This window comes from Rosa chinensis, chromosome 2, assembly GCF_002994745.2.
Source record: "Rosa chinensis cultivar Old Blush chromosome 2, RchiOBHm-V2, whole genome shotgun sequence".
Taxonomy (NCBI): domain Eukaryota; kingdom Viridiplantae; phylum Streptophyta; class Magnoliopsida; order Rosales; family Rosaceae; genus Rosa; species Rosa chinensis.
In genome coordinates this window covers 24,750,766-24,862,985 of record NC_037089.1, presented here as the reverse complement: position 1 = coordinate 24,862,985, position 112,220 = coordinate 24,750,766, and the positions used below count along the sequence as shown (strand labels likewise).

The window sequence follows — 112,220 nt, the reverse complement described above, 5'->3', positions numbered from 1 at the left end:
CTGGTCATATTTGATTGGAGTTACCAAACGGATGGAGTGACTACAATGTGTCTTATTTTGATTTTATTTTGGATTAGACTTTGGAAACTTTGATGTAATCATTGGCTATTAATAAAGTGTCAATTCGTTTACTTAATGTCTTGGACATACCTTAATTCGAACTTTATTATATAAGAGCCAATGGTTTTCATGTGGAAACACATTATGAGAATGGACAAGAGTTCCTTTGCATCACCTCTAATGACTACGGACATAAACGAGTATTAGAGAAACTTATGTGTCGCTCTAGTGGGTTGTATGCAACCACTATTTGAGTTATTGAGTTATTGAATCCAACCATGTCATGAGAGATGACTTATGGGATTTTGACACATATAGGCTTTGACATGATGATCCGTGTATTAAAGACTTTACACGGACATCCATTTTCAGAACGAAGAAAAGTAAGAACCAAGAATTGGTTCGAGGAGCTGCACATGCGCCTCATGGCGCCATGATTGTGCAAAGACAGGCCATACATGGCCAGTGCCGCCTACCCCCTGCGGCAAATACATGGCATTGACGCCATAAACTCCTCTCTCTACTTCTCAAGTCTATTGTGACACTATGGCTTCACCAAAACCTTTATTGGTTGATTATAAAGCCCATGTTTCGTTCTGTAAAGCCTGTTATTTAGGATTGAGACCATCCTATGCAAAGGAGATTGAGGAAATAATTCCATTCTCACAAAGAATCTAAGGGAATTCTATGGATTTGATCAACCAACTTGCGGACCATATAGATGTTTTATGGTGTTGGTTGATACGCAAACACGCTGGTCACGTGTTGTGCCATTATCCACTCGTAATGCTGCTTATACTGCACTCCTAGCACATAACATATGGCTACGGGCTCACTACCCAGATCATCCCACTAAGTCAATTTGACTTGATAATGGTAGAGAGTTTACATCGACAGTTTTCGATGACTATTGCATTTCATTGGGTATTGATATCAAGTATCATATTCCCATGAACACACCCAATTGGTCTCGTGGAAAAGCCACCATTAAACGACTATAATGGTAGTTCGGACATTGGTAATGCGCACCAATATTTCCGCTTGGGTTATGCAATAACGCATGCAGCTATGCTAATTCGTCTACGACTCATAGCAGTCACTCAACTTTTATTTGCGTTACAGCTAGTGACTGGGTTCGAGTTTAATATCTCGTATTTATGCATATTTGAGTGTGCGGTTCATGTGCCAATTGCGTCGCCACAGCGCATCAACATGAGTCATTGCAACGAATGCATATATATATTTGTTGGACATGAGTCTCCAACTATAAGTCCGCTATGTAGAACGCTTGACAGGCGATCTCTATTTCGCTGGATTTGCGAATTGTCACTTTGATGAGACAGTCTTCCCGTCGTTAGGGGGAGATTAGAACGTCAATGTTCAACAGGAACGACAGGAATTGTTGTGGTCTGTCCCCACTATGTCTCATCTTGATCCCCTAAAAGTGACGAGATCACATATACCTGCTGCAAACATGCCTGCAAGGATTGATGTCCCCACAAGAGGACATGGTGCCACCCAGAGAAGATGGGTACTGCACCACTACCATGGATGGTAGTATGGTGACGCCACAAAGGTGGCATAATGGCGTCATAGGCCATGGGTTCCGCTAGAGAGAATAGGAGACCCATAGGTTCGATGAATTCTCGCCCTAAGAAGAGAGCGAGTTTGGCACAACTTGATCCATTGATCATTGATACTCATAATCCGTCTCATGAGAATATTTTGGATTGTGGTTATGTCCAAGAGACATCGTTGGGGGACGCCTCAATGTTAGAACCAATTCCTGAAAATATAGAGATCTCTACGAACTACACTAGTGTACATGAGGACGTGAAATTATTGAGACCAATGACATCGAACCTTACTCCGTTGAAGAATGCCAACGTAGAGAAACTTGGCCTGAATGGAAAGATGCGATCCAGGTTGAATTGGATTCACTAACGAAGAGGAAGGATTTCGGGCCTGAGATGCCAACACCTCCTAACATAAAACCTATTGACATTAACAGGTCTTCGTTAGATAGCGTGATGAGAAAAAGAGATGGCAATCTCACCTTATGGCGCAAGGTTTCTCACAACCCTCTGGAATCGACTACGAGAAGACATATTCTCTCGTAATGAATGTCATTGCACTCCACTACCTTGTCAGTTTGGTAGCTTCCAACTAACTGAACATGCAGCTTACGAATGTGGTCACTACGTATCTTTATGGGGATCTAGATACGGAATACAATGAAGGTTCTTGTGGACTTCATTTACCCAAGTCAAGTGGCTCTAGACCACGGAACGCATTTGCAACGCGGTTGAAATGCTCACTAAAATGACTGCTTGATTGGGAAGGGATATGGTGAACTATGCCCACGCGTTTCCATGACAAGTTCCGGATTTGCAATTGTCGCGGTTTATGTTGATAAACATAATTGGAACCCTTGAGAGTTAAGGGAAACCGCTGAACACCTGAAATCCGAGTTTGAGAGGAAGGACCTTGGGAGAACACGGTTTTGTCTAAATTCAGAACTTGTATACCGTGTCAAGAGACATTTTGATAAAGTCAAAGATGCACCATGGTCGTTCGTAGTCTTAGCCCTAAAAGGGATCCGTTTCGTCCCAGGGATGATGACGAAGACGTGTTAATAGCGAAAGTGCTTACTTATGTACAATAGGCGCATTATTGTACTTAGTACAACACAAGACCGGACACCTCAATTATTATGAACTTGTTGGCTAGATATAGCCCCGCGCCAACGCAACTCCATTAAATTGGTATAAAGACAATCTTTCGATATTTGAGAGGTACGATTGATATGGGCTCGTTCTATCCCTACAGAGAAAAGAGATGACGGAAGTGTGGGATCGGACCCCACAAGGCAAAATGCCAACTTCCGTGCTCCTCCTCCCCTCCATCGAAATGACAACAAGCATTTCTAAATATTGAAATGAATCAAATCCGATCAGAGGATAATGTAGCGGACTTATTTACTAAGTCGTTACCAAAATCCACCTTCGAGAAACATGTGAAGAGCATTAGATTGAGAAAGTTATCCGAACTCCCATGATTGTAGCAATCAGGGGGAGATATTGACATCAGGGGGAGGCATGATGTCTACATGTTCGATCTCGAAGAGTGAAGGACGTGTTGTGCTCTTTTTGTCCTTCGACCAGGGTTATTTTTGTCCCACAGGGTTTTGGTTACCTGGCAAGGTTTTTAACGAGGCAACAATCAAAGCGTCATCACCAAGTTTGAGCGGCACAAGGGGGAGTGTTGAAGGATATCGACATAATGTGTGCCTCTACAAACTAGGGTTTAGAGTTGTAATAGGAATGTGTTTTAGGTATTCAATTGTAATCAGATTCTATTACCTTTTGGGTACCTTGTAACTCCCTATTTAAAGGGCTCCTATTATCAATGATAACACACAATTCTATTCTCCTACAACAGAAACATGATTAGTTGGGCATACCAGCCACATGGCACGTCTGTCCTACCTAAGAATTTCTCAACTTTCTTATGGCATGAAATGAGAACTCGGAAATCAAATCAATCATTTGATTCATACCTGTGACAGAGAGCCTGAGTTCTTAATTGGAATCCAATTAATGATCAAAATTTTACACCTGTGCATTTAAAGCTTGAAAATGGTAATTAATACATCATATAGGAACTTTGAAATGACAAATGTGAAAGACAATGCTGGAAAGTCTGAAGAAGTGCACTTTTCTAATTGGCAATGACAGCATTTTCAAGTAACAATTCCAAGTCTTTCAGTCTGCAAGTATTGTATGAACCATATGTTAGTATCTCAAACTTAACAAAATGAAAGTATATACACGAGAGAGAAGAAAATAAATTCCAGTACCTTATGTTACTCAAGTCAGGATATAGTGCTATTGCATCTTTAAAATCCTAGAGCAAATTAAAAAAATAGTTTAGTCATCTCAATATGCAGTTATCTGGCCGTCATTTGCTAGCTACTTCAGATCATCTAGATGAAATCCTTAAGATAAGAGTAAGAGGCCACCTGGTCAGCTGTAGAAGATGTATAGCTAATCACACATGACATCCCAGCTTTTGTTGCTGCCTACACAACAAATTTTAATTTCCATCAGAATTGAACCACGTCTAGTGAATTAGAGTTCATAGGCAATAACAGAACTTATGGTGAAAACTTCAACTGGTAAATTGTCTCTATTATTTGAATCAGTACGCTCATTCTACTATTTAGTTGAGCCAAGTACAAGTTCATTTATGAAGTATTTTTCCATGTTCTCCAAGGATTTGTCAGAATGTAAAATTCTACATTGAGAATTCGAGGGCCTTGCACAGAAATATATAATATCTCCACAAGTTACCAATTGGCTCGGACCAATTTATTTAAGTTTCAACTTGCAATTAAAATACAATGCTTATGAATACTAGGCAACTGATTACTATGATAAAACAATATGTACCTGTAGCCCAATAACACTGTCCTCTACAACCAAACAATCTCTGACTGAGATACCGAGTCTCTGTGAGGCATAAGAAGTTAGTGTTTTGATATTTAGAAATGCGCAGTGAAGCTAGAAGATGTGGATATTGTCAAATTAGGATGTAGATTGTTACCTTGGCAGCTGTAAGATAAATGGAAGGGTCAGGCTTTTTTTCCTTCACATCATCACCTGCATAGAAAACAACAGAAATTATTGAAGTTAAATATCTGACTCTCTTAAAATACCAGTTCATTTAAATCAGCTCAACCAGGAAGCCTTAATATTACTGAAACAAAAAAGTTCCTGAACAGTGTTAGTGTTACCTTCCATTAACCCTGGCAGCTAAACTAATCCATAAACAGAATGGTATTTGATTTAGTCTTCTAGGCAAGAATGCATCAAATTATAATATAATGGAGCTGGAATATCAATCATGTGTAATTGACGTGATCCTAAACATATGAGATCGTATGCTGATAAGTGATAAGTGGAGTAATAAGTCACAACATGTGTCTCACACAAGGTTTTAACTTTTAACCAATAAGTTATAAAAGATATCACATTTTGGAAGTAGTGAACATACCAGCAAGAAAGCAATCAAGACCTTGAAACCGCTCCTAAAATAAGGAAGGTACAATGAATGGATAAACACTTTGTAGAAACAAAGAGGTAGATAGTACTTCTAACATTAAAAAAAATGTTGGAGAAAAGGCTTACAATTCCTATAAGGCTTTCAAGACATAATATAACTGAACTCTTAGTAGCTGCAGAGCAAACAGCGAGCTTTTTCCCCTACAACAATGAGTGAGGCGCAATCACTCCCACAGGAGTTAAAGAGGCCCTTCTATAGGCTTATGTGACAAAACAGATACTCAAAATGGTGCGAGTGAAAGCAAACTATGCCAAGAAGAGAACAAAGTATGCTAAGAACAGAGCAAATATTAAAAAAACAATTCGTAACTGTTAAAGTGAGTAAAGACCAAATTGCAGATCAAAAAATCATATAAATTAAGTGGATTTTAAAGTACGGTGACAAGAAAATTGCAATTTCAATGGTAAATGTTATATCTTACAGCGGCCTTGGCCTCATCCATTAATCTCAAAACTCCTGGTCTTGGTTCCACCTGTTACCAAATAAAAATAACAATAATCAGAGCTATTTATCAATTTCAACACAACCAATAACAAAGTGAGAAGCAAACGAAAATGCAGAAGTGTCTCCTTACAGTTCCGGACTTGATAATTTCTTTGTACCTCTCAGTTTTCCAATCCTACAAGACCATAACACGATCAACGTACTAGATAGAACTTTTATACTCTCTATGCCCAAAATTAAATTAAAACTAAACAGAAACTAAACTGATTAAAGAACAATGATATACTTTTCTCATTTTTCCAGAATCAAACTAGAACCTGAAGAGTGTCGATGATCTTGGCTCGGCCCTCATCGTCTTCTGGAGGCTTCTCGAAAATGGTGGACGACGGCCACCCGTTCTCCTTAAAGTACCTTAACAATTCAAAACACCCCAATTTACCAAAACAGGAAATATCAATTTTTTCAATTTCGCAACAAAAAAAGAAACAAAAATTGTAGAGAGAAATATAGGGAGAGGGACCATCGCATTTTGGGCTTGCCGCCGCCGATTTGGTTCTGGAGCTGGTCGTAGAACTCGGGGTCCCAATTGAGGGTCTGAGAGGAGCAGCGGACGTTGAAGTGAGCGAAGGCGTCGTTGTAAGCTTGGCGGTGCAGGTGCTCCGACTCGAGGATGACGCCGTCGCAGTCGAAAATCAAGGCTTGGAGAGCAGCAGAGGAAGAAGCTGAGACTGAGAGTGAAAGAGGTCGTCGTGTGGGGGTGGAGAGGTTTCTGGGGCTTCGGAAGTGAAGGCGGGTGGTGTGGGAGAGTAGAAAAGAGGAGGAGGGGGAAGAGAGAGCCATGGTGAACGCCATGGGTTGGGTTCTTGTGGATTTTGGGCGGTTGTCGCAATTTTGAGCGGGTGAACCACGATGACCGTTATGGACCCTCCAAAATTAGTTTTCCACTTTTCCTTTTTCTCATTAAAAGAATATACCTTTTTTTTTTTTTTCTTTTGACAAAACATTAAATTTCTTTTTAAAAACCGAGAAAGAAAAATCTGCTGAAATTTTCGTCACCTCCAACAAAATTAATAATTTATAATGGTCATATCACACAAAGTTTGACTTTTCAACTTTAAGAGGAAAAAAAATGAGTAGATGAGCACAAAAAAGTCCAAACAATATTTACAAACTATAGGGACAAACCACAATACGCTGTCATGTAGGCCTGGGCACGGGCCGGCACCACATGTCAATTTGCTAGGCCCGGGACCAAGCCCCTTTTTTTCAGGCCGGGCTCAAATAATGTTTTTCAGTTATAGGGATCATGAAGGACCGGACCCAAATAGGCCCGGGCCGGTCTTGCAGGGTTTTCGGGCCCAAAAGTCCTATTTTGCTTACCTTGAGTTTCTCCACAATTTCATCCTCAGTCTCCCTCAATCTTCAGTCTTTAATCAATTGAAGCAATCCATCACAAGGCTTACATTTTTCATCGATATGTGACGGCAAAGATTATGTATTTGGTGATTTGTAGTGGTTCTGCAATCGTCAAAGAAGAAAAGAACAAGAAGGGAAAAGGCACAAAGCTCGACCAAGTGCATCTGGGTTCGACCATTTTTTTATGTTTCTAATTTTCTGGGTTTGGAGCACAGCCTAACCCATCATTCAAATCACAAACTAAGCTATAAAATGAAGAAATAACATCCAAACTTCAAAGTTACAAACCCAAAGTTTCAAAGAATCAAAGTTACCGACCGAATAAAGTTCCAACGCCTTCAGACTGGCTGGAATGAAGGGAAGCCGCCACCATCTCACTCCAACAAACCAGAGCTGCGTTTCCATTTAGGAATTAGGGTTCTAAGGCTCTATTCTTCAAGAAGCGGCTTGGAGTTTTTGATGAAGGGATTGAATGGGATTGATTGATTGAATTAGAGTTATAAGGCTCTGCATAGAAAAGAGGCTTGGGGTTTTTGACGAAGGGATTGGGGAAATCAGCTCTTTGACAAAGGGATTGAATGAGATTGATTGATTGAAGGTGACTGAATTGAGATTGATTAATTGATAGGTGGAAGGGATCGGGGAAAATTGAGTATAAAGTTAGAAACTAGAAAGGGATCGGGGAAAATTGAGAAACAAGAATAAGGTATGGGGATAAAATGAAAAAACTGAAAAGGTATATTAGGAGTGTTCGGAACTTCGGGCTTTACATTCATTGAATCCTAGGGCCCGGGACCGACCCGTTAAAACTCAAACGGTCCGGGCTTTATTTTTTTGTGTCTTTTTTTTCTCAAAGCCCAGCCCGGACCCGACGGTCTGGATCTGTCCAATCCAGACTTTCGAGCTAAAATGCCCAGGCCTACGTGTCGTTTTATGTTTTTATTCCCAAAACCTATGCTTCGTGCTTTGCAACTCAACTCGTTTCCATGGTCGTCGTCATCCTCAATGGTTCAACCCTAAGTCGTGATCAGACCCACCTAGTACCTTTATCAACTTCTAAAACCAGCTAAGGACTTTACAGATTTGGTTCTTCCATTTATCAAATCAATGAACGAACTAAATCTGTCAGACTTAAACATTTCATGTTCATATATAATAAATCACGATTATGAATATTTTAACAATTAGCAATTTGAAAGATTTCATAAGTGATCTAGTAATGCAAACACCTAACTGTTGATTTGTCATAATGTAATCGAACAGTGAGTCTCACAATCATTGATTAGGAAATCTTTATTTTAATGAATCTCATTATAAGCTCTCATTTTTTCTTTTTTTTTCTTTTTTTTTTTTGCTAAAAATACTCAACTAATAGAAAATATTTTGGGGCACGCGCTCCACGCACTAACCCTAACCTAGACTTGTCGCTGTTTCTGTTTGCTCTCGTCCGGCCGCCCAGTAGTGTTGTCGCAGGCCGATGGTCATGCCGGCGTGCGGCCGGATGGGATGTTGTGTAGGTGATTGAGGATTGGGCCTGCGAGGGTTCTCTTTATATTGGTTTGAATACAGGAGTCGGGTGAAGAGCATAAGGTGATAGTTGGTCGTGTGGCTGGGAATAATCGATCCGATCTCCGAGTCTGGGTCTCAATCTGCCTAGATCTTGTCCCAGATGGAGTGAAGATGGGTTGTGGCTGGGTTTTAATCACACAGCAGAAGGAGGCGTGATTGTGCTCTCGAGATTGGGGGTTGTGGTGGTGGCAATTACAATATGCAGGAGGTATGTCGGCGGCGAATCTTCGACGGCTGACGGGGTCCGAAAGCGGCGGCATGACGGGCATAGTGGTGTGACGCTGGTGGCTAGCCTCCTTGTGCCAGGGCAACCTTGGGCTGGACTCACTGTTTTGGGCCCTTCTGGCCTTGGTCTAATTGTGAGCCTAATTTTGGTCTAGTCGTACTTGGGCCTGGGGCTTTACCCTAGGTCCATTAGGGTTTATTAAATTCTCTAATGTTGTTTTTCATTTATGTTATTTAGTTTGTTTGCGCTTATTGCAAGTAATAAGTCCTTACAATAGTTGTGTAGGGCTAGTCGGGCTAAGTGCTTGTGTGTTCACTCAAAGTGTCTTGTCTACTCTAGGTAGGCAGCGAGTTCCTTACTTCGTCAAATGATCGCTACTGTCTAATGGTAGGGTGAAATTAAGTGTTGTCAGATCTATCCTCCAGCGGCATCATAGTAGGAAAGCTGAGATTATGGTAATTATGCTACGTTGTAGTCAGGTTACTTATCGAGTTATCATTCCATTATGTCACCACTATGTCAAACCAAATAGAGCACTTTGCTAGTTGGTGCTTGTTAGAATACATGTCGTTTGTAGAGAATCCGGATATTATTTCGAGAAATACTCTAGATGCTTATTGTAATCAGGGGTTTAGGATCAATGTTCCCCTCTTGTATTCAGTAGTTTCATTAATCAAGGCTTGAGAGCAGCCGCACCAGCCCTTTATTTATTATAAGCTCTCCTAACCTAGTTATATTTTTAGAAAACCCCTTTCTTTTTTTTTCTTTTTTTTTTTGATAAAGTTGAAAAACCATATTTAACTATTTAACAATAACAACAGCGCCTTTTTAGCTTGATTTCTTCCCTTTTCAATTAACTTTTTGTTCTTTATCTTTAACTCTTGTCTAGTTGTTTCGGTCTTGATGTCTAGCTCTCGTTTTTTCTCCCAGAAAAATCTAACGGCTCCGCCTCTTCTTGAGGTCAACCATCATGGAGGTAGCACCTATAGCTGCTCTTGCTTGGGTGGGTGGTCTACTTATCCTCCCGTAGCATTCTTTTTTTGGGCTATTTCTTTGGTGGCTACCTTAGGATGCAGTTGGTTCTTCCTAGTTCCTCTACCATGGTCTCGCACCTTTGGGTGGCTACCGACCTATGGCTCTCAAGCTGGTAGAGGGGAATGTCATACACTGAGAGTTATTTCTTTCGTTGAGGAGATTATGTCAATGATCCGTCAGTTGGCTTCTCCAAGGGGTGTGCCAGCGATTAATCTTGGTTCTACAAGTCGTGGGTTTGTTGCAGTTGGTGTTGGAGGGAGGTTTTACCGGGATGTTATTGACAGTAGCAACAAGTTTTGGGTTTGATGGCTGCAGTGAGACTACTGCTCCAGTTGTCCACGATCCACGTTTTGAGAAGAAAGTGGCTCTGTCCTATTGGTTGTTGAATCTATGTTTGAATCACAGCGGTATTAGTGTTGCAGGTGTTGTTGATGGCCGTGATAAGTCGGCTGCATGTGGTGTTGACGACAGCTCTTGGCATGATGATGGGCTAAGGTTTCTTCCTCCTTGCCTATTGGTTATGGGCTCGGATCTACAACTTTACTATTGGGTTTCTTTTTTTAATTTTTTTATTTGGGCTATGAAGCCTGTAGGCATTCTTGGGGATACCCCCTCTGTGTAGGGTGATACTTCGAGAACATGAACAAATTAGAATTAATTTTTAGTTGTTTCGGTGCTCTTTCTAATAGTGTCAAGTTACTTGATAAACCCCTCTGTTTCTCTCTTCAAAATCTAAAGTGATACTGCATGACCCACTTTATGAGGTGTCCCCAACCTTCAAAGTTGGGTGGCCCAGTTAGGGTCTACCCAAGAGAGTTGCTTCCACTTATAGTTCTGGATCTTTGTGTGGACCTAGTAGTTATTATTAGGGCTGGTTGCGGCACGGTTGCTGACATTTTTGGGGTCAGCCGAATACCGACCGAAGATCTTCGGTTTCGTCAGAATTGAAACCAGTACCGTGCCGGAAGTTCGGTTACCGAAACTTCGGTTTACCGAGGTAAACAGTCGGTATCGGTTGGTATTTTGGCACACCAATCGTCGGAGCTCGGTGAGGTCCATGATGGTGGAGGTGAGTCACGGTGGTGACCGGAAGTGGGTGTCGGAGGAGAGAGAAAACAGATCTAGTTCCTTTGTCCTCCATTAGACCAAAACAATTTGGAGATGAGAGAGGGAGGCAGAGAAGAGGAGCTGGGATATGAGAGAGAAGGAGAGCAATAGGCGGAGGAGCAGAGAGAGGGGAAGGCGGAGAAGAGGGTGGGGGGAGTGGGTGGAGGAGATGACTAGATGAGAGAGAGTGAGATAGAGGAAAAGAGGAGCTGGATTCCACCATGAGGTTTGGGACATTTGCAACTTGTACTCCTTGACAAGGTTACTTCATGAGTCCTTGTAGTTAATTAGAGAAAGAATCTAAGATAGAATGGCAGAAGAATAGAAGTCAGAAACGAGAAGAGAGAGAGAGAGAGAGTCGTTTCTGGAAGAAGAAGAAGAAGAAGAAGAAGAAGGAAGATCGAATAAGAGAGTGAAGGAGAGAGGAAGTCATTTCTGGAAGGAACATGTTGGTCGGTTCGGTAATACCGAACTTATGAAACATGATGTGCCACTGCCGAGCCGACAATCTCACTTCGGTACGGCACTACCGGTACCGATCCACCGGCTATCGTCTTTGTCGGCGTCAACTCTACCAGCTAGTTTCCGGTCGATAGCGGCACGTTCGGCAATTTGCCAGTAGTTATTTTTTTGGTTTTCCACATAAATTCAAGAGAAAATCCGGGGTGAGTTCTATAACTAATACTTTCTTTGAACCCATTCTAATGGTGATGGTATGTTAGATTACTTTGGAGTTTCGTAGACGTGTCTCAATCTTGTTAGTGAGTCATTATGTAACGTTATGTACCTTTACTCTTTAATTGATTGACACCCAATTTTCTTCAAAAACTCTCGTCTAGTTTATTTTTAATCCTTGTTCCATCCTTAGAGCATCTCCAACAGAATAATTATTTCAAAAAAATTTTGAAATTTAACTAGTTTTAGGCTAAGTTTGATCTCCAGCAGACTAGCTAAACAAAAGCTAAATTTAGCTTTAGCTAAAAGACCTAGCTATATTTAGCTAGAGAGGAGAGAGAATTTAACTAAAAGTTAAATTTAACTTGAGTTTTAGGTATTTGCTGGAGCATAACTCAATATTCAACTAGCTATATTTTAATTTTAGCTACTTTTAGCTATCCAGATAGCTATCACTGTTAGAGATGCTCTTAGTAGTCAAGACCACAATATTTTGCGCTCATGTGATAAGCACATCATAGTCTTTATTATCTAGAAAAGGCTAAAATGGTACACGGGCAAGAGAATTACTGAATTTGTTTTTCTGGCTGATGAGGGGACATGAATCTTGTTCATCACTAATTAACAGAAGTAAATCGGGCCAGACAGAGAAATTTCTCGCACCAAGCATTGGATGCTATATTTTGGGTCCTACGTAGGTCGACCCTACGGTAAATAATTTTCTTGGCATTGCTCCAATTTTCTTCCCCTTGCGGGATTGTTTGTACCCTTCCGGATCAGTTTGTCCAATTTTAATTAAAAAAAAAAAATCGGACATGACTTGACCTGGACACGCCATGCTTTCATTGCTTAGTAGTCACATCTCTCCAATATTTCTAGCTAGGCAAGGGAGCAAACAAACCACATGGTTTTCTGGCAATCTGCCATTAAGAAAATCTCTGCTTATCTGGGTACGGAGATATGCAGGTGTATTGGGTTTACTGTTGTTACTTGAAACCAAGATTAACTTAATTTCAACTGAATTCCGAGGCCTTTTCTGGTCAGATTTGAAAGCGATTGTTACAGTACTCAAAAGATATGACCAGAAAGCCTCAATGGCAGAGAGTGATGTATCATATCATTTCACGTATGGGCATGCTGGACCTTTGAAGGAAGGGACAAACTCAATTATAAACAAATTTCAGAATCTGGTTTCACCCCAAAAAAAAATAAAAAAATTCTCCGGGTATCAAATTCATATGCAGAAGAAATATATACTTTTCTTCTTCTAATTCTAAGCAGAAGAAATTATAAAACAAAATCTGAATAAAAATTGACAGTGAAAGAGAAAACTTTAGCGGAAAATTGTTTGTGACTCAAAATAGAGAAACATTGGCAACAAACTTCGCCTCTCGTGCTAGTGATTAGTTATTTATCCCCCACTAGTCGTAGGATACAAAAAGTGAAGATATATCAAATTAAGCAACAAGAACAAAGTTTTTTTTTTATTTTTTTATTTTTATAAGAAGAAACAAGAACAAAGTTGGAAACATCAGAAGCTCAGAAAGTTTCACAATTTTATTATGTACAATACGGTATAATATGCCTAAAAGTGTACATATAATGGTGACAGGACCAAGATCCCCTGTTTCTAAATAATCCCATGGACCCCCTTAAACAAATTACAATATAATAAACAGCTAAAGAACAGCTAATTAATTAACAAACTAATTAATATATAGTTTACATAAATCAAATTAAACCCATATTTCCATCTTGAGGATGGAAATTTTCACCTAGGGATTGAAGAAGTGGTCACCACAATGGCATTTCCAACCCAGTGGCTTGTAATTGGAGTACCTGTTATCCAGATGAGACGGGTCAAAGAGCACCATGGGCTTAGCGGGTCGGGTCTTCCCCACGGGTCGGACCCGGTCGCGGCTGGGCATGGTGGGGACTTGGACCGCCATGCAAGGGTGGCACTGGTTGCACTTGTTGTGGCAGCTCGGTGGTGTTGAGCCCAATCTGGCTTTCTCAGCAAACAATAGTCCCTGAAATATATATAACAAAACAGAACAAGAATTACTTCAGCAGCACACATGGGTGTAGAAAGTAATTAAATTGAAGGCTTTAAGTTGTTATTACATACCCGAAGAGAAATAAAACAAGAGGCTGGAGAGAGAACAAGAAGAAGAAGAACAATAATGGCTCTGGTTGCGGTGAAAAACCGAAGATTTATTGAAGAATTCATGGGGATGGTGAAAAAAGAATTCACTGATGAGAAATGCATTTATATTATCATGTTACCATGAAGTCATGGCCCCTAAAAATGAACGAGAAGGGATCGAGGAGAAGAAATTAAATAGTTTTTAAGACCCACTTGCCAGTTTTCTTCTGAAACTTGCCATACAAGAAGGAAGTAAAACACAGAGAGATGGAGCTTTGGTTTTGAATTTGTGATGGCTTTTGGCTAAAGAGAAGGAACAGCAGGGTGGTTGAGTGAACTGTGCTCGGTTATGGGAGCTCTGAGTCTCTGACCACATATACAATGAGAGAGAGAGAGAGAGAGAGAGAGAGAGCGAGATCAGAATGGCGCAGAAGAGTGAAAGGGACAATACGAAAAAGAAAACCAATTGGTAGAATTGGAGGACCCCTTCAGTCAGGACTCGTAGTAGTACTGTCTCTGCTCTAAGCTAGGTGGATAGCTAGTGAGCAGTAGTTTATATTGTGGGTAAAAAATGAGGCAGTAGTAGAAGAGAGTAATTGCATTTGGAAATTAATGAGTCTGGGTCGTCAGCTCAGTGTGTTCAGATGATCAGGGTTTGACTGGTGTTGCATTAAAGCTCGAGTCTTTGGGAATTGGGACTTGGGAGGTATAAGAGAAGCTTTGAATTGTCTCCATGATTGTGTTCATTTTTTTGATAAAATCATACACCGTATGACCTATCATTTCTTATCATCATAAGATTTACTTTTGTTAGTCGATTCGCTAGTTACAAATGTTTTCGTGAATTCGTGATGACTCTGGAAGGATAGACTCTTAAGCATCCAACCAGAGATGAACAACTTCACCGCATATTCAAATTAATCTAAACACGCATGTAATTGGTAATCATCGAAAAAAATAATAATAATTGGTATACGGTTGCCGGAACGGTGACTAAGTGACTTACTAGAGTTGGCTTCCAGCTCCCTCTTTTAATTCGACATGGGGATTTACTACTAGAAGGTCATATGCATCTTCACCATAAGTCAGTGTATCTTTCCTAACAATGAATCTCCCCATTTTACCAAGGTGCAGAGGCGCAGAGCAGAGGTCCTATGCGAAAGTTTAAAATGCAGCCCTCTAAGTTGTAATCTCGTATGAAAATTTAGGAAGACAAAATTATCAAAATCTCATCAAATTCATAATTGAAACTTATATTTGAACAACTGACAATATCCAACAATATCTAATCAATTATACCTCATTAGATGAGCCTACAAAAGAGGCCAAATATTCACTACAAAAGAAAAGTTTGCAGCAAAAAAAATTATAGAAAGATCTCATATAAAACACTCAAAATAACACATTCTTTCAGCAAAGTGTTGATTGATATATCAGCATCCGGCTTTCATTTTAAAATCAATCTACTTGCCTTCATAGTGGCAAAATCATCAATTAGTTTATCACAATTGATTTTTCAAAGCTAGTCCATTTGATTTGCATGCTTCTAAATTTTAACATAACATCACCAAACAATCCAAGCAAATCAATGTGAATGAGAGAACTTGATTCTCTGAAGATCAAAGACTTAAAGTATAGTATGAGACTCTTGAGTATGAAGACCCAAAAATAAATTAAAATTAAAATTAAAAGACAAAACAACTGCCCGGGCCCAAAACAAAACCCTAGCAGCCCAATACCAGGCCAGCCAAAAAAACTAGGGCAAACCTTAGATGAGAATGAAATTAAGCCGCCGCGGCCATGTCCCACTCGCCGGAGTACATTGCCTGTGCTAGCACTACCACTGATAACACCCTCTTTGAGTCTACCACCCATACGAGCAAGGAGTTCAGACAGAAATGGATGAAGTTCTAGCAGAGGGTAACAAACCCACCACTATAGTCGAAGTTGAATTCGAATTCCAGCCTGACATCCACCTCTGCCGGCGTAGAAAAAAGGGGATCACCACCAGTCCCTTTGTCCTCCATCAACCAAGCTCTCAGTCATGCCAGAGAGTGCCACCAACACATTGAGCCCGCATGGCCGCTCCAAGGCCTCCACCACAGAGAGCTCGCATCACCGCCGACAAGCTTCCCCCACTGTGCCCCTGTGCAGACGTCAGAAAGCTTCGGAGTCTCAAGGCTTTAGATTCCATCTTCAGGGCTAGATTGGAATTTAGGCCATTGACTAACCAGTCACCATCGGACCCATGCCTACCTGCGGCCCAGTAATCAACCCAAGCATTGACGCTATCGTTCACGCCTCTGATGTCGACAACACGAGAACCTGAGAGCCGGAACCCCCTCCACCTCCAAGGATCGATGGCACCTCTATCGATCCTCCTAGCAGGAACAAAAAGCATATTCGGATCCATCACGCTTCCTCCGTCACTGCAGCCAGCAAGTACAAGGAGAAGGAAAAGTAGAAAAAGACGACCGTCGGCACACCCCCTGTTGACATAAAACACGCTGGAAAAGGACAGCGCGGCTATCCCATTTGTGGCACCAGCCATAGTTTTGAGAATTTTATCAGAGACGAAAGGTCTTTGAGGAAACCCTAGCAGAGCGGAGCGCCTAGGTCAATTCCACAATATTAGAGTTTACATCCGCTTTTCTATTATAATATTAGTTTCTTGATTAAATTCAAAAGATGAATCTATATATATTAAGACATTATTCTTCCTTGATCTTGCCTATCACATTACCTCTTTCTCCTTCTCCTTCTTCTTCTTCTTCTTCTTCTTCTTCTTCTTCTTTTCTACCGAATCATCTCTTTTTACCTCTCCTTCTTCAATGCATATCTTCTTTCCAAACATACTTCTCATTTCTTTGTTTATTTCTTTTTCTCTCATATCTGTATTTTTTATGTGGCTTCTCCCTTCTTAATTCTTTTTTAGGTCTTACTAACGTGACTTCTTCAATTCACAGCTACCTTTATTATAGACTTGGTAAGAAGGTGTTGCTTACCTTTGATATAGAATCGATCATGGTGTTATACGTAAGATTTGTCCTAAAATTTGATTAGACATTTTTATTTAACATTTACATACCTTATTTATAGGTAAGAGTTCACAAGTTTAGAAAAGATCAAGTTTCTCTATATCTATATATATAAAGTTCTCTCATTATCTCCCACTTTCTCTTTCATACTTTTTAGCTTTTAATTAGGTATAGGTTCTATATGTACATATTTGTATCTTTTGATTAGATTGGTAATATATTCTATGTTTTTTTTCTAGCTTTGTATGTCTAGGTAGGCCAAATCTCTACTATACAACTTTAAATACCTACTACATAGATACATTATTGCTTCAATGTTTGAATTTTTGATCTAGTGGTTTTCATCCTATAATGTAGATATATAAATACTTGATATTTCCAAACCTACATCTTAGGTATATTGAGTTCACAGGAATGCATTTAGTCTTTTTTTTTCTTTTTTTACAAGGGGTTTGGAACCCAGTCTAACTGGGAGGCTCAACCCCATGCTTGTTATTATTATTAATAATAGTAGAAATATTGTACATCGAGGGGGACATAAAACCTAAACCTCGAGTACTAGTACATGAATCCTCGTAGAGAACATCCCGCATTTAGTCTTATATGTTTGAAAATTATTCATTGATGAATTGTAGATTTTGGAATTTGAATTTAAAATTTAAAATTGATCTAAAATTGTAATTCAATTAGTGAATTTGGAATTATGTACCTTATTTGGTTCTAAGGGTAAAATGAACTATTTAAAAAAATGGACCGCAATAAACAAGAAAAGATATGCAGACTACATCCAAGTTTTATGTAAGAGCTAAAATCATTTTACCACCCTAAACTTTACACTTAAAATTAGTTATGCCCCAAACCTGTAATTTGATCGTGTGTGCCCTTGTACTCACCAATTTGATCAATTATGATTTATGACCAATTCTTCACTAATCTATCAATTTATTCATATATTATTGTCCACTCTGTTAAAGGAAAAACACATTATGTGCATTCGTCAAAATAACTGACGAAGAGGGAATCAAGGAATTGCAATCACATCACAATCAACATTTACTATCATTATTGTAATTGATGTTTTCGTTGTAATTCTATACCTATATAAAGGGACTATGAAATGAAATGAGCAGACCAATTCCATTTTACTTTTACACGTTATCAACACGAGTCTCTAGCCCTCGCTTCGAAAAAAAAAAAAAAAAAAAAAAAACCCAAACCCTAGAATTTTGTTTTCTGCCGCCACCCTAAACAAAAACAAAAAAAAAATTCTGCCCGGTCGCGAAGCTCCACAGCTGGCCCTATCCAAACCGGCCTCACCTAGCGCCTCTGCCTTGCGCGCGTCCTCACCCAGCCAAGAGCAATTTGCTCTCCGCACCCAAGCAATTGCTCTTTGCACCCAGCCAATTTTCTGCAGCCAAGAATAGTTTTAGCCTTTAATCATGAAAGAAACACACTATTTACATGATCAAGGCTAAAAATTGACCCTAAGTGGGAATGCAATGTCACTAATTTATGAAGAAATTGAGGAATTAGTTTATTAATGATTATGATTGATCATATTAGAGAGTATAAGGGCATATGTGATTGAACTAAAGTTCGAGAGCACATACGATTTTAGGCGTAAAGTTCAAGACGGTAAAATGAATTTATCTCTTTATATAACAAAAAGGATTGAATCAAAAACCCTCTACTTTATTTTTTGTTCATAATATTTTCTTTGCCCTTATGTGTATTTGTTTATGCGCCCGCTACTGCCAAGGTGGGCAGTTTTTCTCCTTTTTAATTTGTGGATGTTCCTACAAACCAGGTTTGTCACGGTTCTTGGACTGAACCTCTTAGATAGTTAGATACGTTCCTTTTCTTTCATGCGACTCTCCTTTGGTGATCGATATTGGCTGGTGGTGATGCTTTGATCTCAAGTGAGGACAATCTTGCTTCTAGATTAGCTTGTCTTATGGTGTTGGAGTTAGATTTATTGGATTGGCGCTTTGATTCCAGTTGGGATCAGTAGGCTGTGGCACTGAAATTCGCGCAATGTGTTCATTATGGTTAATGATTAGGCCTGAGGTGCCGAGCCTCGGCTTAGAACCTTGTCTAGGTTTAGACTTGGGATTCTCCTTTGCTCTCCTATTCTAGATGTTAGGCCTAGGGTTGCTGGCCGTGATTTTGCTTGCTTTATTTTGAATACGGGCTTCTCTTCTTCCTAAAGAGGTGGTATGTTTGCTTCTTTTTCTTGTTGACTAATTGTGTGATTTATTTGAAATTTTCATCATTTGTGAAATAATTTTACATGCCACGCTAGTGAATTTTCGTCCTACAAAGGAACCCACTAGAGCCATTTATAATTTATAAAATACTTGACAGAAAAGCTAATGATTGAACAAAATTGGTTACAATTGGAGAGCACAAAGGTACATGGTGAAATTAAAAGTGTAGGGGCACAGCTTATTTAAGGTGTAAATGTTGAAGAGCTAAATGTATAAAATACTTGACAAAAATTTAATGATTGGACAAAGTTGGTTACAATTGGAGAGTGCAAGGTTACATGATTAAATCAAAAATGTAGGGACACAACTTTTTTAAGGTGTAAAATTCAGGGAGCTAAATATGATGTTACTATTACTCTGTACTCTATAGTTATTATGTGTTCATGAGCTTATAGGCATTGGCAAGTGTAATGTTATGTGTACAAAACTACTTTTATCGAGTCACTTTGTTGCAATTTACTACATTATCAATAACATTTTCATTTTACTCCAAAAAAAAATGGCTAAGAGATACAACCCTAGTAAGTGATCCACAAAATGCACATATGAACCTGGCCATATAATCATGTGGAGGTGGCAAACAGCACACTTGGCACGAGCCCGACACATTTAATGGCAGCCCGAGCACGATTAAGGGTGTGTCAAGCTAGCATGGCCCATTATTGTGGGTTGGGTTGGGCCAAGGTATATTAGTTCATAGGGCGGGCTGGCTCGAGCATGACTTATTGCATGTCGGCTTGTTACAAACATGAAATTTATTTAGTTTTTAAAATTTGAAAAGTCTACAATGATGATATTTGTACATTAAACTTCTTTATTCAAAATCTCATGACAATTGTACCCATACTATTCCTTTGTCAAATTAGTGAAATAAAATATTATATCCTTATTTTGACGTTAGTATTTTTTCTTTTGTTAAATATTTATTTATTAAAGAAGATTATAGAATGAAAATATGAAATTATTTTTTTTGAATAGTACTTTCATTGAAACTTACGAATGCACTTGTTTAGAATGACAACCTTGATAAACTCGTTTAGAAGATATGAAACTAAATCTTCATTTAAAAAATAAAAAATAAAAAATAAACAGTTTTAGGACTAAAAAAACTTTTGAGTTTTTTTTTCCTTTGTCTTATAGTGGAATGTAAAAAACATTCAGAATTTTATTTTTTTTTGTCTAAATTAGGAAAGTACCCTTAGAAAATTAATATTAAAAAAGTGTTTTAGATCTTTATTTAAATTATTTTTCTTTTTATTACATCAACAATTAAGAAATTACAACATTGTTCTCTTATCCAAAAACCCTAGGGTTTAGTAGAGAGCGGCGGTCGAGTCCTGAGGTTGCAAGCTGGTCTAGCGGCAACAAGGCTTCTTGTCGCGAGTTGAGACAAGTTCGGGTGGGACTATGTTGGCCGGCCGGTTGGATTCCAAATCGCAGGAGGTGGTGCTTGGACACTGGTCTTTCGGTGGTGGAGGAAGAACAATGGATCAGAGAGGTTGACGGGATCGCGGTGTGACTGATTGTGTTCGTGCGAGGTCAGATTCTAGTATTGATATTTTCTCCTGATTTCGACTTGGAGGTGTGGCGCATGGCTGACGTTGCTTCTTGTCAGTGGATTTGGATAGACCTACAAGTTGGGCGATCCTAGTTTTTTCTGGCTTGGGTCATCGGACCATGCTGTGTTGGAAGGGAATGCCGCCAGAGATGAAGACGGTGCCATTGCAGGTGAGCTGGCAGCGATCTAAAGCTCCTAGCAGCCTTCTTTCCTGGGTTTGCGCTTCTAGCTCTGGGCCTGGGCCATGTGCGTTCAATTTATGGCCCAATTGAGTGGGTCTGATTCTATTTCGAATTGGGCCAGGTTGGAGGGTGCCTTGACACCCTCATTGTGCCTTGGGTTGGCCTGGCCCGAGAGTTTGACCTCCTTGGGTGATGGTGGGCCTTTAAGGTCTCTAAAGTGTCAGTCGTAATTCAGATCATGGTTCTACGAAATTGGTAAGTATCTCGAGTTGGACTGGAGAAAGCAGCTTATGGAAGAAGATTGACTCATATTTGTTTGCTGGGAAGTAGCTTTCTTTTCGTGTCACAATTGCGTGCCTAGTGGATGGATGGCTAGAAAATGATTTTTTCTCAGAAGACAAGGAATTGTTCTTTGTTTATGAGTTCGCTTACAAAGCAAGCTCAAATTGACTTGTGATGAGTTCACATTGCTTAGATAGGAGTTTTTCTGTTTTTAGGTGTATGTTAGATTCTGGCTTGTTGGCATGGTCATCTAATGCAATGAACCTTTATTTGAAAATATATATATATATATATATATATATATATTGAGAAATTACAACAATTAATCTTTCGTGAGTTCACCTCCCACTCACCTCTCACTTACGTAGAGAATATTTATACCACTAGACTAAATAGTATGGGGGATTTAAATTATTTTCCTATGTAGTTAGATAAAATAAAATTTTAATTAAAATTTACAAATAACTAAAGAGAAAATACTCAAATTAAAATTTTTATATCGTGTTTAATTTTGGGATGGCTTGAGTAGAGAGCTCATTTATTAGCCAGGCACGAGCACGGGCTAACAAGATATGAGCTCGGGCCATGGGTCAGGTTGGGCTTAACGTCTAAGTAAATGCACCATGGGTCAGGTTGGGCTTAACATCTAAGTAAATGCACCAGCATGAGCCCAAGCACAACAATAAATGGGCCGACTCGACCACACCACAAAGTATGAATATGGCCGCTTAAAATATGCCAGATTGGACCTAGCCGACCCATTTGCCACATTAATAAATCGTGATAGCAACCCGAGCTAAATCGTACCCAATTGTTCGAATTTAGGACTATGTAGACAAACCCAATTGTTCGAACATTAAGCAATGCACACCCAACAATCTAGAAGATAAAAGGCAATAGCTAGCTTAAACCCCAAATGATCGTACCCCCCTAACTACACTGATTGAATCCTAATGAGGTTGCATACAATAGTCCAATGGCCATGGTTGGAACCCAATGCCACCAAAAGTTGCGACCACCAAACCCTAGCTTCAGTCGGTCAACAAACCACAATGGAAACCAAACCCACCATCCATTGCTGAGAAGGTTAATAGCCACCAAACAAATTTCCCCTACAATACCTCCATCTTACTGACTTTGCAATGTCAACATCTTACTTATCGATTTTTAAGTACATTATGAAACTCATTTATCTATACTTTCATTAACAATAGTAGGGGTAACAAGCAATGTCAAGTTCTAATATTTTTAGCTCAAGTCTTGCTTGGTTTTTACTCATTTATCTAAAATGCTTCCGTAGTTGAAAATGATTTTAACTCATTGATCTTTACACCTAAACTTTTTTGCCCATTTACATTTTTAATTTCACCACATGTGGTTATATATAATCTTCAATATTGATAAATCATAATAGAGTAAAACCCACCACTAGGGTCAAAACTTTTCTCCACGGGACAAAATGATACCTAACTTTCAAAAGTGATTAAAATGATACTTAAATTTTTAAAAGTGATCAAAATGATACCTAAATTTTTAAAAACAAATCAACTTGATACCCAACTTTCAAAAATGATCAAAATGATACCTAAAGTTTTAAAAACAAATCAATTTGATACCTCGGTTTAATTTTTTGTAACTTTTTGTTAAAATTGATCAAGTGTGGTGCAGTATTTTATAGGGTTATAATAATATTTTACACAAAAAACTATTTTTCAATTATTTTTTATTTTACTTTGTTAATTCTCTTCTTCTTCTTCTATCTCTGCCTCTCTCTCTCTTCCCATTTTTCTTTGTTTCTTTAGAAGTTGGGAAACATCCGAACTTTATTTGTTTCTACGATCGATGGTAGAATTGAAATTGAATGGAATTTTTTTTTAAAAAAAATTCTATAGAAGAATAAGATTGGGTTATAGATGATTGATGGCCCTCTGACCACAAATCACTTCAATTTTTGTGCTTGATTTTGCATTTGATTTAACAAAGACGTTAAAAAAAAAGAAGGCTAAATACTGACTACTACGTAGTTTGGGTCCAAAATCAATTCAGTCCCTAAATTTCTAATTTCATCAAGAACACTCCTGCACTTTCAATTTTGATCTAATAGGTCCAATTTGTTAGTCTTCAGACAATTGAGTCATTTAACTTGTTGACGTGGCTCATATATGGCCTATGTTTTATGATGTGGTGTTGAGGTAGTCTGCATAGTCAATTTTGGAGTGAGTCCCACTATTAGAAATATATCAAATAAATAGTTTTTCAACAAATAATCCAACTATAACTTGAACCCATAACAGAATATTAATGAATTTGACCTATTAGATCAAAATTGAAAGTATATGGGTGTTTTTGATGAAATTAAAAGTCCAGGGACTGAATTGATTTTAGACCTAAACCACAGAGTAGCAACCAGTATTTTAGCCCTAAAAAAATAAACTGAGGTATCAAATTGATTTGTTTTTAAAACTTTTAGTATCATTTTAATCACTTTTGAAAGTTGGGTATCAAGTTGATTTGTTTTTAAAAATTTATGTATCATTTTGATCACTTTTAAAAATTTGATATCATTTTATTCGGTGGAGAAAAATTTTGACCATAGTTTTAGGTTTTACTCATCATAATATGCAGCTAAGTCATTCCTCAATGTTTTGGTTGGTTGCTGACATTGACACACTAGCAGAGACCTGACCCGGCGTGCATGGTGCCAAATTATCCAAAAAGTGGGGCTTACACGAGCCACATCATCAATTATCAAAATACTACGACCAACTTAACAACTAGCTATAAATCATCAAAATGTAGAATACAAAAGCATATATATGATAAGATGGAAGGACAAATGTTTTGAGTATAAACTGATGGGAAGTAAAATAAAATGAACAAAACCAAGGGATCCACATTTATGTACCGCTGTAGAATACTAGAATCACATGATGTGGCATGAAAGTAGAACTCCGAGCAAACGACCAAAATTGTCAGTGGATCAACTAGCTGGTAAAGAATCAATGCTCCATTAATGGCAGTTGGCGTACTAGTACGATCAGGTCCTTCCTTTGTTTTTTTACTACCCCTTTTCACTTTTCCTGATTTTGGTGCCGTGAGAAAAAATCAAGCTAAGCTAACTGCCAACACAGATCGATCATGGACATGCATATATATCTCTTTCTTGCTGCCAGAGAAGGCTACTAGCCTAGCCTATTGTTCTGTGAGTATCAGCTTGTTTCATATTGTTGGATATATAGAAAAGAGCTGGAAGATGCATGGCTTTTCAGGTTAACCTGGAAAAGAAGTTGATGTATTTGGTTTCTTCTTCGTATATATTTGCCTTTCATTTGTCATCATTCTCAGAGACTCTGCCATAAAGGACGCTTACAAACTCTTGCTTACATTACTGTTGCTGGAGTTCTGAATAAGTTACAGAAACTAAACCAGATCGACAGGAAATTAAAGATTTCATGTTAAGAATCAAGTCCTCGAATTAATTGAAATACCTAATGAATTATTCAAGTCTATGAATTGACTGTTAAACGAGAAAGAAAACCGTCTTGTTCGTAGTTGTTATAAAAGTCTAAGAATTGACTCTGCAATAAATTCACATCAAGGTAGAGGCCTCAAACGAGACTGGTGGCCGTAGATGACTCCATAGTCAATTTATAGTAAGTGGTTCCCGAGCTCTTCTTCTCACTTCTCATAAATAAATTGCTCGATCAGACATCTATCAACTCCATTTATTACTAGCTAGCTAGGTTCGTTTTTCAGAAGAAAGTCTGGATAACTTGGACCACTGTTCTGCATGTAGATAATAATTCGTGGGAGACTGATCGAAAACTCTGAGGTCTGCCATGCATGCATATGTCACTTGGTAGTTGGTACACTAGCCTGGACCATGCTTGCTTGCTTCTTCTTCTTCTTCTTTTTTTTTTTCAATGGTGATGATTAATTGCTAAGAGTATTCGATACGTACAAGAGGAACCAACAAAGATCGGGTATGACTTGTGATCGAGGAAGAAGCTAGCATAATACATTAGGTTGATAAGATTACCAGTTCATGTAGGCGTGTACAAGAATATGATTTAAAGCAAGGTTCGAATCGCTAGGCGCTAGTCCGGCGATGGGTCGGGGAGGAGCGCCCAGGAGCCTAGACGGTGCTTAGGCGGTTTTGTATTTTTAAATTTTTATAGCGTTTAACTAAATATTTATGTAAGTAAATATTTATTTATCTCTCAAAAATTAAATTTTTTTTTAGAAGATAAATACTTGCTTAATTAAATAAAGGAAGCGGAAGTGGTATTCTCTATTATGCTTCTAATTGTAATTTTGGTTGGCCTTAGCACATGTCACGGGTCACCACGTGCCCATCCTATCCCATCATCCTATCTCTTTTCTCTTCCTTGATTTTCCTCACTCATGTGGTGATTCCTCATCCTTTGTGGTGATTCCTCACCCAAGTGGTGCTCTGATTTCCTTGTTTTTCCTCTTCTTTTGCATCTGATTTTTGTCCTCACAGATCAAATTTTTTTTTTAGATCTTAGATCTGAATCTCTAAGATTTACTCTTAGGTTTGTTCTTATGGTCATTCACAGTTTTTGTTCTTCCTTTACTCCTCAAAATGTCCAAACCGTGAACAAACCTCCTTCTTCTTGTCTACCTTGCCTTGTGTTAGGGGCCGCACTTGTAATGCCACAAGCAACCTTGTCCAGGGTCATTAGTCAAGCCTTTGGTTGGTTTACTTGTGTGCTAGGGGTGTTTTGGTAATTTATAAATTATATAATTTATTTTATTTATCATTTAGTCTCCTCGGCCTTTTTCATGTTTCCTCTTGTCAGGTTCATGTAAGGCCGATATGCTCTTTGGGGGAGGGGTTCCTAGTCGGCATAGTTTGGACTACGGAACTAATATAGGTACTCACTTGGATGACTTGCTTGCTAGCAAGTGCCGCACGGTCCGCTTTGCGCATTGCAAAGTTCAGCCCGTGACAGTTGGTATCAAAACCAACTCGGCTCAAGAAGCTCACTATGATGACAGGCAAGATGACAAACCAACAAAGATTTGATTGGTATGACCAGCAACTCGGAGAACTTGCTGGGGTGCCCGACAGGTTAATTGATATCACTAATGTGTTGGACCGTGTCGACCTAGATGGGTTGGCGGCGCGGATGATAGAGGTGGAGAGCCTAAAGGACTGAGTTGTGGCCCTTGAAAAATGTAAAGCTTGAGGAAGCGGAGGGGAGAGAAATGAGGAAGAAACTCCCGTTCCAAACGAGCAAATGGGGGCAATGAGTGATGCCCTTGATACACTCCAGGTGATAGTGGACAATATGGCAGAAGATATCTGAGCCACCATTGATGCTTTCAGGAATGAGCTAATGGAGTTGAATACCAAGCTCAACCTGAACATCCGGGCGATGGGAAACCAACTTGTTACGGACTACAGGAAGGTGAAGATACCGGAACCTCAAGCTTTTGGAGGGGCGCGATATGCCAAGGAGCTTGAGAATTACTTATTTGATATGGAACAATACTTCCGAGCAGTGAAGCTAGACTCGGAGGAGGTAAAGGTGAACATGGCGACAATGTATTTGTCAGGAGATGCTAAACTATGGTGGAGGACCAAATATAATGACATCCAAAGAGGAGTATGCACCGTTGACACTTGGGAAGATCTTAAGAAGGAGCTCAAAGCTCAATTCTTCCCCGAGAATGTAGAATACATTGCCAGAAGGCAGCTAAGGGAGCTCAAGCACACCAACAACATTCGAGACTTTGTGAACAAGTTCTCTATGCTCATGCTTGATCGATTGTTCTATTTCCTTGAAGGCTTAAAGCCATGGGCGAGGAGAGAACTTCAGCGGTAGAGGGTCCAAGATTTGGCCTCCGCACAGGCTGCTGCTGAAAGGTTGACGGACTACACATTCGAAGAGAACTCTACTAAGAAGACTCAGCCGTTTTCGAATGCTAATGTCAATAGAAATATAAGGCCTGGACCGAGTAGAAGTGGGGGAGCGGAGTCCAAATTTTCCAACTTAGGAGGAAGGGGACATGAGAACAGTGAAAGCAAGGGACATGGCAACGTCCAAGCCTGCTGCCTCGACAGGGGTCTTCAACCCTCGACCTTTTAATCCCTCAAGCTATGCTCTAAAGCCACTAGCATGCTTCTTATGCAGAGGACCTCATAGAGTGAATGAATGTCCTCATAAGACTGCCCTTTCTGCTCTACAGGCCCATATTCAAACGAAAGAAATGGAGGATCAGCAAGAGCCAGAGGAGGAACCTGGTCACATGGGAGCTTTAAGATTCTTGGGTGCTGTGGAGAAGCAACCCTATTCACCTAAGAAGTCTCAGGCTAAAGGCTTGATATTCGTAGATGGTAGTATTAATGAGAAAATAGCCACGAGCGTAATGGTTGACACAGGGGCCACTCACAACTTTGTGTCAGAAACTGAAGCACGAAAGTTGGGGCTGAAGTTGTAGAAGGATGTTGGCCGCATGAAAGCTGTGAACTCTAACGCCTCACCCACGACTGGACTATCTCGAGGGGTATCACTCAAGTTGGGTCACTGGCAAGGGAAGACCGACCTGGTAGTTGTCCAGATGGACGAATTTAATGTCATATTGGGGATGGAGTTCTTGTTGGCGAACAAAGCTATTCCCATTCCTAGTGCCCAACACTTACTCATTATGGGAGAAAGGCCGTGTGTGGTTTCAACAAGAATTGAACAACCGAGTGAACCCCGTCTCTTGTCCGCCCTCCAGTTCAAGAAAGGCGTGAAGCGTCATGAGCCTACCTATGTAGCAGTTCCCCTGATAAGGGATGAGACTAAAGGAGAAGTGATTCCTAAGGAGGTTGAGGGGGTATTGGAGAGCTATGTGGATGTGATACCACCTGAACTTCCCAAAGAATTACCTCCAAGGAGGAGTGTGGACCATGAGATCGAACTGCTTCCGGGGGCCAAACCACCTGCAAAGGCACCTTACAGAATGGCTCCCCAGAATTGGTAGAACTTCGAAAGCAGCTCGAAGACCTACTCAAGGTAGGATTCATTAGGCCATCTAAAGCCCCCTTTGGTGTGCCCATGCTGTTTCAGAAGAAGCACGATGGAAGTTGCAGACTGTGTGTGGACTATCGGGCCCTTAACAAAGTCATTGTGCGCAACAAGTACCTGATTCCTCTTATTGCAGATCTGTTTGACCAACTCAGTGGTGCTAACTATTTCATGAAGCTAGATCTCCGCTCAGGGTACTATCAAGTCTGCATTGCAGAAGGTGATGAACCCAAGACCGCATGCGTCACTCGTTATGGCGCCTTTGAGTTCCTGGTGATGACGTTCAGGTTGACCAATGCGCTAGCCACATTCTGCACTTTGATGAACCAAGTCTTCCACGAATACGTAGACAAGTTCATGGTGGTCTACCTGGACGACATTGTGGTGTACATCTCTACCTTAGAAGAACACGTAGAGCACTTGAAGCTGGTGTTCCAACGGTTGCGGGACAATCAGTTATATGTCAAGAGCGAAAAGTACTCATTCGCGCAAGTGACCATCAAGTTTCTAGGTCACATCATTGAACTAGGTCTAATCAGGATGGATATGGAGAAAGTAGAAGCCATAAAGGAGTGGCGAAACCCCAAGAATGTGAAAGAGCTACGTTCTTTTCTTGGGCTGGCTAATTACTACCGACGTTTCATTGAGAACTACTCAAAGAAGACGACCTCTTGAAGAAGGGAGTGACATGGGACTGGAGTAGTGGTTGTGAGAAGGCCTTCCAAGATTTGAAAAAGGCCGTGATGGAAGATCCAGTCCTTGCCTTACCCGGCCCGAATCAGCCATTTGAAGTCCAGACAGATGCTTCTGACTTCGCCTTAGGAGGAGTCCTGCTGTAACGGGAGCACCCTGTTGCGTATGAAAGTCATAAACTCTCGGAAGCCGATAGGAAATACACGGCGCAAGAGAAGGAGTTGCTAGCCGTAATTCACTGTTTGAGGACATGGCGACACTATTTGTTGGGGTCGAAGTTCCTTGTGAAGACAGACAATTCTGCCGTCAGCCACTTTCTGACCTAGCCAAAGTTAACTCCAAAGCAAGCTCGATGGCAAGAGTTTCTCGCTGAGTTCGACTTCCAGTTTGAACACAAGGCTGGGCACACAAACCAAGTTGTTGATGCTCTAAGTCGCAAGGTCGACCTTGCCACGCTCAAGGTGTTGGCCGCATTGTCGAGCAGTATCATTGCCACAGACATCAAGCAACATATCAAGGAGAGTTTGGAGAAGGATCCCATGGCGCAATCTCTCATAAGAATGGTGAAGGAAGGGAAGAGCTGTCGGTTTTGGATGGATGATGGCATGTTGATGGCCAAAGGAGGACGAGTGTTTGTTCCGCGAGTTGACGGACTACGAAGAATGCTCATGAGGGAGTGTCACGACACCCTATGGGCAAGTCACCCTGGATGGCAGAGAACCCACGCACTTCTCAAGCAGGGTTACTATTGGCCCCAAATGCGGGATGATGTCACGGAATACACCAAGACTTGCTTAACATGCCAGCAAGACAAGATTGAGCGTCAAAAGACTCCAGGGCTATTGGAACCACTGTCTATCCCGACTCGCCCGTGGGTGAGTGTCTCCCTTGACTTCATTACTAACCTCCCGAAGGTGGGAGACTTATCAGGCATCTTGGTGGTGGTTAACCGGTTTTCGAAGTATGCCACCTTTGTGCCAACCCCAAAGTATTGCTCGGCGGAGGACACAGCAAGCCTCTTCTTCAAGCATGTGGTGAAGTATTGGGGTGTGCCGCAGAACATTGTCAGCGATCAGGACACTAGGTTCACGGGAACATTTTGGACTGAGCTATTCAAGATGCTGGGGTCTGAGCTCAACATTTCTTTAAGTTATCACCCACAGACTGATGGGCAAACAGAAAGGTTCAACAGGATGTTGGAGGAATACTTGCACCATTTTGTTCATGCCAATTAACAGAATTGAGCGCAATTGCTAGATGTTGCACAATTTTGTTTCAACTCGAAGAAGAGCTCATCCACCAACAAGAGTGCTTTTGAAATTGTCACTGGCCAACAGCCTCTCTTGCCTCATACTGTGCAAGAACTCTACAAATGGGCGAATCCGCGTGCTTTCAACTTCACAAAAGAGTGGAAAACCAATGTTGAGATTGCTCAAGCCTACCTAGAGAAAGCAGTGGGGAGAATGAAGAAGTAGGCAGATCAAGGCCGTAAGCCCAGGGAGTTTAAAGTAGGGGACATGGTCCTTGTCAAGCTGCTACCGGAACAACTCAGGTTCCAGCGCTCCAGAGACAAGCGACTATTCAGGAAGTATGAAGGACATCTCCCCATCATCTCTAAAGTGGGGAAATGTTCCTACAAAGTCGATATTCCCGCCTGGATGAGAGTTCACCCCGTCTTCCACGTCAGCAACCTCAAGCCGCACCAACCAGACCATGAAGATCAAGCACGTAACCAACCTGTTCGAGAGCACGTCGACATCAAACCACCCAAGCCGAAAGAAGTGGAAGAGATCCTAGCAGAGAGAGTGATCAGAGTGTCAAAGCGCCCATGCCAGCAGTTCCTGGTCAAGTGGAAGAGTCTCGGGGATGAAGAAACTATGTGGGAGAATGCTGAAGCCCTGAAGAAGAAGTTCCAGCAGAAAATTGAAGACTTCAAGACCAAAGTCATCGTCGAGAGCGCCGATAGCTTAAGTGGGGGAGGATGTTAGGGGCCGCACTTGTAATGTCGCAAGCAACTTTGTCCAGGGTCATTAGTCAAGCCTTTGGTTGGTTTGCTTGTGTGCTAGGGGTATTTTAGTAATTTACAAATTATGTAATTTATTTTATTTAGCATTTAGTCTCCTAAGCCTTTTTCATGTTTCCTCCTGTCAGGTTCATGTAAGGCCGATATGCTCTTTAGGGGAGGGGTTCCTAGTCGGCATAGTTTGGACTACAGAACTAGTATAGGTACTCACTTGGCTGACTTGCTTGCTAGCAAGTGCCGCACGGTCCGCTTTGCGCATTGCAAAGTTCGGCCCGTGACACCCTGCCATGGAATAGTTCGTACTCCTCTGCAACCACCTCTTCAGATCTCAGGTTTCTTTGCTAAGATCTATTTTTATTTGGTTGTTGCGTTTCCTCTATGCGAGATCTTCTTGTAATCGGTCAACTAGAGAATGTATGGCAGCTCTGTCCGTATCCTCATCTCTGCAAACCACCCTTGGTTATCAATCCTCGCCCTCGATTTCCGTCGGAGCTCCAATGAAGAATATGCTATGGCGGCTGCAAGTTAGAGATGAAGAAGAAGCTTTGATTAGGGTTTGGGTTTTTTTGGGCTGCTTGGGCCTTTAAGTTTAGTTTGGTTTTTAGTTATTATCCTACTCATGTCTTAATTCTTATGAATTTCTGATTTTGAGGGGTATGTTGCCTGCCCTTGGCTTTGTTTGGGCCTCATTGTGCCTTTTGGCTTTATGAATATCAGTTTCACGACCAAAAAAAAAAAATCATCCTATCTCTTTTATTTCCCCTGACAAACAACAGCCTGAGGCCCTGAGCCACATATTTGCTTTCTTCTATTCTACTCTCTCTCTCTCTCTGAAACAGTTGGCTCTCTCTCTCTCCCTCTCGACGAAGCCAATAGCCTCCGCTTTCTCTCTCTATCCAAGCCGTAAAACTCTATTAAACAACAACCTGCAACTCTAAAAACATGAGGTCTGAGCCACAGAAGTGAAAGAGAATGACAAAGACCTCGGCGATTCAGGGTTTCAGAGCTGAGAGAGCGATTAGGGCTTTCTCGTGATAAAGTGAGGCCTAAGGCAAAATTTAGAGAGACCTTCCTAATAATTTTTTCCATTAAAAAAAAAAATGTTAGCAAAGCTAAGTTCAAACTAAAACATAGCAGATTATATAAACAAAAATACAAAATAAAAAGTAACAATGTCAATAAAGAACAATAGAACCTGATTTTTTAATAACAAAATTTTGGACTTCAGGCCTTGAAGGTTTGTTACAATTGTATCAACTATCTGAATTCTGATTATGAAATTAGAACAAAGGATGAAATTCAGGATTGAGTAAGAGGAAGAGAAGATTGCTTCTATGCATTTATGAGAGTCTGTCAATAGCTTAAATAAACATAAAAGGAAAAATGTTACTGTTTGTCTTTGAAAGAATCATAGGGAAATCAAAAATTCATGTTTCAGCGAACGTTTCATTTTTGCCCAAATTGGTGAAAGTGAGAGCAAAACCTTTACTTAGCTTCTTTCTAATCCCAGAGTGATGTAGAAAGAGGAAAGTTTGGGTTGTTTAACTTATAAATACAGAAGAAAAAGAGAAAATTTTGAGGCCTCACGAAGTCACGGGTTTGATTTCATCAGCCTTAACGTCGTCTTCTACAGACTGTAGTTCTGCGTCTTTTTTCTTTTACTATCTTTTTTTTTTTTTTTTTTTAACATATATATAGGCATTTTGAGATGGAAGCCATCCCCAAACTGAGGCCCAAGGCCACTGCCTTGGTTGCTTTGGTCAAGGGACAGCTCTGAGAGCGATGGATCAAAAAAAGAAGAAGCTCAAACCAGCCTAGCGCCCGCCCGCCCAAGCTCCTAGTCGCTCGCTTAGGCCGCCCAAGCCTAGTCTGCCCAACAGCTCCACCTTAGCATTACTCGAGTAGGAGAGCCGCAGCCCACCGCCTAGGCGGCCAAGTTTCTAGAACACTGATTTAAAGACATGGATCCATCACTTTGATAGGTGGTGTGGTGAAAACTCTTTTTGTTTGGCAGCAATAGACTTCAAGGTTTGACATTGCTATATGGACTTTTAGAGCACAATGATGATTTAGTAATTATTCTATGGTCCCAGACTATCACGTGACATTGCCTTGTCAGAGACGTAGCTAGGATTCTAAAATGGGGTGGGTTAAATTTATTATGGCAATTTTTTTGGGCAAAGCCCAAAAACTCTTTTTTGATGTCTCTATAGCCAAACCTGCATAATATAGATCAATGCCTCCGATTTGGAGTCAAAATCAGTGCATAATAAGTACCACAAAACAAGAACACTCAAATCCATATACACAACATAGCCATAAAAAATTCATCTAAACACCCAAAAACTAGGAAGCATAAAAAGAACCACCATTTGATATAAACGATACTGAGAAAATGAAAACACAAAGTATTAAGAAAGAAATAAAGAATGGTAGAACATGAGGGACTATAATTGGCGAGTATTATTGGCATTTGTAAGTAGTAAAATATCTCAAAGAAGGGGAAGGGCGAATGGTGCCCAAAAGTTGAACCATTTGACAAAAGCTATATTGATCTATAAAATACTTCATTAAGCCAAAAGGGAAGAGGGGAAGAGCCAAAGTGAAGGAAAAAAAAAAGGAATTTACATGAAAAGTACCTGCACATCGTCTACAACATCTGCAACCAAATATATATATATTTTTTTGCTGGGCTATTACATATCTATCCCTACTTAAAGGTATTTTGGACTAAATAAGGGTTGGGTTGTCGCCCATACAGCCTTTGCTGTAGCTACGTCTCTGTACCTTGTAGTGATCCGATCCAATAATGTTACTCAAATTTGGAGGAGAACTTGCAGGGGTAAAAAAAGAAATTAATAGACTAATCAAAAATACAGTAAGTGCAAATTATATGGGTCAATAACATTAACATGGTGTTGCATTGCATATGTGTGACTTATGTTACATTGGCTGCAGTAAGCCATTTGCAAAAGATAAATGGATAACGGACGCTTACAAACTCTTGCTTACATTACTGTTGCTGGAGTTCTGAATAAGGTACAGAAACTAAACTAGATCGACAGGAAATTAAAGATTTCATGTTAAGAATCAAGTCCTCAAATTAATTGAAATACTTAATGAATTATTCAAGTCTATAAATTGACTGTTAAACTAGAAAGAAAACCGTCTTGTACGTAGTTGTTATAAAAGTCTATGTTCATAGACTGTGCAGTAAATTCACATGATCAAGGTAGAGGCCTCAAACGAGATTGGTGGCCGTAGATGACTCCGTAGTCAATTTATAGTAAGAGCAAGTTCATCAGGCTGTGTTTTGCCCGGGCACCACGTCATTTGGCAGCTTGGGACACCAGATTTTCACTATTCCTCCTTCCACCGGATCTGGGGCAAGAGCACAGTGGGAGGCCCACGATAGCAGCTCGGGTAGGAGGGTGACTGAGCCGGTGTCCTAGGTTGCCACGCTGGCCCAAAATGCAGAGGAGAGGGGAGACGCTCTGACAAGCTGGAGTGGCTCCCAGTCGCTTGTCACGTAGCGCCGACAAGCGTGCAAGAGCATGCGAGCCAATTTTTTGGCGTGTAGTGGAGTGCGGCTGGAGATGTGGCAGGTAGCCGTTGGCTGTGCATGGGAATTTGAATGCAACGGTCCACATATCTGGACCGTTGCTTATGATAATTGAAGGGATCAGACGGTGGATAATTATGGACCTATAATTCCTGGTTTGCAGAGGTTAAAAAAAAAAAAACTTTGTAACCGTTAGATTACAACGGTAACAAAAAAATAAAACAAAAATTTCTTATAAATACCTCACCTCGTATTTTACTTCTCACACCAAAAATATCATCTTTCTTCCTCAAATTTTTTTTTTTCTTCTCCTCATAGCTTTCATCTTCCAAAATTTTTTGATTTCAATATGAGCGTACGAGGCAATACAGTTGTCGAACCCGTAGGAGATCCAAGCATTGACCGGACACATTGGCAGACTAATGAAGACATTCAATTGTGCAAGTCTTGGAGGGCTGTTAGCCAAGATCCGGCAAAGGGTACGGACCGCAGAAAAGATGATCTATGGATAGAGGTACGCCAACACTATGCAGAAAATTGGGATGGATATGTCCGATTAATTCAAGCTTTTCAAGGGAGGTGGAAAACCTTGAAAGTCGAACTTTATTCTTGGCATTGTGCGTTAAGGCAAGCGAAAAGTTGGTACAAGAGTGGTGCGGATATGATTGATGAGGTATGAATTTGTAGTGTAACACGAATATTAATTTTTATGATTCTTTTAGTGTTGGCGGTCGACAAGGTAGTCGGCCAACATACTTTTGCCCCTTTCTTCTCTAAGTCGTTCCTCATTTGGTGCACGACCCAGATGAGAACCGCGCCCTCGGTGTTGGTTTCCAGATTCTTCTGCGACTGCAGCGATGACAATGACGTTGGTGGTCATCATCTCTTCATCATCTTCATCTTGAGACAGTCGAATTTGATCCACAACCTATTCATTGAAACTAGGGAAATTTAGGAAATATGTAATGCTAGAGATATGAAAAGGGTGAAGGTTTATTAAGCTCGGATGGTGTGTGTATGTAGTGAAAACATCATGTCTATTTATTGAAATTTTTCACACATAAAAGTGTCGGTGGGTTATCACTCACTCATTTCAAAAAATTGTCGGTGGTGTGCATGTGATAAAAGTGTCGGTGGAGTTTTAAATTTTTTCACACTTTTCAAAAAACTTGTCGGTGGTGTGCATGTGATAAAAGTGTCGGTGGAGTTTTAAATTTTTTCACACTTTTCAAAAACTTTGTCGGTGGTGTGAATGTGATAAAAGTGTCAGTGGAGGTTTGAATTTTTTCACACTTTTCAAAAATTTTGCCGGTGCTGTACATGTGATAAAAGTGTCGGTAGAGTTAAAAAAAAAAAAAAAAAGTGTCGGTGGACATATAATTTGTCTACAAATAAAATTTTATTTGGTTGCATTTTCAAATTGTTTATCGATACTATTTATTTACATCATACATTTCTCATTTTTCGAAAAAAAAAAAAAAATATTTGATGAATAGTAACTAACTGGTGACCCTGACCCAACAGGTGGAAGCAAAGATCCAGTGGCAGTGAATAGTTTCCTGCCCTGGTGACCCAACGGGTGAACTTGCTCTAAGTGGTTCCCGAGCTCTTCTTCTCACTTCTCATAAATAAATTGCTCGATCAAACATCTATCTACTCCATTTATTACTAGCTTAGGTTCGTTTTTCAGAAGAAAGTTTGGCAAACTTGGACCACTGTTTTGCATGTAGATAATAATACATGGGAGACTGATAGAAAATTCTGAGGTCTGGCATGCATGCATGCGTCACTTGGTACACTAGCCTAGACCATGCTTGCTTGCTTCTTCTTCTTCTTCTTCATTTTTTTTTTCAATAGTGATCGATTAATTGCTAAGAGAACTCGATATGTACAAGAGGAACCGACAAACATCGGGTATGACTTGTGATCGAGGAAGAAGCTAGCATAATACATTAGGTTGGTAAGATTACCAGTTCATGTAGGCGTGTAGAAGAATATGATTTAAAGACATGACTCCATCACTTTGATGGGTGGTGTGGTGAAAACTCTTTTGGTTTGACAGCAATAGACTTCGAGGTTTGACATTGCTATATGGCCTTTTAGAGCACAATGATGATTTAGTAATTATTCTATGGTCTCGGACTATCACATGACATTGCCATTTCAGGGATGTAGCTATGATTCGAAAATGGGGTGGGTTAAATTTATTATGGCAATTTTTTTTGGCAAAGCCCAAACACTTTTTTTTGATGTCTCTATAGCCAAACCTGCATAATATCAATGCCTCCGATTTGGAGTCAAAATCAGTGCATAATAAGTACCACAAAACAAGAATACTCAAATCCACATACACAACATAGCCATAAAAAATTATCTAAACACCCAAAAACTAGCTAGGAAGCATAAAAAGAACCACCATTTGATATAAACGATACTGAGAAAATGAAAACACAAAGTATTAAGAAAGAAATAAAGAATGGTAGAATATAGGGGACTGTAATTGGCAAGTATAATTGGCATTTGTAAGTAGTAAAATATCTCAAAGAGGGAGAAGGGCGAATGGTGCCAACAGGTTGAACCATTTGACGAAAGCTATATTGATCTATAAAATACTTCATTAATCCAAAAGGGAAGAGGGGAAGAGCCAAAGTGAAGGGAAAAAAAAAGAAAAAGCTACATGAAAAGTACCTGCACATCGTCTACAACATCTCCAAGCAAATAAATTTTTTTTTGGGATTTTGTCCATTTACCCCATTTCTATGGATTTTTTTCCCACTTACCCCATTAAGTTTTTTTAATTCTCTCTTACCCAATACACTCTAAGGGAGTCTTCTCTAATACCTTTTTTTTTGTTTTTAATTTTTTTTAATACCATTTTACCCTCACCCCCTTGTTACTTAGAGAGAGAGAGAGAAAAAATAGAAGAGAGAGAAACCATGGGAGACTTCGCCGGAGCCCGTCACCGGTCGCCGGAATCCGGTCACCGGTCGCCGGATTCCGGTCACCGGCCAACGTTCGCCGGATTCCGGCCAACGTTCGCCGGATTCCGGCCAACGTTCGCCGGAATTTGCTGAAAATCTCACTAGACAGTTTTTTTGCCCCCAATAGACATCTATTGCCCCCCAATAGATGACTATCAACCATGTAGTGCCCCCCAATAGATGACTATCAACCATGTATTGCCCCCCAATAGACGACTATCAGCCATGTATTGCCCCCCAATAGACGACCATCAGCCATGTATTGCCCCCCAATAGACGTCTATTACCCCCCAATAGGACTTTCAGTTGCTAAAATGAGAACTAATCTCCCTAAATTTAGACAAATAAAACTTTGATTACAGAAAAAAACAAGGAGATTACATAAATTCAAAACGTCTATTGCCCCCCAATAGACGTCTATTACCCCCCAATAGGACTTTCAGTTGCTAAAATGAGAACTAATCTCCCTAAATTTAGACAAATAAAACTTTGATTACAGAAAAAAAACAAGGAGATTACATAAATTCAAAACGTCTACTGCCCCCTGATAATTTTTTTCTTTGTTCTTTCCTTCCTTCTACCCCACTTTACCAAAATTAATTAATTAATTAAATTCTGCACTCATTTTACAAAAAAAAAAAAAAAAAAACGATTTGGGCACCTAAATCAAAAGCCGGAAAACTCTTCTCAACAGTTACATTACTTGCATCTTTCTCCAACTCAAACTCCTCTAACTCTAAACCACCAGTAGCATTAACCACTATCCCCACTACACCAACAACATCAAACTTCCCAGACTCCGAATCATTTGAACTAGTAACATTACCCAACAATGTGACCACTGAAGCTGAACCAGTATCAACAGGTGAAAAGTAAACATTTTTACCAAAGGGAAGCTCAAAACACTGATTCACAACTACAATAACAACCGCCACACTGATTATCAACACCAGTCTCCGGATTTCAAAGTTGCATAGTCTCTGGGTTAGAGCAGCAACACCCATTTTTGTATGTACAATTCAAACAGCTGAAAAAAAAAAATAAAAAAAATCAAGACTTTACATCATTATTCCCCATTACATCTCCTAAATCTTAACCCATTTTCCAGACAAGGAATTATATTTAGCCAAATAAGAAAATCAAATGAAGAACTACTAGAGAGAGTACCTTGAAATGGGTTTTGGGTGAGCCCAGAAGAGACCTCGTTACGTTTCTCGTCGGTGTTCGGAGCTCCGACTCCAAAGTAGTTGCATCTGGTCGAGCTGGTCCAAAGTAGATCATTCAATCAATCACAGCCTTAGAGACGACGACGCCGGTGATGCCGAAGACGAAGTCGGTGCTGGAAAACAACGGGAAGAAGGCCGACGGAGGGATTAGTGTGGGGAAGAAGGTTCAGATCGGACTCGGAGCTTTTGTAATTAAGATCCTCCTCCTCCTCGTCGACGACGTCCTTGCATATAGAGAGAGAGAGAGAGAGAGAGAGAGAGAGATGGATCCTCGTCGTCGTCGTCGGCGTCTCCTTGCAGAGAGAGAGATGGATCCTCGGGTCGTCGTCAACGTCCTTGCAGAGAAAGAGATCGGTGATGAGAGAGAAAGTGAGAGAGAGGGTCGTCGACGTCTTCCTTGCAGAGAGAGAGAGATCGGTCGTCAACGGCGTCCTTGCAGAGAGAGAGAGAGTCGACGTCGTCCTTGCAGAGAGAGATTGATGATGAGAGAGAGTCGGCGAGGGAGATAAGGGTGGCAACCTGTGATTTTTAATTTTTTGGAGCCCAAAATCGTCATTTAGCTATCAAGTGGGGTTAGTGGGAACAAAATTTTGTTGGTGGTGTAAGTGGACTAATTTTAGTCTATTTTTGGGCTATGGGTCAAGGACCCTTTTTTTTTTATGGGCTATTACATATCTATCCCTACTTAAAGGTATTTTGGACTAAATAAGGGTTGGGCTGTAGCCCATACAGCCTTTGTTGTAGTTATGTCTCTGTGTCTTGTAGTGGTCCGAGTCAATAATATTACTCAAATTTGGAGGAGACTTTGCAGGGATAAAAAAAGAAATTAATAGACTAATCAAAAATACAGCAAGTACAAATCATATGAGCCAAAAACATTAACATGGTGTTGCATTGCATATGTGTGACTTGTGTTACATTCGCTGTAGTAAGCCATTTGCAAAAGATAAATGGATAAATAAAGGGTTTGGATAAAAGAAAAGGAAAGAAAATGCTTCGCGTGGTGTTCACCTTGTTAGTAATGAACTGAAAAAATTATGCTCAATTACTGTTGAATGTAAATCTAACCGTATAAAACAAAACAATTCAACTAAAAAATAATTATTTTCACTGTTGAATTTATACTAAGAGTGATTAAGCAAGATATTCCAGGTGAACTTTATTGTATGGATCAAAATGATATTGGACATTAGAAAACATGTATTTCTTTTTCTTTCTTTCTTTTTGGAAAGAATTTCCCTTTTCTCAAGTCAAAGAAAATGTGATCGTTCTCAGGAGAGGTGGACACGGTTAATAATGGATCGACATACACCTGTCTCTCTAAAAGCTTCTCTTTGATCACTCCTTTCTCTAAAGCAACACCCTTTTAATCCACACACCGATTACCCGGCATCCCTTGAAGATCCAACAACCTCCTTCCATACCCAGTAATCTTCAATTCTCTTTCTTTCTTTTGTATATCATTTCATTGATGGATTCTGCCTTTGTTTCAATCATTTTCTACTATAATTGTTGAACCCATGCATAAAGTTACTCTCTTTTATTGATTATGCACACAAAGTTTCTGAATTTCATGATGTTGGGTGTGATGTGATTAATCTGAGCAATTTTTCATCACTGTGCACTGAATTTGCTATCTTGGATTCTTGGGTGAATAACAAGATTTTGGGGGTTTTTGTTAGGTTTATTGAATTGGGTTTTTTGTTTTCTTGCAAGAAGGGAATTGAATGGAGGAAGACAGTGAGTTTCGGAATTGGGATGAGCTCATACCCGATGCACTTGGGCTTATATTTAAGAATCTAACACTGGAAGAGACCCTGACTGTAATCCCAAGGGTCTGCAAGTCCTGGGGAAGAGTAGTTGCAGGTCCTTATTGCTGGCAGGAGATTAACATTGTGCAATGGAGCAAGTTCCGGTCGCCTCAGATTGTAGACCGAATGCTTCAGATGCTTATCGCCAGGAGCTCAGGTTCGCCCCGCAAGCTCTGCGTTTCCGGGGCGCTCGATGACCAGAGTCTTTTGTTTATCGCAGACCAGTAAGTACAGCAACAACAATAACAGCAATGCATTATATGGTTAAATTGCTTGGATAGAGCATTTCTAATACATAAATGTTTATAATTGTATGTGAAGGGAATGGAAGGAGCGGTTGGATTTCAAAATATTTCATAGTATCTTGTTGTTTCAGGTTCATTATAACTGTGTGTAGTGTATCTAATGTGCTTATAGCTTTGTGAACTAGTCTGTTTCCTTGGTTAGATTTTTTAAACTAGTATAGCCTTACACTGTCAACTCCAAGTCCTTTTATGTTAAGTCAGTCGAAAGTGGACCCGTATAGATGTAATCCATATCCTGCATACCACATTGTTGCTTGTCCGTATGTGTAACATCTGCATGGGTAGAGTGTTAGTGATAGGTATTGTGTGTTGTGTAAGAATTGAGGTATATTTTGTGAGCGTCCAACTTCTGAGAAGGCTTTCCAGAAGTGCATTTGATGTAATGTTGTGGTTCCTCATGTCTGTGTCTATTGATGGTTCTTTACTGTTAATCAAAGTCGTAATTGATTTGCAAGTCTCAGTCAAAGATAATTATCCATCTTGTTCTAGAGTCGGAGCTACTGCGTGTGTGACATTTTGTTTATCAAAACAATTGCACGATACTGCATCTATTAGAAAGGATGCTCTTGTCCATGGCTTGCAGATTCGCAAGCGTGGTCAAAGATTACAAAAAGAATCAGCACACTTATAACACATGACAGCCACACGATACCACAAACTCTTTGGCTGCCTTCTCACACACTGTTCTCTGTGGACTTCTCACATATCATACATTAGTACCACATAAGTGAAAGAGTGGAGCAGCAGCTTTTATACATGAGGGATGTAGAAGTTTGAGAAGTTGTACAGCTAGAAGATTGAGAAGCTTCTACAACTACAAGCTTCTAAATTGATAGGCTCATAGACATACAAATCTCTACAAATGTAGATAGATTGCATATTTTTATTGAGGTTTAGGAGTTATTTGAACCATTATCATCAGCTAATTTGCCGTATTCTTATTAATTATATAGGTCAACTGTTGAGTATTGGTCAAAAGCATGATCTAAATATGATTTTGTTTTTAAATTTATGTGTGCTAGTGCCAAATCTCTTCAGACGTTGAAGCTGCCAAGAAGTGCAGTAAGTGATTTGATAGTGGAACAGGTTGCCGTGAAGCTCTCTACCATAACTTCCTTGGATTTAAGCTACTGCAAAACTATTGGAGCCCCTGCACTTGAGGCAATTGGAAAGCACTGTAAACATCTCACAAAGTTGCAGAGATGCATGTATGGATGGGAACTTGATAAGGACTCTCAAGACAATGAGGGCTTTGCAATAGCAGCCACGATGCCAAGACTCAAGCACCTTGAGTTACGCTTTATGCGTATTAGTACAGAACCTGTGCTTCAGATACTATTGAACTGTCCTGAGCTCCATTTGTTAAACGTGCTAGGGTGCTACAGTGTAAAAATTGATGAAAAGTTTGTCAAGAAGTTCCCAGGGCTGAATGTGGTTGGACCAGGTTCAGGCAATGAGGGCTGGGATGATTGCTCCACTTTCTCAGTTTCTTCCAGCTACTTAGATTGGGACTTGATGGGCTGTGTAATCAACAATGATGACTATGAGGTAGAGTATGATTATTTTGATGAAGATGAGGCCTGGGAAGATGATCAAAGTATGGCGGATGTAGAATTTAGCTTCTATGATGGTTTTTATCTTGATAATGCTGGGTTTGATTGGCCCCCAACTCCTTGAATTTCGTTGCAGGTGCAGGTTAGAGGTTCACCTTCTTGGTAACCTGGTGCAAGATGTTGTTTTACCTGCAATATGAGGACTCACTAATGATGTGTATGTTTCTGTATTATCAAATACTCTGTTTGTATATATACATGCATGAATGCAAGTGAAAACTTTGAGGCTTTGTATCCATTTCTTATATAAAATGGGGTTCATCCCATCAATAAATTACCTGATAAACCGGCATATGTCGTTAAATGTAGCATTTGATTGGGAGCAGTTGGCACGTAGATGGAAGTGGATTGGAGTTTAAGCTTTCACATTAAAATGCATTGCACTGAAAAACGGATACGAGTTAGGTAATTCGATAGAGCTGATTGTCTTTATGCTACAAGATCGAAATGTCTCGATTTACATCGTTCAGTTAGCAAAACCAGCAAAAGAGTGTCAATTAAAAGAAAAGTGTCCAGAGATGACCCTAGAGGAGATGAGAGTAACTTACAACCGTTGTGAAAGGTAAGTGCTCTACCGTAAAAGCTACAACTATCCATGCTTTGGAATTAAGAGGATGTCATACAATGTTCATCCAACCATGCCATGAATAGGTTCGCGTGGCTTGTGACTTTTCATTACAGGCCACATACCGCAAGGAAGATAAGACGGTACGAGGATGTCAAAAATGTGATGCAACTAACTGAACAATAAGCACCCGTCAATGGTGGAACTGAAAGAGTTGGAGCCATTTATGTCCAGGTGAGCGGTCAATATATCCAGGTGAATCCAATCCGATTTATCCTACATCCAGCATTCTCTGATATGTAATAACACGTTAGCAAAAGTCCTTTAACTGCGAGGGAGATAAATTTGTACGAGTCTTAGCCAGGTAGCACATCAGAGTAGGAAAGGAAAGAGAGCATTGAAACGAGATTGCAAATCTGTATAGCGAAGAAAAGAAAAACCCATTTTATTGACTACACCAAAATCCAACTGTTTAAATCAAAGGTTACAACTGCTTATTTTGTATCTAATAGACTGCATCGATAGAATTCCTCATCTAATATTAGAGGTGGTATGCTCCATGTTCCGAGAGGATGCCCTGACATATTCCCTCCTAAAAATTTCAAATTCAAGAAACATCAACAAAGCGTTAAGGAAACGAGGATCTACTTTCACAGACTGAACATTAATGCTGGCAGATTTACCTTCTTTAGTGGCTTCTACACATCTTCTCTGGTAATGCATAGACAGCTGAGGATCCAACGCTTTCAACACTTGATTGTACTTCTCTTCAGCCTCAGTTATGTATTTTGCCTGAATGGTACAATATAGTTGGGTGTTAGTACTTACAGGTCACACATAGTGCCCTCCCTAAATTCAGTGTGATGAACAAATGGATTAATGTCAAACATTATTTTTGAATTGATAAAACTCCACTGATTTCGGCATTTAACATCATGACAGATAGTACTTAAATACAAAAAGGGAAGTTATCCTGTGTTTTTGTATAGATCAATGACCCAAGCTTGTATTTCATTGACAAGGAGCTACTCTATGAAACAGACAATACTGACCTGAAACTTGCATATTCAAGGCTACTGTACCTTATGTTTAACTCTGTCCCCTAAAAGAAACCGAGTCCTTTTTGGTGGCTAGTTGTATAAAGATAACAACCACAGTTTCCTTAAAGGGCATCGATGTATTCTCAACTTCATATTGCTTGAATCAATAGAAACATTGCATTTAGAGGAAACCAAGGAGAAGAAAAGTGTTTTCAGTAGTACAAAATTACATGATTAAATCAAGAGTATCAGGGAGCAACCTGAGCTTAAGCTCATCTAGGGTCTGAGGTTCAATCTCTATCTCATCTGGGCATTTAACATCATGACAGATAGGACCAACATAGGAAGATGGAAGTTGTTATGTGTTTCTATATAGAACCATGACACGAGCTTGTATTTCATTGAGAAGGAACCTACTGTACGAAAACTACATTAATCACCTACATTACTGACCTGAAAGGCTGAAACTTACACATAAAAGGCTACAGTACCTTAAATTTTATCTGTCCTTTAGCAAACAAACAAAAAAGCAAGTCCTTTTTGTATTAACATCACAACCAGAAATTTCATTAAGTAATTCTTATTCCTGACAACAAGCAGCATCAATCTATTCTCAACTTTATATTGTTTGAATTAATAAAAACGGATTGCATTGCATTTAATGGAAACCAAGGAGAAGATTAATTTTTTCAGAACATAACATGATTAAAAAAAGAGTCAGGAATCAAACTGAGCTTAAGCTCATCTAGGGTCTTAGGTTCAATCCACACAATTAGAAACAAGAAGCTGTTAAATGACTGCTCACCAGCACTGTAGGGGCAGAAGCTCCATATATTCTGACAAACATGCGCAATATATTGAAATTATTTTCTAATACATCCTCCTGCATGAAAAGCCAAGACTTTTGAACAAGAAATGGCCAATTAATAATATATTTAGCAGTATGAACTCAGAAAACTATAGAACTCACCTCATAGTCAAACCTACAACATCATCGTGTCAACTCAATAGCAAATGATACTGACAATGTGCTTTCCACAAAAATTAAAAATAAGAGCATTAGTTGTTCACATAAGCACTGGGAAACATAGATGTAAAATAGTAAGCTGAAAACATAGAAGCACATGCAAGCATGTGGTCATACATGTTCTCAAAAGACTCGAGAAGAAGCCTCTCGGGTAAATAGTGAATGAAAGATAACAAAAATATATCCAAGGATTAGATGATGTTCCAACAGAGTACATAGTAATTACAAACAGGTAGAAAACCAACCATCCATCAGTTACAAATTTATGATTATAATGTGAAATAAGGGCCATTAAAAAAATGTACACAGAATAAGAGCCTTTGACTAAAAACAAACAAACAAAGAAAAGTACTTACAAATCATCGGCTACCTCAACTAGGAATTCTGAGACAGACAGAAATTCCATGTGCAACTCATTGACCTGAATAATCACTTCAAAGAAGAACACAATCAACAGAATGGAATTTACATTTCACCATTGTAAAAGTAAACGTGACACTTCTAATCCATATAAATTGGGGGAAAAAAATACATATGCTAAAGATAATGTAGTAATAACTACACACACACACACACATAACTGATTCATAAAACATAAAAATATCTGCAGAAGGTTTAGTAAACAGTTCACTATAAGATTCAGTTTCTAAGAAAAACATGCAAATAAACAATTACGTTCTAACCGATGAAAATGGATGCATACAACACAACAAGTGATCATATAAATAAAGATAGAAAAATCATTAATATAAGGTACAATTTACTAAGATATAGTGATATCTATATATCTATATATATATATATATATAAATATAAATAACAAAAGCTACTATACCTTTTCTCCTCTCAACTGGTACAGTAAAAGATTCAGCACTCGATAATCAAAGGATTTGAGATGAATTGCCTTCATTGCATCTTCAACTGAGATCTGTGTAGCATAATGTTGATTATTATCTAACAAAGAAAACTTGAGCATGTCTATGCCTGATGCTAGATAATTCCTCAGAATTAAACAAAGGATGCTCAGAAGAGTCTGTAAGTAGAAAATTTATAACTTACACGTTATATACCTTAATATTTGAAAGTAACAGTTAAAACAGGTTACGTAAATCTAATCATGTCAAATAGTGGCTTTGTAATTTTTTTTTTTATTTTTTTTTTTTTTTTTTTTGAACAATCAGAGTAGTGGCTTTTCAAAAGGTTGGACCAGAAAGGCTTTCCAAAAGGTTTGACTGGAAAGGCTTGCCAAGTGATGCATTGGGTGGATACAAGAGGAGGATTGGTTGCGGAGGAGTTGATGGTCCTCTTAGAGTCAAAGAAAAGGTCAGTGATTTGATTATACTGGTTGTACTTGAACCGTGGTGAAGGTATTATCCGGTTGCTAGTCTTCATGGAGGCTCTCTGATGGAGACTACTTGGAATCTTCAAATAGGCAAGTAGAGTTGGCATTACTTATCTTCTAGTTATTCTTGCTTTCAATGTCACCAATTCTGCCTTCTATAGCTTAACAATTTATGTTAACAGGACTCTATTAGGCATTTACCTTTAGACCAACGAAGATATTGATCATATTGAGGGTGTAAGAACCATTCGGACACAAGAATGAAAGGTCATGAGTGATTTTTGAAATTCATACCTAACTAAGGATATCCCCGAAGGGCTGTTTGAATGTCCCTCGAAATTTGGGACTAGGCCACCCCCTTCATTTTTGCCTTAAAGTTTATTGTTACTTTGGAAGAGAGGACACCTGTTCTCCATCACTTTAGAATATAAGACTAACACTATGTTACTTTTATGAATGAGAAGACCGGTTTTGGTCTAGGGGGTTCCAGCCTTTGTCCATCTAAGTATTATATAAACTACATGTGATGGAAGGAAAATAAAAGTTATGGTTTTCACTGAAACTTTCTTATATAATTCTACATAACATTATGAGTGACTTACTAAAACTAACCAATACCCACATTTAAAATGTAATAACCCAGGATGATACAACATACCTGCAATTTATTATTAAGTGCATGACAAAGTTTTCTTTCCAGAGCCCAATACTCTTCTCCACACTTGAATTCATCTTGCATTCTAAACACATTAAACAAAAGTGTAACTGCACAATGACCTGAGAGTACCTATTTGGTCCGCAAGAGAAGAATGATAATAGAAAGCAGTAAGCTTTACCTCTTTGTCAAAAGGACATGGGATTCAAGTAGACATTCGAGTGGTCTGAAAGGATCACTTTTAAACACATTTGAAAACTGAGAAATTTTCCCATGACCTTCCTGCATTTCAAAAGATATTTGTCAAGTTAAGAACCTAGTCACAATAACTTCAAGATCATTGTTCCCAAGTTCTTAGCACTACCACTGCAGTTCCTCTTTCTGAAATGGTCATTTCACTGCTTGATGCTTGCACTGTCTTCTCATTCAAATCGTCAAGCTGTAACAATGAAAACATGATCAGTAAGAGAGAGACAAAAGGGAAGAAATTCCAGAAGCACAACAAACAGAGATCAACTGGTTACAACTCAGAAAATCATACAATGCATTATTGGCCAACCATGGTTTGCAATATCCCATAATATAATTTCACTGTTTAGCACCCAGTACTACTTATCCTACTTTTTTGTTCCAAAATTTATACAACCATAGTTGATCGGAAATTCAGACTCACATAGCTCATTCCAAAAAGAAAAGGCCAGTATTTGATTCCCTGTGGAACCATATAGAAATAGTTTTCCAAGGGCTACCCACAAGTTCCATCACATAACTATTCTGGAAAGTGGAAACTGCATTGGTTCATTGTTTCCCATTTCATTAACAGTAAAAGAAGACAAGTTATCCCTTCAAAAAAAAACAAAAGACAAGTTATCTTTTTCATTACAGGATAAAATAATAAAGAAACTGAATTTACTATGCTTGTGAAGACAAACTACCTGATAAATGTAACTTTCTACAAATGAAAGCATAGGAAGATATTGGAATACTGATTGTGGTTTGTTTATATCCATGCCATGAAACATAAAATAAGACCTGCACTGGAAAAATGAGCGAATAATTATTACATCACCTAGTCAAATAATACAATAGCTAAGACATATATCTATTGCCTCAGTATACACATTTGGAAACAGAAAACAACAAATCAGTTGTTAACGTTCAGTTTACTGCAACAATTTACTATATCAGTAGTTCAGTAACCTAGTTAGCAGAGAAAAAAGGTTGTGTTTAATAAAGGATTGTATGTTTTAGCTGTATTTTGCGAACCGAGGGCACAAAAAATTATTTACACAGAAGAATGAAGTTTCTCTTCAATGAAAAAGCCAGCTTACAAAATCTTCGAGGGTTGAATTTGCTCGTTGCATTGCATCCAGTCCCACCATAGCTATTTTTTCAAAATTAGTTTGCAATGGACCAGACTCTGACTTGTGGCCAAAGTCAAGGGGCAAAGAATTTTCAACACAATTTTCTTCATGGCCTGTAGAAAAGCAAGTGTTCATTGGATATCTTAATCTAAGCTATCAAATATGTGAAGCAATATGTATATATGTATCTAAGAAGTTATCTAAAAGAAACCTACATCCAAATCAAAGCATAAAAGGGTGATGCCCTACATGCCAGCAAATAACGGAAATCAACTCTTAGAAAACAAAATCCAGGGTACTTCTTAACTATCATAAAATGTCAACACAAGCACAAAGGCACGTCCTCTCCCCTTTCACAACTGCCCCAATCGAACAACATCCATGCAGTAAAAGAAGGTAAAACAGACCTTGAACAACCCAAAGCAGCACCAAAATACAGTTTATTTAGTATAAAAATGGCACACCTAGTAAACCTATCTTTTCGATAACTTAGACTATCTGTCAACTAATCCAAGGACAACCGTCAAGTATAAGATTTGCATTTATCAGTACAATGGAAAAGGTGAGTCATACACACTCATACGTAGGAGAGTATTTTCTTACCAGATAGTCTATACGGACCCTTTGTTTTATATAAACAGTCACTCTCAATCTATTCTAACAAATTAACAAGGCAGATAACTGCCAAGAGAGCATTATCCTATACATGTACATAACTATACATTTCACGTATGCTGTTGCTATATACGCTACGTTTTAGTAAAATTAAAATTAAAAACTGTGTTCATGTACATTTTTTCCTGTTTATGCAACACACATACACATAACTTACACATGCCTACACAAATCACAATCGACTAAAGTATCGAATAAATGCTTGCAACAACAATTCAAGCAGCCTTGCAGGGTTTCTTTATTGGTACCTTTGCCGGTGAGGTTGCTAGATGCTTCATCAAGAATTGCAGCAGATATCTGGGAAACAAGTTACATAAGGCCAACCCATTTCTGATAATATTGAGCTGAACATAATCAAATAAGCAGCCAATTAATAAAACAATGGTTACCTTTGGCATATACTCAGAAACCAAAGCACACTTGTTTTCCAAATCAAGCTCCCCACAAGGTCGTACCTTTAGCATTAGCAGCAAAGCAATAAAACTAAATTATGAGGAAGAAGGAAAAAGGAAACAACTTTATTGAGGACCAAAGGGGAAGTAAAAGTTGTTGAGAGTAAGAGATGGATTGTGGTTTTGCAGGTAAGAATTTGAGAATTACCAGGAGGAGGGTGAGCTTGGAAAGGAAGCAATTACAGTCGTCATTGTCATTTGTGATGCCTCGCGATTGAAGAAACGTCAGTGTTCTCTGTACCTCTTCTAGCTTTCTTAACTCTTCCATTTCAACTCTCTCTCTCTCTCTCTCTCTCTCTCTCTGTATAGTCCAGACTCGGAGTTCTTTCATCAAAACGACATCGTTTGGTGTCTCACAGTGCCTATAATGTATCGGATGATTTGAAAAAGTAAAATATAAATATTTTCATTATTACGACTATCTCAAAATAAATAGGGAAGCGATATTTACACACCTTTTTGTATTAGAGATTACTAATCACTCACTAGACCTGTAAATGGACCGGATTTTGATCCGGACCCGCTCCAGATCCGTGACTATTGGACGGGTTTGAATCGAACATTTTGATTCGTTGATCCGTTAAGGATCCGAATCCGTTAACCCGTTTAATAAACGGATCGGATTTGGATTTAGGTCGATCCGATCCGTTAATGATCCGACCCGTTTTCGTAATAATAAAATATTATTTTTTATGAATATATTATTATTTTTAAAAAATATAAAATATAATGTAATTTTACTTTTGGTGATACTCTTCATGTAGATCATATTATTTTAATATTTTATTAATATCTTATGAGGTATCATGATATAAATTTAATATTACTATTTAAAATTTAAAAATATTTGAAATTATAAACGGATCGGATTAACGGATCGGGTATCCGTTAATCCGACGGATACGGATTTGGATCGAGGTATCAATGATCCGCCAGGTTAACGGAGCGGGTTTGGATCGAATTTTTTTTTTAATAAACGGATTTGGATTTAGGTCAATCCGATCCAAACCCGGTCCATTTACAGGCCTATCACTCACCCTTTGTGTTAATTTGAATCCAAAAAGAGCGTATAGTTAGTCTTTTTTGAAGAAAAATGGTGTGAATATCATCTCCCAATATATATTAACACCAAAACACCAAAGCCAAATGCTAATCTACCATGGGGTTTGGTGACTTCAGACACCACTATGAAATTATGAATGTCAAATATACCAAAATATACTACCATTAAAGCAAATGCTAGTTGCAAAATTCAATTCTTTGGACTAATTATTTCAGTAATACCGAACGTTCATTATTTTACATAATTGAAAAACAGAACCAACAGGAGCAACGTAATAGTCAGTTTGCGACGGTCAGTAAGAAGTTCATAACGTGACTGCACGATACTAAGATGTTACATATTGGTTTCAAGAAGATGATGCATACAAACTAAAAATTACAAATATGAGGAGCAGAAACTCCACTTCTACCTTATTGGTACAACTGTACTCTCAAATGGTTGTGCATTTCTATCCTACAACTCTTCCTCCTCCGTTGTTTTTACTTTACCATCCAGCTTTGCGTATCCAGAAAGGCCTGAGAAATTTTTTCTATTGGCCGAAAACCCAACTTCATCATGACATAGATACACTGACAACCCGCAGAGCCCAACTGTGAGAAGAAAATTGAACCACGTATGGTTCGAGGCCAACAACGTTGGGAAAAAAAAACAATTTCACAAGGATTGGTTTGCTCCAAAATCCTAGTTTGACTCCTTTGCTTCCACACAAAGGTTATATTTGATGGGGTTCCTTCTGTTTTGAATTGTCTGTACTTGAATCACGTATTCTAACGGTACTCTCTGGTTGATCATTTGTCTGTTTGTTGTCCAAAAGCTTCCCATTCTTTGCAATGGCAAGAATCAGCTCAAGTTGTTTTTGCTGTTGCTCCTGCATATGGCAATGGATGGAAGAAATTCTCATCAGAACTATGGCACCTGCAATCTCTCAATTAATAATGTCTGGCTAATAGAATCCATAAAGATTTGAAAAGTAAATAGAATCCATATGGCAATGGATGGAAGAAATTCTCATCAGAACTATGGCACCTGCAATCTCTCAATTAATAATGTCTGGCTAATAGAATCCATAAAGATTTGAAAAGTAAATAGAATACAACCACAGATAGATACAGCTATGCGCCTATGCCAATATTATCAAACCCATTAATGTTAAAGATTGTAGTTTGTAGAGGGGATAACCTAACATACATCAACAAGCTTTCCTTGATTCTGAATCATTAGAAGAAATACTTTATAAATCATTATAATTCCCAAGTGAGTAAAAACAATCAATTCTCCAGTTTAATACTGAGGAAAACCTAGGTAGCAGCCAACTTCATTGTATTTATCTGCCACAAAGGAAGAGATGACACTCACCTGCATTGCCAGTAAAACCTTTTGAGTTTCTCCAAGCTCCTTTTCCAGAATGTCTTCTTGCGCTGCCAATGCTCGAGTGACCTCAGAGTTCTTTTGAGCCAAAGCTGCAGTCTGCAGTCACAGATAAATAATTAGATGCTGTCGTATCTGCTAAGAATCTTGCAATATCAGATAGTACATGCTAATGCATAGTTTCAGTACACTACATTTAATCACTCATTTCAACAGATAAATAAACCCTTATATTCGGTGCCAGCAAAACCCTAGATTCCTCCTAACCATTTCAATCTTTCACAATGCCACACTGTGCACAAATGAGATCAAGAGCTTTAAAGATTATGTTTACCAATCTTATCCATGCAGGTTACCATTCAAACCATCCCCTACCAAAACTAACTTGCATTTTCGAGTTGTGGCATATTGTCCTCTTTAAACGCATATTTTATCTGCAAGGGTGCTGTATAATTGGATTACCTAAGTGTCACCTAGTTTCTAAAAGATCAATGTCTAAGAAGATTGGAAGGCTCTAAACTGTGAGTGTGTCTTTGCTAATAAGGATATCTGCATGATCTATGAAATTTCACAATTATTATGCATTGTACAGAAAAAGGAGAAAAATATCGTCTTTTCTTTAGACAGAAGGGAGAGAATGGTTTAATGACTAAAATGCGCTTTGGGCACCATGAGAACATATTGATAATTATAAAGTTGGTTGCCTTTCAGAATGTGTAGCTCACCCCAGAACTGGGGTATACTAATTGTCTGTTTCCAGAAAGCACACATTTCCAGTGATAAGAGAACAAAAAGCAGATTAGCCAGGAAAAATGGTTTTAGCAAAGAAGTTCATCATCAGATAGATCGACACGGTCACACATCTACAAGTCTAGCACTTAAATCCTCACCTTCTTCAGCACCCTATATCTTTTTGGTCAGATTCATCAATCTAAATTCAAACTCACACACCCAACTGACATAGCATTTATGTTTTACCCACCCTGAAAAGGATATCATATAGAGGGATAAAGAAATTTCAAAGCTTTCAGGGTTTTACTGAATCTATACTTGCATCTTGAAAAGGATCTGATTAAGAGACATCAATTAGCACTTAAAAGCTTTCAACTATACACAGAAAAAGATTTAAAAATACGTAATTGAGAAATCATAGACATGCATATCCCAATATTATCAATCAATCTACAGTTTGCAACATGCCAATAGTAGACTGAGGCAAGTTAGAAGTCTTATACTTATTTTTAGCATATTGCTAGGGGCATTTGAGGTTAGAATGTAAGCACACAGGGGATGATGAGCTCGCACAAGCGATTTCACGATCTTAACAACTTAATCCATTAACGTGTTCAAGATTCCAAGATACAATGAAACTACCTAGGCATGGTTATGCAAATTTGCCATACACAGAATTTCGACACCAATCAAACATTGATCCTACTAATCTATACTAGCTAGGCTTGAACTTTGTTAGGTTCCACCAATGAAATAAATTCCCAATCTCAAAAGTGTTAAGATTTTAATTTTTAAGAAGAATATCTAGCTCCACGAGCACTGTCAATTACTACCAGTCTTACTCCGATACCACATTTCCTAACTTCACAATCCCACTACATTTGCCTCTCTATATCAACCACTAGTTCTTCAAAAACAGATGCAAATAAACCAAAAACTCAAAGCAAACACAGAAATCACCAGAATACTAACAGTACCTCCGCAATGGGCTCCTTCAAAGCCTTTCGGGTAACCCGAAACCTTATCCCCAATTTCTCAAGCTGCCTAGACAAAACCCTTATAATAGTCGCCGAGCTTCTCAAATCCTCTTCCAACTTGTCAATCCTCTCAAACAAATTCACCTCCACCCCACCCTTCAGCGTCTCCCTACTCACCCTCCTCCACTGCCGCCTCCGAATCCACGCCCCAATCCCCACCGCCGCCACCAACGCCAATGCTCCGCCGCCCAAAACCCTGCTCCCCATAAAAACCGTGTTCTTCGTCCCCGGCACCGCCGAGCTCAACCCGAAACCGATCGAAACCACGGCGGAGGACGCGAGGCAGAGAAGCTCAGCAATCGAGAGGAAATAGTCAAAATTGAAAGCGGCAGTGAAGTCGTCGGAGGTCCGTACGGGGGCATCGGAATCGTAAGCACGGAGGGGAGAGCGGAGGGAGGTGAGATGGGTAGGGTTTGTGAGAGAGATTGGGAAATGTGGGCGGGAGGTGGTGGTGGTGGGGAGAGAGAAGAGGTTAGGGGTTTTGGGGAGAGAGGAGGAGGAGGTGGTGAAGAAGAGGGTGAAGCGAGGAGGTGGTGAATATAAGAGGAGGTGGAGAAAGGCGGATGATGACATTGTTGTTGTTGGGGTTTCTAGTTTCTTGTGGTCTGGTAGAGATCAGTTAGGGTTTTGGGTTGAGGTCCATTTGGGAGAGAAGAGACAAAGACTGGGGCGATGAGTTCGATGATTTGCGCGCGGTGTGTTCTATCATTTGGATAACATCTGATAATTTTTTGTTATTAAAACAAAGAGTGAGTATAGAGCGGAGATTAGCTAATAAGTGCTGGATATCTCGGGATAGAAAATTTTCAATTCAAGATCATTACATTTTTATAATCTGAAAAATACTATTACTGATGCAAATTTGTCGGCCCAAATCTCCAACAAAAAAAGAAAAAAGTACTCTTGCCTTACGGTAAAATTTATAGAGGAATTTCTCCCATTAAAAAATAAAAAATAAAAATAAAAGTGAAATGGGATGCACTTTCAGAAAAATAAAAAGAGATCGATGCATTTTGCCGACAAACATTTCATCCCCGCACTCCCATAACTGACAAAAATTCGTCGGCAAAATCCTCTTACTCAAGAAATTTCTATTGCCAAAACCCTCCTTAAAATAAAAAATAAAAATAAAATTATTGAGCGGAATCATAGAGGCTGCGAATCTAACGTAGCCGCCACTGCTAAAAGAAGACTAGGAAATAACTCATGTTTGAAGTTTGATGCTTCATCAACGCATTTTTTTTCTTTTTTTTAATAACCAAAAGTTTACAAACTATTCATTCATGCAAACTCAAACATCTGCACACCTTCATTCCAAAGTATATGTAGCTTTACACAGAGACTTCCAAAACTTGTACACCAGTAGAACTTCACTGATCATTAATACAATAAATATTTTCCTTCCAATCAATTAAGTTGACATTAAATCTTAGAGTGCCGCCATTTCTTTGTAGCAGCTAGCTTTTGCAAGAGATGGTTGCTAGAACGAAAAGATACTCTTGAAATATAAGCATGACTGATCATATCCGAAAGAAGAGGAAATTGCAGCAAAGCATAGAAACTAACTGGAATGACAGCAACCAAAGTTATCGGAACTTTTATCCTTTCGTTTCCAGAGCCGAGGACAATAAATAACGTTGCAACGTACGTGAGCATCATGGTACCTATAGAGATGAATAGGGTTGCAAGCCCTACGATCAACCTGTTTGGTAAAGAATGGAGGAAGTCACCTTCGGTGTAGCGTGAGGTTAGGATCGAGAGAAAACTCAAGATCGAAGTGGCAGAAGAGACAAGTGATACTGCATCTGATATGGCAAAGATTTTGAAGGCCGTTTCTTTTATGAACATGGGCATGCCTGTGTCATTGTTGTTGCCACCCGGGACAGTGGAGAAAACAGCAAACATTACGGTGGCGATGAGGGTTGCCACAACCATGCATGATGATGCAGTACCCTTCATCCACTTTTCTCCTTCTTTTAGTAATTCCCTGTGCTCCTCAGTGAATAGAATTTGAGGTGTTTTGCCATCAGAGTTCCTCATCTCTTTGTATAACGGTTGGACGATCTTCTCAACTTCCTGAACATTTTACGCTTAACATCAATAAGCCAGTTATATCGTGTCATTTTTCTTACGTGGTGTGTGTGTGTCTATATATATATATATATTTTTTTTTTTTCATTCTTAGCTTCGTATTGTAGCAACATTACAACTCCCGGAAGTCCAAATTTTGAATCTCCCCTATAAAATCAAATATGCATATTAATTAATTGGACACAGATCTCTTGTAACCCAAATTCTCCAAAATCATACCAATTAGTGTCATGTCCTAACATAAAGGCCTCGATCACATACATCGAACTTTGCTTTCAATCAGTTAGGATTGGATGCTTAACACTCCAAGCCTTTACTTTCAATTTCAAACTGGGACTATGACCTCAACCGATAGCTTAAGACTCAAACCTCAAACTCAAGACTCGAATCACCAAATCAGGAGTCGAAATCTATTTCGGGGCCTAAGCTCTTTAGATCCACACAACTGGCACAAGAGTCGGACGATAGACCCTAGCTGACCCATGATTGTGACCCTGATCGAGCCCCTACCCGAAGCTCAAACCCTAGACCCAAAAAAATGGAACTTGGAAAGGGGAGTAAAATGTACGTAGTCCCATGATTCGGATTTTCCCTTGATCACCCTAGACTTGTGATACCTGATCTTCGGATACTACCATACCAAGCCCCAAGCACCCAACCCATTTTTTTGAGACTTGTTTTAAAGATTGTACAAAAATCCTATAACATTTTTAAAACTGCATATTAGCCAACCCAAATTACATATGACGATTAAAAAACATAATAAAAGAACACATCAGAACATAAATCTTACCTTAAACCACAACAACTCTCTTCTCAGTTGAAATGCTGCCCCAGTATCAGTATTAAGTCTATTGGCAGGTGCAAGTTTTGCAGCCAAATGAAGCATATTGTTATTGTTATCATCTTTATAAGATGCTATCAAATCTTTCAATCCACCTAATTCATAAATAAGATTGAAAACCTTCTCCTGCCTGTGAACCACTGCAATGTGAAATATGCTTCGATTTTGTTCATCAACTTTCCAAATGAGATTGGGGTATGATCTCATAAGTATGATCAAAAAGTCAAGGTTACCCAACTCTGCTGCAGTAAACAGTAAGCGAGACGGTTTTCTAATCAAATCACCAATCTTGGAATCATTTTCTAATGTCAGAATTTTATTCCACAGCTGCTTCACAAGTTCAGTGGCTAGTGCATGCTTTACCTTTTCTTCGCAGGAACGCTTGAAATTCCTGGGGACTGCACAAAATAATATAAAATGATTAAAATCAATCAAAACCAAGTTTTTTGTTTTCCTCATATAATGATATGAGAACATAGTTTACTGACAAGAGAATATGCATCGTTTCCAAAATCCAAGCTGACTTCCATTATGATATGCTGAAGGTTTTCGCGCCATTACATGGAGTGCAGTCTCTTCGTTTTCATCTCGAGCAAGAGCCATTTCAGGGTGTTGTTTAACAATATCCAGAGCTACATCTGCAATAATCATGAACTAGATGTTATGCATATATGATCCTCTATATGTGACGATGACAAACATATATATATATATATATATATATATATATATATATATATATATATATAAGTGGGAACTTAGGATGACATTTCAATATTTTAGGGCTAGTAATTAAACTTACCATAAAGATCTGCTGTTATGGCAGCAATAAGAAGCCCCACACGGTCCTGGTAGGTCAAAATTCTTTTAGTCTTGCTGTAAAGATACCGTACCATCTCCCTGTGCCCTAGCAAAGTAGCCATATGCAGAGCTGTTGAATTGTTACTGCCTCGGATCCGAGGTAATCTCGGATTAACCTCCACCATTACCTCAGCGATCCTTTTGATACCAGAAACAGCAGCAAAAAATAGGGCAGTGTTTTCCACGTCATTCTTCAGTTCAAGCTCCTCTGCAGTCATCCATTTAACTAGCTCCTCAACAAAGTACGTATGTTTAGCTCCGGCCGCGATGTGAAGAGCTGTTTCGGAACCCTTTGTGATCCTAGCCCTCACAGCTCCAGGCTTTGATTGCAAGATGGTTTTAGCAGTATTCCAGTCACCTTTGAGAGCAGCAAGATGTAGAGGAACATGGGGTACTAGGTCACTATTTATCACCGCTGCCAAGAACGTTCCACCAATTATTATATATAATATACTAAAGAGAAGCTTTGTTCTTTGACACGAATCGAAAAAAGTGAACAAATTAATTCATGCGTTCCTTATATTACATTAAGGTTTGTTTACAAATGCTTCATGCCTTAACTCCACCGTGTTATTAGAATCCAAATGCAATACACCACCTTATGCCTCATTATGTGCGTGTAGGAATTTACATCATCATAATTATGATTAGCATATACATCTATTTACTTGCATTAAAAACTTTCAGATTTGTGATTTACTGCCCAGATTGATAGCCAAGTAGTAACAAGATCTTGTGCGTAAATCACAAAGAATAAGTATTAATTTATTTATTTGATAGACTCATAGAATTGTGCTTAATCAGAATCAATCAGGTTCATATGTAAGTTGGAAGAACATACACGAAATGATGTTAGATGAATTTGCGACGTTATTTGGAACATGCTCACTTGGTGGTCCTGCAATACTAGTTTCATGGTCGTTGTTGGAATGAGACTCATTTCTTCCCCTATCAAGTAATTTTCTGAGTGGCCAACAAACTTGCATGAAGAGAAGAGATAATATCAATTAACTATATGTAAAAGCATGAATATCCAACCCAAAATTAAATCGGCAAAAACATACTTGAAATGGAGTCTGAGTGGGTTATTACTGGGGAAGCTGCATCTTCCCTTTGTTTTCTTTCGGCTTCTTCTGCAGTATATGTAGCCTCCAGATCATCAGGTTGCTGATCATGGCCAATCTCTACATCAACATTTTCAGTAGAATTACCCCATCCACCAAACGTAAATTCAGGACTATGAACAATTGCGATAATTGGTGTTCCGAGGCCAGGTGGTAACGGATGACACGTCGGTCTGCAGCTAGACGTTCCACCGCTGCTGTAGTAACCTTCGTAGCTTATTGTTGCACATGTTGTCCTGCTAGACGGAGGACCTGCACTGTACCCTCCATCGCTTGTTGCAAATGATTGTCTGCCGGATGTGGCAGCGGTGCCATTGTCGCCTCCAAAGGTTAGTCCACATGTCTCTTGCTTAACTTCTCCTGCAGATTCTTTTGGGAAGTTCTCTTGGGTTGAAACTCCTTCTTCAACTTCAAATGGCGATGATGTGGTTAGATTCTCTGACATGATATGCTCCTTGCTCAAGATGATCGAAAGGCGAGAATACAAATTATTATACAATATCAATAGTGTATAATTTGAATTGTCATCCTACAAGAGTACAAGGCTACAACTATAATTGAAGGTCAACTCAATCATGTGCCGGTGTATATATATTAATTCAATTGTACTAGTGAACGAGCCTAGCTAGCTAGAAGTTTCCTGGACAGTTTTCTTGGACAGTGCACGAAGTACCGTTAATTCAAAGGCAGAGCTTAAATAACAAGAAAATGACTGCTAAGCAAGCTGCTTCTTGTTTCAGTATATAATAAAACACCCAGTTATAAATCAACTGTCATCCTATGGATTTTTTTTTCTTTTTTTATTACTTATAAATTAAAATCAGAAAATTGGGGTTGCTTCCGAGATTCTTTCTTCGGAGGACGACATGCATAATCTTTTTTTTTTGTCATATTAGTGGGAAATCGAGCTTGTGATACGGTCTTGTCCTAACCTAATTCTCAATTGTCCCTCACCAGTTGGATCAACTCTAAAAGCAGGCGTGATATGTTGTCATCTACTTTTTGAGTCTTATATTAAAAACAAAAAAAATCACTGTGTTTGCTAAATAAATCATAAAATAACATAGTTTTGCACATAAGTGCAATGTCAACGCGAGAAAACAGTAACAAAACAAAACAGCCGAACCTGTTGAGAGGAAGGAAATGATCCATATATGCATCCAAAAATTAACCTCTCACACTTTTTAAATCCAATTTTCCATACATAACAAGTGCAAGAAAAGCCAGTATATTAAATCTTATAAGAATGTAAATAACAAGGTGACCAAAACAAGAATGTAGATAACAATTTCCGACCACTTATACCAATGAGCACAGAGAGTGCCCTTCTCCTCGATTGTCAGCATTGTCTTGGTTGCATTATATATCAACCCCCTACCCTGAAGCTGACGGCCTGAAGCTGACGGTGTAAACAAGAGGTTTAATTGAACAAATCCAATGACTAGTCTAGTCATCTAGTGCCCCTCGACCCTGGTGACAAGTTCAAAGGACTGACTTCTTTTTCACTAAGATCAATGCCAAACAGTAATACTAGCTATCAAAAGGTTTAGACGTTTAGTTGGCCAAATACAAAGTCTAGTGCACTTTGACCTTGCGTGACAAATTCAAAGGACTGACTTTTTTTCACTAAGATCAATGACAATCAGTAATACTAGTTATCTGTCTGCAACAAATATTTAAAAGGGAAATTCGTCCAAACAGTGTCTGAACTTTTCCAGACTATTAATTTTCATACCTATATTTTGAAAAATATCATAATAGTACATGAAGTTTTGGCCCCGACCCAATTTCCATACCTGGCAACAGTAAAAACGTTAATTCTGTTAACTTTTAAAGGGTTTTTTTCGTCATTTTACTATTCATCCTCCTATCTTATCTGAAACCATCCTCATCTCCATCCTCTTCTTCTCCTCCACCGAAAGCATCTCAAAGCTTCAGTCTTTGCACACAAAATCCAAAAAAGTTTTCAGCATTCCCTTACATTTCCCATATACTGATTAGCTCACCATTCCCATTCAGCACTAAAGCCAATTTCTCTTACTTTCAACTCAGACCGATTAGCTCATTCATATACATTCCTCCCAAACATACATTATGCATCATAAAGCTTCAAACTTTTTGCAAAATTACACAAAATCAAACAACTTTCAGCTATCCCAACACACCCACCAAGCCAAATCCACCTAAAACACCATAAATTTTTCAATTTCTACCAAACAAATGGAAAATTAAGCAACTACACAAGTCAAGGTAGCCTGCCCTCACCTCGGCTTCCCCAGACTGGCCTGCCACCCTCCCTGCCTGCAGTAGACTTGCGTCAGGTAGCCCGCGCCTTGCACACCCACCTCCTCACCTACAACGGCACTGCTGCACCTGTACGCATGGCCCAACTCTCGCCTAGCCCCGCACGACCCGAGAAGGCCACTGCTCGCCGGCGTTCTCCACTGTCGCAGCACCCAGATCGGATTCGTCAGCTCCCCACCGTCGCAGCATCCAGATCAACGACGACGTAGCAACCCACTCTTCCCCAGTCCCCGCCAGCCCACACGGGCCTCAGCCTTGTCCAACGCTGCACCCCAGGCCTCCGCGGCCCCCTGCACGCCTCCCCGCCTGACAGCATCCATACTCGCCCGACCTCGCCTCCCTACAAACCATCCATCGCTGCAGACCAGAAGGAAGGAGAAGGGAGAAAAGAAAGAAGAAGATGGAGATGAGGATGGAGATGGTTTCGGTGGAGGAGAAGAAGAGGATGGAGATGAGGATGGTTTCAGATAAGATAGGCGGATGAATAGTAAAATGACAAAAATACCCTTTAAAAGTTAACAGAGTTAACGTTTTTACTGTTGCCAGGTATGGAAATTGGGTCAATGCCAAAACTTCAGGTACCATTATGACATTTTTCAAAGTATAGGTATGAAAATTAATAGTCTGGAAAAGTTCAGACACTGTTTGGATGAATTTCCCTATTTAATTTAAAATGATTCGTACATATATAGAGAGAATCTCTTTAAACTTGAAATGTGAGGACATTTTTATTCTTAACATGTAGTTTAATAATCTAAGTTATTCATTATTGAGTTACATACACACATATAAATCGTACAAAAAATTATCCAAATCGAAAAACGTTTAATAATTTGATTAGCATAATATTTTCTTTAATTTTATCAAACAGACTACATTTATTTATATAATTTTGAATGACCAAATTGGTATGGATTTGATTGGTTGGAAAATTCTACAATGTGTTAACATATGACATGCATACAATTACCTTAAAAGTGGTAAAATGAGTCATCAAAATAGTAATATTAGTCCTCAAAGTGGTAACATGAGTCCTTAAAGTAGTAAATTTTCTTAGTTACCACATCAGTCCTCAAAATAGTAATATTAGTCCTCAAAGTGGTAACCAAAGTTCTTAAAGTGGTAAATTTTCTTAATTTACCATATGAGTCCTCAAAATAGTAGTATTAGTCCTCAAAGTGGTAACATGAGTCCTTAAAGTGGTAAAAATAGTTGATGTTTGAGAAATGTTAACATACCATAGCTTTACCCTGGTTGGTTTTTTGTAGATACAATTGTTGCATCTTAATATTCTAAAGGATCAACGGTTGAAATCATTGAATTATGTCATATACAAGTATAAAATAGTAAAAATATATCAATATTTTTTGTATGTATTTTAATTATCTAAATAACTTATTCTCTAGTTACACGCATACGCATATATATGAACAAATAATTCACAAAAGTAAGCTTGCCTCTTGGAGAATAGGTTTACAATGCACTAGACCAAAAAAAAGGTGGCAAATTCCATCAAGGTCGACTTAGTCCTCAAAGGAGGTTCAATGAGCCTATTACTGCTATGAATTAACATTTAGAACACCTTTCATATCAAAATTACCCCGTGGCGGAGTTACGATGAGCCATGAGACTGCCTTGGTTCCTCCAAGGCTCCAAACCTCCATATGTTTGCATTTAGGTGGTCATGAAATTGTTCATAAATTACACATTATAAATATTAAAAATTAGGGGCCGTGACCACTTACCCAATTTTAGACTAAAAATTGCCTACTTACTCCAGCAAGAAATTTTTAATCCCATTTACCCAATCTAAATATGAATGACAATGTTACCCTCAAATGAATTAACAAACCCTCAGACTCTCTCTCTCTCTCTCTCTTCATTCCTCAACCGAGTCGATTCAACGAGTCTCAACCTCTCGCTCTCTCCCTCTCTCTCTCTTCCTTCCTCGACCAAGTTGATTCCGCGAGTCGCAACCAGTGGACAACAACAACCATCACTGCCGGACGAGGAATTAACGGTGATTGCCGAGGCAGTTGGAGATGAAGATCTCGGCGTCCCTCCACCATCTCTGCCGAGCAAGGAATGGACGGTGATTGGAGATCTGGGTTGGGGATGATGATCAAGAAGCAGGTTTCGATCTGGGCTACCGGCGCAGGGAACACAGAACTCAAAATGGTGGTCGTCGGCGCTAAGTCGCTCGGGAAGAGAGATGACAATCACTCGCGGGGATCATTTACAGATCCGACTCCGATCCAAGGCCCACTGCCACAACTCAGCCCCAACGCCGATCCAACTCAACCCCGACGCCGATCCAACTCAGCCCCTTATACAACCACGCCCCGACGCCGGTCTCACACTCTGGTGGGTGCCCAGAGCAATTTCTGGGTGCCCAGAGAAATAATTTTTATTTATTTTTTGTGTACTTTGAGCTCTGATGGGAAGGGAAAAAAAAAGAAAGAACGTGTACAATTGAACATATAAATTGATCAATTGTGTATGTAGTGTATTCATTTTGGTTTTGGGAGTTTATGCAATTCACTTGAGGGAAATAATATGATTATTGGGAGGCAATAATATGAGTATTGGGGGGCAATAATATGCATATAAATTGATCAATTGTGCCTGTAGTGTATTCATTTTGGTTTTGGGAGTTTATACAATTCACTGGACGGCAATAATATGATTTTGAGAGGCAATAATATGATTATTGGGAGGCAATAATATGAGTATTGGGGGAAAATAATATGATTACTGTGGGCAATAATATGGTTACTGGGTATTAATAAATTCAGACGCCGGAATCTGGTCGCCAGTCCGGTAGCCAGATTCCGGATTCCGGTTGCCGGATTCTGGTTGTAATGCCTCGTACCTTAAAATTTTTACTAGTTACATTTTTACCATTATTGACCGAGGAGTGACTTTTTCTTGAGTTCGGTAAATTAGGGAATTTCTTTGTGAATGCCGTGTATACAAAAAATCGAGTTTGTGGACATGTAGTTTGTTTAAATCGGAGTTTTATAGGGAAAGTTGTGACCAAAAAGGGAAGTTACTATTCATAGTTTTTTTTTTTTTAAAGAATTCCATTTTGGGATTGAGCAGAGAGAAGTCAAAGCTGCCAAATTGGGACAGACCCGACCCCCCCCCCCCTCCTCCTTTCTTCTCCTTTTCGTAGTTTCTGGTTTTCCGGAGATTTCGTCGCCGTCCGGCCACCCCAGGACGAACCGTTTGGCATGGCGTGATCCTCTCCTCCTTCTCTACCTAGTCATGTAAGTTTTTCCTCTTGGGTACCATGGATTTTTGAGTTTGAAGAGGAATTTCCAGAAATGGGAAAAATTGGATTTTTGCTTTGATCTCCGGTTTCCGGTGATTTCCGGCTGGATTCTTTGGAGTTTTGGTTGTTGGGGAAGTACTGAACGTGTTCCTAACCTTGTTGCAGCTCGTTTTGATCGGTGGAGGAAGATTTGAAGGTGTTTGAGAATGTGAACAGTACTGTGAACAGTAACTATCGAATTCTTGGGTTCTTGTTTGATTTTTCTGGACATTTCTACTTAAATTTGGTTGTTGTTGCAGGTATAGAAACTGTTAGATTTAATCTATGAATTTTGTGTTAGATTTAAGGTTGCTTGGATAGTGAGTTTCCTTGGAGTTTTAATGTTGGATGTGGTTCTAAGGGTGTTAAGATTTTAATCTTGGGTTGAGAACTTGTTGTCATATTTTTAGTGATGAGTTGAGATTGTTGAGAGGTTGGAGAAGTAAAATGGGTTTCAAATGTCAAAAGAGAAATTGGGAATTTGGAAGAAAATGTTTTGTTGTAACCTTGTTGGCTAATTGTTGGTGGAGAAATTGGAGAAAGAATTTGGAAATTTTGAAAAGGGAATAATTTTATAATTTGGTGGTTAAGTATAGTTAAGGAGTTGGAATTAAATTTACTAGTTACCGAATCGATCCTTGTGAAGGTTAAAGTTTCATTGAGGACGTGGAAATCATTAAGAAAATTCTGAAATTGAGAATTGAATCCTAAATTGGAGAATTTGGTTGTTAGAAGAATTATGTGTAATGAGTATTAATTTCCGAAGGATTAAGCATTGTTTCTCAGATTAATTCCTTATTGAGGTTAACTATATCCTGTCCATTTGCTACAGGTCGTACTGATCCCTCGAGCGAGGAGGACACAGGCAGGCAGCAGGGTTAGCTGCGAGACTCACCTGTGAGTGGACTTTTGTTTTATTTAAATAATGTATGCAGCACAGTATTAAATTTATAATGGATTATTATTTGAGTAAATGTGATTTTTGTGAAAAGAAAAGAATTTAAAGAAAGGAGTTGGCAAGGAGGCTAGTTTCAGCGCATGCGTACAATACCTAGTCGGTAGTCCCCTCTAGGTAATAGTCTGGTCGGCATTCCCCTCCAGACCATATCCCGGTCGGCAGTCCCCTCCGGTGAGTCATCTAGTCGGCAGTCCCCTCCAGATGATATGAGGTAGTTAGTCGGCAGTCCCTTCTAACTACCTGTGGTTAGTCGGCAGTCCCCTCTAACCACCGCCTCCTAAATCCGGTCGGCAGTCCCCTCCGATGAGTCATCTGGGCGGCAGTCCCCTCCAGATGGCATGAGATGACTAGACAGCAGTCCTCTCTAGTCATCGAACGATGTTTCTTGAAAGGATGGTTTTCAAAGGAATGAGTTGGAATTGTTTTATAAATCTCGCTGCATGTTGGTTTTTGTTAAAGAGAAAATGGGAACGCATTCAAGCATTAATTTCATAATTTATTTTATTTTCATCCACTCACTCTAATAGATTTTAAATGTTTTCCCCCGGGCCCTTCATTTTTCAAATGCCCAGATTTCATATTTGCCGAGATCGCGTCCAGGAACTTGAGGCATAGGAATCAGCGCTTCCGTTTTGTCCGTAGGTTATTACTTAACCTACCTTGTATGATATCAGCTTAGTTGTGTATATCTGCTCTGATAACCAATTTACTTTGGAGAATGTTAATGTTTGAGAAGCTATTATCGTAGTGAAGTTAAGGTGACACTTGTGCTATCGGAATGTAACATTTTCACTTGGAATGTAAATATTGGAATGTATCTAGGAGTGTGAGTTTAGTTTTAAGCATGTCTAGGTTTTGTAAAATTTTGGGTAGCCCATTTTAGGGGAGGTTCTGTCGATTTTTCGGTAGGATTTCACTTAAAGTGGGTCCCACAGGCTCGTATCCGGGTTTCGGGGTGAAACTTGGGTCGGGTTCTGTCACTGGTGACCAGTCGCCAGATTTCGGTCATCGGTCGCCTGAGTCCAGTCGCCGGAGACCGCGGCAGGCCATTGGTCACCGGAGCACAGCAAGGTGGAGGATGACTTCTCTCTCTAAGTGAGAAAGAAGGAGAGGGCAAAAAAGTCTCAAAAATAAATAAAAAGAATTTATTGGGTATTAGAGAAATAATCCCTTAGAGTGTTTTGGGTAAATGGGGTTAAAAAACAGTTGGTGGAGCAACTGGGCAATTTTTAAGCTAAAATTGGGTAAATGATCATTTCCCCTAAAAATTATGAGAAAATATCCATTGGGCTACCACCACTAGTAAGAGCATCTCCAATGAGTTAGTCAAAAAATTTGTGTCAAATTTGAATTTGAAGGATGATGTGTCATGGTCATTTTTGACAAATTTTTGGTCCAATGGATTAGTTATATTTAAATAGTATTTTATAGTTTTTGAAATATTTTATAACAAAAACAAAACTATTTTTCTTTTTCTTTTTTTCTCGGTCAGGGTTGGATGTCACCAACCCACTCAGATCAGATCGATCTCGCCTGGAATCAAACCAGATCAAATCGAATTCCGATCCTAGCCACACCCCAACAATCCCATCTCCATACAAGCATCTACCATCTTGAGTCGCATCGAGGGTTGGACGTCACCAACCCACTCGGATCAGATCAATCTCGCCTGGAATCAAACCAGATCAAATCGAATTCCGATCCCAGTCAAACCCCAACGATCCCATCTCCAAGCAGGCATCTACCATCTCAAGCCTCATCGCTGCATAACGGTGAAGTCTGACCTCCCCCAATGTCCATCTCCGTCCACCACCATCGTCTCTGAAACAACTTCCGCCCAACATCTCCCATCCCCATTTCTAACACAGATTTCAGACCAAAAGCTGACCAAAGACCAACAAAGCAACCAAGAGAGGCGCTTCCTCATAGCTTTGCCGTAGGTGGATTTGCAAGCGGCCATTAATCCCAGAGAATTAGAGAAAGAGAAGAAATTTTGGGGATAGAATTAGGACCATTTTTTGCTGTTCTTGGAAAACCCAAGAAATTAGGAAGAGGGTGTTGTTGAAATGAAGATTCTCCTTCACGATTTTGCTTTGGTTTGGATAGTAGATACTGGGTATGAAGAAGAGAATGAACGAGAGAGATGAGGAAAGAGAGAAGATAGAAGACAGAAGAAGAGAGGAGAGAGGAATAAAAAAATAAAAGACAGGTTGCCTTTGGACTGTCAAATTTGACAGTCTTCTAGATCTGTCTTTTGCCACATCAGACCACGTCAGAAATGGCACATGGATTGGAGTTAACAAATCTGTCAAAAGTAGTCGTTCAATTGTCTAAGTGGCAAAAAGACTAATTCATTGGAGATGGTCTAACCCATACATATAACTATCTTCTTCTTTTTTTCTTTTTTTTTTGAAAGAGGGCTGGTGCGGTTGTCTCAATCATTGATTAATGAAACTACAGAATACAATGGGGGACGTAGAACTTGAACCCCATATTACAATAAGTATAGAGAGAACATCCTAAAATAATACCAGGATTCTCTACAAAACCTATGTATTCTAACAAACACCAGTTAGCAAAGAGTGCATGAATGGCTACTTCATTTGCTTTGACATAGCGGTGACATACCAGAAAGATAACTCTATCACGAAAAAGCATCATTACAAATAACACAGTTTTCCCACTATGTTGTTGTACGAAAATAAATCCGACAACACTCAATTTCATCTTGCCACTAGTAGGTTGCATCCATTTGATCAAGCAAATAACTCGCCGCCTCGTTAGGCCAAACAAGGCACATAGAGTGTGCATATCGGGACAAACTCCATGTCGCCCTATCCAAAAGTGGTAGGGATTTATTACCAGCATAGAGCCATGGCTTACTAAAAGTAAATAATAGAAAAGAAAAATAGAAACATAAATTGGGTCAAGGGTCAAAGCCAAGCCCAACAAAATAGAGTCAAGGGTCAAAGCCCAGGCCCAATTCTTAGACGGCCCAAGCTGAGATCCGATGCAGAAATTGCAACGCTTCGGCACCTCCCCTGTCGCCCATCCACCGGCAGCAGTGCCACCATCACCTACCACCTTTTGGCTAGCCACATCACCGTTCCTCAGATCAGAGCCAGAACTCCCAACCCAGATCATATCAAATCGACCCGATTTGACACTAATGAATCTCAGCTATGTTGCCATCCGGTCATCACCCTCAGGTGATATCCGATCTCGCCACACCACCGCAATGCAACCGCCAGTTCGTCTGCCCTCCTTCCAATGGCCAGGCGACATCGGCCCCGACTTCCATCCATCAACCCGCCACTGCATATCGTCGTTAAGTACTCCAAACGCCTTGGACAACTTTGCCACCCTGCTACCTTCTCTCTGACTAGACCCTGCAACACCGAACACAAGTTCTATTTTAGCCCGTCCGATGCCGACGCGGCCATCGGGCGTGCAGTCGGATTAAGCAATAAATTTGGATGGAAGACCAGACGCCTCTGCCTAGGGTTTTTTTTCGAGAGAGATAACATGAATTTTCTATTTTCTTTTGGAACATAAACATCACTTTTATAAAAAGATGGAGTGAATATTACACCCTTGGCTCTGGTGATTAATTTTTGGGCTAAATAGTGGTTACTACCCTGTGGTTTGAGTCCAAAATCAATTCATTCTCTAGACTTTCTATTTCATCAAAAACACTTATACACTATAATTTCTCATCTAATAGGTCCTTCCGTCATGCATCCGTGAAATAAAGTCGTTAAACCACGAACGTGGCATGCCAACTCAGCTCCTGTGAGGCCCACTTGATAAGGAAAATTCCCAAATTAACCCTAGCTCTCTTCTAACCCAAATTACAGCCACAATCCCTAGATTACTAGAAATCTGGCTCTCTTCTACCTAGATTACCAATGAGGCTGTACACTTTGCAGTTTCTTGGTTAGGTATCAAGACGATGGAGGAGGAGGAGAATTTTTGTCCCCTATAGCAACTTCTAAGCCTGTACTCCCTAAAAACGGCGCAGCAGCAGCAGCGAGGACGACTGACTCCAATTCCGATGAGGACTCTGCCGAAATAATATTTAGCCCGAAATCCAAATTAAGATTGTGAGCGACGAAGAGATGACTCTGCTCACTCTCTAACCTCTTCATTTCGATTCTCTCACTTCCCTTCCAACGTTAGGTCTCTTCACTCCGTTGTCGTCATTTCCAAGAAGAGTATTGAGGATTCGGGCGGGTTCAAGACTACTTAGAAGAAGACCCAATTGACTGAATCATTACACCAGTTCAAGAAGAAGGATTTGTGCATCATCAATTTTACTTCCACAGTATGGAAATTCTTGGCTTTGGGACTCTTTGTTTAGTCTTTTGGGAAATTGGGTTTGGGTTTGCGCTGATCAATTTTGAAAATTTGTGGTTGATTGTGAATCTTAGTGGGATTTATTGAACTGGGTTTTGGATAAGTACTTGGCTTGGAGACTATTTGTTCAGTCTTTTGGGTAATTGGGTTTGGTTTGTTTTGTTCAATTTTGAAGCTTTATGTTTGATTGCTTATCCTATGGGATTTTAGTGAAATTAGTTTGGAGGGCTTTGTTGAACTTTTGCAACTAATTGAGGTTTGAGGTGTATATTCCAGACTTCCAGTAAATATTATGGAGAGACTGTCAATATCTATGTTGAAAGTGATTAATCTTTCAAGCATCCAAGTCTTTTTCTATTTAACTGAAGGAAAAGAGATTTACTCAGATCTATTCTCATATGTTCAGAATAGGAATTGTTTGAAAAACAAATGGAGTTTGTTCTCCTCGATCCATGGCAAGAGAAAAATCTGTAAGGCTATGAAAGGGGGAAGGAGATGACCTCGATGAAAGCTAGGGTTAATTTGAGAATTTTCCATGTTAGGTGGGTCCCACAGGAGCTGAGTTGGCATGCCACGTTAGTGGTTTAACGACTTCATTTCACGGATGCATGACTGAAGGACCTATTGGATGAGAAATTATAGTGTAGGGGTGTTTTTGATGAAATTGAAAGTTTAAGGATTGAATTGATTTTGGACTCAAACCACAGGCTAGTAACTAGCTAGTATTTAACCCTTAATTTTTTGTTGACCATTTTAGAAAAATACTCCTTGGTATATTAGATTTGGGCTACTCCATCCATTGCCAATTAGTTTTGGATGGAGTGGCTCAAACCTTTAAAAACTCATAGGCAATGTCATTTTTTTTTTCTGTAACCAAAAGAAAAATGTCTTATTTTTTTTCATGTGGGATCTATATATCCTCAACAAATACAGTTAGATCGATTCTTTACGGTTATAGATTACCCATCGAGTGTGAAGTATACTGACCACATGTTTTCTTGATTTACAGCAGAATGTCTAGTTTAGGTTCCATATGATCACTTATAGTTTAGCAACAACCATGCAATTTCAATATTTGTTTTTTAAAGATATATAAAAGTATTTTCAATATTACATAGAGCAGAAGAGGGTTGATATGCAGTACACTCATATATCAATAAATTAAATAGACAAAATTGATATATTAGTAGACTGGCTCATCAATATTCGACTAACTCATCTTGATCTCAAGTAGTAGTTGATGATCAACCAGAGCTAGTCTAGTACTATAAATAGTTAGACTACCATTGATGTACCATAGACATTATTAGTAGAAGAAATCTTGCAAAACTTAGTTTCTGATATGGCTAAAATAACCTCACAATTTAACCCTGCAAAAATATCGAGGTTAGTATAGCACAAGTAAGGATCGTTCAGTCCGAGAATTGTAGGGTACACCTACACAAAATGATCAATTAACAAATAAAAGAATAAATTGGCCTACACAAAATGATCAATTAACAAATAAAAGAATAAATTGGGGGTTTTGAAATTTGGTTCCTAATCTACTTAAAATAAAAACGAAACAAATAAAACTATCTACAATGATCGACTTCCCTATCCTAGACTAATACCACTTGGAAAATACTAAGTGTAAAAACAGAAAATCCATTTCAACATGCTACAAAACATGCCCATATTAAATGCCTAGATAAGAGCCCAAATGAAAAGTCTTAGCGGATCAATCTATTTATCTAATTCCTAATGTGAGCTTGGATTGGAAAAGTCCTTACCAAGCCCAATACTACTAATTTTCGAAAACACTTAGCGTAATTATCTTAATTAGTAGTATTATCTAACCCTCGAATCAACTCACACATGCAAATTAACCATTACACATAGCAATTAAAACATAATTTTCAGAATCATTTAACCATTGAAACATGATTTTTACCACTATTTAGAACTAATTACTACTTGTTTAACTTAGCGTCTAACAAATAACAATTACTCTTGGCAAATTAAGCAAAGACACCAGAACACGTAGAGTTATTCTAGCATGCAAACTTATTAACCTAACTCTGAAAATTACCTAAACACGTAAAAGGGCACAAGATTGTAACATACATCATCAAAGAATTCTCGAAATTAACTCAATAATAAACTGAAAATCTCAAAAATATTAATAAAAATATTCTGAAAATTTCATGTCTCCAATTACAGAACTCCCAAATTCAAATAAGCAAATCCCAAAATAATTCACAATTCTTTAACAAAAATTGTAAGCAGAGTCATAGTTACATTTTGAAGTGTTTTCCGCAGCAGATTGGCAACAAGGTGATGAACTCATCTCTGCTATGGTGGTGGAGCATCCTTGATGTAGCGCCAAAGAGCTTCGTAGATTAATGGATGGTGGTCAAGGTCTTGTAGGTGATGGAGGTTTGAGGAGTGAATTGAGCAGAGTCTCGGAAAAGTTTTTGGCCAGAAAGAGATGTCAATTCTGTTCTGGACGTTACCTATATATAGAGGAGCATTGGTTGGGTTTTGTCGATCATACCCTTCATCATTTGGACGGATGGGATTGCATAGCTTTCTTCATCTTCATCTTCTCCTTTATTTGCCGTTTCTTATTTCTTGTCCTCTTTCTCTCATAATGGTAGCACTTATGGCCTTAATTTCTCATAATGGGGCAATTATGGCCTTAATTTCCCAACTGAAACGTCTCTCTCCTTTATTTCCTTTATTCATTGCTTGGTCAAAGAGTCATAATTACATGGGCTCCTCATTCTTCTCTAAGTGTACGGTCAAGTCGCATAGAAGTTGAGATAAAACAAAACTCCAAATTTTCCTCGAACAAGCCACGGCCTTAAATGCTTTATTTTCTGATTCCATCGTTGTTGTTTCTAAGAGTCCCACCAGGCAAGGTTTCCTACAAACAAGGAGGAGAATATCAAAATTCTTTTAGAGAAAGTAAAGGGAATTAAAACAATTTAATCTTAGAAAAATACTCCCAAAAATTCTCTCTTAAGGCCCATGGATTAAGCATGAAATAGGGCTTCCTCATTCATCAAACAAAGTTCACGCCCAGGCCCATGGTCTAGGCCCAAATCCATCTCAGAACTTCCATTAAAACAGGAAAGTTTCTATTTCTCAAAACAAGAATGTCTCGGAATGCAAAACCGAGAAAGTCTTGGAAAAGAGTTTTAGTTCAACTGGGACTCCCAGTACATCTAGGATTTTGAAACTTATCAACCTCTGTAAAGACCGCAAAAAGGTCGACGGTGAGGAATCTTGATCCAGCTAGAATTCTTCAAGAATTTTGCTTTTTCCGCCTATTTCTCTGCAAACACTTTACAAGACTTTCAAAATGACTCAATGACTCAAAACACGAAACTAAGGGAGAAACAAGGCTTAAATGGGGCATATACTCATTAATATCGTCGCATTTTGTGCTCCTATCAGTTTCAAAGTTTCTTTTTTTAGTCCGGAACCATAGTTGGCAAAATGTACTTCTACAGTCTATTTAGTATATATAGATGGCCTGCGAACTACAATACTACGTAAGGAAAGCACATCAGAGAACAAACGAACGTACCGGATCGGATCTCTTTTTTATAAATAAAGGACGATATACAGATAGTAATTCTTTTACCTTAAAAAGCTAACTAAAGGTCTGACAGATCTATCTGTGTTAAGGTGAATTCCATTAATTCCACCTGGATATAGCTACTTAAAGGAGGTTATGTCCTACCACGTTAAAAGAGCTATACGGTGTCCCAAGAAGTAAAGAAATCTTGACGTTTCAATTAGGTGCATAAGATTGGTTTGAAAAAAGCTGAACCCGACTATTGGAGAATTTTAGGTACCTCCACCACAGTTTCCAGGTGGCTCTAGCTGCAGATTGTGTTTTTGGATTATATATTATACATTAATTCATATATAAAACAACTCATCTGAATCCTAGCTAACTTAGGAACAAATTGATGATCAACTACTTAATAAAACTATGACATTGAATATATTCTATTCATTTTCGTAGGTACAATAATATATAAAATGGGAATAGCCTCTTGTTGCAGCAGAAGGATCAAATTCTTGAAGCATTGCTGCTGGGTTGACCTCTTGTTGCTTAATTGTGAGTCATTTCATGAACGTGCTGATATCGATCGCAATCATATAATATATACGAATATGCAACCATCAAACTTTTCTCATCTAATAGTCGATCGATCGACTAGTTTCCTTTTGTTTTCATTCAATAATATCGACCAGAACATTGGAGACGCCTTCAAATCATCAATAATTTCACGTACAGTCAGATATCTACACCCTACAGAAGTAGTAGCAGAAGCATATGCTGCTCTTTAAAGGCGGGTCCTCCAGCAGACCTCTCCGTCAGTAGGCCCGGGCAGATGAAATTTACGCACTTTGTTTTCCAAGTACTTTCCTGTCAAACGCATTTTCAAAATATGAAATTCTAAACCTAACTGCTAAACCCTAAACAGGTTCTAAACCCTAAATCATATATATGTGAAGTATTGTTGGACATTAAAGGTACAGAACCTGTCTAGATGGAAGCTACTGATACTGAATGCAAAAACAATGTTGGTTTGGGATTATTGCTATGCGTTATGAGTTTGAAGTATAATACTATGTATAGGGTTTAGAAGCATGAAAGAAAAACATATGCAGATAAGAACACAACCGAGGTTTAGAACTGTGATTGGCTTTTTTGGACAGTTTCAATAGCTATAAAATGAGTCTGAGAGGCAAGTGGATCATGAGATATGAAATTAATTCATCACTTGTAAGTTTAAATTAATGTGCTTTCCATATATGCATTATAGTTTTGTGCATCAATAATTGCGTTACAGTTTCTATATTCCACCTTCCATCGAGATAAGTCGAATAGTCTTAAAATTGGTGCAAATCTAGAAATTAGAACAAGCCTTCCCCCATGATTGGAAAGCAGATCCTAGGCAGGCAGGCAGGCAGCCGACGACATTCTGGAAACCAAATTACTGGGTTGAATTTCAGTTGGATGACCATAGATCATTGACCATGACACAAAATGTGGCTGATTCCAAGTCTTGACTTTGTAGTCTAATATGTAAAAGGGGAGCACAATGGTTTAGTTCCATTGATGAGATTCTTTAATCTAATAGCTAGTTACCCCACTGCTAATCATTTGTAGAGGAGAGATTCCTTTAAAATAATTAGGGATAATGACTACTTATCCATTTTCAGCTTAAAAATTGTCCACTTACTCCATTAAGAGTTTTTTTAACCCCATTTACCAGATCTAACATCTATGGACAGTTTTGCCCCTATTTTAATCAATAAATTACATCTCTCTCTCTCTCTCTCTCTCTCTCTCTCTCTCTCTCTCTCTCTCCCTCCCTCCCTCCCTCAGGAATAAATTCTGCACCGGATTGCATTGACACTTAATCGTCGGGGCAGGGAAGGGGACGCTCTGTTCTCGACCGATTTTGCTGCACAGTTCGAATCATGGTTGGCTCATCGGCAGCAAGGAGACGATTAGAAGGATTCTTCAATTAGACCTGGTAGGTGCGTGGCGGCCGGAGTCGAACACTTGGTTTACGATCTCAGACCGGGGAGAAACGGGTCCTGCTTGTGTTGCTAGTGGGCTTCGGATTTGGGAAATTCAAGCTTTGGAAATTGTCTGTTGCTTGGCCATGTCCCAAATTCTCTGAAACTCTATTGCAGCAACGGTGGGTGGAGGGGGTGGGTGCTGCTGTGCCCGCAGGCGGCAAGGCTGGGATGAGCCTGGGCTGCAGGCGAGGAGGATTTTTTTTTTTTTTTTTTTTTTCTGGGTCTGATACAGGAGAGAGAGTTGGAAACCAATTTACTAATAAAGATAGTGTAATTGGCTTGGGGTCTATTGGGCGGCAATAATATGATTATTGGAGAGTAATAATTTGATTATTGGAGGCAATAATATGATTATTAGGAGCCAATAATATATTTATTGGGGGACAATAATATGATTATTTATTTGGATAAACCTACTAAAACATTCAAAATTAAAAACATCTTCATTTTCACTAATTATTGATCCCCAATGAACTTGTTATTGGGCGGCAATAATATGATTATTGGGGGGGCAATAATTTGGTTACTGGGTATTTCAGACGCCGGAATCCGGTCACCAGTCCGGTATCAAGTGACAGGTTGCTGGATTTCGGTGACCATTCGCCAGATTTTGGTCACTGGTCGCCGGAGTCCGTGGTCGGCCACCGGTCACCGGAGTCCCGTAAGGTCTCCAATGACTTCTCTCTCTAAGTGACAAAGAAAGAGAGGGCAAAAATGTCCCAAAAATAAATAAAAATAAATAAAAAAATAATTAATTGGGTATTAGGAAAATAATCTCTTAGAGTGTTTGGGTAAATGGGCAATCTCTTAGAGTGTTTGGGTAAATGGGCAATTTTTATCCTAAAATTGTGTAAATGGTCATTATCCCAAATAATTAATGGTACTTTTTTTTTTTTTTTTGAATAGGGGTTTGGAACCCAGCCTAACTGAGAGGCTCAGCCCCACGCCCGATGACACTTCTTTAAGGCAACAGGGATAAGTAAATGTATAAAATTAGTACGATCATACAAAATCTGTACTCTTATGCAATAATTGTCAATCAAAATTCCTTTTTTTTTGCATAAATACTTTTGAAAGATTAAATTATTTTAGAAATCAATACACTAACTCACTAAGGGCTAGTTTTGGATTGCTGTGACTTTTTTAAAAAACTGTTGTTGCTGTATTGTGAGAATTAAAATAGTTTCGTATTTAGTAAATAATACTATTAAAAGTGCTGTCAGTACATAAAACAACTTCAGAGCGTGATTTTATCGAAAATAGCTTCTATAAGTTAACATTTGGGTTTCTTCTAAAATTTGCTGTTAGTGACCTAAAATTTTCAATTAAAGCTGTTTTTTATTTATTTACAAATACAATTAAATCTAAAATTTTAAACAAAAACTGATTTTTTTTTTTTAAAGCGAAGCAATCCCAAACAGGATCTAAGCCAGTGATAATGATTGTGACAAATCAAAAATTAATTTTTAGTAAAAATAAATAAATAAAAACTATTCCACAACTCTTGTTTTTCTCTCATTTAATTATTTATTTTTCTCTATGATAACTGTTTTCACCTCATGAATAGTATGTGGGAGACTACTAGTATAAAACTACTAATTAAGGCAATGGGATGAGAAATGTCAAAAGTTAGATACTGATACAATATTAATTTTAATCGTTTGGGAAAAAAAAAAAAAAAATTGTGTTGTGGTAGGGTTTCGACTCAGGCTCCTCTCTCCTCTAGATTGGAGTTCGGTTTCCCGCATCTGATCGACGCCCAGAGCATTGCTCCCTTTTATGTCACATTTTGTTCAAAACGAATTTTATTGTGCATCGGGTCTCATGTCCTTTGTGCGATGTTTATTTGTTGGTGGGTTGTCTGAATAACAATTTCTTATGGTTATTGCATATATAGGGAAATGTTTTCTTTTGGTGGTGCCAAGGCTAGCGGCTTCTCGTGTTTACTACATATCTAATGTTTCGTTTGGCATGGGCTACTGATTGGTGGTGCAGGTTTGTGCTTTGTTTCTCTATTTGTTTTTCTTACTGGTAAACACCAGGTTTGGGATGTCTGGTTTGACACCCTTCAACCCCAGCTCGTATGGTGGTTTCTTGTTACCTCTATCTTACTGGTTGGGATATTAAATCGGCATTTCCATCATCCCGATGTTATTGAGCTCAACTCTGATGGTGTCATCTTGTGGCGACATATATGTCCATCTTGCGATAAAGACATGTTCAAAAACTTATAAGTGTGCAACTTCTAGTTAAGTAATTAGTATATCAATACAAAATTTTAGACTAGTTCCATACAATGGTGAACATCCTTTCAATCCAAAACATATAACTAATCTAGTTTGAACACACAAGCTTGGTTTTGTGTCTTAGGAGAAGGAAGAAGGATGAAGACATGAAGTGTGTCTTATTCTCCAATCTTAGGGATTAGAAAAAGACGATGCGAGGGGGGCGTGGAGTTTTCACGAGCACTTCTGGTGATATCAGTAAAATCCAAATGGAGGGCAATGGCATGAGATCAAATTGATAGGGTGTTTTTGGTCTTAAAAAATTTATAGTTTCAATAAAACAAATATTTCTTACAAAAAAAATTAGAATTGCTCTCTCCACGCGCTTTATGCCACGTGCTTTCTCTAGATTTCCACCCGTCATAGAGCATCTTTGGCTGAATATCCTCTAAATTGATTCCCTTGTAAAGTCCCAAAGGTTTTTTATTTTTCTTCTATTTTTTCCTTTTTTTCCCTCTTAATTCATAATTCCCAAGTTCTTTCCTTGTAGTATTTGATTTGTTTACCAAATATCTAAATTAGAACTTAGCAAGATAGATTTTTTGCCGCATCTAATATAGAATTCTTTTTAAAAAAAAAAATATTCTAAAGTATGAAAAAACTTAAAACTTAATTTAATCCTAAAATAATTGAAATTTCAGTTATGTACTGTTTCCAATCGAAATCTGCTTGATGGTCAATTTAAGGAACTCAAATAAGGTCCATAACAATTGGAGACGTAATTAAAGAGAGACCCGCTCTGATACCATGTTAAATAGCGACAAGTGTGACCAATAACCCACTAACGTAATGATACTGTCACAACTTAACCATCTGAAAGGTGTTGAGTTTTAACATAAAATTGAGTGTGAGTCACTCATTTATAAGTTATATTATCTTGATTAGTGAAAGGAGTAGCTAGATATACCTAATTGTGAAAAATACTGATTTTGCAATTAATAATGCAACTGTTTATGTTGGTGCTATTGTCTAACATATTTAATTTGGTTAAGAATCTAGATCTATGGAATTTAATATGCCGGATCATATGACAACTGAAAGTCTCAAGCTATGTAGTATGTATGCCTCTTTAAAGAAATGGAGTCAAGATATTAAATATCCCCTAAACATATATGGTATAATATTCAGGCAAAAAAAACATTGTATATGGATTTAGTTTTAGCCAAAAAAAAAAAGAACGCATGTGATAGTCTATTACTGTATTAAATCTTTTGGTTATCCCTTCCAAACAAAGTTGTTGAGATTAAATGCTAAATTGAGAATCCATAACATTTGGTGTCCAACTGTTAATTCATAATTTTGCTAAATTTGATATTTAATTATAATTTTATTTGACTAAATTATCCCGACATGTTTCATATCACCTAATATAATTCATAGCGTTTTTGTTATTAGACTTAAATAAAAAATTTAAACAAGCGTTGTGTAAACATATATACCATTAACCAAAAATATTTGTTCTTATATACTAAAAAACAACGTCTTCTAATTTATACACGAGTATGACCACTGCATACTCGTGTATAAATAGCGCTAGGAAGCGATCGCACCGAAATGACTAGGACTCATGCAGCAGCAAGGATCCACAACACTCGAGGGGGCCACCAACCGCCCAAATCGCTCCTTTCACCATGTTTTCAAATAATACATTGTTACTAGTTTTTCAATTGTTGAATATGATGAAAAGTAGATTTTAGCAATTGAAAATTTCAATGAATGTTCGTTTTTTTTTTTTTTTTGTGTGTGTGGTTACAAATTTACAATTGGATGTGATAGTTTCAAAAAAAAAACATATAGTTAAATTTTGGGGAGGAATTATTAGATTAATTAACAGTTATAAGGTAAGATATTTGGGTAGGTGATGAATGAGAGGAATTGTATAAGCAGTGGCAACTATCCGACCATCGGTTTGGTAAGACAGCAGCCTGGCCGAACCAAAATGTCGTAAGTACCCCCCGCTCCACCTAAATTTCCCACTAAATCACACTGTGACGGTGTGTGACCCACTAACCCCTCCCTTTAAAGTCACACATTCCCGAAAATACCCCTCCCTCCCTCCCTCCCTCCGTTCCTAACTACCCGCTCCAGTGTCCTAGTCGCCTCTAAAACCTTATATAAACCTCTTCAAACCAACCCACCTCATTCTCAGAGCCTCCACTACAACTCCCTCTCTCTCTCTTCTTTCTCTCTCTAGAATCTCAAGCTTCACCAACTTGTGAAAAAACAGAGAGGAAAGAAAGAGAGACAAACACAGCAATGGCGCTCACAAACCCAGCAACCCTCTCCTCCAAATCACTCTGCGGCAACTCTCTCTGCGCCCCCACCTCTCAATCTCACCAACCCGCTTTCTCTCCTTTCCTCGCCACCAAGAAGCGCCTCGTCCACCCCATCTCCGCCTCGGCCGCCGCCGACGGCGGCAAGGCCCCCGTCGTCGCCGAGAAGCCCCCGAAGGCGGCGGTGGCGGCTCCGAAACCCAGCTCCGGAAAATGGAGCGTTGAGAGCTGGAAGACCAAGAAGGCTCTGCAGCTCCCTGAGTACCCAGATCAGAATGAGCTCAACACTGTTCTCAACACCATTGAGTCCTTCCCGCCGATCGTGTTCGCCGGAGAGGCCAGGCACTTGGAGGAGAAGATTGCCGAGGCTGCAATGGGCAATGCTTTTCTTCTTCAGGGTGGTGACTGCGCTGAGAGCTTCAAGGAGTTCAGTGCCAATAACATTAGGGACACCTTTAGAGTGATGCTCCAGATGGGTGTGGTTCTTATGTTCGGAGGACAAATGAATGTCGTCAAGGTTAGATCTTTCGGCAGTGATCATTACAAATTTCATTTTTTTTTTTTTTTTATGCTATGTAATGTAATTTATTTTGTATCGGAATGACGTTGAATAATGTGATGAAAATTGTGGGGTTGGTTGAATTTTAGGTGGGAAGAATGGCGGGTCAGTTTGCCAAGCCAAGATCGGCTGCAGTTGAGGAGAAGAATGGGGTTACACTGCCAGCTTACAGGGGAGACAATATTAATGGTGAGGCCTTTGATTTGCAGACTAGAACTCCGGACCCTCAGAGGTTAATCAGGGCTTACTGCCAATCTGCTGCAACTTTGAACCTTCTGAGGTCCTTCGCCACTGGAGGGTATGCCGCTATGCAGAGGGTTACTCAATGGAATCTCGACTTTGCTGAGCACAGTGAGCAGGGAGATAGGTATGCATTAAAGCCATACAATTTTAAAGTTTCGATCTTTACATTTGGTTTGTGATTGGATCAGTCTTCATTTCCTAAACACTGTGAATGCCAAAAATGTATTAGATCTTGTAATCAAGACAAAGTTTGTGGTTTGCTTATGTTTGTGGTTGGTGTGTTCGATAGGTACCAGGAATTGGCTCACCGGGTTGATGAAGCCTTGGGATTCATGTCTGCTGCTGGACTTACAGTTGACCATCCTATCATGAGGACAACCGAGTTCTGGACATCCCATGAGTGCTTGCATTTGCCATATGAGCAATCACTCACAAGGGAGGATTCTACTACTGGACTCTTCTATGATTGCTCAGCTCATATGCTTTGGTGCGGGGAGCGTACCCGTCAATTGGATGGTGCCCATGTTGAGTTCCTAAAGGGAATCTCCAACCCCATTGGAGTCAAGGTAAAGCTCTATTGATCAAATCTTATTCTTTATTAGCGTCCTTTTAATGCTAATAATGGTGTAAACTTATTGATGTACCTTTTTGGATAAGTCGGTGCTTCACAATAAGAGAATTGTGAATGATTCTATGTTATTTCTATTATGTTTTGTTTGATACTACAACTAGTTTGGAATTTAAGATAGAGTAATTGTATAATAAACCAAAACTTGAGCACATAATGGCAAATCTTTTCTCTATGTTATACTTAATTGTTTAAGCAGGCTCATACCAGGCCTATTTGATTAAAATGGTCATAATCGAATTGGACTGATTTGTATTCGCAACTTTTGTCTTTTATTCTGTCTCTAGTTTTTTATGTAACTTTCATGTGTTAAGTGGCTAACAATGATATCTTGTGATGCAGGTGAGCAACACAATGGATCCAAAGGATCTTGTTAACCTCATTGAAATCCTGAACCCTAACAACAAGCCAGGAAGGATCACAATCATTGCAAGAATGGGTGCTGAGAACATGAGAGTCAAGCTTCCACACTTGATTAGGGCTGTCCGCCAAGCGGGGCAAATTGTGACCTGGGTCTGCGACCCAATGCATGGAAACACTATTAAGGCACCCTGTGGACTCAAAACACGTCCATTTGATGCAATTCTGGTATAATTTCTCTACTGGTTTTTTTCCATCTACCATGAATTGTGTTATAGGTATTGATGCTTTTTTGGGAATGCCTTCAGAAAAAGAAGTCTATCTCAATTATAAAGAATAATAGTAACCCTTCTTTTCATCTAAAATTGAGAAAATTCCTTTACCATGGAATCAGTATGATTTTTCCCTCAATGATTGCCACTGTGTGACCAATCCAATACATGTCGAATAATAATTGAGAATGTCCTGTAGAGTAAAATATCTCCATAATCCTGCGGTGCCAATCCATGGTATGGTACTCCTCTCTATTTAGTTAAGGAGACTCAATCAACATGTGGGTCTTTGCCAGGCTTAAAAGTTATAATGGGAAATGTGTGGGGAATTGCATCATTCTGGTTTGTTGCCTAAGCGTCATTGTGCTTGAACAAGTGTTCTAACAATTGTCTAGTAAGTCTTTAAAGTCCAAAAAGATGCGGCTTGGAATCCCATATGCAACATTATAGTACCCTAGGTCATTAATAATTTGTTAGTAATATTGTTTCACAATTCTTCTATTCCCATCATCATCATGGAATCCTGATTGTCATATTGAATTTGTTTGCAGGCTGAGGTGCGAGCATTCTTTGATGTTCATGAGCAAGAAGGGAGCCATCCTGGAGGAATTCATCTCGAGATGACTGGCCAGAATGTGACTGAGTGCATTGGAGGATCCCGAACAGTGACTTTCGATGATCTGAGCTCACGCTACCACACACACTGCGACCCAAGACTGAATGCTTCTCAGGCTCTTGAGCTAGCCTTTATCATTGCTGAACGACTAAGGAAGAGAAGGATCGGAACACAACGTTTGCTCTCTTTAAGCCTCTAAGCAATCTATCATTTGGAAGTTCTGCATCATTTCAGATTATTGGCAATGTTGATGTACTTGGTAACGAATAAACTTAGTATGGGTTTTATCCAGCAAACTACATATTGCAAGCTAGTGATGGCATCAAAACATTAAGAGCAACTAGACAAAATCCCGAGAAGTTGGGGCTCTGGAAGACTGTAGTAAAATATGTTCCCCATGTTGTTTTTAGTTGTCAAAGATTCGATCATATGTTTGAACGGTAGCCTTCAGATTGCGAGCTGCAAATGCAAGGTGTTGGAGATCAAACCTGTTCAAGGTTATTACTTTAATTGTTTTTGTATTTGAGTTTGTTTATTTATGAATGTAGTTTGATCAGGCATCCGTTTTTGAAACAATAAAATCAATGCAATAGCCACTTATGGCGTACTAAATTGTTGTTATGGTGAGCAAAGTGAATGAAGAACAGCTATGGTTTGCTTCCCTAGTTTTTTATTTTTTGTTACATAACTTCTATAATAAGCAATGTGAAAATAGTGGGGATCCACAAATCTCCGTGGATCTCACACATACATTAGTGAGCTACAAACACAAAAAACTCACCATTATCTCATAACCATGAAATAGAGATGTGATAATTGTCCCTTGTCGGTTGAGACGTTCGTTGTGTCTATTCAATCCAACTCATCACATGTGGATCGGGGTTGTACATAACGGTTGTATGCAATAATTTCTCTCGGTATTGCTCTGAACCAACTTGCCTTATGCTTTGTTTTTGTCTTCTTGGATGAGTCCCGCGATTGATTTCTTCCTACGATTTTATTTGGAGATATTTCACCAGAAGGGCTATAAAAAATCTTCTCAACCTCACATTCCTGTACTGTTAGATGTCGAAAGCATCGTCTATGAAGGTTAGCGTTCAAACCCATCTGAAGGTACGCTAACTTGTCAACTTGGGGTGTATGCAATTCAAGAAAATGAAATGTTGGTGGGAGATAAATATGGATGTAACCCTAAACCGTCAAGAATAGGATTTAGTTAGTTGGCACGAGACTTCAACCAGCAGATGGGGCAATAGAGTTAGATGCATATATCAAACCTTTTCTAAATTGATGATTAGCATCTACCTGAAGTTCAACTTGAGGTCAGTACTCATCAGTATGGATATATATGAACCTAGAAATTCATTTCTCACGTGGCAATCTAATTATCAATGATCTGGGCAATCATAATTGGATCTACACAAATATATATATATATATATATATATATATATGATTTTTCTCAGGTAAGGATATCCTTACCTAAGCTTATGGAACGGATTTCTAGTTCTTGGCCATTTTTCGATCACATATTCACATCTTAACCGTTCAGTTTTAGGTCATAATGTATAGATCACTTCTGCAAATTTTCAGCCAAATTGATTATCGTTAAGGTATCCAAAACTGCAATTTACACAAACGAACTGAATCTGTCAAACCGGAACTATTCGTGTTCATTGTTGTAAATTGCAGTTTTGAGTGCCTCAACGATTATCCATTTGGCTGAAATTTTGCAGAGATTAGGACTTAAAAACTAAACGGTTAAAATGTGAATATGTAATCGAAAAGTTGCCAAAAACTAAAAATCCAAAACTAAACTTAGGTAAGGACATCCTTAGCCAAGGACCACCCACACACACACCTGAATAGAAAAATGACAATAATATAGAACCAACTAACTAGGCAGAACACAACATGAACAGAAAAATCACCTTAAAATGTCTAGATATATTTCAAATGACATCTAGTTAACCCTGAAAATCACCTTTTGTTCTCCTGATTACATTTTAGGAGTATTTAACGCAAACCACAAGATATGCATGGCCTCGGTGGCCAAGATTCTTCAAGGGAAATCCCCAAGAAAATACTTCATCGTCCCCAAAATCATAGAGAGACGAGTATATTGTCGGCAACAAAAAGGAGAAGGGTCAAAATGGATGCAGAAATAATCACCAAAACATGAGGAAGGACATTAAACAGTAACGGGGGTTGGCCATGAAAGTGACATAGAAAGGCATAGCTACACCAAAGACCCAAGCAACAATGGAGGAGGGACCAAGGTTGGCCTTGAAGGTGACATAGAAAGGCAGAGCTACTTCTGCTGTTTTTTCTCCTCTACTACCATTTTTCATCAGTACCCCCAACTGCCCAACAAATACAATGATCAAAGACTATAAAAATACATATCGTCAAAAAAAAAAAAAAAAACTATAAAAATACAATATTTAAAATATAAATAATATGTTACCCCCCAAAAAAAAAAAAAAAATCACTGCTCACATGAAGTTGGTCACACGCATAAAAAGGAATATAATAGACCAAACGAAAAGAATGTAATATGCTACAATATTTTCCCCAAAAAAAAAAAAACCATTCACAAGCTCACATGAGGTTGACCACATGCATAAAAGGAAATATGATTGACCAAGTGAAAAGAATGTAATATGCTACAACATTTTCCATAAAAAAAAAAAAACCATTATTAGCTAGTTCACATCACACAGAGTGCATAATTCACAAACACATCGTTAAATGACAATAAGGCTAAATGTATTTTGTACCACTTCCGCAATAATGATCCTGTCTAGAATTACCAGGATAAGCAGAGTTTAACTATTCATAATACGAATATAATGGTCTTATACTAGATGATGTAACCATCAATCAGATGCAAACAGTCTTCTAGTAGTAGGGCATATATCGTGCTGGCCTTCTGAATCTGGGAACCTTCCTGCAGCATAATAAAAAAAAAGGGATAAAATGATAATATTCATAAAATAAAAAAATAAAATAAAATAAAAGATAAAAAAAATAAAGAATCACTTGACTAACAGAAAACAGTGAAAGTAAGAGAACATACCCATATCCATAAGGAGAGTAGAAGTAAGGGGGTACATATGGCCTCCTGAAGCGGTAACCCATATAAGGATTGAAGCGTCTAGGGCGGAATTGCTTCATACCAGGAACGTTGGTCCTTTTAGGCAAAACCTAAATATATATTAAGAAATTAATAAAAAAGAATGCAATAACAGAAACAACGGATAGCAATATCCAAGACCATTAATCTAACTAGTTTACTTGTGCTAAATTTCTTTCACTTTTACTGCCTTCTTTGTAACAAAAATAAAGAGTGAGAGAGAATAGAGAGGATTACCTTCAATTGCCGACCATGCAACTCAGATTCATTCAGAACAAGAGCCTCTTGAACGGCTTCTGTTTCAAGGAATTCCACATAGGCAAAACCCTTTGGTTGGCCAAATTTATCTGTCAGTATAGTCACTCTGTTAACTGTGCCACATGATTGGAAATGCTGCTGTACTTCTTCAGGTGTGCATGCATAATCAACCTGCAAAACATGATTTAATGCAGTTTTTGTAATCAGCATGAGTGAGTGGAAGAGACAACATACACCACAATATGTGGAAGTGCATCACAACAAGAAGAAACAGAGCACATTTTTTGAAGCATCAAAAGTAATATTTTTTTTTTGGTAGAGCTCGCTTTCAGTAGGTAAAAGACTACACAAACACATGCCGTCAATCAAGCTAGGAAATATATGGTGGATTAGGCTAATCATAATTTTCTTTTATCTCGACCGGGAGGATCAAAACCCTAATGCACAGAAAAACATACATACTGCTATTAAGAAAAAGAGAATCTGAATCTTTTCATAAACCATTTGTGTTCGGCAGAAATCTTTTAATAATCTTTTCAAGTATACAAATTAAAAGAATTTCTTATCAACGTCTAAGATTACTGATAGACATTAATTATATTATGATTTTTTCTTCATAACCGGCTCCCCAAAGTGGTTCCCCAACTGGTTTCTGCCTCCCTTAAATTACTTACTACATTTTATTTTCTAAAAATTACATTTCAAACTCCAGCAGCCTATAACCTGTGTAGTTAAATTTTCCATACCAATGAACAGGCCTACTCCAGAACTAGTATTTGCTTGAAAATGGTTCAAATTCAGCTTGTCCAAACCCAAGTCATACAATGAGCTATCTACTACCGACGCAACACCACCTTCTCATTTTTGAAATTTCCCACCGGCTGGCCAGTGCATTCATCACTGGTAATTCAGCTTGTAAAAACCAAGCATATCTTTAGCATTCTACTAGTACAACACCATCTTCTATTCTTAACAGCCTCCCCACCCCCATTCACTACTTGTCAAATTGGAAGCCAAATAGTTCAATTTGGTCTATTGATCTCCCAACATTCAATGATTTAGTCCTTTTAGGCCTGCAAAGACACTTGAGAAGTTTGGGCTGCCTGCATGGTACGTTCTTAATGTTATCTTAAGTACTTTTATTTGCACCAAATACTTGTTTTCAGACTGCAACACTTTAACAAAATCGTCACTAGTTCTTATTGATTCAATTCTGAAAGCTGTTAGCCTATAACAGACTGCAACGCTGTAACAAAACTCCACCACAATTCTCACACTAGACAATGTGGAAGTGTGCACACACATACAAGCACCTTAAGAAGCATATATATATATATATATATATTTATATATACACACACACACACAGTATACAGATTGGCACCGATCAATCCATGAAGAAGAGGCCTTTCTTTAACTGATTAAATAATCTTTAGTGAGATCTGAAAAAAGAAAGAAAAATTGAGAGCTTGTAAAGGCAAACAGAATTCAAAACAATATCATGAGATCAAAAAATCACTCAAAAAATAAAAAAAATTTCTTAACTTGGATGAACACCATTGTCAAATTAGAGAACTTAGGCCATAGGAAAGCAGGATCATGTACCCTCACCACATTTGCCAAATAGACACATTCCTGAGGCACCAAACAACAGCATCCAACAGCAGAGAACCTCTGCAACTACAGTTGCAAACCCATCTTTCCTTTCCTCTTCAAAGACGCACCCCCTCTCTTGTATTGAAGTTGGAGCCTCATAATTCACATCCTACCTCCTTCTTTCCCATCCTTCTCTTGGAATATCTTCTGGAAATTCACTCTACTTTTTTCCTAAATAAATCATGTCATCTACAACCCACTGTTGTAAACTTTCCAAGTTTTTTTTTTTTTTTTTCCAATTCATTCTTCTTTTTTCTTTCATGTTTTTCTTTTCTTTTTTCTTTTTTCTTTTTTCCTTTTTTCCTTTTTTCACCTTTGCAATTATTTATACTTTTTTTTATATCAGACAATTTTTTTCCTTCCATCTTTGAACTTTTGTATTTTTTCATTTGACCGTACAGAAGACATGTCTGGTCTCTAGCGACAGCTAATGATACATCAGAATACATTGACCACCCTCAATCTACATTGTAACATATCGAGCGCCTAAACACAGAGACCTTGGGGAATAACAATCAGCCTGCGATCATTGTACGACAATAAGTCAAACCATGACTCTCAAGGTGCATATGATACGCATCCACACAAGTGTAATAGCAAACGTATAACTTAAGTGAGTTCTACAGTTGATGTAGTTAACAAGGGTCAAAACCTTTTAAATCCTTTTCCAAAAGTTTTGGAAAAAGAAAAGCATAAGAGAGAAGAACCGAATTGCAAGGAATACCAAAAACCAGAGTACCGGCAGGTAATTATGGTTTGTAGGCATAGTTTATCAGATGCTTTGAAATCTTTTTTTTTTTTTTTTAACCAAAATGGTGAGGCATAGATAATTTGCAAACTAGAAGGTGTCACTAGTAGTGAAGTTCCAACATCCAAGATCCACAAGCTTTAAAGGAGAGTAGGATCAACATTAGATCTAGTAAGCTGCTTATCACTAATAAATTCTTATATTGACATAAAGTAAGCAGATATAGTCAAGGTTAGCCTGATATTATTGTAGCATCCACCTGAAGATATCTATAAGCTACTAGTATAGTTTCATTTGCTAGGCATTACATGAAAACCAAACCATAATAAAAAAATTACGTTCAATTAAGGCACAGTTGGAGCTTAGAAATTCAGATTTTCTTACAACAATAATTTCAATACTTCACATTGATATAAATTTTTTTGGTCCAATCACATAAAATACTGTTATTTTGTTTGATACTATACTAATAAAGTGAAGTCTAAATGAGTGAAGTGGACTAAGGGATTTCAAACTTACATTGCCAACGAAAACAGAACGTGCATCAGCCTCTTCTTTGTGTGCCTGAGAAACAGCTGCAGCGGCAGGGTCTGTGCAAAACATTAAAAATCAGTCACATATATGAATGAGGTTAAACACTAAACCAATAAACAAACAAATAAAATATCGCAGTAATATATGATGCAAGAGTTTCATAAATATTGAAAAGAATACCATCACAGTTTAAGAAAAACAGGCGAGTGCATAATGAGCTTCTTAAGCTACAATTTCAGATTGCATGATGTCATAATATGCACTAAACTTTTGAGTAAACCTAAAAACACCAGAGCACAGAACAAGAGAGATCTCTATCCTGATCCCAAACACCGAGGCAACAACCAAAGCAAAATTATCAACGTCACGTTTGAAGTTATCAAAACCAAAGAAACAATGTAACGCTCAAATGAAACAGAAACAACAGAGATTCAAACAAATGCTCATCGGAAACATTTATATCGATTTGCCAATGTAGCACAGGAGAGCTTCGATCCCGAGCCCAACCTCTAAATGAAAATTAAAGTACACATAACCAAAGAAACAATTCAATGATCAGAATAAAACAACTGGTAGAAAATTTAACAGCTCTCTACTAAAATTTTCGGAACCTATAAAACCCTAACAAGAAGCGAATAAGAAATAGAGAGAGAGAGAGACCTTGGGCAGCACCCATTTCCTTCTCAACCTTGGCCTGCATCTCACGGAGGGCAGCAGCTTCCTCCTCCATCTCCTTCAAGCGCTTCTTCATCTCATCCAGCTCCTACAACATAACATCCATTCAATTTGTGCTAAAACAATTTCTGCTAGGGTTTCGGTTCAGTTTGGGGGTGAGTGTTAAAAAATAAAAAATAAAAAAATTATAGGAAAATGCTAGGGATTTGATGAGAACCTTGACGGCGGCGTCGTCGTCGGCGGTGGACATGTCAACGTCGGCGTGATGGGAGTCCAAGTCGCCCTCCATTTCTGTCTCGTCTGGGATGTCTGCTCCGTACACCTCATGTTCCTCTTCGTCCATTGCTCTCTCAACCTCGCGGTTTGTCTCCCTGTACTTTTGGTTTGTCGCCACTCGACTAAATTGCAAACGGTCAGCTGTACGGCGTCGTTTTGAGTTGATATCAAATTATCAATATTACTTTTTTTTTTTTTCCTTTTTTTTTTTTTTAAATTGTGGACTAAACGTATAAGTGTAAATTTTTTTTCTTTGAACAAATTGTCATAGCTAGTGGCTTGATATTGTCTTTCAAGTCAATGTAGCGAGGATGATTAGAAAATTTGGGTTTTCGAGACCGGCTGTTATGTTTGATGGCTCCAACGGAGTCGAGCACGCCGTGAATGTTTCGTCGAGCTCTGCAATTGGGGAAGCTAAACATGGTCGGAATTACCGCTTATATGCTGCAGGACTTGTTTTGGGGACTGCTTAAATCTTGTGAGGGAAGTGGTCGAGCCTTTTGCGACCGATAATGGGAACTACATTGTGGACTTGTATTCTAAGATGAAGTATCTGTCTGTGTAACATGGGGGCAATTTGTCCGATAATTTTTTATCAAATTATAGAAAAGTGTCTTCTTTTTTTGTGTGTCATAGCTCTGCTAGTGTTCTTTTCAGTCAATGTAGCAAGGATGATTAGAAAGTTTGGATTTTTTTGACTGGCTGTCATCTCATTTCCTAACGCAAAACACATTGCCTCAGTGGCCAAGGTTCTTCCATGGAATGAACTCCTCTTGCAAACTTCTTTAGTTTTGACTAGGGCTGTCACTCGGTCGGTTCGAATCGGTTATAGGTATTACCAACTTCAAAACCAAAGCTTTCGGTTTCAAAACTGAGTTACTAATTACCAACCAAAATTTTCGGTTGTTAATTATATCTACCAAATTCTGTATTTCGGTTTTCGGTATTACCAACTTTAGAACAACTAATTCTTTATAATATAAATTAGAATGAACAAAACTAGGTTTTTGAATTTTAGAGTCATAAACTTTGTATTCATCTACTAATTATAGCTTTCTTTTGTATATATGACATCAAGTTTTAGCAATTTTCAATAAAACTATGTTATTTAACCATCGTTAACTAGGTTACTTAAAATACATATACTATTAATGTAGTACATGTAGTAATGTTCCTACTATTATAAAAAAATTTATGTTTATTTCTTAATATACATATATGTGTATTGAAAACTGTAGTATATAAATCTAATATTTAGATAATCGGTAGATTCGGTATTTACTAAAACCAAACCAACTTTTTCGGTAATTTTCTATTTCGGTTTTATTGGTCTCGGTTACCAAAAAGTCGGTTTACCAAACTTAAAACATCAGTTGGTATTCGGTTGGTTTGGTAATTACCAAACCAAGTGGTAGCTCAGTTTTGACCACAGAAAGAATAGAAGATTCATCATCCCCGAATGCATATGATGCAGAAACTTTTGAAGGGAGAAAAAGCCAGAATAAATGAGGGGCAACAAAAAAGGGAAGGGTAAAAATGGGTGTAGAGATCTCCAAAATACTGGACGGATTTTTTTTAAAATTTTTTGTTTTTACTTAAAAAAGAAAAGAAAAGGAAAAATAGAACCAAAACAAAGAAAACAAAAACTAGGAAAAGCGACATGAACAAATGAGCTTGGGGGAGCTGAAACTGCATCAGCCTGCGGCATATGAAAAAGGGTAGGAGGTGGATTCTGAACCAGTTCACAAATACTGTAATTGCGTAAGGGAGGAATCATTAGAATGTCTCCCTGGTACTACAACAAAATTTTCTGTTGAAACACCGAAGACCCTATGAAGTGCGACCGAAGTTGGCCTTAAAAGTGACACTCACGGAGAGGCAGAGCTACTTCTACTTCTGCTGTTCTGTACCTTTTCTCCCCTACTTCCATTTTGTTATCACTGCCTCTAAAGAATGCAATATGATAACCAAAAGAGAAAAAAGAAAAAAGAATATCCATAGCAAAGGTTCGCACACGCATAGCAGGGCATAAAATCAACAAAACAAAACAGAATGTAATATACTACAATATGTCCACAAGGAAACCATTAGCTAGTTCACATTGAACACGAGAGTATAATCCACAATCACATTGTTGAACAACAGTAAGTACGGTTATAGTTGCACTACTTCCACAATAATTTCTGTCTAGAACTACCAGGTGAAGCAAAAACAACCATTCAACTGAATATAATGGTCTTATATAGTTATATTGGATGATGTACCCATCAGGCCATCAGTCAGATGAAAAGTCTTCTACTAGTAGGGCATGTATCGTGCTGGCCTTCTGAACCTGGGAACTTTCCTGCAGCATATTTGAAAGGGAAAAAATGATAATATGCATCAAAAATATCACTTGACGAATAGAAAGCAATGAAAGTAAGAGCACCATACTCATATCCATAGGGCGAATAGAAGTAAGGAGGTACATAAGGCCTCCTGATGCAGTAACCCATATACGGATTGAAACGTCTAGGGCGGAATTGCTTATATCCAGGAACATTGGTCCTTTTAGGCAAAACCTAAAGACATATTACACAATTAATAAACAATTACGATAATGAAATAACAGATAGCAATATCCAAGACCAATAATCTAACTAGTTACTTATTTCTTCTTACTTTCCAGTAGTATCTCTCACAAAGAGAAGGAAAAAAAAAACAGAGAGTAATAGAGAGGATTACCTTCAATTGCCGACCATGCAACTCAGATTCATTCAGAAGAAGAGCCTTTTGAACAGCTTCTGTTTCAAGGAATTCCACATAGGCAAAACCCTTTGGTTGGCCAAATTTATCTGTCAGTATAGTCACTCTGTTAACTGTGCCACATGATTCGAAATGCTGCTGTACTTCTTCAGGTGTGCATGCATAATCAACCTGAAAAACATGATTTCATCCAGTTTTTGAAGCCAAAGCTGAGTCAGTGGAAGAGACAACATACACCACAACATGTGGAAGTGGAAGTGCATTCTTAAAAAGAAAATCAGATCATATTTAGGTTGAGTTTGGGACAGCATCAAAAACTGTTTCTTGTAGTGCTTGGTTGAAGTAGGTAAAAACCAACATAAACATGTGTCAATCAAGCTAGGAAAAAGTTCTTTTATCTTGAACATTCATGGGAGAACCAAAACACTAATGCACAGTCACACATACATACTGATGTAAAGAAAAAGAGAACCTTTTTCAAAATTCATTTGCCTTTTCGGCTTGTGATAACCTACTCATATCATGGGCATTCTACTACTAATACAACATCACCATCTATTCTTGACAGCCCCACCACCCTCATTCACTTATTGTCACATTATGATCCACATCGTTCAATTTGGTCTAGTGATAAGTCACCATTCAATGATTTAGTCCATTTAGGCAGCAAAGACACTAGGGATGTTTGGTCTGTCTGCGGTACATTCTCACTGTTATTATAATTATTTTTTCAATAGTTCTTATTGATTCAACTAAAAATGCTGTTAGTCTATAACAGACTGCAATGTTTGAATAAAATTCTCCACCAAAGTCTCAGAGTAGACAACATACAAGTGCGCACACACATACCAAGCACCATAAGAAGGATACAAATAAAATTAAATATTGGCACTGATCAATCCAAAAAGAAGAGGCATTCCCTTAACAAATTAAATTATCTTAGTGAGACCTGAAAAAAAAACAAAAACAAAAGTCTTGCAAAAGGCCAACAGAATTCACAAAAATAACATGAGATTAAAGCCACACTCAAGCAAATCAAAAAAATTCTTAACTAGGGTGAACACCAATAAATAAGAGAACTTAAGCCATAGGAAAGCAGTATCATGTATCCCTCACCGCATTTGCTACATAGGCACCAAACAACAGCATCCAGCAGCAGAGAAGCCCTGCAACTACAGTCGTAAACCCATCTTTCCTTTCCTCTTCAAAGGCATTTGCAGCCCTCTCCTGTATTGAAGATGAAGCCTCATAACTCACATCCTACCTCCTCCTTCTCCATCCTTCTCTTCGAATATCTACTGTGAAATTCACTCCGCTTCTTTTTTTTCCTAAATAAATCATCTCATCTATTGAAAGTACCTTCTTCTTTTCTTTTTTTTTCAATTCGTTTTCTTTTCTTTTGATATGTGAGATTTTTTTTTCCTTCAACCTTTCAACTTTTTTTTTTTTTTTTTGAGCACACAAACACATTATTCTGTCTCTAGTGACAGCTAATGATACATCACACTACATTGACCACCCTCAATCTACATTGTAACATTTCCAGCACCTATATACAGAGACGTTGGGGAGTAACAATCAGCCTGCGATCATTGTACGACATAAAGTCAAACCAAGACTCTCAAGGTGCATATGACATGCATCCACACAAGTGTTAAGTATGCATATAACTTAAGTGAGTTTGTACAGTTGAGGTACTTAACAGGGGTCAAAACCTTTTAAATCCTATTCCAGAAGTTTTGGAAAGGAAAAACATTAGAGAGGAACCAAATTGCAAGGACTAGCAAAAACCAGAGTACCAAAATAGCAGATGATTATGGTTTGTAATAGAAAACAATGGAGGCGTAGTTTTTCTGATGCTTTGAAATCAATTTACATTCTTTTTACCCAAATGGTGAGGCATAGATAATTTACAAACTAGAAGGTGTGACTAGTAGTGATATTTAAGCAATCCAAGATCTACAAGCTTTAAAAGAAAGCAGCACCAAAATTAAGATCTGTGTTTGTAATTAAGCTGCTTATTATTAACATAAAGTAAGCAGATATAGTAGAAGTGAGCTCCATATTATTGTAACATCCACATTGTCAAGAATAATAAATTAAAGTCTAAAAGAGGGAAGTGGACTAGGAGATTTCAAGATTCTGGTACTCACATTGCCAACAAAAACAGAACATTCATCAGCCGCTTCCTTGTTTGCCTGAGAATCAGCTGCAGTAGCAGGATCTGTGCAAGGCAATAAAATCAGCCGCATATATACGAGCTTAAACATAAGACCAGAAAACAAACACAGTCAACATTGAAAGAATATAAGAAACAGGATATTTTATAGTCCTCGGGACACGAGAGTTTTGAGAACATTTTAACAGATACACTATCACAGTATAAGAAAAACAAAAGAAAGTGCATACTGATCTGAAGCTACAATACAAATTGCATGATATCCACTAAAATCTCAATAAACATTAGAAAACCAGAGCTTATGACAGGACATATATCTTCCCTAAAAGCCTAATAGCGGAGAAGGCAATCAAAGCAAATCACCAATATCATGTTTAAAGTTATCAAAACCAGAGAAATAACAACAGATTGAAATAAAATCTTCCATAAAAGCACGAATGTACTCGATGTTAACAATTAACAGCTCTGCTAGAACATCAAGATTAACAAAAACTCTTAACACAAAACCAAGAACAGAGAAATAAAGATGAACAACCTAGCGCAGCACCCATCTCCTTCGCCCCATTGGCCTGCATCCCGTGGAGAGCCGAAGCTTCCTCCTCCTTCAAGCGCAATACAAAACATCAGCAAATTGATTCAATTCAATACTTATGCTTCTTGTAAAAAAAAAAAAAAATTCTGCTAGGGTTTCTCTTCAGATTAGGGTTATGCCCGCCGTTGTACTAAAAAAGAAATATTGTTAGGGATTTGATGAGAACCTTGACGGCGGTGGACATGTCATCGTCGTCGGGATGGGGGTCGAAGTTGCCGTCCATCTCCGCCTCGTATGGAATTTCTGCTCCGTACACCTCATGCTCTTCTTCGGCCATCGCTCTCGCCGTCTCGTCTCTCTAAAATTTTGGTGTTCGTATGAGCTTCGTGGTTCGGACTGTATTATACTGGCACGGTTCTCCCATGCGACGCCGTTTTCGTTGATATAAAATTTATCATTATTTTGGAATTACGAAAAATCTGGTCAGTACAATATTACATCAAAATATTATGTATGTTGATTGTTGGAGAGGTCTGTTAAGTTTGAGGACGAAGACCTGATCCAAAAATGTCATTACAATCATTGTTAAGTAGGATAAAACTTATACGCTAGAGTGATAGACCAAACTAAAAATTGCAAAGATACGAGAGTCAAAACTGTCGAGCTCCTAACTAAAGTTGTAGTTAATATTCAATACAAAGTAGAAAATTCTGTAATAACAAAAAATGTACTTGGACTAACTCCATTCTCATTAGAACTTTTAGAGCCGTTTTATCTGAAATCGTAAACATTGGTGGTGTTTGTTACACGGGATTGGACTGGATTGGACATTCTTATCTAGTCCAATCCCAAATATCCCATGTTTGGCAGCAAGGGGACTCTTTTTAATGAGACTCCACAATCCCAAAAACCATCCCGACACCATCTACCACAAACCCACCAAAAACCATGGGATTGTGGAAGCCACTCTCACTCGATCTACTCTTCCCTTCCGTTCGTCGTTCTCTCATCATTCTCAACCTGCAATTCAACGTCAACCCATCTATTACTTCATTCCCACACCCCTATGGCGGCGCCGTTACTAGCCACCCAACCAAACACAGCTCCCATGCAGATTAGGTGATGGAAAACCTCAGAAAGGATCCCGAAATTGAGCCCTCAGCAGTGCAATTCTCTCTCCACACCCACCAATCGGACCAGCTGAGGCTAGAGGCACGTCAGCGACCAGAAGACGGATCAAGCCCAACAGGTGCACCGGCCGGAGGTGGCCTGATAGCGGAGTTCTGATCAGGTCACCGTTTGGAGCTTTGCTGGTTTTGCAGGTTGGTGGTGTTGAAGCTTTGCTAGTTTTGGAGCTTTGCTGGTGTTGAAGGTTTTGCAGGTTGGTTCTATATTTAATCCCGCTGGCACCAAATATGGGTCAAGGCACTCTACAGCATAACTTAGCTTGAAGAGTGGAGGACTCTAAAAGAAATTAAGACGGGCTAACACAATCCCCCCTAACAAACGCGACCATTTTAGTATTTTTTTTTTTTTTAAAATGGTCATGCAAGGTGGAGCGTTACGCCAAATTCAGCACATCTAGGATAGTAACAGCGTAGCTAAACACCAATTCCATCCCACTTTTAGTTGTTTCTTCTTGATCTGACCGAAAATTCCAGTGACGAACAAAATCGATCACACCACTAACACCCTTTTCTTGCCTCCTCTCTTTCCCAATTTTCCGCTTTCCGCTTTCATCAATTTAGCCATGGAAGCCGGATTCTTCAGCTCTTCAATCCTCACCCAAGACGAGTTGAAGAAAATCGCCGCCTACAAGGCCGTCGAGCACGTCGAGTCCGGCATGATCCTCGGCCTCGGCTCCGGCTCCACCGTCAAGCACGCCGTCGACCGCATCGGCGAGCTTCTACAACTCGGCAAACTCCACAACATCATCGGAATCACCACCTCCCAAAACACCCACCAACAAGCCGTCTCCCTCGGAATCCCACTCTCCGATCTCGACGACCACCCCGTCCTCGATCTCGCCATCGACGGCGCCGACGAGGTCGACCCCCACCTCAACCTAGTCAAGGGCCGCTGCGGGTCCCTCCTGAGAGAGAAAATGGTGGAGGGCGCGTGTAAGAAGTTCGTCGTCATCGTCGACGAGTCCAAGCTCGTTGACTACCTCGGCGGCTCCGGCCTGGCCATGCCGGTGGAGGTGGTGCCGTTCTGCTGGAAATTCACGGCCAAAATGCTGCAGGACTTGTTCCGAAACTCCGGCTGCGTTGCGAAGCTCAAGTGTGGGGAGAGTGGGGAGCCGTTTGTGACGGATAATGGGAATTACATTGTGGATATGTATTTCAAGAAGGATATTGGGGATTTGAGAGCTGCAAGTGAGGCCATTTTGCGGCTCGCCGGAGTTGTGGAGCATGGGATGTTTCTGGATATGGCGACTACTGTGATTGTGGCGAGGGAGCTTGGGATCACGGTGAAGAACAAGTAGCTCAGATGAGTTTGTCTATCTATCTGACTTGTTAGAATGTAGGAGCAATTTAGCTTTTATGGTCAAATTGTAGCTAGTGACATGTTTCGAGTTGGTTTAGCAAGAAAGATTAGAAGGTTTGAGTTTTTGTGGGTAGCTTGAATGATTGACCTCATGTGGTTCTGTTAGATATAAAATGCAGAATGTCTCTCCCTGTTACAAATGGACATTCATGGATTGCTTAAGAAATTTTTATTACAGTTAACAACATGCATTATTATTATCTATGGCTGGTGTGCATGTTTTTTGTTCTCCTGGGATCTTTCACCTTTTACTATTCTCAGGATCATCAGTAGGTTTACGTCTCTGTTTTTCTTTTTTTGTGAATAACAACAACATGTGTGATAGAGTCCACCAATAAACAAAGAGAGGGGACACAAGAAAACCATAAGCATAATACGAGGGCAAAACTAATCAAAATGCTGCAGCTTTCCGGTCTAATTGTTCTAATTGTTATCTGATAGAGTTATGGCCTTCAAGCGTTTAAAGATTCTTCTGAAATCTGAGTAGGAGGCAATTCTTGAGAAGTATGCATGTGTAAACTTCAATCTATGTGTTCAAAATGTTTGGGGTGATAATGCATACAAGGTATGTCATAGCTGTTTGTGTTCATGCTGATTCTGGTTGTGAAGAGAGGTCCAAGTTGAGTTGCTGGATGTCAAGAATAGTCTGTATCCATGACCGACTTATTCTTTTTAAAAATATTCAATTTATGTGATCATTGATCATGAAGGGCCTCTTACCATTCTGTGTAAATTCAATTTTGAATGAACTGCCGTGCATTAGAAATTTGATCTAGTATCTTGATGAAAGAACCTGGTATTTGGTTTTAATGATCTCCTAGTAGAAACCGGATTTTTCCCCTCTCTGAGTAATGATCATATACTCTGAAACCAGAGCTGCCACCTTCATATGTCATTGGTACGATAATTATCTTAAGTGATTGTGGAAGCTTTAGGATACCCAAATTTTCTAAAGGTTGTCAACTGTCACGACTGTTACTGTTAGAATTCTAATAGATAGCGTGGGCAATGTAAGTGACGATGATCGTATGTCACGACAAAATGCATGATATCTCCTGCTGTTCCCTTCCAAGCTAGTTATGTCAACTTAGTGTTATGTCAGTCTAATCTCAATGCTTTTAAGGGAGTATTCACTGTCAATCTCTGTAGAGAAGGGCCAGTAGGTGATGAAGAAGAAAATGCATGAGTTATGATTATGCTAATGATCATTACTTTCACTAGAAAAGAAAGGTACGTGGGGAGCTGGATCCAGAAGTTGCACTTCATTCTTGTTGAACTCACGGATTGAGTGTCCAGCCAAAGGGCTATTCTTATCCAAAAATCGTTAGAACCTTAGGGAGGTTCTAGTGCAGTTTGAGACATATCCATAATCCTTGAAGGCATTTCATTTAGACTGTGGCTGACATGCAATAATGCCATTTCTGTGTACAGCTGATCTTGTAGAATGACTAATAAGTGCACAGTAGAATGTGTAACTATTACAACTAGTTGTATATCTTCTTTTTGGTCTGAATTGTAATAGCTTTCAAGTATATGTGCTGTAGGTGACAACTGAATCTATTGATATGTTAGATAGATTTCATATCATTGATATGGAAGCAATGCTAATAGAATCCTATAGATTGAAGTAGCTAGTAATCTTACTAGATGATTGACATGAGGTCTCTGTAAAGAGCTCCTAACCAGTTAAAGCAGTAACAATCAGCACCACTGGCATATGTTCAAATGTTGTCTTACATTCTCTGATCCTGTTAGAAAAGCTAGGTGATTGTATATGGTAGGGTTGTTTGAAAGCTAGACTGTTCATTTACTGTATTTAGATATATATGCACGATTCATGTAGATGATTTCCCCGAAAGGAAACTTTCCCTCTTTCCCTCTTCGCTTGGAAGTTATTACTGAAGACTAATCATAGCTCATGATCCATCAGTCAGCTCAGCCAGTTCAGTACGCAAATTTGTTGGTAATCTTGCTGTAACAAGTTAGATAGATGGGAGGTTATATTCATACCTCTAAAATTAGCATTTGGACCTCTTCATTTTTTCAAGTGATAGTTGACTTTGTCAACTCATGTTAAGTTACCAATAAAGACACAAAGGATGAGAAAGAAAGAAAAAAATTCTTTGTACCTCTACAAACAATAGTAGTCTTCAACTTAAAGAAATTATGTGGTTTTTGTTTCGTTTATTAACATTTCTTGATTTTGGGGAGAAAATCAACTTTCCCCTCATCTTCTGCTTGCTTTGATTTTTTTTTTTGTAACGTCAATAATAGAATGAAAATCTAGAAACGATCCCACATAGGAAAGCTGACTGAGAATATAATTTTGATGAATTTTGGGTTTCAAAGAGTTCCATAACCCTCCTACCAACTAATTTAAATGGCAAAACTCCATAAACTTTTTTTTGTTGCAAATAGCTTTGAGCTATCAAATCTCATGGGTTTGTTTTTGTTTCTCGGAAGCCTATGATCCAAATGATCCTGCTAACTATGGAGTCATTCAGGAACAACTAAAGCCCTCATTTGATCTTCTAGAAGATGCTGGATTTGAAAAAGAAAAAAAAAATCATCCGAGTTGTTGATGATGATGATGATCAAGAAGAATTCAATGACATGAAGGAGAAAGATGATAAACTGTTAGAAAAGCCAAATGCTATTGACAAGAAACTTGAAGAAAAGCTAGCAGAGTTGGATCATACTTTTGGAAAGAAAGGAAAGGTTCTAGAGAGAGATCAGCGATCTAGCATAGGAAAGAAATGATTTGACGGACAAGAAGAGAAGCCCTCTCTATAGAAAAGTACGTAAACATATCAAGACGCTCTGACTACAGAAAATTATATATATCGCATGTCCTTGAATTCATGAATCACATGCTTGTTGTGGACGACTTTGATTCATGGGCATGGACTCCGAGGTTATTCTCTTTAAAAAAAAGAGAGAGGCTTTTATAGATTTTATTAGACAATGGGCATTGTGGGAAAATTAAGGAGGTGCAAATAGCATATTGGTTATTTGTAAAAGTAAGTTGGAGGTGTATTAACTGAGGAGGTCCAAATGCCAATTTCGGAGGTATGAATAGAACTTCCCTAGATAGATTTCTAGTCATCGAAAAAAAAAAAGTTGGATAGATTTCTTGTTCTTCCTTGACCTTTATCAACAGCCATATTCGTAATCGCTTATAATTTCAGCACTTTTGACATCATACTGTATCATACTAAATAAAAAATGGGAATAGGTTCACAGACAATTAAATCAAATCCAAAATTTTACCAACAAATAGATTTCCTGAGAACGTTATAAGAATAGAGATTAATAGACATTCTCGAATGCTCCTGAAGCCAACCATGTTACAGGTGCTGGGTCTTGCTCGTGAAGGATCCATGTAGAAATTTTGAGCAAGGACAATGTTCCCCTTATTTTTTCTGGACCCACGAATAAAAAGTGTTGCAGATCTCGCCGTGGTAAGGGCAGTCATTTAGATTGTCAGTCATGTCTGCCTGTTCAGGGACGGTGATTGTGGGAAGTTCTAGTCGAGCCCTTACCTTAAGGCATAGGCATCTAATTATTCCAGAAAAGACTAAATCAATCTATTTTGGGGTTCTGGACCCCTGGCCGGAGGAGAGTTCGTATATCTGGAAGCTTTCTTTTGCTGACTGGGACAAGGTGGGCCGAAAGCTCATGGGGAACCAGGATTCTGATAGTTTAGACCAAAGGTATCGCCTGAAATCGGGAATCCGCTGTCCCAAATTCTGTGTCTCAATTCTATCCCCTCAACATGATTGGTCCATAGAGATTAAAAAATAAAACAAAAAATTAAGAAAATATTTTTTTAATCTCTATGGACCAATCATGTTGAGGGGACAGAATTGAGATAGAATAATAGGGACAGCTGATTTCATCCCAGAACTCCCCTCGAACACTACGATGATAATCTCAAATGTGAACAAGAAAAGTAGTAATATATATGTTCAGCTGAAAGCTCATTTAATACGTCCAAGAGAACATAATCAACTCCAAAGAATACAGAAAATCAAATGCAATGAATCAAATATCATAACAATAAGATGGATTAGAAACTTCCTCTAGCTAGCAACTTGTGGTCGGAAAACTAATGCTTTCTGCTATCAACCAGATATAAATGGAGATGCACTATTAGTGTCAAATGACTTCACCAAAATATGAAGTTTCCAAAATACTGTTAAACAGCGACAAGCGTGGTCCGTGGCCCACCATTATACTGATACTGTCTCAACTTAACCACCCGTTAGGTGTTGGGTTTTAATCACTAAAGGCCTCGGTACAATTGGGTGAGATCCACCCACTTATAATTTATATTTTATTTGTCACTTTTCCAATGTGGGATCTTTCATCTCCAACACGCCCCTTCACGTGCAACCTAACTCTAGGTCTGCACGTGAAATTAATTAATCCAATTTTCACATTGAAAATTGGGACACAAGTCTCATATCGGAGACTTGGTCAATACAATCCAAGGCCCACATTGGACACTTGGTAATTTTAATGGCAATACCAGGAACCCCAATTTGGGCTCATGATACGTGCCTACGTGGAGACGCAAATTGGAGAAGGACCCGCTCTGATACCATGTTAAACAGCGACAAGCGTGGCCAGTGGCCCACCATTGTACCGATACTGTCCCAACTTTACCACCCGTTAGGTGTTGGGTTTTAATCACAAAAGGCCTCGGTACAATTGGGTGAGATCCACCCACTTATAAGTTATATTTGTTTTAGGGAAACAGAATTTAGAGTAAATTGCTGTGTATTCTCATTGATAATAGGGGCCTATTTATATAGAGGATTACAAGGCATAGAGTCTGAATCATACAAGGAAAGATAATCTCTAGATTCTTCTAATTAAACCCTATGACCACTAGGTCAAGTAACCTAGAGTTTGGGCCAAACACAAATTAGGGTTTTACTTGAACACTCCCCCTTGTGTTGTCCAAACGCGGTGCTTCTCTCCTTGCCTCTTTAAAAACTTTGCCGAGTAATAAAAACCCAGTGGAACAAAAATAACCTCGGTCGAATGGGAAAAAGAGCACAACATGCCCTTCACTTTTCGAGGTGAACATGTAGACATCTCCCCCTGATGTCTGCGTCTCCCCCTGATGACTACGATCATGGGAGTTTGGATAAATTCCGTAAGCCAATTCTTGTCACATGTTTCTCGAACGTGGATTTGGGCAATGACATAGTAAAAAAGTTTGCCACATTGTCCTCAGATCGAACTTAGTTCACTTTGGTATTTGAGGAGAGTCTGTTGTTGCTGATTATGCTTGGTGTTGTTGCTTTTGAAGTAGCCTTGCTTCATTTGTTCAAAACGAACAGCATTATCCTAAATGCTCGTAGGCACATCTTGTGGTAGACTTTAAACCACAATTATTTGAACATGCGTAATTATGGATCCAATCCATAAACATTCACGAACCACTTCATGAAGAGCAATAATCTCTGCATGGTTCGAAGATATAGCAACTAAGGTCTGTTCTGTAGACCTCCAAGATATCACGGTCTTTTCCCATGGTGAACACTTAACCAGTTTGGGAGTGACCTTTGTATGGGTCAAAGAGATACCCAATATCAGCAAAACCTTCCAAAACACTTATGTCATTTTAGGGTGGGGATAGAGAATGCAGGCTAGAGTTGGCGGCGTTTCTGGCGTGTGATGGGTCAGAATCCATCATCTCTCTGTAGAGATAGAACAAACCCATATCAATCGTACATCTCAAGTACTGAAAGATGTCTTTTACACCAATCAAAATGGCGTCGAGTTGGCGCAGAGCTATACCTTAGCTAACAAGTTCACTGCAAATGAGATGTCTGGTCCTGTGCATTGAGCTAAGTACAATAATGCACCTATTGTACTCAAGTAAGGCACTTCTGCCTCTAGCACATCTTCGTCATCATCCTTCAAACGAAGAGGATCATTTTCAGGATCAAGACTAAGGACAATCATAGGGGTGTTTGAAGGTTTGACATTGTCAAAATGCCTAAGCATCTATCAACACGATGCTCAAGTTCCAAACCGAGACATAATCGTGTTCTCCCAAAATCCTCCATCTCAAACTCGGATTTGAAGTGTTCAGTGGTTTCCCTTAACTCTTTAAGGACTTCTAATGAAGATCATGTCCAACATAAACCGCGATGGAATCTGAAACTTGTTATGGAAACGCATGGGCATATCCCTTCCCAATCAAGTAGTCATTTTAGCGAGTGTTTCAACCTCTTTGTAAACGCGCTCCGTGGTCTAGAGCCACTTGACTTGGGTAAATGAAGTTCACCATGAACCTTCATGTATATTCCGTATCTAGATCCCTATAGAGATATGTAGTGACCACATTTGTAAGCTGCATGTTCAGTTATTCGGAAACTACCAAACTAACAGGGTAGTGGAGTGCAATGACATCCATTACGAGAGAATATGTCTCATTGTAGTCGATTCCAGGGCGTTTTGTGAGAAGCCTTGCACCATAAGGCGAGATTGCCATATCTTTTTCTCATCATGCTTTCTAACGAAGACCCATTAGTCAATAGGTTTTATGTTAGGAAGTGTTGGCATCACTAGCTCGAAAACCTTCCTCTTCGTTAGAGAATCCATCTTAACCTGGATCACATCTTTCCATTTAGGCCAAATTTCTCTACGTTGGCATTCATTCATCAACAGAGCGTGGTTCGATATCATCAGACTCAAACAAACTCATGCATAATGGAAAATGCGATTACGTCATCAATTATGATGGAGTTTTTATCCCACGTCTCATGTACACTAGTGTAATTTTCATAGAGCTCTATATTCTCAAGAATATGTTCTAACGTTGAGGCGTCCCCCAACGATAACCCTAACCCGGAAGATTCTCATGAGACGGATTTTGAGTCTTGATGATCAAAGGATTGGAATGTGCCAAAGTGTCCTTCGAACCCACAAGCCTCCCACGCATCCTAGCTGGGGCCATGGCCTATAACGCCAGAGTGCCACTCTCTTTGGTGTTAGCGTCATTCCTACCTCCGTGTAGGGTAGCGCTACGTCCTCTCGAAGGGATGTATTTCCTTGTAGGCATGTTTGTAGCATATTTGTGTGATCTCATCACTTTAACAGGGATCGAGATGAGACATAGTGGAGACAAGCCATGACAATTCTTGTCGTTCCTGCTGAACATTCGTGTTCTTATCTCCCTATAACGACGGGAAGACTGTCTCATCAAAGTGACAACCCGTAAATCTAGCAATATTGAGATTGCCTTACAAGGGCATTAAGTGGCGGACGATTGTTGGAGTTCAAATCCAACGTAGTTGCCCATTCGTCTGTAAGAACCCATCATAGAGCACTGTGGCTGCGCAATTGGTACATAAATGGCTCACTCAAATATGGGTAAGTACGATACTTGTACCCAGTCACTAGCTATAACGCAGAGGTACATTGAGTGGTGGGTCGTAGACGCATTAGCATAGCTGCATGCGATATTGCATCACCCTAAGCGGATATAAGGAGATTGGTGCTCATTACCAATGTCCGGACTACCATTGTAGTTATTTCCGTAAGACCATTTGGGTGTGTACATGGGAATATGATGTCCAACATCAGTCCCATTACAATATCCATCGAAAGTCTTTCGATGTAAACTCTCTAGCATAGTCAAATCCAATTGACTGAATAGCATGATCTGGGGAGTGAACTCGTTGTGATATGATATGTGCTAGGAGTCACTACTAGAATTATGGACCCAGACATCGGCCAAAAACCAATGAGAAACAAAAACCCGACCGATGTCTTTGTGGGTGATGAGAAAGATCCGGAAAATGCAGACATCGGTTTTTAGCCGATGTCTAGTATTCGTGTAGACATCGGTTCCTTATTATAAACCGATGTAAATAGGTTTAAATGATAACAAACTTGCATGCTTTACTATTGTTAAACCCACATTTTATTGTATTTCAAGCTTAAAGAAATATAGATTATACAACACAAGTTTGCGTTTTAACATCGTTATTGATTTAAGAACCGATGACTGATACTGTTACAGACATCGGTTCCCATTTTGGAACTGATGTCTGGTACTCAGTAACATATCGTTTTCGACAAAAAATCGATGTTTGTATATTTTAGTAACATCGATTTCCATTTTGGAACTGATGTCTGGTACTCAGTAAAATATCGTTTTCGACACAATATCGATGTCTGTATATTTTAGTAACATCGATTTCCATTTTGGAACTGATGTCTGGTACTCAGTAACATATCGTTTTCGACAAAAAATCGATGTCTGTATATTTCAGTAACATCGATTTTCATTTTAGAACTGATGTATCTGTATTACTGGACATCAGTTTTTATGGTTAAAACTGATTTCAACTTTATATCTAGTCATCATATTCTATAAAGAGGATGATGTCCACAGAATATGTAGCTGCTGCTATAAATTGCAATTTCGACAGTTAACAAGAGTAAGAGTGATTTGAATATTGGGATATTTTATCTAAAATCACATCCTAAACAGTTTACAAAATGGGCAAAATAAAACCTCAACTCACCTACTACAAGGCTAGCCTAGCAATTAGTATTCATTTTTGTTCATAATTGCTATACAAAAGTTAATCAAAAGCTAGTCCAACTCAAAATCAAGAAACTGGTCAGAATCTACAGCAGTCTGTAAGTAGTCGGCTACTTCAATGCACACCTCGTCAAGTTGTTGTTGGGTATACCATTTCTGATCCTTTACCGCCCACTACAAATACATATAACAATGTAAGTCATAATGAAACACTAATATTTAAAACAAAGTTTAATAGAAAATCAAACTAAGGGAAATACTAAGCACTTATAATGACTGAAACTTCAGGAATGCAAACAATTGATAAAGGAACTCCTGCCCTTTCATTCGTAAGCAATAAATAGATCAATAAAAATCAGAAAGATAAATGAAGCGTATATGTACCTCTTCCAAAGCCATAATAGTTGCAGGGACATAATCTAGTTGCCGAGCTCCATGATTGGATACAATTATTCCTGCAGCTCCAGCTTGTATGCATAACCTTGTTGCATTAATGTTAGCACATATATGACAAGTTTGTAACAAGGTATTAGCATCAAGCACAGAAGTAAATTTTGGATAGGAGGTTGAAGTTAATAATGTGTTTACTTACTATCCTCAGCAGTAATTACGCCCTTTAACAGAATTGGTAATGTAGTGATTGACTGAAGCCATTTCACATCCTGTGAGCCCATGTTACCCATAAAATATTTCAAATTGTTACTTCAGATTGCTACTACGTCATTTATCAATATTGAAGCAATCATCTTACCTTCCAGCTGAGAGAGCGGGCAAATAGTCCAGCAACATACAATGCTAATCCAGAATCATTGGTCTGTAATTTCATTAACACAATGCTGAATAACTAAGCCAAAATGAAACGTAACTGCAAAGACTTTTATTTGGTCTGATATTAGAAGTAAATGGGTCCAACCTCATCAATCTTTCCAAGATCCAAATTTTCAAAGTTTTTCAATGTCAAACTTGGTGGCATAGTAAACCTGTGAAGAACCATTAGACAGCTTTAGGACCTCATTACGCAAAATCAAGTTAAAGAAGATATATCAAACCTTAAAATGATATTTGATTGCATATGGAACATAGAAGCAGTATCATGTACCAAAAGAGCCACATAGTAACAGTAGATATCACATGAAATTCTTTATCTCCACGCGATATTCTTAAATTACCGCTCACCTGTTCTTGATATCAGTGTCCCTGCGCCCGAGCCTTGGAGTGTCAGCAGTAAGGACTATTGCCTTGTAACCAGCCCTCTCAGCCCTTCTGACAAGCTGTTCTTAATAGTCAGGACCTCCTCCATTTGCACTACTTATTAGGAACAGCAGTAGACGTAACTAACAATGTAACATTCTTATTGATATCAAGAACCTGTACAGTCACCGAGACATTTGACAGGGAATTCAAATTCCATTAGAGCTGGATATATGAAAGAAAAACATCACAATGTGCTAAATCTTTGAAATTCTAAACATTTAAGAAAAAGCAGCCAAAATGTGTTAACCCTTTGAAATTTCTAGACATTATCTGTGTATGGATTCTATGCATTTGATGGTGGAACTACGCCACAAAGGTAGCACAGACCAACAAGACGTGAGAAAAATTTAAAGTAAATAAATAAGTAGAAGAACATGTCAGTGCCCTCCCACGAGATAAATGATCAAATTTGATCCACCAATTCTCAGCCCCGCTAACATCTACGAGTCTTGAAGAGACTTCTCTTATGTACACTGATTTCTGATTGCCTTCCCTACAACTTATCGGCGATTCTCATGAAAGCATCTGCAAGCTTGTTAAGAACAACAATTAAGCTATCAGAATGTTCTTTCCTCTGCTCCCTATCCATTTGCGAATGAGAATTCTGAGCCTCAAAATAGTCAGCCAGCATTTTACCATTCCTTTCCATGACCTCAATCAACTGATTCTGCAAACTGAATGTTTCCTCCTCTCCATCTATTGCAAAGCGCTTCCTTTTTCGGTCTTGAGAAGTAGAACCCATCTCGGGAATTGAAGGTGGCTGTTTTTGGCCTGCTGCACCTGCAGACAGCAATCAGATTCATTTACCACATTTGAAAAAAATCAAATATATTTGTTTAAATTTTGATCCATTTCAACTTGGAAAACATATGAGATCAAGCTCTGGAAACAAATAGAAATTAGGGAGCAGGTGGAATAGAATATTTAATAATAACCAAGAAGATTTCTGTTTTCCCATCATGATAGAACCTTAAATTTGTTATCTATCCCTTTTGACAATGAAACAGTAGAAAATGCTCCTGATATGTGTGAAATTATCAAATGAGTGCCAATCGTGCATTTTAGGCTCTAATAGAGTAAGCTCAAACGCAACCAAAAACCTAGGCCAATATAACATATATGATGGATTAGATTGTGACAAGCAAACTAATTGCAAGACAAATACTTGATGAACACAGTGACTCCTAATTCATCAGTGATTTGTGCAGTCACTCAAAACCAGATACTGAGAACCTGGAAAAAGTACCATCACAATCCCAGATAAACAGCGAAATGTAATGAAACTTGGTTGTGCTAGTCTGATTATTATTATTTTTTTTTTCCTAACTCGCCGTTCCTTAAACGTTTCCACACATATTCGTATTCTTCGTTCACCATATACAGGTAATATCAAAGGTTGAGGAAGGCAACATTACCTTGTCCTTGGGACGCTTGTATTGGTTTGAACAGCTTCTCTGTAAAACACACGACAGTCACGTTTCAAAGAGTCAGCTACAGTATCCAATAGACAACTTAAGCATTTTGCTTTTCCTCATTATCATTGTGCCAACAATGTGCCCCTAAAATCCCAACTCCCAAAAGCACACTATGTACCAGTTCAAATACTCCAAAAAAAAAAACAAACAGGCTATATTTGATTTTCAACCCATCCCACCACACCATGGCCCTGCTTCACCAAATCCCTGATAGAAATTCCATCACCAACTCTATAAACATCACTGATTACTCCTCACCAAAAATCTTCCCTTTTTCAATAAAAAGAAAAGAAAAAAAAAAAGAATTAGAAATCAATACCAAACACCAATAAATGAATTCATTTAATCCAATACAACCCATGTTCACTTGGCTGCAGAAAAGCATACAAACGTCACAGAAATGTCTATAGAGCACTATATATATATAAACCAAAACCAAAACCGATTGGAAAGCAGCAATTAATTTTCGAACACATCCTGAGATTTATATGTTTATCTCAATCCATGATTCAAAATCAAGACACCCACTTTCGAATGGCCCTTAGAGAGAAAATTAGTGCATAAAGATGATTGATATCTTTGAATATAAAAACATGGGGGTATCAATAGATTGATATCTTCTATCTTACTGTTGTTAGCTGCAAATATATAACAAAATATTGTTTTGAGCAAAATGCCAATGAAACCAGAAACAAAATGAAAGCACTAACGAAAATAAATTAGGTTTCCAAATCAAATAGACACCGACTGCAGAGCAAACAAAAGAAAGTTAGGGAAAGCAAATAGAGCGACATCAAGAGTTCGGTTTTTCTGCTTCTCTTTGCTGTAAAACACAGTAATGAATCAATACATAGCTAATACCATCATCGATCATCTTTCCTAAGTAAGAAAAATGCACACAATTGAAAATAATAAGCTCTACAAAGTGAACTTACAGTCGTATAGAGAGTCTGAGACTGAGCGATGAAGATGAGTAGAGTAGACAAGTATAGAACACTGACAGCTAATTAATAGGGGGTTTTTCATTCTGCACCGGTGATTATGCAAGCAAATCAAATCCAAATCCAAATTCAAAATTTAAGATAATCAGAAAGTAGATACAAAACAAAAACAAAAACAAAAACCTTGGCGGCCTTGGTGAGACGATCGCCGTTCTCGCCGACGGAGATGTTGAGGACGAGCTTCTGGACCTTGATTTCCCTCATGGGGTTCTCCGACGCCTGCAATTAGAGCTTTACAGAAGAAATAGATTGTTAGATTACGAAATCAACAGAGGCTTGTTTAGATTCGGAACAAGAGAAACAGAAAGAAGGGAAGAGAGAGAGAGAGAGAGTGTCACACCCCGAATTTTGAAATAAGGATTCAAATCCGAAACATGACTAATAACAATACAAATAACGTTCTGAATTTTTCTCTCATAAACAACCACTAGTTACACCTCTTGATATTACATAAACCAAATCCTCGAGCTACTTATTACAGCACACTCTCACCAAATCAAATTGTAAAACTCAAATGAGTATAATTCTCCTCACAAAACAATTGCTGTAAATCTAATACTAGTATTCTAAACTGCACGATCACTGCCTGATTCTCCTGACCTGTGAGATTACCCGCTACACAATTTGAATAGTGTACCGGGAATTGCAACAACACAAAACCCGGTAAGCTTTTGACAGCTCGTGAGTAAACAAGAAAGAACTGTTGATTTATTATGTTACAATTCTTATAACTCAAGTAAACAATCAACAAATATTGCAGCATTAATATGTGAAATAACATTAAGGTAATACATGCTTGATCACAACCAACAAATATTGCAACATTAATATGTGAAATAACATTAAAGCAACACATGCTTGATTTTCTTTTCACAAACACCTTCACATATTCAAAATATATCATGGATAGATATTTGATCAATTTCACATAAGTACATTTCTCTTTTTAGTGAATTTTCAGATTAACTGGTAACAAATCACAAATCCACGTGTTAGGGACCGACGTACTATTCCCAAAACACGGGACAACCAGGTTGACTGGTAACAAATCACAAATCCACATGCTAGGGACCGACGTACTATTCCCAAAGCATGGGACAACCAGGTTGACTGGTATCAAATCACAAATCCACGTACTAGGGACCGACGTACTATTCCCAAAGTACGGGTAAGCCGCAGCATACCAAAGACACAACTAAGGTACGTATACTCAAAGTAGGCACACTTCCTAAGAGTATAATAGTGCACTATCTGAAGGGACTAGGGCCCACAGCTTAATCGTCATCATAACATCAAAACACATTTACCAGTAATTCACTTAAGCACGGGGTTGTTGAAATCACCCGGCTTCATAATTGTACTTTTCAGACATAATCAATTTCACAACATACAATCTTTATAAATTTTAGATTGTATAAATGTATATGTACACCCATATAAAGAGACATTATTTCAAGACAAATCTTTACTTCTTAAAATAATTTCCACATATTCACAATTGGCCATATAAAATAGCTTTCACACCACATGATCAACATTTCATTATTCAACAATTAAATGGGAGATTAATAGTTTGAATAATATCTAATCAATTCTCAATCATTTCATCATACCAATCACACGCCAATCAACATATATATTTCACGTAAATATATATATACGTAATCATCCGCTCAGGAATGACCACTAATACCAACTATAGTTCAAGTATAAAAACCGTGAAATTCATTTGTGTAATAAAATCATTTTACTTACCTATGGACCGTAGTTGATCAAGTCCATATGATTTAAAACAAATATTTATTCCATAAATATTTTCACACAATTACCACAGAAAATAAGGTAATTAAAGGTACTCGGTTCGTAATATGAACCACGTGAGGTTTACTCACCTCTAATCCAGCTGCGTCTTCTAAAAAGTCGAATATATCAATATTCCGAACGCTCGTCAACTCAAACCGTCAAGTACCTAATCAAGTATGGTCTTTGCTTAGTAAATGAAACACGAAATAAACTTAAACGACGATCCAACGGTCGGATTCTAAAATAAAGACGATCCAACGGTCAGATTCTAAAATAAAGACGATCCAACGGTCGGATTCAAAAATAAAGATGATCCAACGGTCGGATCCTCACGGATCGCCCTTAGGATCATCCTCCAAAATTATCACGAAGATCCAACGGTCGGATCTTCCTGAATCGTCCTTATAAACATCTCCACAAAATTTCATGAAAATCCGACGGTCGGAT

General features: G+C 38.7%; 11 protein-coding genes and 1 long non-coding RNA gene across 27 annotated transcripts; 4 read left to right on the top strand and 8 right to left on the bottom strand.

Moving 5' to 3' along the window:
* Window positions 1-3,629: 3,629 nt before the first annotated feature.
* LOC112188141 (haloacid dehalogenase-like hydrolase domain-containing protein At4g39970) lies at window positions 3,630-6,560 on the bottom strand. The gene is made up of 11 exons (XM_024327186.2): window positions 6,149-6,560; window positions 5,946-6,039; window positions 5,759-5,803; window positions 5,606-5,656; window positions 5,250-5,324; window positions 5,116-5,149; window positions 4,666-4,721; window positions 4,512-4,571; window positions 4,082-4,141; window positions 3,920-3,966; window positions 3,630-3,829 (listed from the first exon to the last, which is right to left on the bottom strand). The coding sequence occupies exons 1-11, from the start codon at window positions 6,478-6,480 to the stop codon at window positions 3,781-3,783; spliced, it is 903 nt and encodes a 300-aa protein (XP_024182954.1). The 5' UTR covers window positions 6,481-6,560; the 3' UTR covers window positions 3,630-3,780.
* Window positions 6,561-13,143: 6,583 nt separating this feature from the next.
* LOC112190107 (EPIDERMAL PATTERNING FACTOR-like protein 1) lies at window positions 13,144-14,245 on the bottom strand. Its single transcript, XM_024329531.2, has 2 exons — window positions 13,785-14,245; window positions 13,144-13,686 (listed from the first exon to the last, which is right to left on the bottom strand). Exons 1-2 carry the CDS (start codon window positions 13,923-13,925, stop codon window positions 13,432-13,434), a joined length of 396 nt encoding a protein of 131 aa, XP_024185299.1. The 5' UTR covers window positions 13,926-14,245; the 3' UTR covers window positions 13,144-13,431.
* Window positions 14,246-39,897: 25,652 nt separating this feature from the next.
* On the top strand, window positions 39,898-42,675 carry LOC112186999 (F-box protein FBW2). 3 transcript variants are annotated; one of them, XM_024325598.2, is made up of 3 exons: window positions 39,898-40,081; window positions 40,337-40,689; window positions 41,793-42,675. In XM_024325598.2, exons 2-3 carry the CDS (start codon window positions 40,382-40,384, stop codon window positions 42,445-42,447), a joined length of 963 nt encoding a protein of 320 aa, XP_024181366.1. In that variant the 5' UTR covers window positions 39,898-40,081; window positions 40,337-40,381; the 3' UTR covers window positions 42,448-42,675. The 3 variants fall into 3 exon arrangements, with proteins under 3 accessions (XP_024181366.1, XP_024181365.1, XP_024181367.1); XM_024325597.2 differs by having other exon boundaries at window positions 39,899-40,081; window positions 40,374-40,689; XM_024325599.2 differs by having other exon boundaries at window positions 39,899-40,081; window positions 40,371-40,689.
* Window positions 42,676-43,365: 690 nt separating this feature from the next.
* On the bottom strand, window positions 43,366-49,843 carry LOC112186998. Of its 8 annotated transcripts, none has more exons than XM_024325595.2 (14): window positions 49,652-49,843; window positions 49,441-49,534; window positions 49,300-49,348; window positions 48,344-48,489; window positions 47,948-48,049; window positions 47,377-47,451; window positions 47,194-47,294; window positions 47,016-47,097; window positions 45,851-45,943; window positions 45,372-45,436; window positions 44,959-44,971; window positions 44,794-44,871; window positions 43,632-43,740; window positions 43,366-43,540 (listed from the first exon to the last, which is right to left on the bottom strand). In XM_024325595.2, exons 1-14 carry the CDS (start codon window positions 49,699-49,701, stop codon window positions 43,443-43,445), a joined length of 1,155 nt encoding a protein of 384 aa, XP_024181363.1. In that variant the 5' UTR covers window positions 49,702-49,843; the 3' UTR covers window positions 43,366-43,442. The 8 variants fall into 8 exon arrangements, 6 of the variants coding, with proteins under 6 accessions (XP_024181363.1, XP_024181362.2, XP_024181361.2 ...); XM_024325594.2 differs by having other exon boundaries at window positions 47,380-47,451; window positions 49,441-49,506; window positions 49,652-49,842; XM_024325593.2 differs by having other exon boundaries at window positions 49,441-49,506; window positions 49,652-49,841.
* Window positions 49,844-50,759: 916 nt separating this feature from the next.
* LOC112190276 lies at window positions 50,760-54,476 on the bottom strand. The gene is made up of 3 exons (XM_024329704.2): window positions 53,644-54,476; window positions 51,923-52,033; window positions 50,760-51,434 (listed from the first exon to the last, which is right to left on the bottom strand). Exons 1-3 carry the CDS (start codon window positions 54,274-54,276, stop codon window positions 51,279-51,281), a joined length of 900 nt encoding a protein of 299 aa, XP_024185472.1. The 5' UTR covers window positions 54,277-54,476; the 3' UTR covers window positions 50,760-51,278.
* A 649-nt stretch (window positions 54,477-55,125) lies between these two features.
* LOC112190323 (ankyrin repeat-containing protein At5g02620) lies at window positions 55,126-59,068 on the bottom strand. The gene is made up of 5 exons (XM_040513318.1): window positions 58,564-59,068; window positions 57,441-57,914; window positions 57,127-57,276; window positions 56,588-57,036; window positions 55,126-55,779 (listed from the first exon to the last, which is right to left on the bottom strand). Exons 1-5 carry the CDS (start codon window positions 59,066-59,068, stop codon window positions 55,126-55,128), a joined length of 2,232 nt encoding a protein of 743 aa, XP_040369252.1.
* A 5,014-nt stretch (window positions 59,069-64,082) lies between these two features.
* On the top strand, window positions 64,083-65,190 carry LOC121051565. Its single transcript, XR_005806108.1, has 3 exons — window positions 64,083-64,196; window positions 64,367-64,500; window positions 65,073-65,190. It is a non-coding gene; the product is annotated as an uncharacterized LOC121051565 (long non-coding RNA).
* Window positions 65,191-79,566: 14,376 nt separating this feature from the next.
* Window positions 79,567-83,042, top strand: LOC112186759 (phospho-2-dehydro-3-deoxyheptonate aldolase 2, chloroplastic). Its single transcript, XM_024325269.2, has 5 exons — window positions 79,567-80,221; window positions 80,353-80,630; window positions 80,796-81,072; window positions 81,477-81,722; window positions 82,318-83,042. Exons 1-5 carry the CDS (start codon window positions 79,688-79,690, stop codon window positions 82,579-82,581), a joined length of 1,599 nt encoding a protein of 532 aa, XP_024181037.1. The 5' UTR covers window positions 79,567-79,687; the 3' UTR covers window positions 82,582-83,042.
* Window positions 83,043-85,032: 1,990 nt separating this feature from the next.
* LOC112189442 (polyadenylate-binding protein 2) lies at window positions 85,033-89,769 on the bottom strand. 2 transcript variants are annotated; one of them, XM_024328776.2, is made up of 6 exons: window positions 89,607-89,769; window positions 89,375-89,477; window positions 88,700-88,770; window positions 85,756-85,947; window positions 85,462-85,589; window positions 85,105-85,332 (listed from the first exon to the last, which is right to left on the bottom strand). In XM_024328776.2, exons 1-6 carry the CDS (start codon window positions 89,730-89,732, stop codon window positions 85,284-85,286), a joined length of 669 nt encoding a protein of 222 aa, XP_024184544.1. In that variant the 5' UTR covers window positions 89,733-89,769; the 3' UTR covers window positions 85,105-85,283. The 2 variants fall into 2 exon arrangements, with proteins under 2 accessions (XP_024184545.1, XP_024184544.1); XM_024328777.2 differs by lacking the exons at window positions 88,700-88,770; window positions 89,375-89,477; window positions 89,607-89,769 and adding an exon at window positions 87,322-87,898 and having other exon boundaries at window positions 85,033-85,332.
* A 1,903-nt stretch (window positions 89,770-91,672) lies between these two features.
* On the bottom strand, window positions 91,673-95,526 carry LOC112189363 (polyadenylate-binding protein 3). 3 transcript variants are annotated; one of them, XM_024328677.2, is made up of 6 exons: window positions 95,348-95,526; window positions 95,125-95,191; window positions 94,564-94,634; window positions 92,390-92,581; window positions 92,099-92,226; window positions 91,673-92,009 (listed from the first exon to the last, which is right to left on the bottom strand). In XM_024328677.2, exons 1-6 carry the CDS (start codon window positions 95,456-95,458, stop codon window positions 91,964-91,966), a joined length of 615 nt encoding a protein of 204 aa, XP_024184445.1. In that variant the 5' UTR covers window positions 95,459-95,526; the 3' UTR covers window positions 91,673-91,963. The 3 variants fall into 3 exon arrangements, with proteins under 3 accessions (XP_024184445.1, XP_024184446.1, XP_024184448.1); XM_024328678.2 differs by lacking the exon at window positions 95,348-95,526 and adding an exon at window positions 93,527-93,993 and having other exon boundaries at window positions 95,125-95,194; XM_024328680.2 differs by lacking the exon at window positions 95,348-95,526 and adding an exon at window positions 93,527-93,959 and having other exon boundaries at window positions 95,125-95,194.
* A 1,121-nt stretch (window positions 95,527-96,647) lies between these two features.
* On the top strand, window positions 96,648-97,870 carry LOC112187906 (probable ribose-5-phosphate isomerase 2). The gene has a single exon (XM_024326872.2). The coding sequence runs from the start codon at window positions 96,872-96,874 to the stop codon at window positions 97,604-97,606; it is 735 nt and encodes a 244-aa protein (XP_024182640.1). The 5' UTR covers window positions 96,648-96,871; the 3' UTR covers window positions 97,607-97,870.
* An 8,119-nt stretch (window positions 97,871-105,989) lies between these two features.
* LOC112183972 (trihelix transcription factor ASR3-like) lies at window positions 105,990-110,189 on the bottom strand. Of its 4 annotated transcripts, none has more exons than XR_005807051.1 (6): window positions 108,910-109,110; window positions 107,417-108,274; window positions 107,154-107,220; window positions 106,992-107,054; window positions 106,625-106,902; window positions 105,990-106,414 (listed from the first exon to the last, which is right to left on the bottom strand). XR_005807051.1 is itself a non-coding variant. In XM_040515186.1 (4 exons), the coding sequence occupies exons 1-4, from the start codon at window positions 110,172-110,174 to the stop codon at window positions 108,148-108,150; spliced, it is 255 nt and encodes an 84-aa protein (XP_040371120.1). In that variant the 5' UTR covers window positions 110,175-110,189; the 3' UTR covers window positions 107,666-108,147. The 4 variants fall into 4 exon arrangements, 2 of the variants coding, with proteins under 2 accessions (XP_040371120.1, XP_040371119.1); XR_005807052.1 differs by lacking the exon at window positions 108,910-109,110 and adding an exon at window positions 108,464-108,689; XM_040515186.1 differs by lacking the exons at window positions 105,990-106,414; window positions 106,625-106,902; window positions 106,992-107,054; window positions 107,154-107,220; window positions 108,910-109,110 and adding exons at window positions 109,905-109,930; window positions 109,976-109,996; window positions 110,094-110,189 and having other exon boundaries at window positions 107,666-108,274.
* Window positions 110,190-112,220: the final 2,031 nt, after the last annotated feature.

Bases quoted from the DNA above. Each gene is read 5' to 3' on its own strand.
- LOC112188141 (XM_024327186.2), bottom strand. From the start codon at position 6,480: ATGGCGTTCACCATGGCTCTCTCTTCCCCCTCCTCCTCTTTTCTACTC. The intron at 5,325-5,605 runs GTAAGATATAAC...TCATTGTTGTAG, and splicing joins TGGATGAGGCCAAGGCCGCT to GGGAAAAAGCTCGCTGTTTG. The intron at 4,142-4,511 runs GTACATATTGTT...TTTGTTGTGTAG, and splicing joins ACAGTGTTATTGGGCTACAG to GCAGCAACAAAAGCTGGGAT.
- LOC112190107 (XM_024329531.2), bottom strand. From the start codon at position 13,925: ATGCATTTCTCATCAGTGAATTCTTTTTTCACCATCCCCATGAATTCT. The intron at 13,687-13,784 runs GTATGTAATAAC...TATATATTTCAG, and splicing joins CTTGTTTTATTTCTCTTCGG to GGACTATTGTTTGCTGAGAA.
- LOC112186999 (XM_024325598.2), top strand. From the start codon at position 40,382: ATGGAGGAAGACAGTGAGTTTCGGAATTGGGATGAGCTCATACCCGAT. The intron at 40,690-41,792 runs GTAAGTACAGCA...TATGTGTGCTAG, and splicing joins CTTTTGTTTATCGCAGACCA to TGCCAAATCTCTTCAGACGT.
- LOC112186998 (XM_024325593.2), bottom strand. From the start codon at position 49,834: ATGAAAGAACTCCGAGTCTGGACTATACAGAGAGAGAGAGAGAGAGAG. The intron at 47,452-47,947 runs GTAGTTTGTCTT...TCATTGTTACAG, and splicing joins TAGAAAGTTACATTTATCAG to CTTGACGATTTGAATGAGAA. The intron at 43,541-43,631 runs GTAAATCTGCCA...TGAAATTTTTAG, and splicing joins TGTAGAAGCCACTAAAGAAG to GAGGGAATATGTCAGGGCAT.
- LOC112190276 (XM_024329704.2), bottom strand. From the start codon at position 54,276: ATGTCATCATCCGCCTTTCTCCACCTCCTCTTATATTCACCACCTCCT. The intron at 52,034-53,643 runs GTACTGTTAGTA...CTGTGACTGCAG, and splicing joins TGAAGGAGCCCATTGCGGAG to ACTGCAGCTTTGGCTCAAAA. The intron at 51,435-51,922 runs GTGAGTGTCATC...TGCCATATGCAG, and splicing joins AGGTTTTACTGGCAATGCAG to GAGCAACAGCAAAAACAACT.
- LOC112190323 (XM_040513318.1), bottom strand. From the start codon at position 59,068: ATGTCAGAGAATCTAACCACATCATCGCCATTTGAAGTTGAAGAAGGA. The intron at 57,915-58,563 runs GTATGTTTTTGC...CGTTCTTGGCAG, and splicing joins CCACTCAGACTCCATTTCAA to CGGTGATAAATAGTGACCTA. The intron at 55,780-56,587 runs GTAAGATTTATG...TAAAATGTTCAG, and splicing joins GAGAGTTGTTGTGGTTTAAG to GAAGTTGAGAAGATCGTCCA.
- LOC112186759 (XM_024325269.2), top strand. From the start codon at position 79,688: ATGGCGCTCACAAACCCAGCAACCCTCTCCTCCAAATCACTCTGCGGC. The intron at 80,631-80,795 runs GTATGCATTAAA...TGTGTTCGATAG, and splicing joins CACAGTGAGCAGGGAGATAG to GTACCAGGAATTGGCTCACC. The intron at 81,073-81,476 runs GTAAAGCTCTAT...CTTGTGATGCAG, and splicing joins CCAACCCCATTGGAGTCAAG to GTGAGCAACACAATGGATCC.
- LOC112189442 (XM_024328776.2), bottom strand. From the start codon at position 89,732: ATGGACGAAGAGGAACATGAGGTGTACGGAGCAGACATCCCAGACGAG. The intron at 89,478-89,606 runs GTTCTCATCAAA...GTTATGTTGTAG, and splicing joins ACGACGACGCCGCCGTCAAG to GAGCTGGATGAGATGAAGAA. The intron at 85,590-85,755 runs GTAATCCTCTCT...ATATATATTTAG, and splicing joins TGCATGGTCGGCAATTGAAG to GTTTTGCCTAAAAGGACCAA.
- LOC112189363 (XM_024328677.2), bottom strand. From the start codon at position 95,458: ATGGCCGAAGAAGAGCATGAGGTGTACGGAGCAGAAATTCCATACGAG. The intron at 92,582-94,563 runs GTGAGTACCAGA...CATGTTTTTCAG, and splicing joins GTTCTGTTTTTGTTGGCAAT to GTTGATTATGCATGCACACC. The intron at 92,227-92,389 runs GTAATCCTCTCT...ATATGTCTTTAG, and splicing joins TGCATGGTCGGCAATTGAAG to GTTTTGCCTAAAAGGACCAA.
- LOC112187906 (XM_024326872.2), top strand. From the start codon at position 96,872: ATGGAAGCCGGATTCTTCAGCTCTTCAATCCTCACCCAAGACGAGTTG.
- LOC112183972 (XM_040515185.1), bottom strand. From the start codon at position 109,995: ATGAAAAACCCCCTATTAAT. The intron at 109,931-109,975 runs TAGCTGTCAGTG...TCATCTTCATCG, and splicing joins ATGAAAAACCCCCTATTAAT to CTCAGTCTCAGACTCTCTAT. The intron at 108,275-109,904 runs GTAAGTTCACTT...TGCTGTCTGCAG, and splicing joins CTCAGACTCTCTATACGACT to GTGCAGCAGGCCAAAAACAG.